The 143,915-nt window shown below is 42.7% G+C and overlaps 2 protein-coding genes across 2 annotated transcripts; one reads left to right on the top strand and one right to left on the bottom strand.

The window, feature by feature from the left end:
* Positions 1–22,534: 22,534 nt before the first annotated feature.
* ADAMTS14 (ADAM metallopeptidase with thrombospondin type 1 motif 14) lies at positions 22,535–111,736 on the top strand. Its single transcript, XM_032782722.1, has 22 exons — positions 22,535–22,616; positions 23,971–24,392; positions 44,256–44,412; positions 50,632–50,828; positions 75,765–75,848; positions 78,973–79,129; positions 84,764–84,869; positions 85,882–86,025; positions 87,415–87,547; positions 88,370–88,483; positions 92,613–92,761; positions 93,869–94,044; positions 95,632–95,765; positions 96,624–96,747; positions 98,957–99,040; positions 101,573–101,736; positions 102,678–102,843; positions 105,600–105,732; positions 106,319–106,526; positions 107,596–107,725; positions 108,619–108,729; positions 111,108–111,736. The coding sequence occupies exons 1-22, from the start codon at positions 22,535–22,537 to the stop codon at positions 111,734–111,736; spliced, it is 3,804 nt and encodes a 1,267-aa protein (XP_032638613.1).
* Positions 111,737–112,596: 860 nt separating this feature from the next.
* On the bottom strand, positions 112,597–127,622 carry LOC116826175 (steroidogenic acute regulatory protein, mitochondrial-like). The gene is made up of 7 exons (XM_032782723.1): positions 127,446–127,622; positions 126,387–126,545; positions 123,524–123,708; positions 122,421–122,514; positions 120,968–121,055; positions 113,051–113,108; positions 112,597–112,600 (listed from the first exon to the last, which is right to left on the bottom strand). Exons 1-7 carry the CDS (start codon positions 127,620–127,622, stop codon positions 112,597–112,599), a joined length of 765 nt encoding a protein of 254 aa, XP_032638614.1.
* Between the last annotated feature and the right edge of the window lie 16,293 nt (positions 127,623–143,915).

The following is a 143,915-nucleotide window of genomic DNA, read 5'->3' as shown; positions in this document are numbered from 1 at the left end:
GCTGCAACTGGTGCAAGTGTGGACACACTGCAGCGCTGGTCGCTGTCAGTGTGGACACACTGCAGCGCTGGCCGTACAGAGCTGTACGACCACAGCTGTAACTGCTAGCGCTGCAAAACTGTAAGTGTAGACAAAGCCACAAAGTCAAATGCCTAAATTCTATTAAAAATATCTTTGCAAGTTTAAATTGGGGACCACACTTCAGATGCTTCCTACAGGCTTTTATTACTATTAGCAATCATTTTTAGGCTCTGCATTGTAAAAGTGTGTGCAAATGCAGTTGTTTCCAGTCAGATGCTCGGTTTGTTTTTTACACACACCTCTCTCTGAAAACGTAGCCCACATTTCACAGGTTGGGTCTCAAAGCAGAGGTGCGAGGAATGGAGCCCTATTAACTCTGCCAGTTCTCTTTTCTCATGGGGGGGAATAGAATTCCTTAGGAGTTAGAGTTAACATGGCTTAACGTTTTTCATAAACAGAGAGGAAAATATAGCGTGAAGCCAATATTCCACTTGCATATTGTACCCAGTTTCCCATTTAGGTTCTGTTTGAGTTAAATCACTGAAGTGAGCAGGCACACAATGTATGCAGCTTTGTCTATATGAGGTATAAAATGACAGTTGACCAGGAGCTAGTCCATTGATTTAATTCACAACACCTGCTATCTTGACTTACAGTTGTAATGGGACATTAGGGGTCATTAAAGTTAATGGGAGTCATGCAGCTAAAATTCCATGCATCTCTTTGGGAGCTTATGCCCCAGGTCTTGTTACCAGAATTGTAAGTAAACCAATAGGCCTAACTGTGTGTTGCTATGGAAGTTTTGTACAGCTGTAGCTGACATATAGGGCTCAATTCCATTTGGCTTTGACTGGCCTACTACAAGAAGTTGAGTATCCTCCATTGCCACTGCCTTCTGTGGGAGTGGAAGATGCTTAGGACCTTCCAGTATCAGCTCCATAAGAGCTGCCAAAGGAGACCAGAGACTGTATACACTGCTCTTAGTTGCGATGCTTGCAGCTATCTTCCCTCAATAATTCCAAGAGGATCATATAGACAAAAAGCACCAACTCACCACACCCTTGTCTTGGATTTGGCGGCCCATCCCTAGTTAATAAAACACGTAAGTGGGACTTAAGCATGGGCTTAATTCTTTTGTTAACCAAGGGTCTCAGTGCTTTAAATTAGGGTTGTTGCAGTGGGAAGGACCAGAAGCAATGCTCCTCCCTTGAGAATATCCCTGATTTCTACCTTGGCCATATTTTAATCTTACTTCTGGCAAAAGCGAGAAAGAGGTTCATTTCGGAGATCAGGATTTACATATTCCCTATGTATCTGAATGCTAGGCTGGAGATGGGATGAAGAGGAGGCCAAAAGCTTGCACTCGAGCTAACAGAAGTCATCACAAGGGTCACAACTATTTAGCCGTACAAATGAAATAATTAAAACCGTGCCGGGAATGCATGTGGTGCTGTAAAGCTGCCACAACTCACTCTGACATAATTGTTCTTTTAAAATAATAGTAATTCCCATGTTTTTATTGCTATGAAGCACCACTGTACACGAAACCCCATTAAACTGTTGGCCCTCTGCAAAAAGAAAGCATCTGTGTTTCATTTAATAGCTAAAAAACAGTAATTAAGAAGCTTTTGTGGAGCCAGGTCTTGGAGAGCTTAAAAAAAAATCCATTTATGCACAATACCATCCCTCTGAGCATCATAAACTTTTCTTTTTCCCCCATCTTGTTCTTCCAGCCCTGTCAGACCCTCAAGTGTAATTCATTTCTGTGCCAAATTTCTGGTTTCCATTTCAGGGTACTGGAGTGAACTCCTGAGAAAGCCCTGGATCAGAGCACAGGTATGCTATACACTGCTTGAGTTTATGTATGTGAGCATGACGCGTATGTATGTATAAAATGGACGTTACGAAAGGAGGAATTTTGGACCGTGAATATTTGGTATAATTGGAAGTCCATCAGACCCACTAGCTTAGTATTACAAAAATCTACCAGAAACACTTCTAAAAGAAACCATGTGTTCTGATAAATACTGTAATGCCAGATACCCATACTTCTCAGGCAGTGAAGGGCACTTGGGCATTCAGCTTCCTGCCTCACAAGTAACTGCTATGACTGCACGCTATCTTGTGTGGTACATAGGCCCAGTTAATACACACCAACACAAAAAACTCAAAGGAAAGCTGAAGCTGGTTGGAAAAATTTGAACTCAGTGCTACAGAATTTCCACATCATGCTAGCAGAGATGGGAGGGGGCTTATCTATATCAGATCTGGGTATATAAGGTCTGGATGGGAAATCTCCTGGTTATTAGGACATCCTTGGAGAACCAAGGCATCAGTGAAGAGGCCCTGACCCTCTGTGGTTCTCCCTGACACTCCTTGTGATAGCCCTGGCCAGCCAGTCTGCACCTGGCCCAACTCTCCCACAACATGCAGGGAACAAAAAAAAAATACCATGTGATGAGGTGACTGATGATAATAAAGCTTAAATATCTATGAGCAAAGCCCTAAACTGAAATGCCTTTGTTCAAAAAGAAATACCTGCAGCAAACTAACACATTTTTCCACGAGCAGGTCACCATTTCCACAATCTGCTGGCAATAAATGGAGCTAACTGCAAAGAATCAATTGGGTGCTCTGAAGAGTGTGTCCCTCTTTAGGTGGGACAAACTGTGTGTATGTTACCTAAGGCGGCTCTGCAGCTTGAACCATCAGGATCCTTTAAGCCTATAATCAGGATGCCTATTATTTAAGCAGGTGCTTCAGTTGCTTAGCCAAGCCAGTAGAAGCCATACTAAGCTTTTCTCGACTGGTAACGTAGTCATTTTCTCATATATTGAAGCTTTCCCTGATAACGAATAGTAAAGGAAAGGATACAATAAAACAAAATCTGTATGTGTTTCGTTTACAGAAAAACTATATGTCTGGACTGGTCTCTCTTTTAATCACCTTCTGTTTTAATTTTTTCTGGCTCCTAGAAACCTCAAACGCTGGTCGGAGGCTGGGCTCTTTTCAGCCAGCAAAAAGGACTTTGCATACCCATGTTTGCCTGATGTTCTTAGGCTAGCAAGGTTGTGAGCTCTCCAGTGGGCTGACACACAGTCAAGTGCCCAGCATAGTATACCTAGCACCTGACATCTGCCACATGCTATTGCCAACCATACATTTGCTTTCATCTTTCCAGCAATGTAAAAGTGGGTAGAGCCTGATTTCACTTTGGTTTTAACCAGGCCTCCCTTGTTGTGCCTATAGTTCTCAAGGTACAAATAGCTGTGGCTGTAAGTTTGCTCTCCTGTATGAGTGCAGACATAATTTGTCATTTAGATGTTTAGCTACCTTATTACACCTGCATATCAGCTAGTAAGACAGATCAATGACAAATTATACCTGTTTCTCACATTTAATGTGCAAACATACGTTGTGGATGAGAGAATTTCCTGTCCATGAAGAATTAGCCTAGCTTTGGGGTGTTCCCTTTCTGAATTTCCCAAACCCTTTTGCAAATGAAAAAATGATTTTCACAGTTCAGGAACCAAACAGAAGACACTGAAGGACACAGTTAAATGAAATTCACTCTAAAATGGTAACTGAATTGGCAGGGATCATACTGGAATCATAACCATTATTTCTGAGACCTGCTGGGGGACAAATGAGGACCAAGAACAGTAGAAAAAGGAAATTTCTTAGGTTTAAGAGAGAGAAAAAGAGATGTGGGATTTACACACCACTACATGGTAACTTTAGCAGGAGCTTGGTAGAAAATTAATAACCCAGTCACTGTGTACTGAGAGGAAAACATGGCAATAAATAGAAAGCCACATGATTTTGTCAAAAACATACGCCAAGTTAACTTTTTTTTTAATTTTAGAGGAAAAGAGTGCATTGAATGCCATAGCTCTTGATTATGTCTACTTAGGAAGGCATTTGCTATCATTCCATGTGACATTTTCCTAGGGAAACTAGAGAAATGATGATGTAGACTTGGTAGAGTAACTATTAAATGGAAATAATTAGCTAAAATCCTAAAGTAAGTTGCATCCAAAAAATTAGGTTGTGAGATGTTAAAATCCAGTGGCGGGGTTTGCTTTTGTTTTGGTTTTTACATATAGAAAAGTAAACTGATGTTAAGCACTGCCTAGAGTCGGCACCACATTCTCTGATGTGCAGTAACTTATTTTCCTGGGGATCAGAGGGAGTGAGCTGGGAGTGTGACATACTCTACTAACCCCTGGCTGGTAGAATGGCCATTAGGCCAAGTTAGAGCAGCTCTGTGGTCCAGCAGCTGCTTTAATTTGTGCTGTAGCATGGGGCTTGGTCCCCTGCCCTCCCCAGGATCAAGGGGAGGAGTAAGATAGCTCAGATCTACCCTTGCTTCTGGTCTCTGAGCTTTTGTTCAGCACAGCTGAGGATTGCATTCCCTCGTGAAATGCCCAAACTCATCCTGGTTCCAATGTCATTCAATCCGCCTATTCATTAATGTCTTGGAAAGATGGATTGGAGAGTATGTTAATCAAATTGGTGGCTGGCATGAATCTAGGAGGGATCTCAAATTCTTTGAAAGATAGAGTAGGATTAAAAACTCAGCTGGTGTTTATAAAATGGAGAACTGGGTCAATATAAATAAGTTGAGCATCATGGAAGAGGTTTTCATGAGCAGGAGTGATAAAATGCACAGCTACAGACTAGAGAGTGCCCTAGAAAAGGAGCTGAAATCAGAATGGATAATACATTGGGCAAGAAGCAATGGGATGCTGCTGCTGCTGCAAAAAAGACACATGTTGCATTGGTGTTAGAGACTGGGCCATGGGTAGGGTTGCCAGATAGCAACTGTGAAAAAACGGAACAGAGGGTGGGGGATAATAGGCTCCTATATAAGAAAAAGTTCCCAAAAATTGGACTATCCCTTTAAAAATGGGACAGCTGGTCACCCGAGCCATGGGTGGTCTGTTCTAGTGGCTAAAGTGGGAGTTCAGCCTACTGGTTAGACCTGAGTCCAGGAATGCGCTGAGGGTCAGTGCCAGAGGGACAGAAGCCAAATACCAGAGCTGAAGACAGGGTAAGCAGATTATAGGTCAGAGGCAGAGCAGAGGATCAGTACTGGCGAGGCAGAAATCGAATGCCAGAGCCAGAGGGTCAGCCAGAGTCGTAAGCCAGAGGTGGAGCCAAGGATGAATACTGGAGAGACAGGAGCTGAAAGGGAACTGAGGCTGGAGCAGAATCTGGAAAAGAAACTGGAGCAAGAGCTGCAACAAAGCAGGAGCAGGGACTACTGCACTAAGGGCAAGTGCAGCTGCAGGCATGATTTGCATTGAGCAGCCAGAGCCAGCTGCCAGCCAGCTGCCCTCCCTGACCAATTAGGTGGTGAAGTCAATCAGGTAGTCTGCTGCAGGCCACTATGCTTGTTGGGTTGCCAGGAGACTGACTCTGCTGCAGGGCCTGATCCCTGACAATTGGTTTGAGAAGTATTGCATGTAAAACATACAAGGCAATTATTCTGCTCTACTTGGCTCTGATTAGCCCTACCCTGAAAAAAGATAGAAAAATTGGACAGAGTTCAGAGGAGAGAGAAGAGTCAGACCTATGGGGAAAAGTTAAGTGAATTGGACAAGTTGTACCTAGAGAATAGAACGTGGAGGGGAGACCTAGTAGCTATCTACACATTTTGTAAAGAGATGTTAAAAAGTGGACAGGGATTAATTACTCTCATTAGTAAACATGGACAGAACTAGAAGTAATGGGCTTGAGCTGCAGCAGGGAAAGTGTATATTACGTACTAGAAAAAACTTCATAGCTACCTGTATGAAAGCAATAACCGAGTGAACCAGGCTGCGAAAGGAAGATGACTGAAGATATTGAAGGATAGACTTGAAATATATCTCAAGGGTGATTTATGAATGATAAAGATCTAAAAGCTCTCCTAATATTCCAGGATGAGGACTGTGGTTGAGCATTCCCTTCCTCTGGCACAACGGAGCTTTCTACAGGAAGGACACAGCTCACTGGTCCCTCAGAAAGCTCTGTTTCCTGCATCAATCTGTGACAACAGAATAAACTCCCCCAGGACTAAAGACCATCACAGACTTTATCATCTTTGCCTTTAAGTGCAACGTCCACGCCTCAAACCGGGCCTTCTCTAAAATGAATGGGCCACATGTACACTTAAAAAATCCACAAAAACAAAACCCCACCAATACAAAATATTCCATAGTGCACACAATTCCCCACTAGGGAGAAGATGAAAGAAGAAAAAAAACACACATGACCAATGTTTGTCGTGTAATTTAATGCAGTTTTGGAAGGCACTTGACGAGTGGTGGAAGAGTCAGTTTTTAATAGAAATCAGTCCTGCTGATACTTAGAATGATTGATACGACTCACCAGAGGTTGCTTCCAACCCCAATGATTCTATGAAATAAGGAAATACTATACCTGGACCAAGTTTCCATAGATAAATTATTAAACATTGTAAAACCAGGACTGTACACTGGAAACACAGGTACAACCAGAGGTGCTGGAACAATTTGTATAGTTGAGGTGCTGACAGTTATTGAGCCAAACTGTAAACCGTATATATCACTGAAACATATTCAAGCTAGGGGGTGCTGCAGCACCCTCATAACCCCTAGTTCCAGCATCTATGGGTGCAACTTTTATCAACCTTGTTTTATTCTTTTCAGTCAACCAAAATAGGACTTAATTGTCAAAGCATCTTCCACAGTCCAATGCAGAACACAATATTTCATTCTTGTCAATCCACAGGCATTTGTGCAACTTCCATCCATCTATTTTTATCACCAAAGTGTGTCCTGTTTGATTTGGTGAGACTAATCGCACTGTCTGAAGCTAGACATAGTGTAGGCAGGTGCTATGCAAGCTTCTCTCAGATAAGGTCTGCCAAAGCATCTCATTCCTGACACGCTATACCCCCTGCTCTGTGCCCTCCTTGGACACTTTTCATTTCTACCCATGTACCTGAATTTTGTCCTGTAGCACTTGCTTTTGTTGATATTTATCTAATACTGTGTGTGTAGTATTTACAGAGTGTACCCATCACCATAGTATTTCAGGCACAGATTTTTAAAGGTAGTTAGTTGTTCTCAGGGTTGTAATGCCTAACTGATTGAGGAGCCTCGGCCTCATTTTCTGAAGATTTAGGCACTTAGGGAAAAAATCTGCCTAAATCTCTCTCAAAATGAGACTGAGGAGGCTCCTAAATCAGTTAGGCACTGCAACCCTGAGCAGCAATCCTTAAATACCTTTTAAAAATATGGGTCTATGTCCTAAGCAACTTTGCTGAGCAGTGTGATGACTGTGGAGAGTTGGGTTAAGGATCTGTGATCTGGCCAGACATCTCCTGGGAACTATACAGAGACAGCTTGATTTATTTTACGGGTCACTTGAGGCAAATTTTAACTCAGTTCTTCAGAAGTTAATTTCTTGGCCTTAGTGGCTTTGGTGAGACTCTTCACAACAAAAGAAGTTAGGAGGGTGGTCCAGGAGACATCCTGCTCCTAGCACACAAGAGTTGGTCTGCACTGTCACTTACCTCTTTTAGATTGTAGAATTTTTAAGTACTGAATTATCAGGTTAATCCTAGTCTGAAAACCAGGAAAATCTGTAATGTTTCCCCGCCACTTCCTATTTTCTTGGAGGTTACAGCCTTTGTAGTGATGTCATTTGTATTTTTGGTTTATGCACTTCAGTGTGGACTGAAGCTTGTAATAAAACCTCTGTGTGGCTTTCTTATTTAATCTGAGGTTGTGCAGACTGTCTGAACTCCTCTGTGGTCTCTGCTGACCTGGAGTTCAGTGTCAGCTTCAATCATTCTCTAGGTTTGATTTATAGTTATAAAGAAAGAACCTTTTTGTTGTTTAATTTACACTCTCTCACTTTCTTCCTCTCTCCTCCTCCCCCCCCCCCCCGACTTCCTTTGTTCTTCTTTCAACAGTGTGTGACCTCCTACTGGTTGGTTGCTTTTTCTAAAGTAGAGAAGAACTTTTTGTTGACATGTGACATGGTAAACATTTATCTGTGAAACTTTGCTTTCTTCTGAAACTATTAGTTATTCCTGCTTCAGATAAATGGTTCCTAGAAGGAGACCTATTTTAACTCTATCCTTCTTTACTAGCTCCCTCATTAGCCAGTTACAGAAGAGGTTGGAAAGCATCCAAGCTTGTCAGTATAAATCCTTATGACCCTGTTTCATCAGCTCTGACCTTTCAATCAAGTTTCTGAGATTAGCTGGGGTTGCATTTGTTTCCACAACATGATTTAAATCTCTGGCACATTTTACCTGTTTTTCAGCTCTACAGTTTCAATTATCAGCTTTCCTATTTATCATTGTCTCTCCCCATCCCCACCCGTGGAAGGTATGAATTATGCAGTAGTTTGAGGGCATGGGCCTACATGCAACTTTTGTCCTACTTCCTGGCCTAAAACCCCCCAGGTTTGATCACACATCACCACCAAAGAAAATATCTTTCAGGAACTCTGAGGCACAAATGTAGCTGGAGCTTTGCAAGGAAAGACTTTTGTTGATTATTCTAAAAGTAGCTAAAAATAGATAACAATGTTGGTGAAAGGCAGGTTGTTTAAGTGCTGCTTTGGCCTCTGGTTCCTTTCTGCAGGACTCAGGCGATGTCTAACAGAATGATGCTAGACCACAAAGCCCAAGCACTCAAGGATCTAAGAGCTGTATTCAACAAGTTTGTCTTAAATAAAAAAAAGACAATGAAATGAAGTTTAGGCTCAAACTTTGACTTCCTCTTTGTAGTAGATTAGCACTTTTTTGCCCAGAAATTAAAGAGTAGGGAAAATCAAATGACCAGTGGCCAAAATCATCCCCCTGTCTCTCTAGACTAAAATTTTGGGGTAGGCCACAGATAGAGATGCTGACTCTGACATAATTTCCACCAGAACCCCCAGCTGACCTTTCACGAGGCCCCAAATCTCGGGCTAGCACGAGGGCAGACCAAGGTCAGGAGGGGGCAGAGATGGGGACCCATCCATTATTTAATGCATCACCATTCTCATCTCAACAGTGCAGTAACTGAGCTAGAACGTTAATAAAGATCTAGCCAGTATTAATTCATTTGAACACATGCTCCGTGCTGTTGAGCAGCACCATGCATCAGGTGTGTTCTGGGGTCAGATGGGGAGTGAGAGCTGAGCTGTCATTGAGCCAGAGGTCTAGGGAAGAAGTGTAAAGGCACAGGGCCTCTGCTTGTCCTGGCCCTTTCTGCTCCCCCAAGATCTATGCAGCTCTTTGGAGTGCAGAGGCTGAACCCTCTGATCATTCCACAAGGGTGTCAGGATAAGCACCATTCTGGAGACAATCCAGAATGAACTCTGTGAGGGAAGCTCACTGATTTTTCCCATGTCTGCATAGGGAACTGTATGGGCCATTGTATTTATAGGGCTCCCACAAACCCAATGTACCATGCTTCCTTTGCAGAAGCATACAATTAATAACTTCTATTACCAGGGGGCATTGACATCACTGACAATTTGACAAAAGACAAAATCTATTGAGAAAGAAATTGAATTTTGAGCTTCTCATAAAATTAGTGTAAGATCTACGAAGGGCTCCTTCCACCTCAACACCACTGCACAAAGTCAGCTAAAGAAGGAGCAGGTGCTGTGATGAGCCTCCCAGACAGAAGACAGGTGTTAAAAATCATAGAAACATAGGTTGGGTGAAAGTCAGAAAGGGAAATAACAGGGGTAAATGAGTGCTAGAACAACAATCCTAAGGACCAATCTAGAGCACCTGCAGTTCAGAGTTATAAGAAAGAGAGAACTCTTCTCTAGGAAAGAGCAGCACTGATTTCTATCGACCAGCACAAGAAGGAAATTCACCTCTGTAGGGTGACATGCATTCCATTCCATGGCAAGCCATTTGCTCCCCGTGCCATATAGATGTCTGGATAGAAGGATACTGGATTGGAGAAATACCGCTCAGATGAGACACTATGGTTTTAGACTGATGCTGTTGGGAGGCCAAAACTCCAAAAGAAAGAAAAAAGAAGAAAATATCTTCAGTATATTTTCACAGCCCATTTGAGTCTTTGGTCCTGCAGGTTAGTGTGGAGATGCTGGCAGTTCGGTGTGTGGCCTCAGGTCTGAAAGAGCAAGGTTACTGCAGGTGAACCAGGTGCTGTATCAAGATAAAACAGGAAACTCAGGACTCAAGCAAGCATTTGGAGATCACCTCAGAGCAAGGAGAGGATGAAAACCTTTCAGTAATTGCATTTCAGCAGCAAAGTCTCATAATCGTGGATCCAGTTATAGAAACACATGCGGTTAATAAATGACGGACATCCTCATAACCCCATTTAGTGGAAGATTTACTGTTCTCAGGAGGGATTTTCCTGTCATTTGCACATATTTCCTCAAGATCTCCCTGTAATAACTTGATTTCACAGTTTTTGGTTTATTGTTTTTAGTCAGCACCGTAGAATCTTCTACCAAAGCAAAATGGCTTAATGTAACTATGGCTAAGAGCATCTCTATGACTTCATGGAAACCTAGAGGGCAGTCTCCCTTGCAAAAGCAAGTCATAAAATGTGTTTGTGTTTTACTAGTGTTTTTGGAAGGGAAGAGGTTAGGGCTCTGTTCTTATATGACATAACTGTAGTTTCTACATCTGGCTGGCCTTGACTGCCCAGGAGAAGTGGAGATTTTTCACTTAGGCGTTTTTGTAAAATGTATCAAAGTGACTTAGGAACCTTAGTCCCACTGAAAAGCAATAGGACATAAAAGTGGAATTTCACATCAGGGGTCACTAGTTAAGTACAGAGTGTTCATTAATAATTCACATAGTATATACTGTATTAATAATCTGTACATTTCTAACAGGGTCTTGAATAAAAGCTGCAGCAACGCAGAGGTGTTTAAGATGCTTTTGAAAAAATGTGCAAGATGTTTGAAACTCTCATTAATGTCCACAATAGTTCTGGAGCCTCAAAATAGGAACTTGGCCAGATTTTCAGAAGCACACACACATTTTTACAAGTGTCCTGATTCACATGTCTGCAAAATTGCCAGTGTTGGCATGCGGCTCCTGATTTATGCACACGGATTGATATGTGCCTCTATATGTTAGCAACACACTGGAATTTGTGAGTATGCAAGTCAGACGTGTATTTTTGAAGAAAAAAGGCCTTTAAACCTTTGCTACCATTTTTTTTTTTAACCAGGGGTCAGTATGACCCTCTTGAAATTTGCTCAGTATATCCTCACATTCCACCTCTAAAACCCATATACCACTTGAAAATGCTCATTTCTTTCATCTTAACAAGGGTTGCTCGCTCAAAATGCAGCATCTTGGAGACTTTGTTAGGAGCAACTTCTTAATATGACTCTTAAAATCCTTCATCATAGAGCTTGAATGCTGGCCATGGCATGTGTCGTGACCATGATGTTTTTGCAGGGAGCCCCGGATAAGCCTGCCCCTCATCTATTTTTCATCTCTGCCCTAAATTGTGTAATGGCAATTTGCAGGATTGTTTTTACATGGCAGTGCTGAGGCCTAAATGTCATTATATTGCATAGCGATGAGACAAGTCAGGATGACAGAGCTTCACAACATTATAGTTATTTGCCCTATGGGGCTCTAGAAAAGGTGATCAGCCTACTCTGTACGTATGCTCTTCCCCAGAAATGCATTTATTTTACTTGCTCTCTCTCCTTATTTTGGTACCACTTCCGCAGAAGTCTAGCGGTGTATCTGTCATTTACCTAAACCTTCAAACTGTTTCAGCGACTCCCACTTTTTTGCTGCAACCCTCAGATGCTTTTGCTAATAGACTCAACTCTGTATTCTGGCAGAGAGCAAGCCTTTTTAATGGGCTTGGGAGGGGTAGGTATGAAGACTACAAATGAGGGGGGGAAGAGTAGGATCTAGATTTTACAGTATTTTAAGACAACTTGACAAGAATGTAATGTGCATTATAGAGATTAAAATTGCTTCAGCCAGGATGTGGCTCTAGAATTCTCTGGGGAGCTGTTTTCCTGGCTTGCTCTGTCCCTGTAAGGACTTTTCCATGACATGTATGGGTTTCTCTGCTCATAGTTAACGTGCTTTTTGTCCTTGCAGTGTGTCGGGGCGGGGGGATTGTTCTGATGTTTTTTCTTGCATCAGGGATGCTTCCCTCTCACCACTCATGGTGCAGCAGTAAATATTTTCCATTTTAATCTAATCACAGCTCTGCACGTCTGAGGGATGAGGTCATGCTCATTCATGGAGAGACTGTCAGCAGCTTCTCTTCAGTCCCTAGAGGGAAGGCTTTCACTATCTCTGTAAAGGCAGTAGGGCCATGGACACTACATGATGCTCAGTAGTGTATACTGATGTCGAATGTCATCCTAACAACTAGTGCAACAATGCAGAGTTTAGGAACAAACTAAAATCATGTTAATCAACCAGACCAAACTTCCTCTCATATTCTGTGTGTGTGTAATGTCACATGTGGTGGCAATCCACTGAACAACTTCAGAAAGTCACGTTCAAGAGAACATAAAACAACCTGCTGGAGACATATCTTCTTTTTCCATTCCCATATTTAAAATTTTCTGCCAAAATCCCCCCTGCCCTCAGTGCAGGATGGTCAATATTAAGTCTTGGAGCAGTCGATAGGCTGAAAGTCCAATATCTTTTACCACATCAGGTCTGTAAGTGGGATCTTTATATCCTTGGAAAGAGAAAATTTGCAGCTTTCCAGTGGGAAATTAAACTCTCATTTCTAGCCCTGGTGGGTCCCAAGATATTGGATTTTAAAATCATGATATTATGGGTAGACAAGCTATTTTAGGTAATGTGTAGAGATTTCTCTTCCTATGAGGCCTGCACAGTTGGACTCATGGTAACTAAGGCACTTGGAGGCAAAAAATAACCCCAACTAATTTTTTTAGAACTCCTTCCAATATTACTAAAATAGCTCTTCCGTAACGTGGCATGTACAGAATGCATTATAGTGTGGTATAAAGGTTATACTGGCACTCGTTTTGGATTAGCTCCACTTCACCACTTAGTAATTCAGACGTTCCAAACACAGGCCAAGTAAACCCGTATAGCGCACCACACGGTCACATGCGGCATATAAAAGTCTGTGTATATCTATGCATATGATATGATTTTATAGCTATATATTTATTCACAGTTTTGACTAGAAAGGTGTTACAAAAAACAAATGTAATCCCAGGAACAAGAGCAGTGCTCAAAATGAGCGGGAACCAAGCATCTATACTTTTTTTTTGCCAACAGAAGCAGAGTGCCTCCAGGCTAAAAGAGAGTTGCATACTTTTTTACTTGAACAAATGAAAATAATGTAAATATTGAAAGGACCAAATAAACAGCTACGGGAAATGAAATGAAAATGAGGGGGGAGAGAAATTGAATCTATTCTCTAATACTTAGTTCTGCTTTTCCTTGCCCACTCAGCACTGCAGAATTACAGGAGTTCTCTACTTCTTTTTTCCCAAGCACTGAAGCTACACACTCCAGATTCCTTCTGCCACAATCCTTTTATGTTACTGTGGGTGTTTGCAGGGGCTGTAAAGGCCTTTTAGCTGGAAGAAGGACAATTCCCACCTGATGTAGGCCCTGCAGAAGCCAGTCATAAGTGGTTTCACACAGGCCCCTTGCAAATCCCAGGATTGGAGGGGTGCTATGCTGCAGAGTAGCCCATAGCCAGCCTGGAGGAGGGTGTGTGGCTGTGTGCCATAATTAGTGCAATTCCCGGTAGCTCCAAATTACACCACAAGCTGCACTGGTCCCTGGAGCAGCCCTGAATAGGGAGGAGGTCTTAAAGTCAGCTTTGTTCTCCTTCCTCAAAGGCTGTACCTCTGGTAGTGGAGGGCAGATGCAGGCGTCAGCAAGCTGGAGGAAAGACTTCAGATGCAGATTTGTTAAAACTGGGGCATATCACTGCCACAACATGTTGACTACACAAGGGGTGGCCAACCTGAGCCTGAGAAGGAGCCAGAATTTACCAATGTACATTGCCAAAAAGCCACAGTAAAACATCAGCAGCCCTTCATCAGCTTCCCCCCACTCCACTCCGAGCACCTCCCGCCCACCAGCAGTCCTGCCAATCAGCATCCCCCCCTCATTCCCCACACCTCCTGATCATCTGTTTCCTGGTGTGCAGGAGGCTCGGGGGGGAAGTGGGGAGGACTGAGGGCAGTGCAGGCTCAGGGGAGGGGGCAGGAAGGGGTGGAATGGGGGCAGGGCATGTGGCAGAGCCAGGGGTTGAGCAGTGAGCTCCCCCCAGCACAGTGGAAAGTTGGCATCTGTAGCTCCAGCCCCAGAGTTGGCGCCCATACAAGGAGCCGCATATTAACTTCTGAAGAGCTTTATGTGGCTCTGGAGCCACAGGCTGGCCACCCCGTACTGGACCATACCTCTCAGCACTTGGCATTATGAGAAGTCTTTGGGGAAGCTAGGATCTCTATAATTATAATTATTATGGCCTCTTAACTGTGTACAAGAAAGAAGCAATATAGGAGCCTGGGCCCAGGCTGGCCCTGGTACTAAATCTCCAGAAAAATATCAGTCTCTGAGAGCTATAGAGATGTCATTGACATATCTGATGCAGAAGAGGAAGAAATGTGAGTTCTGATCCAGCCCTGCTGTTAGAGGAAGTGGAAACCAAGGAAAAGCAACTTTCTGAAAGGAAACTATTATGATACTGTACTAGTTATGAAAGAAAATTGTTAAATTTTCCCATTCCACTGCTACAGATCTTTCTCCATATAACAACCAAAGGCAGATAGAGGCAATCATATACAGGTGATGTGAAATCATGTTTTCAGAGCAAATTGCAATAATGTTGCAAAAAAGTAAAGAGGCACTGAGGAAGAAATGAATGAGCAAAGGGTAGAATTACTCACCACACCACTGCTGTCTTTCCAATCCTTATAAAAGGTTAAAAGCAATTTTAAAATAAAACTATGTAGTTTGTATTTTTAACGTTGACTCATATTTCTATGTAGAAGCATATCTTATCTTCCAATGAATTCCTTGCTGAATTATTTGGTTGTATCTGTAGAATGACTGTGTGACAATCTTATCTTACTACAGAATACTCTTCATTTCAAGAATTCTATTGTTGTTTTTGGATCTCAAACTTGCTACCAATATGCACTAGACCCTTCCAATCTGATGCTGGAGGTTTTAGAATATTTCTGGCTAGTTTTTTTTCCTTCTTTTTGAGAAGGTTAGCTGGGAGAGGAGATTTAAGGCTCCATAAAATAACTGTGATATTATTTTTTATTGTAACTGAATATGCCCTTTATGGAAAAGCCGCTGCTTTCACGTAAACCTGCAGCTTGGAGGCAAGTTATATAGACCCTGGGTCTTTGTTGGAGCAGACGGGAGTGTCTGGCTCAGCAAGACAGGGTGCTGGGATCCCAAGCTGGCACCTTGGCACATTGGGTGGCAGCTCCCAAGAGGATTTCTGTGATCCAACCCGTCACAAGGTCTCAAACTGGGGGTTGGGACCCCTTGCGGGGTCACAAGGTTATTACATGGGTGGATTGTGAGCTGTCAACCTCCACCCCAAACCCCGCTTTGCCTCCAGCGTTTATAGTGGCATTAAAGCTGAAGTTGCGTATCTTAAGTCGATTTCCCCTCCTCCTCCGCAGTGTAGACCAGGCCTTATTCATCTCTTTTCCAAGATGAAAAGTCCCAGTCTTTAAGCATGGGCATACCAAGAATTTATATACTGTCTTACTGTATATACCAGTGGCTCTCAAACTTTTTTTACTGGTGACTCCTTTCACACAGCAAGCCTCTGAGTGCGACACCCCCTTATAAATTAAATACATTAAAAAGTGTTTAACACCATTATAAATTCTGGAGCAAAATGGGGATTGGGGTGGAGGTGAAAAAAGATAAGAATTTAAGAATGGCCATGCTGGGTCAGAACAATGATCCATCTATCCCAGCATCCTGACTTCCAACAGTGGCCAATGTCAGATGCTTCAGAGGGAATGAACAGAACAGGCAATTACCAAGTGATTCATTCCCTGTCGACCACTCCCGGTTTCTGCCAGTTAGAGGTTTAGGGGATCCAGAACATGGGGTTGCATCCCTGAGCAGCTTGGCTAATAGCCATTAATGGACCTATCCTCCATGAACTTCTCTAATTTGTTTTTGAACCTTTTGGCCTTCACATTTCCCTGCCAATGAGTTCCACAGGTTGACTGTGCATTGTGTGAAGTACTTGCTTTGTTTGCTTTAAACCTGCTGCTGTTAATTTCGTTGGGTGACCCTGGTTCTTGTGTTATGTGAAGGAGTAAATAATACTTCCTTATTCACTTTCTCCACACCATTTATCATTGTATAGACCTCTATCATATCAGCCCTTAGGGTATGTCTAGAGTACCCGATGGATCTGCAGGTAGTGATTGATCTACTGGGGACTGATTTATCACATCTAGTGTAGATGCAATAAATCAATCCCTGATCACTCTGCTGTCAACTCCTGTACTCCATCGTGGTGAGTACAAGTACTGTAGTGCAATCTCTTTATCATGAAAGTTACATTTACAAATGTAGAGTTATGTACAAAAAATAATGCATTAAAAAATAAAATAATGTAAAACTTTAGAGCCTGCAAGTCACTCAGTCCTACTTCTTGTTCAGTCAATTGCTCAGACAATCAGGTTTGTTTATGTTTGCAGGAGATAATGCTGCTCACTTCTTGTTTACAATGTAACCTGAAAGTGAGAACAGGTGTTCACATGGCATGGTTGTAGCTGGTGTCGCAAGATATTTACAGGCCAGATGCATTAAAGATTCATATGTCCCTTCATGCTTCAACCACCATTCCAGAAGACATGTGTCCATGCTGATGGACAGGTTCTGTTCGATAATGATCCAAAGCAGTGCAGACCAATGCATGTTCATTTTCATCAGCTGAGTCAGATGTCACCAGCAAAAGGCTGATTTTCTTTTATGGTGGTTTCGGTTCTGTAGTTTCTGCATCAGAGTGTTGCTCTTTTAAGACTTCTGAAAGCATGTTCCACACCTCCTCCCTCTCAGATTTTGGAAGGCACTTCAGATTCTTAAACCTTGAGTTGAGTGCTGTAGCTATCTTTAGAAATCTTACATTGGCATCTTCTTTGTGTTTTGTCAAATCTGCAGTGAAATTGTTCTTAAAATGAACAACATGTGCTGGGTCATAATCCAAGACTGCTATAACATGAAATATATGGCAGAATACAGGTAAAACATAGAGAAGGAGACATACAATTCTACCCCAAGAGATCAATCACAAATTTAATTACTGCATTTTTTTTTTAATGAGCATCATCAGCATGGAAGCAGGTCCTCTGGAATGGTGGCCAAGGCATGAAGGGGCATATGAATATTTAGCATATCTGGCACATAAATACCTTGCAATGCTGGCTACAGAAGAGCCATGCAAACATCTGTTCTCACTTTCAGGTGACATTGTAAATAAGAAGTGGGCAGCATTATCTTCTGTAAATGTAAACAAACTTGTTTCTCTTAGCAATTGGCTGAACAAGAAGTAGGACTAAGTGGACTTGTAGGCTTTAAAGTTTTACATGTTTTGTTTTTGAGTGCAGTTATCTAACAAAAAAAATCTACATTTGCAAGCTGCGTTTTCATGATAAAGAGATTGCACTACAGTACTTGTATGAGGTGAATTGAAAAATACTATTCCTTTTATCATTTTTATAGTGCAAAAATTTGTAATAAAATCATATAAAGTGAGCACCGTACACTTTGTATTCTGTGTTGTAATTTAAATCAATATATTTGAAAATTTAGAAAAACATCAAAATATTTAATAAATTTCAATTGGTAGTCTATTGTTGAACAGTGTGATTAAAATGGCAATTAAACATGATTAATTTTTTTGAGTTAATTGCATGAGTTAACTGTGATTAATTGACAGTCCTAGTAAATATTCATGGCAACCCTTATGAATAGGATTATATCTTTCGTATTTATTTATTTGTTATAGGACACTAACACATGGGACACCAGCTGAGGTGCACCAGCAGGACTGTAAGCCATTAGTGGGCCTATGTTCTAGATGGATCTAGACATCACCTGTTCTGTAATCATATGATGCCAGATTCCTGATGGGAATCTTTACAGTGAACATACATGATGAGTGAAACCTCTTTTTTGTATTAGAATTTGTTGAAATGCTGTTTAACTTTAAGAAGAATATTTGTTCTGGGTTAGTCAAACGAAGATTTAATGAAAGTAATGCACTTACTACTTCTCTAGGATCTCTGTTACGCTACTTCTTTCCCCTTCTTTTCCTACTTTCTCTTCTTGCCAGAAGAGTTTGTGAATAAGCCCTGAGAAAGGCTAGGTCTGATGGTCTGATAGTTTCTACTAGTTCATGGTGTTTATATTTCTAAGCTCTTTGTCCTTCTCATTCTTGTTTGGCAAGGAATTGTGGAACTTTTTTCCCCCTGTTTCTACCCATGCTAAACTGAAAAGAATAATTTATATTTTAAAGTTCTAATCTCAAATTAAAGTTTATAAAGCAAAACAACAAAGCAAAAAGCTATTTCTGTAAATCTTATTCTTAAAGAGCCACTGATGACTCTTAGACAACTTATGCACAGAGGTAGTTAGAAGCCATTCTGCTAGTGTCGTTTGTATGTCTTTGAATATGGGAACTCAAGTCCTTATGATAACTTCCATTTCTGCTGCATACCTCTCACTTGAAGACAGAATTCTCCATTCAGTGGATGTGGAAATAATCAGATGAAAGATGTCTTATGGCTTCAGGTGGGGAATATGCAGCAGAAGATGTAATTTGAAGAAACAAGATCCTACTCTTATGCAAATATCCCTAAAAAAAGAAGAGGGAATTACGAAAAATAAACACAACTGTTTCTAAACAAAATATTTTTCAAAGTTTCCCCTGAGGCACAAGCTGCTCTTTAAGGGATTCAAATAATTTGGTTTGGCTTAGCCCATTGGGCTTCTTTGATCAGGATCCACCTTTGGTATGTCACAATTTTGCCAGAATGGACTAATGTGCACAGACCAGTATCAAAATGAAATTAAAATTGTAAATGATTTTAATAGGCAGTTGTGAAGAATCACAATGATGGGGCTTCGACTTCTGTGTCATTGTTCAGAGTGTTATGCATTCTTAGTGTGCAGCATTCTCTCTCTGCATCATATATGGAAATATTATATATCAATAATATTTGCATTTCTGCATCTCTTTACATACAGACTGAATCAAAAGCACTTCACAAAGTAAAACATTAGATGCTGGCAAAGCACCAACTGAACAGGCAAACAGATCAGTCCTTACGCACTTCACCTACACACTTTTCTGTTGCAATCCAAATGGTGCCAATGCTTACAAAGCTTCTCTGATTTTTTTTTCTGTAAAAGACCCATTGAACTCAAGGGGGCTGCTCACATGCTTAAAGTTAAGCACATGCTTAGGTGCACTGCTGTATTTGGATCTTAAATTTTTCTTTGCATTTCTCTAATTTTTTTACCAATTCTGCCATTTTTCTTTGGGTTCTCATTCAATTTTCAAGCATAATGTAATGATTAGTGCAAAAGGCACCTGCACAAATAGATGGTGCTATATCTTAATGTTAAATTGTGTTGTTATGTTGTTGTATTTGATCAGGTGTGTGTGTGTGTCGGGGGAGGGTAGAGGTTAGCAGGAAGTTCCATCCTCTCTGTGTGTGCTGGAGATGGTACTTGCAGTGCTTCAATAAATCGCTTTGATTGTATAAGCGAGTGTCACACTATCACATCAGCAAAACTTCTTTTTGGCTAAAACTGTGGACTGGCAACCATAGGAAAGAAAAAATACTTTTGTCCCAGGTGGGAGGTCTGTTTTGTGTTAAAGTGAGTGGGAGTGTGATTTCCAGAGCGGGTGTCCAATTAGTGGCCATTTAATGAAATCTGGCTTCCAGAACTCAGTGCATCAAATGAGGGATTTTCCTTGCTGGCCTCAGTGCATCCCTCTACAGAGCCTCCTGGCACAGAAGAAAAAGGGAAACAGTTGCCATGCCTAGCTTCAGTATAGATGAAGACCCAAAGTCAGGGTGGAAAACCAGAAGTAGCCCATCAGATCCACTCTTTGAGTTTCCAGATGGACACCCCTTTTTCTCAGTCCCTCATAGAATTATAGAAATGAAGGGCTGAAAAGGACCTTGAGAAGTCATTGAGTCCAACCTCCTGCGCTGAGGCAGGACCAAGTAAACCTAGACCATCCCTGACAGGTGTTTGTCCGACCAGTTCTTAAAATCCTCCAATGACGGGGATTCCACAACCTCCCTTGGAAGCCTATTCCAGAGCTTAACTATCCTTATAGTTAGAAAGCTTTTCCTAATATCTAATCTCAGTCTCCCCTGCTGCAGATTAAACCCATGACTTCTTGTCCTACCTTCAGTGGACATGAAGAACAATTGATCACTGTCCTATTTGTAATAGCCCTTAACACATTTGAAGATTGTTATGAGGCATCCTCTCAGTCTTCTTTTCTCCAGACTAAACATGTGGAGTTTTTTTAACCTTTCTTCACAGGTCAGGTTTCTAAAGTTTTTATCATTGTTTCTCTCCTCTGGATTGTCTCCAATTTGTCCATATCTTTCCTAAAGTGTGGTGCCCAGAATCGGACACAGTACTCCAGCAGAGGCCTCACCAGTTCTCAATAAAGTGGGACGATAACCTCCTGTATTTTTCCTGTGACTCTGGTGTTAATACACCCTAAAAGGACATTAGCCTTTTTTTGCAACTGCATCACATTATTGACTCACCACCTAGCCAATTATCCCCCATTTTGTAGTTATGCATTTGGTTTTTCTTTCCTAAGTGTAGCACTTTGCACGTGTCTTTATTGAATTTCATTTTGTTGATTTCTGTCCCATTCTCCAATTTGTCAAGGTAATTTTAAATTCTAATCCTGTCTTCCAAAATACTTGCAGCCCTTCCCTGTTTGGTGTCATTTGCAAATTTTATAAGCATGCTCTTCACTCCCATTATCCAAGTCAGTAATGAAAATAATTAATAGTAGCAGATCCAGGACAGACTTCTGTGGAACCCACTAAAAATGCCCTCCCAATTTCACCGCGAACCATTGATAATTACACCTAAATTGAGTATTGTGTTTCTTTCAGCCAGTTGTGTAGGTTCCTTATAGCAATTTAATTTTGACCACATTTCCCTACTTTGCTTATGAGAATATTATGTGGGATTGCGTCCAAAGCTTTGCTAACATCAAGATATATCATGTCTACTGCCTTCCCCATCTACTAGTCCAGTAACCCTGTCATGGGCTGGAGGTGCTTGTAGCTGCATAATAATGGTTTGCTAGCAGGATCTGAATGTCCTTGCCTGTACATCCAGTGCTTACAGGGCCGGCTCTAGCCATATCGCTGCCCCAAGCATGATGGCACGCTGCAGGCGGCGCTCTGCAGCTTGCCAGTCCCGCGGCTCCGGTGGACCTCCCGCAGACTGTACCTGCGGATGCTGTACCGTAGCAGCAGGACCAGCAGACCCTCCGCAGGCACACCTGTGGGAGGTCCACCGGAGCCGCCTGCTGCCTTCCCGGCGACCAGCAGAGTGCCCCCCGCAGCATGCCGCCCCAAGCATGCGCTTGGCATGCTGGGGCCTGGAGCCGGCCCTGGGTGCTTATAATGGGCTCCAAGAATTACTGGGTACCATGGATTTTCCTTAGTCTGTAACAAAGCTGTAGCAGTAGCACAGCATTTTCAGGTACACTGAGACAGCCAGGGACCTGCCTCCCAGCCGCTTGTTTCTGCTGAAGATCTTCTACCTTTGGCTGCCCCAGAAACAGGGCCCCACCAACAAGACCGCTGGGTTTCGCGGCTGCAAAATGCGGTCACAATCCGTGTCGTGGAGCAGAGGGGCAGTTCTTCGCTCGCAAGAGGAGAGCAGCAGCTTGCTAACAGCCCTAATGTGGGGCTCCCCAGGACCCCCATCTGCACTCTGCAGCTAATGGCAGCTGTAGCAATACTGAAAGCGCCACGTGCAAGGGACCTCCCCGCCGCGCCTGTCTGTGCCTCCCCCAGGAGAGGCCCTCGCTGCCCCCCACCTCCCCGGGACTCTGCAGCCGGCCTGACACTCACACGCCGGCGTCACGGCGCGGACCCCCCAGCTGGCACCAGCGTTGCACCGAGCAGCGGCGGCGGCGGCGGCAGCAGCCTCGGGCTCCCTCCCAGCCAGTGTCTCCTCCCTCCTCCCTACTTTGCGTTGCCAGATGCATGGGGGCTTGTCCAACTTGTGCACAGTGCGGCGGGGACCAGCAGGACCGGCTCCTGCTCTGCGTGCGCCTCTGACAGTCTGCAGCACTCCAGCAGGAGGGCGCACTGCTGAGCTCACCAGATCCCGTTTCGCCGCCCGGCTTCCCGGAGGAGCCACAGGAAGCCGAGGGGAAGAAACTTCGCTCCATCTCCCTTTGGAGAGCTGCTCCCTTGTGCGCTTGTTTTCGGAGAGAGCCCCCAGAAAACGCTTCGCTAGCACCAAATGGATTATCTCTGTGTGATGCTGTCCTGCTTGTTTCCTCTCAACTACTGGTTTGCTACTGCCAGGGCAGCAAAACCCGAAGGTAGGAGAGTTCCCCTCGCTCATGGATTGAGTTGATTTTTCTTTTTAACCTAACGCATTGACATCATTTAAATCAGTGAGATCGGAAAGCGAAAGGTAGATTCACAGGAGCAAAGCCAACAGGGCTGCAAAGGGCGCTCACAGAAGGGAGTTGAACACAGAGGAAAACTAGTGTGATATTAAGAGTTTAATTTCCTTTACTTTTCTCTTGGGTCCTGTGTGAATCTCTCTCTCTATGTGTTCATCAGTCCATCCATCCACCATCCCTTCCTTTTAACTGTTTTTAGGTTGTCAGTTATTTAAACTGGTGGGAATTTAGCATTTTTCCATATTGTCAGTAAGCTCAGAAAAATACTTTCTTTACATAGCCCCCACCCCTTACCTAAGTCTCATTTACACTCTCAAGATGGGACGTGGGCAGGGAGTGGAAATCAAAGGCTCAAACTGAAATCAGCAGGCTTGGTATTACAAGTGCTGGGCCTTCTGTCAGATTTGCAAAGTAATTTTAGCTGGCATTTAAGTGTGCATGGGAAAAACATAATTGCCTAAAAAGTTAGAGCGCAGGATTTGCATTCAGTCATCAGTCTCATTGAAAGCACAGGCTACCTTTCCAGTGTCCCATGTTATTTTTGTCATGCTAAATTTACTTAGTGTGGGTGTGTGGTGTATCAAATCTGTGCAATAACATGCCAATTAAAAAGATACATTACTATATTTGACTTGAAAATGTTAGACTCATTGTATGCTTGTAATTTCTATTTGTCTGCCTGTCCCGCTGGTTATTTTTTGCCTTCTCTGATTTAGGCGGTAGGAGTGTTTTAGGCTGTTTTGACAGGTGTATTTTTATGTAACTGGCTGGAACTGTGCTGTGTTGATTGTGATAGGAAATTGCAATAGGGAGGTATGTATCCTACTGGGGGTCCATTGCAAACACTTCTAAATTGATGCTGATATAGCTTTATTTTAATGGGATCACTTGTTTTTGAGAAGTAATGTTAGATGGAAGCTGAACAATAAATAGTTTGCATGCTTGGTGTTAGTTGGGTATGCAAGAGGCATAAGTGTATGTCAGGATGAGTTTATTCTGCTACATTTGATATGCCTGCTGATTTAAAAATACAAAGTAGACACAGAATAAACAGGAGTTTATAGGAGGGGGAGAAAGTTTATTGGCTTAAACATGTTTATCTAATTTAACAAGAAAATCCAGTGTCGAAATGGCTATGAAATTCCTGATGCATGTGGAAATTAACATACAGTACTGTGGAGGAAATACTTTTCATAATACATTTACAAAGGATTGCTTTTTGCTTTGAATGTATTGAAGTCTTTCTGTCTGTACTTATTTCCATTAGAGCACCTCCTGTCTGGAAAGCTAAGTGAGTATGGCGTGATTGTGCCCTTCAGTACAGATTGCCAGGGACGGTTCCTCTCACACATGGTATCTGGCTCAGTGGCAGCTGGCAGTGCTGAAGCCAGCCATCCTTCCATCCCACCTTCTGCTCGGCACAGGGTGGCTCGCAGCACCCTGGATGAGCCACTGCACCAAGGCAGAGCTGGAAATCGCTTGTTATACTTCAATGTCACGGTCTTTGGGAAAGAACTACATCTCCGCCTGAAGCCCAACCGTCGACTTGTGCCACCTGGAGCCTCTGCCGAATGGCAGGAAGATTTTCAAGAACTATTTCGAGAGCCCCTCCAGCAGGAGTGTCTCTTCACCGGGGACGTCTCAGGCATGCCGGGTGCCACTGTGGCTATCAGCAACTGTGATGGACTGGTAAGCAGAAGGCAGATCACCCTTTTTCAGGACAAATGTTCCCCCTTTCTCTTCTGCCTCATTATTTAACCTTTGCTGTCTTTCTGTGATTGATTATTTAATTTTGGCTTTGTATCGAAGCAACTTGCATCAGAGCTTCCAGTACCTCTTTGCTGGCAACCCAAGGAATGAGCAGAGAGGCCTATGGCAAGTTTAACGGTATTGGTTTGTTGCTGAAATTAAACCTTCCATCTAAAAGTATAACAGGAAGATGCTGGTTGCTTATTTGCAATTCCCTTCTCCTGCCCTGGAGATCCTGTCTGCTCCCAATGTGCCCTCAGTGCTCCTCCTCCAGTGCTAAAAATACATGACCAGGTCTATAATGTGAGGTTATTTCTAGTACAGAAGGAAACGTAAAAACCAAGGAGACAGTTTTCCAGAACCTCGCTGATTCTTCTCTTCCAGCATACAGAAGTGCCAGGCTTTCCTAGAAACTTGCTCTCCACATTAGAATGTTGAGGGCAGGAACCTTCTGGCCAACTTTGCATGTCTCATTAGATTTTGAATGGTAGTGCCCTGTGTGTGGTGCTCTTGAGAGATGAACTACAGATCCAATTAACTATGTTATCTGGTAGTAGGTTGACCAGTTGCAGCGTGCAGCAGGTTGTCATTCATTGGCTCGTTGCTACAGATTAGCTTTCCCTTAGTTGGCCTACAGTACATTGTCTATTACTTCCCTCAAAAGGGTTCTGTCCTGAGGATATCTATTTCCTCTGCCTTTCATCTCCATCTCTCACTGCCTGTAGGTCCTCTTATTTTTGTTTTTCTGCATCAGTCTTCTGGGCAAGGAGTGTAGGATTGGAGTCTCTTTAGGACCAATCAGCATTGTTTAATTGGCCAAGAGGTCAATGTTGGTGCAACGTGTCTCTTCTCCTATCTTATGCCCTGAAGCATGAGGTTTGTCAGACAGCCTTTGTTATCGTTGTCTTAGTCGATGTAACTGCAGGCACCATTTTTGTTCATATAACTTGAGAATCTTACAAAGTTAATGTAATAACTGTGTTTTACATTAAGATAATGTAAGTGTAAACCCCTATAGCAGTTTACAAAATATATATGTATATCTGTGTATTTAAACAATGTATAATCATCTCACCCACCACTAGTTTGCAACCAAGTCAGGAATGGAGGAGGTTTGCTATCTTGTATCAGAGGGTTTCACAACTTGATAGTAAATTGCACATTAAATATTTTCTTTGAGTTATGTTTTTTTTCTGTTAACTGTTAATTTTATTGAATGACTTCTTTCCTTTAATAATGAGAAAGGGCAAAAAGGGCTACTTACAAAACATTCTCCGCTACCCATTATTTTCCATACCGCTATTATATTTCCTCATACTGTTCTTTTCCCAAATGAAGTACTGCTAAATGTTTTGATAATATCTTACTCTAAATCATCCATATGTCTCTAATAGTTTTAGTTGCTCTTCTCTATGGATGAGCATTAGCTTTGGCTAGGAAATCCACTCCAAATCCAGTGGATGTCCCAGGGTATTTGCCTTGTAGGATTGCTGCTCCCCAACTCTGCTGCAGTTCTGGTTGACAACATTCCTGGATGATTATAAGGAGATACCTAATGCACGTTGTTAGTAAGAGGAGACTTCTATGAGCTTGGGGGCAGGAGAGCGTGCTGTGTTGCCCCAGTCTGCTCCTTCTGTGCTTCCAGGCCCAAGCTGTGATCCCTTTTCCTTATGATGTGCAATGGAGGGGGAGCAACCTTCCCTCAAAATGGTCTCTAAAGTTGAGTAACCTTAATTGTTTTCATTTTGTTTATAGCAAACGCTGCCACCTCAACATTCACCTGCTTTTCCAGATTGCTAATAAATGCTGTATATTAAACCATGCCAGTCTTGATTCTGATCCCAGGGACAGCCTAGGAGTAATCACGTTCCACATTTGGAACAGGCCATTAATTTTACTCTAGTTTTTAAGCCATAAGAGGACTTTTCACTTTTTTCCTGTGGTGATGGTGGTGATCACCACAAATGCTTTTTGTATTGCACTAACAGTATATGTTAGGCACTTTTTAGACAGATATAAAGACAAAGTCTCTGAGCTTTTCATAAGTAAAAGTAATACAGTAATAAGGATTCAGGTCTGTAGTGAGCTCTGTGCAGGCTCATGAGACCATCCACATGGAGCCCACTGTAGGATCAAGGCCTAGGTGGAGATTTCCCAGTGGAAGGGCTGAGCTCATGCTGGAGCGTTTGTAATTTCCATTGAGCCCTAAATGGCTACCAGGTTGCCTCAATAATCTTTTGTAAGGAGCTTCATTTACAAAAATGTGGAAATGTAAATGCTTTGTATTCACTGGTTCTATTTTAGACACTATTCTGTTAACTCCTTTGAAAAGGTCTAATGGGTTATAGCGCTGTGACTTGTCCTTTCAAGAGCTGTGCTGGTTCATATCAAATTATACTTATTTGGCTTTATGATTCTATTTCCAAGGAATGTCTCTGCTATGTTTCCTGCTACTGAAGTAAGATTCAGTGATCTACAGAATTCCTGAGATCACACTAAGCACCTTTTGAAAAACAGGTATTATATTGCTGCCCTCCTTTTCTCTAGAAAACGATAGTAATTTTTTTCACTGATAACGTACATGTTTTTGTTAATAGCTCAGTTTTTCAAGACTTTAATTTCTTCAGAACTGGTAGTTGAACTACATCTAGTATTGCTAATTTATTGCTACAGTATTTAAGTTTTTGAGTTATTTCATCACTTCTTTGTACCCTGGGCATCCAACTGATATTCCCACAGGTTTCTTTTGATACACTTGGGAAATTACTTATTATTTATTACATCTTTGGATATTTGCCCTTCAAATTTTGTCTGACTCCATTTATTCCTTATTCCACATGCCAATGTTTGTTATTTTGTCATAGTATCACTTGTTATATTAAGCAACTTCCCTTCCCAGCGAATGGATTTTAATTTTTTAACCTGACACCGAGTGCAACGATCCGATAAGATCCGATGAGGATGTCAAACAGTTATGTAATGGTTACTGCTTTTAGTGGCTCAGCCACACTCACTGCCACTCCTTAATCAATTCTTGTGTTTTACTCAGGGCCAAGTCAGGAGTAACATATGCTCCAAATGAGCTGCTCCAAGAAACAGTTGTTTATGGCACCAGGTCTTGATGGAATGTTCAATCAGTTTTTTTTTTTGGGGTACCCAAAGGCACTATTTATAGTTACTCTAATGACTCTATCACACTGCTTCCTTGAGCTGCCTGATCTCACCATCACTGTTCTATCCCTTAGACTAGCTGAACTCTGCCTGGGTCACAAAATGCAAATAGAAGATTCTACGATTTTCTGCAAGATTTCCTGTGTGCATAATGATGGATTCCACTAGAAATGGTAGAATCTTTCAAAGCACTCACAGATTTTTCTTCAGAAGCGCACATTTTTAAGGTTGCCCTTTGTGCTGTTTGATATCTGTATTCTCTTATCCTGCGATTTGTATCCATCTGTAATCTGGGATGCAGATCCTCTTTTCTTTACATTTTAATGAATTTGGTTCTTAAGCGAAGGATGCCCAGCTGACAGCTCTGGAGACTGAAATCCTCTGCTCCATAAAAAAGCAGAAGCCTGGGCAGGTGGAGTTGAAACCAATATGCCTCACCTCTGACCCAGAGAGTTCACTGCAGGAGGTCAGAGGTGTTCCCTCTCTTGGCCCATTCAGTCCTTAGGCTCCCTGATCAGTCTAATGACAATAGCACCAATTGTGGAGGTAGCATGTGATGTGGATGCTCCTATACTTCAGGCTTGTCTACCCACAAAAATTGTACTGTTTGAACTATACTGGTGTAGTTAAAGTAGTACAATTCCCCCTTGTCTGGATGTAGTTATACTGATATAAAGATGCTTTATACTGGGATAGCTGTTCCTGTATAGGAAAGGTAATAAGCTAAACTAGTATAAGTTACCTTTATCATTCTGCATCTGCATCCAAACTAGGGCTTCTACTGGTATAACTATATTGGTAAAAAAACCCACACCCTAACCAAAATAGTTAAATCAGTACAAAATCTGTGTATAGGCCGAGCATAAGAAATGGACTAAAATGACCTATTCATTTCACATTGGCAGGGGTTTGTGTATTGTGCTGGATTTTGCAACAAACTCAAAATTTCAGAGCAGCATGGAAAATCATTTTTGAATGGAAGTTTTTGTATTAAATTAAATATTAAAATATATTTAAAAAAAGGTCTTTGCTGCATTAAATTCAATAACAAATTGTTTGTGGATGTTTCCCCTTGCATTACAGTTTGCTGCAGAGCGCAGTGCGCTGTAGAAGTTGGAGAGGTTTGACATAATGTTTAGGAAGCAGTGGTTGGTGTGGTGATCAAAGCTCTGGTTCACGTGGAGGAAAGGAATGGTGGCTGGGAGGGTAGAATTAAGATTTTTAAGAGGAGGACAGCTCTACTTTGTTAATGGGTAGGTATGCAGAGACTCCCCTGTTCCTGGCTCCTGAGAGTGGAGATCGATGTCTCTTTACTGTTTGACTTTCAGGAGTTTTTCTTCTGCCTCTTGTCATGGTCCACTGATAGTTATGTTCGTTCCTTCTTTTCCCCTTTACCTCTGTAACAGCTTCTTCTCTCATTCTTCACATAGTCAATGACCCAGTGAGTAAAACAATTCTCAGCCTCGTCAGAGGTCTATGAAGGCCTCTTTCCATTGGCTAATTTACCACATATCACATGCTTTTGGTAGCCCAAAGAAATACCAAACTATCTAGAAATTTTCTTGTAGTAGATGGATAAAGGATTTTGTATCTTACATGCATTCAAAAATTTTCAGTAAATAGTGTTTCTGTAGGACCTGCTGATTTGCAGAGCAAGGGCCGCCCAGGGGGCGGGCAATTTGTCTCAGGTCCCGGGGCCCGCAGGGGCCCCCACGAGAGTTTTTCAGGGCTCCTGGAGCAGCATCCTTCACTCGATCCGGGGCCCCTGGAAAATTCTCGCGGGGCCTGGGCCCCGAGAGCTTCTTCCGCTCTGGGTCTTCAGTGGCAATTCGGCAGTTGGGGGTCCTTCTGCTCCGGGACCTACTGCCGAAGTGCCCCAAAGACCCCGGCGGGGGAGTCCTTCCGCCCTGGGACCCGCCGCCGAAGTGCTGGGTCTTCGGCGGCAATTGGGCGACAGGGGCCCCATGCTTCTGACAAGCCCAGGCCCCCTGAATCCTCTGGGAGGCCCTGTGCAGAGCAGGATTCATTGGGTTTTGCTGATTTACAAAGTGAGATTAGTAGAATTGCAGTATACTCTTTTTCAGAGCTTCGGTAACCATATACTCCCAATGGCTGCAACTCACTTTTTGGTCTCCCCCGTCATCCAAGCTAAATCAAAACAAGATGTTACATCTTTTAAAAAGTAAATACGTTGCCTTTCGGTATTTTCTTTCTTTCTTTATAGCTCCAATAGAATCGGGGAAGAAAAAGGCTGCTAATTTTCCCGACATTGCATTTCTTGTTCTCTTGCTAAAACGTAAGTAGCCTTTCCCCAAGCAGCAAGTTCCTTCCCATCATTAGTCCAAGTACCTGGAATGGGAGTGGCATCTCCAAGTTGGGAGAGGAGGGGTCAGAAAGACAGGACCTAAGTGCAGACTGTGATTTCAGGGTGTCAAATGACATTTTTGTCCAAAGTAGTATCTAGTTTTGCTCTTCTGCATGCAGGGACAAATGCTCAGCTGGCGTAAATTGTCATAGCTCCATTCCCTTCACTGGAGCTATGACAATATACACTAGCTGAGGATCCGGCCCCCATAGTGGACCTCTAAGGTTGAATGGGAATAAAAGCTTGGTTGTAGTAGATAAAACTCAGAAATTCAGCAGTCATTCAGGGAACAGATATAGGCAGCATTTTCAAGGTAATATTTATAGTTACTTTTCTGACCATAACCACACTTGATTTGCAGATGTGATTAAGCGTAGAAAAGGTGGGTGTGTTGATTTACAAGGTAGGCAGTAAGATAATTGGGAAATCTAGAAGAACACGTACATAATCGCATAGCAGAGCTGTACAGACCTGCCCCTTTAATAGGGGAGAATCTGGCCAAAGGGGTGTTTCATTTCCCTTTGTTATGTACATGTCCTGTAATTGTTAACTTTACTAGCAGTTATCCACAAACTTCAAAAAGAGAATATAGCTCTTACGTTCCAGTATAGCTTGTGTGGGACACATAGGATCTCTTGGTCACTAAGGGTACATCTACACTGCTGTAAAAAACCTGTGGCCCCAAGGCTCTGAGCCCAGATCAAATGTCTCTGGATCATGGGGCTCAGTCCATAGGACTGAAAATAGCAGTGTAGATACTCGAGCTGCAGCCTGGGCATCCTCGTGGGATTTCAGAGCCGGGGCTCCAGCCTGAGCCTGCACATCTACACTGCAATTGTTAGCCCCACAGCCTGAGCCCCGCAAACCTGAGTCAGCTGACCCAGGCCAGCCATGGCCGTTCTGTGTGCCTTTTATTGCAGTGTAGATGTGCCACACAGTGTTGATAAAGTTAAGTGCTTCAAATGAAGAACATGTACAGATAAATTATGTTGTGTCAAAACTGGGAACTGGGACCATGAGTTTTTAGAAAGTGCTTAAAATTATTGTCCGAAATCCATATTTACACATGTAAATAGGTAGCCTGATTTTCAAAGGTGTTGAGCCCACAGCGTCTCCCATTTTTATGACTAGCTGTTGGGACCTGTGTTTGAAAATTTTGTCATGGGTAGCTCAGGTGCATTTATAATAGGCTGTTGAGTCCTTGTCTTTCATATTAGCTCCAGAGGTGGCCCTGAGTTCAGTAACAGTAAGGCCAGGTCTACACTACGAGATTAAATCGATTTTAGATACGCAATTTCAGCTACGAGAATAGCGTAGCTGAAATCGAATTTCTAAAATCGATTTACTCACCCGTCTTCACCGCGCGGGATCGATCCGCGCGGCTCGCTGTGTCGAATCCGGAAGTCCGGTCGTCTAGCTGGAGTTCCGGAATCGATCTAAGCACGCTCTGGGATCGAGATATCGCGTCCAGACCAGACACGATATTTCGATCCCCGAGCAATCGATTTTAACGCGCCGATCCGGCGCGTAGTCTAGACGTGGCCTAAGAGTGGAATAGCTATAATCCTTTGGCTTGCAATCACACTTTCCCCTCCAGACATAGTCCCCTTCAGGCTCCTTAGTTTTCTTGGAAGCTAAGGAATCTCATTTTTTTGGCAGTGTTTTACTATACATATACACACATGAAATTGAGCTAAGATTCCAAGTATTTTTATGGGAACAGTAATTAGAGCAATTGAATGTTGCACAGACACAGATCAGGAGCAGCCCTTGACATTTTTTTCTGCTTTTCTTTGTGTATCTTGAAGTCACTGTGTTTTGTTAATTGCAGAGGTCATTTGCTGATAGGAAGAGAACATATCCTGCTGTTATATGAGACACTGGATTCAGGTGTAAAGATGGACACCCATTTTGGGGAAAAATGCTAAAATAATATACTTGACCACTAGTTAGTTTGATCAATGCCTGTGTTTTTCATAATTTTCTTTGCTAATTATCAAGGAGGATTTTTTTAGAAGCAAAGGTTTATTCTCCTTTAAATCACTTCTCTTTCTCCTTTTTGATGCAGCACTAACAATATAATGCTGAATTTGTGACATCACAGTCAATTCCAGGGGAACAGACCTGGGGTGAAATCCAGGCCGCATTGAAGGCAAAGGGAGTTTTGCCATTTTTTGATGTTTTGATGCTTTGAACACAAGGTTGTGACTTAACAGCAGGGACCAGCAGAAGACGAATTTAGGTGGTTGTGGAAATGTATTTATTTATACATCAGTGAGTCTCATTCTCTGTTATCCTGCAACTAGTCATTTACTCCAGGGCAGAGTAAGTGTAAAATGCGACCACATCAGACTGCTAGCATTTTACAACAGAAAAGCAGGGCCCATTGTCTTTAAGAAGCAGCAACAAAGAAAGTGAAGGGATAAATAAATTTCTTTTTGAATCTTTTTTTCCCCAGAGTTGTGCACTATGTAAGTTCCTCCACAAGGGCTACTCCTGCTTTCATTGAATATAATGATTGTTTTGCCATGAATCTCAATAGGAGGAGGATTAGACCCCAAATGTAGATGTTGGTCTTTTAGGATTATGCTTGTAATTTCTGGAGCATGGGCTTAGTGTTAGGAGGGAGACAGATCACTTGTTTAAAGGTTCATAGGAAGGTATATCTAATTGCTTACTATAGGCATGATACCAGTTCCACTGAGACTGATTTTACTGGGGTCTAGCTCTATCAGTTGAATGGAGTCACTCCTCATTTGCAGTGGTGTAAGTGAGATCAAAATGAGGCCCTGTTTTGGCTGAAGAGCTAATTAGTGGAGTGATTCTCTCCCCTTGACTTTCACCTCTGCAAGACCTAGATTCAAATTCCAATTTAGGGCACAAGTAACAATGAGTTCAGAATAGTTCCTGTCCATAAACATCACAAAACCGCTTCTCATTTTGGCACACTTTTGCACTGTTGGCAATCTCTGGTAAGGAGAGGCCCATAACTAGAACAGGAAGGTTGTTGCAGGTCAGAATTGATGTGCATACACAAGGTTGCATAGAAGCCCAGAATAGAGCAGTAGGAGATGTTGAAGATCAAGACTGAGGTGTGCTGGCAAAGGTTTGCAGGAAAAACTTGAACAATTCTTGCCTGTACTGTGCCAGGCTCAACCCAGTTCTGTTCTCTCATTTTTCTTGAGCATTAAATCTTTTAAAAAAATAGCTATGTAGCTTTCATTTGATTGGTTGCAGGGTTATGCGTTTATTATATAGCCGGTTATTCTTTTTGGAAGATTGAGCAAGTCAAAGGAGGAAGCTGGAAATTTAGTCTGCATGGGAGTCACGTTTCTCAGACATAGTTGTGCACTAATTCTGTACATATGGGTCCCATTTCAATAATTCTCTTCACATTTGAAGCTAATCTTTTTGGTTCCTGATCATTCAGCTTCAATCCAAAGTGCTGTAAGAATAATTTTTACCGTCAGGATAAATGAGCGTCCCATTCTCATTGACTTTAATGGGAATGAGGCAAACATATTTGAGGGGAGAATTTAGCTCCCACTTTGAAGTCTGAAAGAAGAATATTTAGACACCTCTCACATTGCCACTCAGCATGTTCTTGAGTTTGTGACACAGGACCAACAGGGTAAATAGGGCAGATAAAGACCTCAATTCCCAGTAACTTCACCTCGCAGAACTGTGCTGGATCAAGCCCATATTCATTTGCAAGAAATGTTCTGGTCTAGAGTTATCCAAGTGGCTAAAAAGATCTCTAGTTTAGTTTCAGTATATTTGTTCCATATTTTGCTGTGTTTTATACAATTTATTCCACATGTAACAATGTATAAAATATACTGGAAGTGTGTTACACTGCTGCCCAAATTATGACATATGGGATCGGTTTAAGGTGCAGAGTACTATGCCATAACATATTTCAAAAAGGCTATTTATTTTGTAATATTTTAAATATATTGTCTCATTTGAAACATACTATCTGTGCAATAAATTTTATTATTGAACAGAATTTGGTTTTGAATGGTGCCTTTCGTGTTTAGGGAATTGTACGCTGCTTTCCAATGTGATGGGTCAGATACAGAGTTCTCTAGCTAAATGCCGCAGTTATCATGCACCTATGACAACAATTGTCAAACATCAGAACCTGGTTAATCAGAGGAAGGAATGTAGATCAGGGCAACAGGTTTATCCTTTACCCTTTTTAGGGCCAGATTCTGTTACCCCTTCTTTTATTGAATAGCACCATTGACTTCAGTTGGACTGCTCCTGGAGTAAGGAGCTACCCAACATGAGTATAGATATCAGAATCTGGCCCTTAGAAATGTGATCAGCTCCCCATGAGATAGACAGCTTCTGTGCTTATATACCAGTAATGTGGGCCACACAGTTGCCAGCTTAACACAATGCTGCCTTCTACTGCAACAGAATATAGTAGGGATGAACTCCTATTGATGGGTTTCCAAATGAAAGAGAGCTCAGTTCAATGTCTAAGCTGAAGGATGGCACCTCTGCTCAGGTATCACTTCTTCCCAATACTGTTTATCCAGATGAAATGATAATTTTATATTTTTGTGGGGGTTTGAGCTTCTTTTACTCACTGATTATAGAGGAAACATTAATGGGGGGCCATCTCAGGGCCCAACTGTCTGACTTCTGTTTGGAAGGATGGCATCTCTCCAGCTCTGTGAATTCCACTGCCCCTCAGTGTACATTGACAATCACTGAAGAACTCACACTCCTCCCATCCCACCCACTCATCCTCCAACCTCCTTCCCCAGTACTGTTTGTAAAGGTTGAGCCTAGATAGAAATAAGTTTACTATAATATTTTAAATATATTTACGAGTGTTTATGGTGGAATCCTGTCACAAAGACTGATTAGGGCAAGCCCTGCTTTGATAATTATCTTTGACTGAAAACTACAGCCAGCTCCATAAAACAGTGAGTTTCTTAAGTTAGCAACAATATTTCCATCTTGCCAAGACAGATTTAGTTCTAGTTAGTATTTTAAAAGGTACAAGTCAGGTCAATCAAGTTATAATTGGCTCTAATTAGCACCCCTGCAAGTTCTGCCATTTTTACCAGCAGCTGAGTGGCACTCAAAACAATGTAATTTTTCTCCCAACCATTGAAAATATCAAAGGGAATAAAGGAAATGGTTTGAAACTTGTTCCTAATGACCAGTTGTCTGGCTGGTGAATGTGGGTCATATTTCTCCATATTACTTATATTGAGTAGTATCTTACTCGTGAGTAATCAGGATTACTTGTGGAGTAAGGCACTATTTAGTATGAGTGTGGACGGCAGAATCTATCCTCTGAGTGATATCCAAATACAACATCAATAGAAATAGATTTTGGAAAGTAATTTTGTATTCAGAAAGCTAAATGAGCTCTACGAGTGATGCTGAGTAAAATCAAATGGCACCATCCTGGAATGGAGCCCATTTAATAAAGCCCTGTCAGAGGAACATATTCCCTGGCTCGCTCGTGCATGCACACACAAAAAGAGTGAAGCACTTTACAAGGCATAGATGTTGATAAATAGGAACTGAGTCATGAACTCCTTACTTAGGCAAAACTCTCATTGACTACAATGGGATTTGTTTTAACACACACTTAAGGATTAGGCCATTTGTGATAAAAAGGTATTCATGCATTTGTCATGGAACTACCTCATGATGCTCTAACCATAGTGATAGTGAGGAGGCTTGTGTGCAGAGTGTCCATGTGAATCTAAGGATATGAGGAGCAGAGAGAATAATGGAAGATGACTCATGCTGACAGGCACCCTCACGCTGCATTTGCAGAGGATGGGGGGCAGAATAGAGCCCATGTTTTCTGACATCCACTATGGCAGGTGTGGTACTTAAAATAGTGTGTTGCTACTGGATCTCCTGATGTCAATGGATGGAGCAGAGATGTAGGGGCAAGACCAAAAGTGGTAAACTCATTTAATCACTGATGACCCAATAACCCTCTTGTAAAGATTCAGGCTAAGTATTTTGAACCAGGGTTGTTGCATCTGAGAGCTTTTTCCTGTGTCACTTTAATTCTTACACAGCTGAAATATTTAAATAAAACAATACTGGTTTTAGAATGGGCAAACTTGTACATTCTGAGAGCCTTCCTTCTCTTTCAAGCAGGGCTTTGGAGCGGAGCTTGGAGCTGGAGTGCGGAGCAGCTCCGGAGCAGGCGGCAGCTGGCTCGGAGCTGGAGCACAGCTCCAAAGCCCTGATTTCAAGAACCCGAAAGGCTGCTGTGGTTTGTGCTTTACTTTTTTATTTATTAGAATACTTTGATTATAGATTAAGTGCACACATTAGTCATTAGTGTTTCACTTGCCTTGCAGTGGGAATTCTGGACTTTGATAAATGGATTGGAAGCTTACACTCAGCATCACTGTAGACTTTACAAATGACTCTGTGTCCCCTGCTGGTAAAAATGCTCTTTTGTAATTTCCTTAGTTAATACTCAGTCTACTGCAATTTATATCCCCGTGCCTCCCACAACAGCAGTATGCTAGCAGAACTATTTATTGTTTATTCCTCTTTTTTCCAGTGATAGAAGAACACCAGTAGTGCAAAAAGCCAATGGAATTTTTGTGCACTGAAACTGTTAGTGTTTCTACACTGATATGGGAAGCTCTGAAGTTTGTCATTTTTCAAATTTATAATTAACAAAATCATTAGTATCTTAAGATGTAATCACCTCCCCCTCTTTACCCTAATTGCTGAAACACTATCTTGTACCAGGCGTCTGGCAGTGGTCACAGGCAGCTGGCAGTGGTTGCAGACATTGGCAATGATTGCTGAAGCATTGCCTGCTTTGTCTTGTCCTGGGGCTGCCAGGATTTTGTGCCAAGCAATCTCTCTTGGCTCTGAGCTGCTGAAACTCTGGAGCTGCTCTGCAGAGAAGATTCCTGAGAGAAACATGTGATTTAGTTCACTGAAATGGTTGGTCCTGGGTCTGTCAGGAGAAGTAAAATTATATTAGGCTCCTGGTATGGTTTGGTTTGGTTTGGGATATGTCACTAGTAGATGTACAGCTATGACTTTGTTTCAAAAGAAAATTCAAAATTACCCACGTATATTCAGGCAATATGATTGCTTGAATTGCTAAACCACCATTGTTTTTTTTCTGAAGGAAAGATGTTCCTGTATGCAGCATGACTAACATTCAAGCTGCTCAGTGACTACTTGAGTATTCAGCCTCTGTTCTTGACTAAGGCTGGATGTTTCAGAACCAGGCAAACTCCCCTGGTATAATACACTACTAAAAATGTATGACACTATAGTGTATGAAGGTGAGGATTATTTATTCCTGTTGCCAGTTTATATCCTAAAACATGAGGATTTAAAGCCCTTAAAGTTTAGTTGTTCTTAGTGTAAATTCATAGTGTTTTCTCATATAGGACCAGATTTTCAAAAATGAAGCAGTCAACATTTTTGCACTTGTCTAACATATACATGGCAATCTTCTATGTGCATACTATAATCAACTATTCATAATGCATGGGCAGCTAAGCGTCACAAGCAGTTGATTTACACACATGCATCAAAGATTTGCAAACATAAATTAGGCAAGCACAGTAATTTGGATTTGTCTGACTTTGAAAATCTGGCTCACAATGTCTAATCCTCTTTTGAATTTTACTGAATTGTTTGCCTCAATATTATTCCACAACAGTTAGCTTCACAGGAATGTAAAAAAGCACAGGCGAGTAATTTTTCTCCAAAGTCATCATGGATTTTGTATCTAATTGACAAGAAAGTATGACTTTTTTTCTGGACCATACGTAATTTGCAGTGTGCACAATTCCAAAACTGCAGAAATGCACTGGGAACCAGGTACTCCCATATTCTAACCCCAGCTCTGCCACTGATTAACTGTGTGGCTTTGCTCAAGTCACTAAGGACAAGATTTTTAACGAGACTTAGGCACTTAGGGATCCCTTTATGAAAATTAGACATAGGCTCCTAAATCAGGTAGTATTGCAATACTGAGCACAGTAATGCCTAAATATCTTTAAAAATCTGTGCCTAAATGCGTGTTTCAGTGATTTCCTTAAGCACATGCTTAATGTAGAATCCCCATAGACTTCATGGAGTCTCACTGACATCAGTGGAACTACTCATGTGAGTTAAGTGAAGCATATGTGTAAGAGTTTGCAGGGTCAGGGGTCAAAACTCTGTGCTTTATTACCCCATCTTTAAAAAAGGGAAAATAATAAATACTTACATTTTATGGATATTAAATAGAATTGGTTCAAACACCAACAGAAATTTCACAGGGGTTCTTAAAGCTTAAGCAAAAAATATTTTCTTTTGTTTTTGGAAACAAAACAAAACAAAAAAAATGCAGTGGCATTTGTTTTTTTTTCAAGTCAGCAATTTTTTGAAATGATTTTTTTTCTGTTTTTAAATTGAAAATCTTCAAAATCAAAACGATCTGTTTGGAAATGATTGCATTGTGTGGCTTATCAAAACTGGCAGTGGAAAATAAATGTTAAAAAATAAACAAAACAAACTGAAAATGTCAAATGAAAGGTGAAAAATGACAAACAAAGTATGATAACCACATGAAAGAATAATTAATATTACACTTTTTGTTAAAAAAAAAAAATCTCAGGAAAACTTTGAAAAAGGAAAACCCAGACTGGCTTTGTGGAAGTTTTCAATTTTGAAAAACAGTCTATTATTATTATTAATTATTATTATTATTATTATTTTATTTTAAATTTTGTTTAAAAATGTCAACCAATTTAGTTTTGAGCATTATGAAGTTAATTAGCACTTTGTAAATATGAAAAAACACTACAGAAATTACTATTATTTATTAATCAGCACTATTAGTAAGTGGCTAAGGGAAGCAGAAAAGAATTTAGCAAAGTGATGGGTAGGACAGACAAAACACGCATTACTTTTGTCAATTTGTGGCATTTATAGGAAATGGAAACAGGAGGTTAACTTTGATTTGATACTCAACTCTGATACGCCATTCAAGCAACATACCCAACCTTTTTAAATACAGGTCCAGCGGGTAGTAAGGCCCAGATCCTCAAATTATTTAGATTCCCAACTCCCACTGATTTCAATAGGAGTGACCCTGTGAGTATGGTTACTAACAGTCTCTTATTACGAGGGATGTCCCTTATTTTTTCGTCTCTGTACAACAAGATTGGGAGTTGTTGAGTGCTTCAAAAAGAAGCAAGAAGTGCCCTGGTGAATGTAGGTGAGCACTGATTATTATTTATTAATAATATTGGGAGGAGAGGTGGGGCGAGGGTGCTAAGAAAACAGTCCCTAATTTTTGAAATGCAATGTTGGCAACTCTCCGATGCTTTGTTCCCTGCATTAGCTACTGAGCTTTTTCCATATCTTGAAGACTTGACAATGGTAGGAAAGGATCTTAATACAGTGAAAGAGACAGCCATAGCTAAAATCAGGGTATGCAATAGCACCTTGTTAAGCACATTCCAGTTATAGCACTAAAGTGATTTCAATAGGAGTTAGGCACCTAACTACCTCTGGGGATCTGTGCCTAGGTAATTAAATGTCACTCGTCTGGACTAAGTTTATGATTGTCCCAGTATGCTGATTCACAGGATTTTTCCCAGGTGATGTGTTGCATAAAAGGTATTTTATCCATGTTACATTTGTTGCCTTTAAATGTCACCAAGTGTCTTCAAGTATTTTTCACATGTGCAGAGTTTTTAAAAAGTTAACATCTGTGAGTGCATAGTAATGTTCTTAGGAATCTGAAGGAAAAGTAGAGTAAGATGGCTTTGCATTTTTTGACAGTGTAATCTTTCTGTGCCATTGTAATTGGGTTTATGAGAACCAGGGTGAAGAGCTGAGATGGTGTGCACCAGCAGGACACACAAACTGATGCCCTAGTACTACCCAGAAATGTGGAAGGGCCTGTGAAGCTGAAGGTTGCATGATATTTGCAACATATCATATGGCTCTGTAGTTATCTAATAGTTACGCAACTATCTCTTGTGTATCCCTTTTACTTATGTATATGTGTATGGTCTAAATTTTCTAGGTAGCGTACTCTTGGTAGACTTACTAGATAGATCCTAGGTGGTGATCAGTGATTTTAGGTGCTCAAGTGGACATCTTAAAGGGGTCTGGTTTTCAGAAAGTACTGAGCACACACTCTCAGAAAATCAGGCTCCTTTAAGGTGTCTCAGGTTGGCCACCCAGAAACGGAGGCACCCAGAATCACTAGTGACTTTTGAAAATTTAGGCCTAAAGCTATAAAATAATAAAATCCACCAGGAATATATCTTCCTTCAAAGAGTGGTACATTTGGGGGCCTAACTGGGTTGACTGTCCCCTTAATGAATGGCTTCAGCACTCCGTGGCCAATAGAATGGTTAGAAAGTCATGAGTTCACACTACATGATCAAAGAGGAGGAGCTGGCTTGCAAACGTGAGAAGCCCATCTTCAAACACAGCCTTCTTCAATAATAGTGTAGGGAGTACAGGAAACTATAGGGAAAGCAAAGATCTTTGTGTTAAATGTTCTATTTTTAAAGTAGTGAAGTAAGGAAAAGCCCAAGAAACGATATTTGTGTAACAGGTGGGCTTTGTCATTAAATCAATCTTATATAATGTTGAATGGTCAGTGGATGTTTCCATGAGCAGTAAACTACTGCTGTGGTCCTGTTCCACTTTGGAAAGCACAATTTTCATAGCCAGGAGGAATATTTAAAGTTTTAATAATAAGATTCAAGACTGTTAAGGCATTTTAGTTAATAGGATTGTAATATGCAAACAGATTAAGGAAGTGAGGGTGGAGAATAGTAAGAGTTGAAGGAAGGAGAAAGGAAAGGAGTTGGGAGAACAAAGAGATGTGAAAAGGAGGAGAGAAGAAGAGGAGAATAAAGACTGGCTGACAATGCTGATTCTGCCATCCCAATTCTTAAGAATGAGATGTTCAGAGGGAGGAAGAAAAGGAACGAAAAACGTTTAGACACTATGCTGATGGGAGCTAAAGAAAAGCCCAAGATAACAGATAGAAAGTTACCTCTGTCAGAACTGCACCACCCAATGATGAGCTTCTATAAGATTACATCACAGGGGGAGAAGAGAACAGAAAAGGGGAATCTGAAGAGAAGGAAGAAAAAAGGCAGGGGTAGAGGAAAGGAGGGATTGGCGTCAGAGCAGCATTGATCAAGTCTATCCTGGGCTGTGCCACCAGCTAGTAACAGAGTGCAGTTGTAATTATGTTAATCGGAGCCTTGGGAAGCAGCCAGAAACAAGACCTTCATAAGGCTATAGTAAAACGGAAAGGGCCTGAGAAATGGTATTTTAGGCCATTGTTATGATCCTCGAACAACTAAATATACCTATTTTCCTGGGGAAAAACTTGTTTCCAAAAGCATTAAGCAGCTAATAAAACTGAAGTGGGGCAGGAAATTCGGTGGAGTACAAGCAAGCCAGGTTGGCTAATGCCACAATGAATACGACCGTACACAAATATGAAGGGAATCAAATGACACAGTCAGTTGGAAGGGCCCCAGATTTGCCTTTCCTGTCCCATCTAAATATGTCTCCCAAGTCCAGTCATTTGTCTGTACTTCTTGTAAAACAGTGCTTTTCAATGCACTTAAATAGAAATTCCAGTAGCCTAGTACTGATGTGTAACCCAGTATGTACAGCTCCAGCGCTCATAGGCAATATTATAGAAACAAATCAGTATGCTCAGCCTGGTACTCATAGGCATTCGTACAATAATAAGCCAGTGTGGACAGCCCATCTTTCATGGGGCAAGCCTGCAGGAGCAAATTACCATACATGTGCATGATGGAAGCCAACAACTCTCATAACATGACAGTGTTAAAGTTTCAAACTCCTGAAGGAGCCTGTTGATTAATAACAAGGGGAAAAAAATTAAAACTGTGAAAGATATTTAGTCCTCCTGCTGAGTTTCCAAGGGCACTGTGATGTGTCTGTTGTGAAAGAACTTGCTTCTTGGTCACTGGATGAAGTAAAAATGATCTGATATAAGGACTTGGTGACTGCTAGACCGTGGTACTTGTTTTTGCTAAAACTAGACATCCCTCAGTGTGTGATTTCTGTTTGATTGCCTAAGGTCCTAGCCAGCTGGAGTTTCAGTGCATAACTGATTTGGTCAATTTCAAGGTAAATTTAATGAACGCTTAATGCTAATGAAGAACAGGTGGTAGCCAGAAAACATTTCTAATAACATTTGTTATTTCATACATCTTTTCCTTGTCTGGAAGGTATTACTAGTCATAATACTTTGTATTTATACAGTGGTTTTAATCCAATGTTCTCAAAAGGCTTCATGGCCAAGGATGATCATCCTCTTGTAGCTGTGAGTGGAATTAATATGTTTGGTAGAATGGCTGATTTCCCTCTTTGTCCTTATCATCTCCTCTTTGGGGAGGGCCCTGGAGGGTTGCTAGAGTTTGAAAGCAAGAGTGCATGACAGATGATGGATCCCACCCTTGTAACTGATCAAAAGAAAAGGGATTTTGTAACCACATAAGGAGCTTAGCTTGAAATTGCTTTTTCATTCATTCCTCTTTTACATCAAGAAGGAGAAGTTGAGGGACCTTTTATGACAGTTGGTGGTCAAGAGTCAAAGGAAATTAAACAGCTAAAAGATGCCCACTCAATCTGTCTTCTCTGATAGATTGTCAATCAGTTTTGCAAAACAGATTTGATTTGAATAGATACTTCTCTTGAATCTCCCAAAGAAAGTACTGCTACTTGGACTGATGGAAAGGTTGCAGATGAAGGCCCTTCATGGAAAGTGATGAGTTGTTCCTATACATGTTACTGTAAGGGGAATAATGGGGCATGGAAAACAAAGAGAAATTATTATTTGTATTGAAGTAGGACCTAAAGGCACCAGTTAAGGATTGGGGCTACATTATACTATGCACTCTACAGACACTTAGTAGGACAGTCCCTGCCCCAAAGAACTTGTGACTTAGGTTATGACAAGATGCAAAATGTGAATGTTACAAAGATGCTGTCCAAGGCAAGACAGCAGTAAAGTGAGTACAATAGGAAGAGGGCTGAACTAACCAGCTGTATTGTAGACATGACAGTAAAGGTACTTCTAAGGAGATATTTGAAGGAGATAAGGTGGAGGCCTTGTGGCTCTTTTCAGGGAGTTTTTCCCACTCATAAGGAGTGGCATCAGAGGAAACATGGAGGTGTTTGAGAAAGCAACATACTGGCAGATGACAAAGGCTAATATGTTGGTAAAGAACAGGTGGAAGTTGACATTATGGTAAAATGCACCAAATGGATAGGGCAAGGCTTAATTGTAAAGGGCTACAGATGGAGATAGCAAGCTTGCCCTTCATGTGGTGGAGAAGGGGGAGCCAATGGAAGATACAAGGAGGAGAAATCTGCCGTATTGGGGCTGAAATGGGAATTTCTGCAGGGTTTTGAGTGAACAACTCTAAATATTGCAAAGGTGTTTAAAATGGTTTTGAGAAATGTCTAAGGGATCTAAGGCAATATCATAAGGATTATTCAAATCTTTAGGGTTTAGTATGTTTTTGTAAATTATCATGGAACATAAGACAGTGTTCTGGAGTAGAAACAACTGAATATGTCAGTAAATTTCTTTCTTTATTGATATGCATTTTATTTTATTTTCTTTTATAGCACATACAGGTGTACTAGCCTCTTCAGAGAAAATTCACAGAAGACTGGTCACAGCTCTAAAGAGCTTATGCCATAAGAGACCAATACTGCCACACTCATGGTTGAGTAATACCTTTCTGTGCAAGTAATCTCATCAGTTAATTTCCAAATTCCATGAATATTGGCAAAAATGGCTCTGGCAATAACGTGAGGTCTAAGAAGGGTAGGCTAACAAATGTGCAAGGGTGTATCTTTGAATTTAAGGTCATAAGTAAAGTGAATTTGCTGACTTCGGATTATCCTGATTTCCATCACCAGCTGTCATTATTGGTAGTTTATTAATTAAATATAATATCCGAGTTTACTCTAGGAGTTGGCTGTTGCCCGTGAGACTTTTGCATTTTCTTCTTTTTTCTTTTTTTGTAGTGAACAGTGATGCTCTAGTGCCAAAGAGTTTAATGCAAATTGCCTTGGTCTGCACTGTTATGGAGGTGGTCTTGTGTACTCTGAGGTTCCTTTTCACTCCATGTCTGCATGTTCTCTTTAATGCACTCTTTTAGCAGTACCGTGAATGTATATATATATTCTTTCTTTCTTTCCTTTTCCCCTTTCTGTTTTGTGCATTCAAGGCTGGCCTGATTCGGACAGACAGTAGTGAGTTTTTCATTGAGCCTTTGGAGAAGGGGCAGCAGGAGAAGGAAGAGATTGGGAGGGCACACGTGATCTACCGCAGATCTGCTGTCAGACAGGAAAGAGCAGAATCACACAAGGATCTTCATAATGAAGGTAGGACTCTGTGTGTTTGTGTGTGTGTGTGTGACTTTACTACATGCTGCATGCACATGCTTCACTTGCTCTCGCTGAGCTGCGCTAGGGCACAAAATCTGATTGATAAGGGGAGCTTTCAGCAACCTTTGTGTTTCCCTGAACCAGGTGTATATTCGTCCATGGTGCTTCTTAGATTATGCTTGGCTACCCACAGCTCCCAGGGAACTTTCTGGGGGTTGACAATCACTGCTAGCCATGCTGTTTGCTCAGCCATGATACCTGTGCTGGGAAGTGGGAGGAATCCTGGTGAAAATCCTTTGGAGCTCAGTTAAACTTAATGACCTCTTTATGCCCTAAAGCACCAGAGAATTTGGCAGCCAGAGTCTCCTAAATCCAGTAAAAGTACCTTGCAATGACTCGGCTCCATAATTTTGTTCCAATGAATGGAAATGATATGTGTTTCATCTGTAGAAAAATAAAAATGCAGGTGACTGGGTGCAGAGAAAACCCCAAGTCTCCTCTCCCTGGATAAACACTGAAATGGAGAAGTCTGCTGTCACTGAATTTATTTATTCTCTTCAGTATGATAAGGCATGTTTTTGAATTCTGTGCGGGTTTCAATGCAATTAAAGATCTGGTACTTGGTCATAATGCCGTAAAGATGCCTTTATTGGAAGGCCAGTTTTAAGAAACCAGTAATGATAATAGTAATACTTTGCATTTCTATAATACCTTCCACCTGAAACTCTCAGGGTGCTTCATGAACAATAACTGATTAAGCCTCACAGTACTCCTGTAAAGTAGGTTTTCTTACAAAGACAGTTAAGTGACTTTCTCAAGGACACATGGGGTCATTGTCAGAGATGAGATTAGAAATTAGGTCTCATGATTTCCAGTCTTTGTTCTAAGCGCTACTCCCCCTGGATCCCTCTATCTCAGTGTGACAGTGGTGTCTGGGGATGGTAAAGCTTATCTGGTTCATGGGTGTAATCAGTCTCACTTTCATTCAGTTATATTTGCAAAACTGGTGAGAGATCCCTGTAACTATCTGGAGCCCAGACTAGATCGCTCTAGTCTCCAATATCTATAGATCACCATTTACCCTCAGGGAGAGTCATCGTTTGCAGGGTGTGGAGAACTAAGGGCCATGAGCATTTCCCATCCAGGCTGCTGTGGAGAAAGGGGTGAAGGGCTAGGGAATCAGGAGGGTGGAGTCAGCTTTGTTCAATCCACTTCGAGATGGCCCCATCCAACATTTCTACACCTGCTTTTCTAGGGCCTTAAGTATCATGACAATATATGTAAATGATGGTGTCTAGTTGTTAGGCCTACATCATGCCTCCTTAATTTTTTCCTACTGTTTACTGTCTTTATGATTTAATTTTTCATTGAGAAGTCTGCTCTTTTTCCTCAAAAAAATAAGAGTGAGAAAAAAAGAGAAACAAATAATCAGTGCCATCAGCCCAGCCACATCTGAGAAACCCTACACCAGGGTCGGCAACCTTTCAGAAGCAGTGTGCCGAGTCTTCATTTATTCACTCTAATTCAAGGTTTCATGTGCCAGTAATACATTTTAATGTTTTTAGAAGGTCTCTTTCTGTAAGTCTATAATATATAACTAAACTATTGTTGTATTTAAATTAAATAAGGTTTTTAAAATGTTTAAGAAGCTTCATTTAACATTAAATTAAAATGCAGAGCCCCCCAGACCACTGGAGTGGTCAGGATCCGGGCAGTCTGAGCACCACTGAAAATCAGCTCACGTGCCGCAAGTTGCCTACCCCTGCCCTACAGTAACAAGCCAGCCTGGGCAATTGTGTTGGAGGAAACAGAATTGTCCGAAAGGAACCCGTTTCAATTTTAACTCCCCCAAATGGATTGTTATCAACAACAGGGAACAAAAAAAGTCTTAAAAATGATGAAAAATTGCTTGAGTGATCACTTAAACAGAGGCAACTATCTTCTTGGCAGATTTACATTCAGCATTGATTACTGTTAGGAGGTCCAATGAGAGTTAATGCCTGAGAGTTTGAAGTGAGGCTAGAGTACTAGTTAGGTTTAGTGTTTTCTGTAGGCTTTTCCTGTAAGTAAAATAATTGGATGGTTTGGTCTGTTGTCCAGAGAATCCATAATTGCAACATTTGGAACCGAGTTCTGATTCAAATTTCATTTTTTTCTCCCTCTTCCCTCCTAGTGGCAACAAGAAAAGGTGAGACTTATCTTTAAAATAAATTGATTTTGCTGTCAGCCGCTTGTTTCCCTAGCAGTGAGGTAAAGAGACGAGGTCAAGAAGAAAGGATAAAATAGACAATCTCACATCTTGTGATCTAAAGCACCAGGGTAAAGTGCAGTTGGGATAAGGGTGAATTGAGGTTAGAATGGCTGGTTCTGTTTGTAATTTTGCAACTTTTTTGATTTGAAGACAGATGTGCAGATGCAGGTTTTTGTTTTAATTGAATATGCTTAGTGAAACTAGGTGTTGATTTTTTTTCTGGATGTAAATAACAATCCCTAAATCTTCCTTTTCCTGAACTTTTGTCCTGTGTCTTGTCTTCTGTGTGTTTGTCTTCTCTTTTTTAGATTATTGGGTCTTTTGGGCATGAGGCATGACTTATTTATAGCCCTGAGCCTGTAGACACTTAAGCATGTGCTTAACTTGACACACATGAATAGTCCTGCTGATTTTTTTACTTGTATGCATAAGGTTAAGTGCGTGCACAAGTTTTTTATAGGACCAGGACCAAAGTTTGTAAAGCACTGGCACTTCGTATATGTTTGAGTAAGAGTTAACGTTCTTTAGCATTATTTCCTCCTTGTAACATCATACTCATTTCCACAGCTAAAAGTTGTGTTGTTACAAACACAGCATGGAATGGAGGCAGGAGCAAATAAATCCCAACAAAGAAAAGAACCTATTAGCAAGCCTGTGTACTTCAGTAGTAAAGAAGGAGGTGAAGAAACACACCAAAAATGCAGCACATACCGGGAGCAGAATTATCTCTGAGGAGAATGAGATTTTCAAAGTCTCCCATGTGATGTCAGCTGCTCTTTAAGATTAAGTATATCTCATAAAAAATTTTTTAAAAGAGTCATGAGGCAATAGGGGCAAAGAGAAGGTGACAAATGACTTATTGGGATGGTTGGTTGGAGGTGGAGTCTTTCATGTTTGTTACTAGTTCTTGTTTAGAGGAGGCTGGAGGATGGGAATGCTCAGGTGATGATGATGCCATCCAGAAATCATTGTTTCCTGTGTGGATTCAACGGATGATTCCGTTACCCTGCACCTTATCTTATCATTTACACGACGGGAAAGTGGATGTAAATCACTACCCCATCAGAATGGGAATAAGTTACCCCCACTTTGCACTAGTAATAGCACAGGGTGCAGAGGAAGGGGGAATCGGCCCCTGCAAGTCACCTTGTTGGCTATGTGGTGGGTAATCGAACTTGCCAGTCAGGCACCTTTCATGAGCACTAAATTCACTTTAAAAAGAAAGGCTTTACCATAGGAAGAGTGAATATAGCACCTGAGGCAAAGCCCACTGGCTGCGTTTACTTACTTGCATTCTTGTTGGGTCTTTCCCATCTGTCTGCACATTCTATGCTATAACCAGGCACCTGGTCAATGAGGACATCATGTAAGAGTGGATCGACAACTCTGGCGCAAATGTGTGATGTGTCTGTCAAAGCTTGCTCTGTAGAAAGGAGAGAGGGTAAAAATAGAGAAGGAATTTCTTGAAACATTGTGACTGGATAAGTTATTTTAAAGGTGGTAGGATGGGGGTCTGGGGCCAAAGTCTGAGCTGTGGTGAGAGCTTAGCTTTTTTGCTACATTTAATGTTCTTGATCAATGTTAAACACAGTTTCACAGCTTGGGCCTCACAGTCTTCATCCATCTGCTTGAAAACGAACCCCACGTTGGCAAATACAGAAATTCTTGCAAGATGTGCTGTGTGGAGATCAGAACTCTTACACCAGAAGGGAGAAATGCTTTATGTGACTCGCTGTTTGAAGCAATGGAATTCTCTTAATGTCATCCAGCTTTATTTAGCTAGATGACATGCTCCCAAACAGGGCACAAGTATCAAAGAATCACGTGGCTATCAAGAGGCCTGGAGGTGGAGAGGTTGCCCAGCTGCCCCGTAAGTTATTATTGTCTTCAGAGAACCCTTAAAACTCATTTTGGGGGCACTTACTCAGATCTTTGGCTTGAGTGGTGAATTTAGTGTTGAATTTAGTGAGGAGTGGGATTGATAATGTTCCTGCTTCCCATGCTGTTAGTGTCCTTGGAAGTCATCTCTCTTTGATGTCTAGTCTTGTACTTTTCACCACCATGATAGTCACTTTTAAAATAAAACATGCTCTGGCTCCTTAACTCATCCTTTCTGGTGTTGGCAATGCCTGCTCTCAATAGCCACTAAGAGGTGCTGCTTCCAGAAATGACATCTGATGGATTTTGGCCCAGCTCCTCAAAGTATTTAGCTGCCTGTTTCCTATGCCTTTGAGGATCTGGGTCTTAACTTTCTGTTTCCTTTTGTCTCCCTTTGATCACTCTTCTAATTCCCTTTCACTTTCCTGCGTTCTTCTATATATCTTGCCTGTCTATGGTCCTTCTTATATGTATTGTACAACTCCTGGCACAATAGGGCCTAATCCTGGATACAAACACTGAACAGTAACAGTGAAGGTGAAGGTGCATTCTTATTGCTGTCATTAGAGATTTTAAGCAAGATAGTAGCCAAAAAATGTTCAGCATGTTGGACTTGCTCTTTTCCCATCAGGGACATGATAACATTTCACTGCAGAAATAGAAAGCATCTGAAATAGCCACATGGTTATTGGCAGAGGTGGGGAGATAGTAGGCACAGTGTGGGGTCTCAAGGTGTATGCAGACATGGAGAGTGACATTCCTCTTGGCACCCAGGATGAGCAGTCCTTTGGGCTTGGAGAAGTCGTGACTGCCAGAGAAAGCTGACATTAGAAATGGTTGGTTCTGGACGTTGGAGCCAAAACTGCATTCCAGTTCCCCAATGAATAAAAACTGGAGCACACATGCATCTTCTCCTTAAATGGAATAAAAAAACAGACACTGCAGCTTTGTTGCTAAACAGCCACCAGGCACTTCTTTATTCCTTAGGCTGACAAAACTGTGTCTTTCCTTCCAGAACCTTCAGGAGGAGGAGAGGGAACTGGAACAAACATAGGGCTGGAGGGTAGGGGGCTGCGAATCAATACAGGGAGCAGGCAGGTATTTTATAGGTATTGATACTTACAGATGACACATGCGTATAAGAAAACAGACAAGTTCCATATATACTTGATCATAAGCTGGTGCGTTTATAAGATGACCCCCCCAAGACGGTTAAGTAGAAATGGAAAATTTTTATAACTCATTCATAAGCTGACCCTATAATTCAGGGGTCAGCAAACTTTGGTTCCCGGGCCATCAGGATAAGCCGCTGGTGGGCCGAGATGGTTTGTTTACCTCGAGCGTAAACAAAGTGTCCCGGCACGCCAGCTGCCTACCCTGACGGGCCGGGACAGCAACTGGTGGGGAAATGTTTTGTGGGGGAGAAATTGGGAGTCAGGGGAGTAACCCCTGTGACCTCCCCCCACATGACCCCACCCCTAGCCTGGAACCCCACACTCTCCTCATCCCATCCCTTCCCACCTTATCTGGGGAGGGCCAAGGGAGGATGTCTCTGGCCTGGCTGAAGCTGCTCCGGCAGGCTGGTCAGCGCGGCTGCAGCCTGCACTGGTGGGCCAGTCCGAGTGGCGCGGCCGCAGCATGTTCCAGTGGTCTGGGTCTGGCAGTATGGCCACAGTTTGCTCCGGCGGGCTAGGCGATGCAGTCACAGCCTGCTCTGGGCAATGGGGCCGAGTGGCACGGCTGCAGCCTGCCAGCCCCGCAGCTGCAGCTGCTTCGGAGGCTGGCGGCAGAGCAGTGTGGCCAGAAGTGGAGGGACTCTGGCCTCACCTCTTCCCTTCTGGCTCTGCTGGGTGTACTGCCTCTCCTTGCTCCCTCTGTTGAGGAGAGGGGCTGTGTCCCACCGCTCCCTCTCTATACTCGTTCATAAGCTGACCCCCATCTCTGGTGCTTCCTTTTTTTACTAAAAAAATGTGGCTTATGAATGAGTATGTACGGTAACTAGTAGAGCCAGGAAACATTGCTAAAGCCCACATTGTTCTGCATGAAGCAGCCTTGAAATCTCTCACCATTTCCTCTCACCCCTTCAGTTCCAAGCTTCAGTGTGGGTGAGCTCCCAAACTCACTGGACCTGATTGAAGACCGGCTCGGTGAAGTGGACCGGAAGAGACGCCACGCCAAGAAGGATGACTACAACATTGAGATCTTGCTGGCCGTGGACGATACAGTTGTGCGGTTCCATGGGAAGGAACACGTCAAGAATTATGTCCTCACACTCATGAACATAGTGAGGTTTTCTTTTCTTTTATTGTTTATAAAGCACTGGTCCTAAAAGGGATGTGGGAGGTTGCAGAGATTGAGTGGATGCAAATAGAAATTGGTAGTGATAATTACTGTTGAAAGCATTGCTTTGTTTACATACACAGTGTGTATGATTTCATATAGTGGCAATTCTATAGCCAGTTTATTCACTAGCAGTTTGGCTGAGTTCTGAATATGAATAAGTCAAGTAATCCAGGTGTATTTCGGTGTGCCTTTGGAAGAGAGATGGATTTACCTGATTAAGGCTGTTGGTTCTCCTTTCTCGACTTTGAGGAGGAATTTTCACAGTGGGGTCAGACAGGAGACAGAAGGGGCCTGTGTACAAAAGACAGTTTTATTTTTAGTGTAATTTCCCCATCTTTCTTGGATATTTGGATCAGAGTTTAGGGTGCCCTTCTAGCTGTAGGGTGTCCTGCAGTGAAGCCCTTACGCCCTGTTTTGCCATCACAGTCTTCTGACACAAAACTTATTGTGATGTCCCAAATCTATTGTTTTGAAAAACAAGCCTTGAGAAGGGTTGTCTTTGACACTTAACAAATGTAGTTGAAATGATGAAAAGTGGATATGCGGCAAAAATGGTTTTATACTCATCTCTGTGACTGTCTCAACCACTGCAAAATGCATACTACTACGGCATGGATCAATGTTCACGTGGCACTCTCTGTCAGTACCCAGCCTGGGCCGGGGAAGCCATTGATTCAACCAGCAGACCAAACGCAGTGATGAATTCTGGTCACATGCCAGTTGTGGCATGTTGCACATACGCTAAAAAGACTGTATAGTGTCCTCCATAATGTTACTGGTCTGTATTGATTGGTGGTTGTTGTTTTCTTAATTCACTGTAACCTAGCTGTGCTATTGCACCATCAAGCTGGATGTGCATTGTCAGTGCAGAGTGTCTCAAAACAGCTTCCTAATCTGTTCCTCTTTTGTTCCTGGGAGTCCCAGGAAGGGAAAGTAGGCAGTGTTTGTTGCCATCTGGCTGGTGTTTAAGTGTCTCACTCAGTTGTTTTATTTAAGGGGTGAAGATTTTTCCTTCTCTTCCCCATATGTGAGCCTAGATCTGGAAGACAGGTTTGGAGCTGCAGTATGTGAGAGAGTGCAGACAAGGCATAGTTACGGGAGAGAGCCCTTTATTACACTGGTTCCCAACCTTTTCTCTGCCATGGCACATCTTGCTACCTTTAATTATTTTGAGGCACACCACCATATTAAAGTCTAACATCATTGTACAGATTGTGACAAATATTTTCAGTCGACTCACACATGCACATCAACAAAATGTCAAATAAAAAAATAATTGTTTTATTATATGGGTGAACAACAAATACTACAAAAGTTGTACCAATCAAGAAAGGTCAACTAGTGATATTATTTTGCATCAAGACTTACGGTATTACCTTTTTATCTTTGAGCCATTTCTTCTTTTGTATGGCTTTGGAAGTGAGCAACAGCAAAAGCCAGACTCCAGAGGTTGCAAGCGTAGCACCACCTGACACAGAATGGAACTCTGAAATGCTACCCTGAATTCGATGCACGCTGTGATTCACAGTCTGTGATTAATGACCACAAGTTATATACAAGAATTAAAAATAACAAAAAGCTTTGAACGAGATACCTGAGCTTGTCTTGATGTGCAGAGTCATTTAGCCCTGGGAGGAAATGTTATCAGTGCCACTCTGAGCTCTTGCTTCACTGACCTCAACTGCTCTCTTTGGTTGTTCTTGATGTAAGTCAGGCTTGAAAAATGTAACTTGCACAGGTTGAAAAGGGCAACAGAATGGAGATACTGTGGTCAGAGATTACGTGATATTCTCCTCCCACCTTCAACCAGAAAGAGTCCCACGGTGTATCATCAAGCTTTATTATCAAAATGTCATCCATCCTTAGTTCAGCAAGCTGACTTTGAGCCGTTATTGTAACATTCTTAGTGCTTTGCATTGCAGAGGAGCTGTAAGGATCTTGGACCAGTCAAAATCTTCTCTATTAATTGAAGGAAAATATGAACTGAATTTTAATTCCAGACTTTCCAAATGCTCAGAAACAACATTGACCAAAATATTGCCAGCAGGATCTGCTGCATTTGCCAAGGGGAACATTTCTATTGTTCCTTTTGCTACTTTTTCATGCCAGAGGGCTAACTTAGATGTAAACCCTTGCAGTTTATCCATGTTGGAGAGAAGATGCTCATTTCTACGTTGCATTTTCCTGTTCAGCTTATTAAGGTGTCAGGATATATCAGACAGGTAGGCAAGCTTTGCAGCCCATGCCACATAAGCAATCAAGTCCGTGTACATTGATTTATCTGAATTCAGGACCATTATGATCTCCTCTCTCAGCTCAGACAAGCATGAGAGAACTTTTCCATGGGAAAGCCAGTGTACTTCAGTGTAGAAAAGTAAACTCTGGTGCTCTGTTTCTGTTTCCTTACACAGCAAGGAGAAAACGCGTGATATTTAGGCCTGTGATTTTATAAAGTTCATTATTTTTACTGCTCCATCTAACACTGAAGACATTTCTTCTGGCAGTGTTTTGGTGACAAGAATTTCATGGTTCAGGAAACAATGCATCACCAGCACATCTGGGTTTTGTTCCCTGGCCTTGCTTACAAACCTCTTCACTTTGCCAGTCATGCAGGTTGCCCCATTGGTGCAAACACTGATACAATTTTTCCAGTGAAGTTCTCCTTCCTCAAGGTAGGCTGTTGTCACACTGAATATATCTTCTCCAGTCACATGACCTGGCAGTTCTTAGCAAAATTTTCTTTGATACTATCTCCGTCAACTTACCTTACATTAGCCAAGAGTTGAGCATGGCCACTGATACCTGTTGATTCGTCAAGCTGCAGTCCAAATTTTCCACTTGGTTTTAATTTTTCTTCGAGCGCCATCTTAATATCACCTGATGACATCAATGCAGTGACTTATCCTGTTATCTGAAAGGGAAACTTCTTCAATTTCCTTGACTGCATGTGCACTTAACAATATTCTCACAATTTCTTTGCATGCTGGTAAAATTAATGTCTTTCTGATTGTGTGTGGCTTTTTTGCCTTTGCTACAAGCTCAGCAGCCATATAGCTTGCTTCCAGTGCTTTGTCAGAAACAGTTGCACAGTCTATTGTCGGGCATGCTTGCTTCTCATTCTGGTCCCTCAAATGCATAAAACAAAGTGTGTCCTTCTTGGCAAGGGATGAATGTTTGCTTGTAAGGTGTTGTTTTAACTTATTTGGCCCCGTGGCATTGTTTGAGAGTTTCTCCCTGCACATGAGACAATGTGGAAGAGTGCAGGGGGTTCCTTATATTGAGGATAACTCTCGCAGAACTGTCAGTTCACCACTTTCACTTCCTTAGTTTTAGGTTCAGCTTCATCACTGCAAGTAGGTGTGAAATTGCTAAAATCTTTTTTCTTTAAATATTTGTCCATATGTGGGGTCATAAATTCAGAATTCACCACTGTAACTTTTGAGATTTGTAAGATTTGAAAAACGTACTAACCACCACTTGACTCCCGTAACATCATGTTCATATAACCATAGTGTAATGTTGCATCTACCATGATTTTGTCTCATGAATATTTATGAGCCAATCCAGAATGAGGCTAGTAGGGTTAAAATCAAAACAACCATGGCAGCTAATGTTAGATCGTGACCTGTCTTTTGTGCCAGAATTAACATTTTCAACAGTGGGAACCAACGTTAAAGCTAAATATAAGAACTCTGGACAAACGCATGCTCAGTAGAGAAAGTGACCTGCACTTGAGAATAATATTTTGGGATGACAAACAATTAATAATTAATCCTTTCTTCTCATTCTCAAAATAGTCTTCCCCAGTGTGTGTAACTTTCTCCACCATTTTAAAATGCAATGTAATTAATTATCATGCAATCCCGGGTCCGTCTCATTCTGACTTTTACCACAAGTCAAATGTAAATATAAAACTTAGGCTTGACTTGTATGTTTTTTTGTGTGCATCATCATCAAAGGCTCATTGCATTCATCAGGACACGTCATCTTTGTTTACCATTTATCCCTCTTAACCTCACTTTGGGGAGTGGATCGTGATGCATGCATAGTATTTGAAAGGGGCCTCATCCCACAGAGGAAAAGTCCAGAATGTGATCTGGCTCTGACACTAATTAAAATAAAAGGGAAGAGGTGTTTTGTTCTCAAATGTAATTTTTCAGAAAATTCTGTGGGTCACCTGTTTGGGTCTGATGGCACGCTGGTTGGGAAACACTGCTCTACTGACACTGTCCTCATTGCAGGGAAATATTAGCAAGAATGGTGTTGTCTTTCCCTGCAAGTATATAAACAATTCATGGTTTTGCAGAACTCTTGACAGGCTGGAGCTGGGGGCTTATGACCTAAACAAAAAGCTCTGTATGAAAATCCCTGTAGAGGCCTTGTGGATGATGGCCGCTGTCCAGAACACCTGTTTGACTGAGGGGCACTGAAGATGGGCGGGTGGGATGGGAGAAAGGGAGAGAACAAAAGTGTGCGGTTCATTCACATTACCTTCTTCAGCAAAAGCAGACTGAGAATGTCCTATTTGTTTTGGATGTTTCCAAGAGAGATAGAGAGAGAGAAATGTCACCTCCTTTTGCAGCTCCCTGAAAACTGTCCGCCAAATCCCAGGCAATGCTGTGAAAACTGTTCTTCCGGAGTGAAGAGAGAAGGGCCTATTGCATTTAGTTGTTTTTAATTATTGCTCCTATGTCACTTAGTTGTTTTTGAAAATTGTGCTCAGAGAGCAGCTATTCATGAGGAAAATCAAGAGCTTCTCCCTCATTTCGTAGCTCCTCTTTGGCAATCCTCAGCTCCTCTCCGTCAGTTCTGAGTAGCCTCTCCTGGTTTCCCCTGAACCCTACTCCAGAACTTCCCTCCTACTGACCTGTAAGAGTTTTCCTTTAACCATTTATTAACAAAAAAGAAAAATGTGCATATTCCAAAAGAGCTGGTTGACCTGGAAGACCAGTATTTATTTTACTACTAATCGTTCAAAGCATTTGCACTGTTGAGCATTTGGCACCTAAATAGCTGCAGATATGAGCAGTCGTCACAAATATGAGCAGTTGTCTCTCTCTCTCCCTCCTCCCTCTCCCTCTTCCTCCCTCAGTCTTCACTTCCCTTCCTCATTCCTTCCGTGGCTGAATGTCTCATGCTAGAACATAGTAGACGCAGTGTCTGTGCCCCAGATGGGGCCTGAAGAGAAATTCCTTCTAACCCTGTTGTCTTTCCTGCTTTCTCGTTCGCTACTTTGGTGTCTGGAAGCTAGAGACGTGGATTCTGTGCTCAAAGCCCTATTTCTTATAACTGGGTTCCCAAATGATGTCAGGTGGACCAGCTGAGATATACTGAATGGTATCTGTACAGTTGGAAACTGGAGAATGAAAACAGCTATTCTTCCTTTCATGCATTTTCCCTTCCTCCCTGTTTCAATTCTTTTCTGCAGGGTCATGGAAAATGTTATGCAGGCATGACCAGTTCTGAAGTGACAAATCTATGAAGACTTTTCAAAATGTAGAAACCAAAACAGCATTAACTCACATTGCAACTGCTATGGTGCCAATCAGATGAGGGGTAAATTATCAGTGTGAGATGTAAGGATTTACTTGTATGTCTCCCATTAATGTCAGTGTGAGTCAATCAGCTAGCTAAATTCCTAACACACCTGCTTGCTATTTACCTCCTGAAGTCTGAATTTTAAGGCATATCAGTATAAGGATAAAGAAATAGTAATGCTTCATGGTAATTCTTTTCTGTTAATTGCAATAACCATAGTTCTGACATGGATAGATTACTGTGAACCTACTGTACTGTGCAGTTCCTTAAGCATACCTAATTGGCATTAGCATCCTCCATTGCTATCTTGCATTATAATTTAACACTGTTGCCATCCCCAAATATACAAGTGGGCTTAAAATTACAGCGAGATTTAAATTTTAAAACAAAGTATGTGAAATTTTTTATTGTTGTGCATTCTCCTGATTTATTTATTAAGCACCAAGGGTTTGTTCAATGCTGCACAAGACACAAAGAAATATGAGGCTCCTGCCCCCAGCGCTTAGAGCAGTGGGTTTCAAACTTTTTTACTGGCAACCCCTTTCACACAGCAAGCCTCTGAGTGTGACCCCACCCTTATAAATTAAAAACACTTTTTAATATATTTACCACCATTATAAATGCTGGAGGCAAGTGGGATTTGGGGTGGAGGTTGACAGCTCATGACCCCCCATGTAATAATCTCGCAATCCCCTGCGGGATCCCGACCCCCAGTTTGAGAACCCCTGGCTTAGAGGGTAAACAGACAAAGATAAAACTCAAAAACTCACTAAGAGCCCCTCAGCATGGTGGTAACTTAGGCCCTTATCCTGCAAACTCTTATGTACTTATTTAGCTTTATGCATGTGAATAATCCCATTGAGTTCACTTTAGACTAAGTTTAGACTACTTGCATATGCAAAGAATGTGGTTAATGTTTGCAGGATCAGGGCCTTGGAGTGTTCACTATTATATCATTTTATTCTATGTTTGTTTTTATTTCAGGAAAGGTTTGGGGCTGTGTTTTACAGGTATGGTTTAGCATTATGAGCTTTATAGGGGAAATGAGTTTTTCAGAAAGAGACTCGGATAAAAAGAAGGCTAAGTATGAGGTGTACTGGACTAGAAAGGGTATTCCCGGCATGTGGGAGAGGGGAACATGGAAGAAGGTATGAAGATGAGAGTGAGAGAGAAGGAAGCTAACAAAGCGGTGAAGCAGAGTGGTGAAAATCCAGTTCTTTCATTACTTACCTGACAGAACCTGAGTTTAGGATTCCATTTCTCCCCAGCAGCAGTTGATAACAGATCTGGGAATAGCTTGAGAAGGCTGGGTGTCTGTGTTGTCTTCAGCTGTTGCAGAGGAAATCTTGAATCTTGATCACAGAATTTGATAGATTCAGCATATGTGGGAAGATCCAATTTCCAGATAATTCATGTAAGGTGTAATTGCCCAGTCAAAGATCCTGTAACTGATCAGGGACTTTACATTGCTTACTACACTTTTATGAGCGCTCTGCATTTCAACTTTAAGCTAATAATATCCAGGTTTGCCTGAAAGTCCACATGCTTCTCACTGGATTTAACGTGAGGACTCTATAATGAGATCTTATTAAGCAACCCCCAAAGAGACCAGCAGAAGATGTTTACTTGTTCTTTAACAAAAGGTCAGATGGCTTTTAACTACTGCAAACACTGGAGCTACTTTAAAGTGGTGTCTTGAGAGGTTTGCTTAGTGGAGGTGGAATCCTCAGGGCAGCTTTCATGATTTTTTAAAATAACATTTTCAGTTAAAATGATCATTTAAGTTGACTGAGTGCACTTCTCTTCCTGAGGAGACATCAATGAATGTCAGAGCCTGGATGAGACTAAAATATTTTTAATATTTCCCTGAAACCTTAAAAGCCAATTTATCGGGGGCCCTTGACTTTGTCTCTGTGTGCTCAGTCATGGTAATAATTCTTTTGTTCTGTCACAACTGTAAAACACAGTTTGACTGTGCAAATTGGTTTCATGTACCTAAATCCTGTCATTTGCATGCACAAGAATTGTAAATGCAAGTAAGTTTCTTATCTGTTCATGAACAGAGGTTGCGGTGAGGCCCCTTCGAAAATTTGCCCCGTTGAATTGTTTGTTAAATTGGTCTGAAATCAGGCGGGGAAGGGGTTACATGCTCTGACACCTGTCTCTCCCCACACTGCTGGTGTCACAGATGATGTCATTTTTTTCAGCTTGGGGGACAGCATGGGAAGCTCAGAATTGTCAGTTTTAATCAAAAGCTTTATTTTCAAACACATTTCATGGTTTATACGCAGCGGGGAGTGCTTTTCACTGTGTGAATGTTCAGGATGCTGTCGGAGTGAAAGAGGGACAGCTGTCTTTTGAAATAAAGGGCCCGTTTGTGAGTTTAATGAGTTTGAAAGAAAAGATCAATAAAAGGGGAAAACATGACCCCATTGGGTAATATGCTAAATGAATAGTTTACCAAAGCATTTCCCTTCAAGGAGGCCTTTTTCTTTCCTTTCTTGCTTCTGGCTCTGATGCATCTCTTGCACTCAGTGGGCGATACTCACAGTTTAATAGACTCACCCGCTAGTTATCCATCATTGTCTGGGACCCCTCTGAGCCTTCTTGTCAAGCCAGTCCCTCACCATGTCATGATGTCACAAAGGGCTATAGGATGTATATGAGGGGGGAAGGTGTCGTGGTGTGGAGTTTTCCACATCACCTCCTTGCTTCCCTTTTACATACTGTTGTAGTATTCCCTAAAGTACCGAATTCAGCAGAAGAAGGTTTTAAAATGTACTTGGTGAGCCAAAAGTGTGCCATGAGAATTACACAATATAGTCATAGTGAGAAGACAGGTCATAGCACTGACGAGACTGTCCTGGCACTGTGGAGGGAACACAAGAGTGTGCTGGATGGTAACATTCCTCTATAATAGTTCTCTGTTTTTCCTTTTTTTAACTGAAAACACATTAGTGGAATGTGCACTTCAGCCGCATAGTCTGTGCTTTGTGGTCTGGAGGACACAGGGGACAGGAGGATGCTTAGGGGTTCGATGGGAAGGAGTGCGCAAGAGGACGATGCCAGCGTCTATAAATCACAACCTGACCAAGACCACACAATTGAGTACTAATCCATTCGTTCAAGGTGAGGCTAAAGCGGAGAGGCTTGTCTGGTGTGCCACCAGGACTGTAACAAGGGAGGATGTAACGAGCTGGTAGCTCAACCATGGCAAGGCTGAAGTGCGGTATGACTAACTAGAAAGAGTGAGGCAGACTCAGCTGAGAGCCAAAACTCCTGGAGCTTTAAAATCTAAATATATCGTAGGTAAAGGGGTTAGACGAGCAATGAATTCAGAAGCATCATGAAATTTTTGCAAAATTTAGAATCATCACAGCTCTTGAGAGGGCGTAACCCCAAGAATCTCAAGGTATTTTATGCCAGTGGAGAAGGACGGGGCCATTTATTCAAGGTGTTTGTTAGGGATTTCTACCCACTGGTGCTTTTAAACTGAGATGCAGGAGCTAACTTGCCACAAATATTTTGAAAAATCTATTTCCAGATGTCTGCTCAACCCTTATGTAATGGAGATGTGTTCAGACATAAACCATCTTTAGTTTCTGACAAGATGCTGATTCTGAAAGTTCATAGCCTAAGAAGTACTTCTTATAACATATAAACAGAATTACATTTATTTATACCAGCAATTCTCAGGTCAGGATCAGGGCTCTTTCAGTGCTGCTTCAGCCCCGTGCAGAGTCAGAGGCCGCTCTACCACTATTTTGCCGTTTCACAGTAGTTAGCTATTCTCAGCCACTGAGGAGCAACTCCCCACCACACCCCTCCCCTTTCTGCTTCTGTCCTTTATGCAGAGTCTTTGGGCCAGGCCAGTTTGTAGGGGCTTGACACTGTATTGTTAACCGTGTTCATCTCCTTTACTGATGACACTACTGTGGCTGAACGCATCAGGGAACTGTCACACCAAATGCCATAATTCACAGATTGCTAATTTGTTGCCACTGATCTGTGACTCTGAGATAACATCCCTGACCTCTGGGTGAGCTCAGTTTCATATTGCAACCCAGTCAGGTCTCTGAGGCACCAGTGGTCTGACCAACAACAGAAATGTCCCTAAGACCTTTTCTGCCAGAGGTCACGCTTGGTTGCACTAAGAAGAAAGAGATGCTACCTTTTAAGACACTGTCAGAAGGCTAATTGAGCTGTTGTTGTGGACAACTGAGTACTGTACAAACGATGCGACTTCTGCCTAGAGGAGCTCACACTGGGGGAACTTGAGGTTTGTATCTGGATGCTGCAGTCAGGAGCATGCCGTGGGGGTTTCTGCAGGGCTTTGTGAGAGCTGTGTGGTTGTGTCCTTCTGTGGCAGTGCATCAGAAGTATGTGTGGGGAGGGTGGAATTACTAACATCTGTGGCTCTGCTTGGAAACGAAGGCAAATACTTTCTCTTTTCCAAGAACACTGTTGTATGAATGCTTGTTGAACTATAGTTTCATCTGGTGAATAAATTGTTCATTGCTGTACATAAACACTGGTTTAACCCATTCCTCATCCATTTGGAAGTATGTTGAGCTTGCAAAGGTAAACAAAAATAATTTGTCAATATTCATATATATGCAATTTGTTTTTAAATATCAGGTGGCTGATTGATCCCCTTTCCCTGCAAAAGCTGGTTCATATTGTGTACAGTAACTCTTCACTTAACATCATCCTGGTTAAAGTTGTTTTGTTGTTACGTTGCTGATCAGTTAGAGAACATTATTGTTTAAAATTGTACAATGCTCCCTTATAATGTTGTTTGGCAGCCACTTGCTTTGCCCGCTGCTTGCAGGGACAGCAGCCCGTTGCAGCTAGCTGGTGGGGGCTTGGAACCAGGGTGGATTGGCAGCCCCCATATCAATTCCCCTAAGTTCCCTGTGTGGCAGCTGCCCAGAAGGCTATCAAGGGCTGGGCAATTCAGGTGTCTCTCCCCCCCATTTACACTAATTCTTATGGGGAAATTGGATTCGCTTAATATCATTTAGCTTAAAGTAGCATTTTTCAGGAACATAACTACAACGTTAAGTGAGGAGCTACTGTACCTTTGCACGATTGGACTGTAATGATAATGGCACTTCACCAGTGCAAAATAGAAAGCCAACCAGGTTGCAGTAATATGTCTAATGGGACTACCCCTGGCAAAAGAGTACAATAGAGGAAACGTAACACCAGCAAGCAGGCTGCCCTGAGCCGTTAGCCTATCAGCCATGTTAAGTAGAATGGAACTATATTTTTAGAGGAGGATGAAGGCAGGAAATTGCTGTGATTTGTGTTGTAACAGGTCCACAGTCCCCACAAGGCTGTGCACATGCCATTTTCTATCTGGCTTGGTTTGTCAGGAAACCTTTACAAGAAATTTTGTTTTGTTTTTAATTGATAGTCTCACATTGGCAATGTGAGCAGTGTCTCTTTAGGAAAGCTGTTCCCAAATCCATTTTACTTCTGATTTGCAGTGTGCGCCTTGGTTTCTCTACTCAAAAAATATCTTTCCTTGTCTTGTGCTGGGAGAGATATGTAAAGAGCCTCTCTGTAAGATAGAGGTGCATAAACATGCCAGTACTTTATTCCTGATGGCTTTACCAGCATGAGACTCTCTTCTTCAAATAGCTATTAATTCTGGAGGTTGTAATGGTGGTAAGGTGCATTCTCCTTTCCTGTGAAGCACCCGTTAGCAGTTACTGCTTGGAGCCTCGTTGCTGAAGTGAGTGATATAATTTTAATGCAGGGCTTGTAGGTGTCAGTCTAAAAAGGGTTGGTGTCCTGATGCAGTACAAGCTTTTTGTGACAGTGATAGATATGTCCATTGCTAGTGTCTTCGTGTCCTATTGCTATAGTAAGGATGTTTCACCAAGAAGGAATCATATTAGAAGTTCCAAACACTATTTCAGCACAGGACACAGAAGCACTTACCAAAGAAACAGTGAAAGTAGCCAGCCTTCCAATCCATATCTCAAAGTACCCAGAGGTCCTGTTTCAAGGTCAGTGAAGCTGTGATAATTATCCAGCAAGGAAAATTAAGATTAAACCATGATCTTGTGGCCAACTGTGGGGGCCACTCTGGGCTGCTTTGAATTGCACCAGGCAGCCAACAGTCCAGGGCTATTGCAGCCGCTGGCCATTGCTGGAGTACAGAAGTACCGTCTCATCCTGGCCATGCTCCCTTTTGGCCAGCCTATGCTGTGAGGGTGTAACATAGTATCAGCTATGCTTTATGCCAGCAGGGGTTTTCTTCAGGTCAGGGGAATCCTCAGCTGGCAGTTTAAGCTGGCTCCTGACCAGAGCAGTTTTGAGAATCAGGACTAGTATCTTCATCTCAGCCAGTATCAACCAGACCTGAGAATCAGGCCCAATATATTTGCTATGACTCATTGAATGAGTGTGTCATGCATTCCAAAACAAACAGGCTGGAGGCTCTGAAACTGCACTACAGAAATCCAAACAGAGGGAGAGAGAGAAGGCTCTGAGAACCTTCACCAAATAAACTCCCCAGCATTGGGCTTTCCAGACCTTGGGAAGAAAAAAGCTATTTTCCCACATGATCCTCTGCTTAAGGAATTTAGGCTGCTCTCTGTGAGCCTGTTGGCTTTTCATTAGGAGGGCCCACTAGTTCCTGCCACCTTAATCTGATTAGAAGGGGAAAATCTTTCCCATCAGGTTCTCACACTGAGCCAGGTTCAATCTGTAACAGTTACCATTTGGCATTAACGAGGTGTCCTGATTATCCAGTGTCCCAAATGCTGGTTTTGAAAGTAAATGGAGCCACAAGAGGGAGGAGTTGAGAGATTGTCATGTATAGTCCATAGGCTTTATTGTTAGCTTGGCATTTGCTGAGCTTAGTACAGCACTGCTGCAGTTAAGGTTCTGTCAGCGTCTCCTTTATCATGATCTAGTGGTCAACTGAGGGACACTGCAGGCAGTTCTAAATTGCACCAGGCATACCCTTTATTATGAATTCACTCCCAGATCAAATTTACTGATAAATCGGTAGTCACTTGCTTATTTACTTTATTTAGTTGCAGATAATGGGAAAAAGTAGGGTGGTGGATTTTTGTTTGGCTTTGGGAGTTAGATGAAACACCTTATCCCCCCTGATTTGATTGCCTCTTTGTGCTGTTCTGATGGATTCCTCTTTGTGTGTGTATGTGCGTGCGTGTGTTTATTTGGGGAGTGTGGATGATTTTCTTTTTAAACAGCTGAGTTACTTAAATACTGAAAAGTTAAAAGAACCAGAGATGACCACCATTGTACATCTGTGGAAAATTTGGAAAACACAAAATTTCAAGCTACAAATGAATTTTGAAAACTGATCTGTGGTGGAAGAAAAGTTGGACTTCTGAAATTTTGTGAAAAACAAAATTTGGAGGGACTCCCCAGATGATTTGGAGAGAAAACATTGTTAATTTTTTTCTACCTGTTTGACACTGCACTAGGGACTCCGTGGGAGCAAGTAGTAAATGGACAAGGAACAACTACTGACACTTAGAGATCCCGTATGTTTTGTAGCTCATGGAGAAATCAGGATAGACAGGAGGTCAGATTAGATGATCTAATGGTCTGTTCTGGCCTTAAACTCTATCAGACTGTGAAATAGTGATGAATATTGACTATGACCTCTGATAATATAAATTCAGTCCTGGAAATTCCTCTTGCAACAGGATTTGTAAGACTGTTATAGGTCATGCTCATCTTCCATGGGTCTGTACAGGAGTCAGTCATATTTTCAAAAGAGCTCAGCACCTTACGAATCCCATTGTTCTCAATGCTCCCATAATGTCCCTGAAAAATTGTGCAGTGCTGAATGTGAGGGGGAAAGTCCTCTCTGAGCCCCAAAGATGATTGACCAATTTACACGCAGAAGCTTGAGATTTGATCACCCTCAGGATCTTTGCCAGTACTGTATAGCTACAAATTTAAATGTTCCGTGCATGCACGTATTACACAATTAGAGCCAGATTTACAACAGAGCACCCAGCAGCTCCGTGACTCACTTGTCTTACAGCATGATCCTCCAAGAATAATAGTGTGGAATATCTGGTAGTACATATCCCTCTTTCTCATCTTCCTTCCATTTCCTTCTTCTCCCACAATTGTCTTCCTCTTACCAGCCTCTTTTTAAAGCATTTTCTCCAACAAAGAACTTAGTATAAAGTTAATTATATAACTGAGATAAATTAGCTACGTATACATCCCTATATATGTCCAGAATGTTGTCATCAAGAGATAAGTATTTGATTATCTGTATCGTTTTAAAGCTCCTACTTTGTAAAGTTGGTTGCCTGTGGGAAAAATAATATTAGAATACCTGTTATTAAAACATTAGCATTTTCGGTGACTATACAGTTTGTGTGAGAGAGGCACTGTATGGTGTGGGATTCCTGGGGGTGGGAATTAAGACTATATCTAACACTATTTGAGGGACAGAGGAGAGGAAGTGTTTTGTACCCAGCTTTGCTTTTCAATCTGTTGTCATTCCTTTGAGCTCATGAAGAGGGAATTAACCAATTAAGACTGGGACTCTGAGATTCTAAAGCCGAGACATGGGAAACGTGATTTTAGGATTAAAGAATAATGCAAAGGAGTTGTTTCCTTCTTTTACCCCAGCATCACCATCCCATTCACCGTCTGCTGCTGCTACCAGGGTTCATATCATAGCAGTGGGATTTGGCCATCCCTCTAAATCCCTCTGAATTTCTGAAAGGTAGTGGGATGAGAATGGCCCATGCTGGGAGGTGAAAGGATGGAAGGTTGTCAGCTTTTTCCCCCTTCATACCCTTCCCCCAGTGGGGCAGGAACTTCATTCTGTTCATTATATGAGGATTTTTTGTTATATGTGTGCGTGCATCTTTAATCCCTTTAAGGAGATTTCATGGTGAACATTGTCACATAAAGGGTGTCATTTTGCTTTCTCCTCTGGAGTTCCCACCAGCATTTGTCCACTCACGCTTATATTTTTAATGATCAGGCTGGGCCCCACTCTGACAAAAGAAGAAAGGGGATTGCACTCAATACAGAAAATTGTTGGCTGTGGCTCCATAAATGGATATTAGTGTATACGGGCTGGAGCACGATTGCTTAATAAACTGCTCTTGAAGAAGCTTGAACAGCAAGGAATAGGAGTTGGGGAGAGGATTCGGGGTTTGCATTCAGGTTCTGATTTGGAGGGAAGGTTCAGGTACAACAAGAACCCACAGAGAAATCAAACAGATAAAACTATATTCTAAAAATACAACCTAAGTCAAAGCAACCAGCCATGTTCAGGCAGAGGAGCCTAAGTGTGCTATGTGGCACAAGACTGTAATGGCTAGGAGCAAATATTGGCAGCCAGGGAGCTACAGTAACTGCAGCCAAAGGGAATAGGAAAAATAAAGAGTAAGGAGTGTGAATTTATAACAGAGAAAACAAAAGGACATGGTAAAAAGCTTGATTCTGTTACTGTTTTGAACAAGCGTAGAGTAGGAGCCCTGTGGGACTCCCAACGGCAATCCCTGGTCTGTTATCAGATTTCAGACTCCTGCTCCCTTTTGATTGTTGCCAAGTGTTATAAGGAACACAGCCAGAATCCTTCAGTGGAATTGGAATTTCCACTCTCCTAATCTGGGAGACGGTCCCATCTCGCCCAACTTTCAGGCCACACTGGTTCCCTGTAAGTGCCCTTCAATTAGATTTTGGGGAGTCATCACTCAGTTAGGTTCTGATTTTGGAAGTTAAACACCCTTTTCATTTGCGTTCATTCCAGCATTTGATTTGACAGGTGATTAGAGGATTTACCCAGAGAGGAATCAGTGATACTATATTTCTCAACACAGCACGGGAATGAATTGAAGATGAGGTGCAAAGTGATCCACTCAGGAGGCTGGATTTAGTTTTTATTCTAGGTTCTGAAACTTGCCTGCAAAGCTAATCCTGGGCATTCTTTCTCTCCCTGCAGAACCAATTCTGGATGCTTTGTGCTCACAGAACTAATTCTGGGCATGTTATCCACTTGCAGAACTGAGACAGTAGGCAGAGTAGAACCAGTGTCGTTAGATACAAAGATGGTGTAGCTACAACAGGAATTTTGCCTTCACCAAGTTGCTGGAAGAAGGATTTTCATTTTCTACTTCTGTGTACTGGGGTGGGCAGGTAGACAAAGATTTCTTTCTCTGGAACCAGAAGGCAGCCTAGGAATTTTCCTATTGGTGTTTTCTCACCAATGCTCTGCATCTACCTATTAAGAAAACCTGGGTGATAAGATATTTCCAATGAATTTGCTTGACAGTACAAAGTTACTAAGTATTTTCCTATTGTTTTGGGTTGCTAAGGAAACCTCCTGACTCAGAGTTCTGCTAGAGGAGTGACTTACATCCTACCATTCTGTCAAGCATTTAATTGTTTGTAAGTTCTCAGCAAAACAGAACTTTAGTGAAGCCTTATTTAGCGGTTTTAGAAAACGCAAACTACTTTTAGGTGGAGATTATGTTCAAGAGAAAAGATTTTTCTCTGGAAGAATCTTGGTGGAGAAACAACTTCCTGTGGATTGTAGGTTTCTAACTCTGGAAAGGGGATTCCCACATTGGGGAAATTCTTTAGAACAGACTTGTACTTTCATGTATTACAATTTTCCTTGACAGTCTTATCCAAGATATTGGTGTTTTAATGAGGAACATTACCCTCCTCAGGCCATTTTAATATTTTGCCTCAATCAGTCACAATGATAGATTTCTGAGATCACAGTTATTTCCATGGTTGTGATATCAAAAGTCAAGTATTAGTGTGAATACTTTGAAGGGCCAACTAGCTGAATGTGGTGCTATATTGGGAGGGAGAAAGCTCTTATTCAAACACACATCTTCAGCCATGACAGGGTCAATACAGAATGTCAAAGCATTATGCTTTAGGCATAACTGGTTTACAAATTTGCTTCAGCATGAAAAGTCTCTTTTTAAAGCTGACATTGGGGCAAGAAGGGACAACTTGGTACAGTAACTAAGCACAGTGTCTGGGAGCCATCACTACAATAGCCTTATTATTAGGAAGACTTGTTGCAAACAGCAGGGACAGTGTTAATCATAGTAGTACAACCATGTGAAGGGCTCTTAAGGTATGAGCTACTGTTTTTATTTAAGTTCATATACAGAGAAACTTGTCCTAAGTGGCAACCAAAAGGGACCAGCAAAAATCATTTAGCCAGTTCTGTGCCATGTGGGGAATTCATTTACATTAGGGGTATTCCATGGTGGGCAAATCCAGCAGGGTGGAAGCCACTCGCAGCGTAAAGGGGTCATAACATAACTTTCAACAGGCTTCTTTTTTATGTTGTAAAACGGTTAACAGAGGGGGTTGCCTCTTCGGATATGAGGCTCTTCACACATTTGTTGTTGTTTTGTTGAGGAGCCGTATTGTGTAGTGGGTAGAGATTGGTGCTAAAGCTAGGAAGTCCTGACTTGCAGTGCAGTTGTGGACAAATCACTTAATTGTTCTGTGCCTCGGTTTTCCCATCTGTAAAATCTGGATAATTACACTTACCTAACTTACAGAAATGTTTGGAAAGCAACTTAGTTTGTGTGGCACTCAAGAATGTAAGGTGCTCTCTCGTATTAGCTCTGAATATACTTAGTATAGTAAGTGGTGCTTTTGCCCCCGCCCTTAAAGCTCCAGAAAGGATTTTTCACAAGTCCATGTTGGCATGGAAATTGGGGCAGAAGTTAATTTGAGATGAGCTTGTCAAGCTGAATCCGAGATCTGGGATTTAGAAATGTCAGTGATTTTGCTCATTTGGAAAATTCCATTTTTTTTGTCAAGTCATTGCTCAAAGACAGTGAAGTCTAGAAACTGCAAATTTGTTCTGTTGTCATGCAGACCTCTGTTGCCTCTTGCCATGATTACATATTAGTGATATGCGCTGTTTTTGGGCAAGTACTCACTGTGAATTAGGAGCATCAGAATGACCCATGGTACGTGGCAGAATTGTAAGATTCACCTCTAGAACTAGCCAGACTCAGAAAGGACCTGATGGAACTGGCAAGTTTATCGAGTGACTGACAGGAGAAGTGGTACCCAGTATTTTAATGTTCACTTTCTTGTTTTACTGTACCAGTATCATCCACCATGTCAGCACAGTCCTAGGAGCTTTGATGTTACCTACTGCTATACAGCCAGCCAGGGTCATACAGATTGATTTTTCATGCTATTGGGCACCTAAATCATAGGTAGACTCTAGGAATTAGCAATAATGTTGGTGATAAATTTGTTGATTAAATAGACATGTTGGTTTTGGAGGGTATTCCTCATCAGAGATTATGAGGGCTGAGTATATAAACTATCTGATAAGTCTGATAATAAGAGTTTCACGCCAGCTGTTTTCATGTAGTCTGGTCCCTTTAAAGGATCCATTTGCTGAGCAGGTATTTGCACAGAGGGATTTTCTTTTAAGACATTGACCAGCTAATGGTATCAGCAGAGGGCATGAAGAGTCATGCTATTCACTTAACGCTCCTCACATGGCAATGAAAATATTCTCTGGGGCTTGCTCCTAGAAACAAGTGCACAGAAGGTTTCCATCTGCAGTAGCCGCTCTGCTTTTCTACTCAGTGCAGGCTTGAGTGTGTTCCAGGATATTCCAGTATCTGTGTAACTGTATCTTTCCCATTGATTAGAAAGGAAAGCGTATAACAGCAAAATAAGAGTGGCCAAGGATTCCCTCCCCACCCCCTTCCCCTTCTGTCCCATTCAGCTTCAATCTAACTTGAAATCATAAGTGTATATGGCAAAGGATTAATCATCTTTGAGTTGTGGAGACAATGGAAGGGATTTATTTCATGTGGTGGAGAGAAACAAACTGCTACCAATTGGCAGATTTAACCTAAAGTTTTTCATGATGTTGAGTTACAGCTTCGCCCTTCTCCCTTCTCTTCTCCACCTCCCCTCCCAAATTCTTGCTGCCCATCCTCTCTCCTTGCCCTCATTCTTACCTCCTCTCCACTCCAGCCAAGTCTAACCCAGTTGAGGGGGTGGCGTAAGCTGCCAAAATGCTTCTTAAGGCACTTCAGGTCAGAGCTGTCAGGTTCAGAAAGGAGCTGGCATTTGGTGTGCTTTTGAAGCTCTGCCAGTTTTTCTCTAAACTCAACAGGCACTTTAGCCCGAGGGCAGGAGGAGCTGGCCCCGTGCTGGCGTTTCTCCTAGAAACTCTTCCTGATTGGGGTCGGGCTCATCACACTAGAAAGCAACGCACCCCTGTGCTTCTTGCCAGTGCAGAAACTCTTGATTTTGTTCAATCAATTATATAAAAAATATGCTATGCAGTTTACCCCTTGGACAATGCTAATTCACATGTAGGTTTTTTAAAATTAACCTGTGAAAGTCATATTAGTTTCTATCCGATATGGATTCTTTAGTTTCCTACTAAAGTGTTGTAGAAATGACCCTGATCTCTATCTAGTGGTAGGGAATTAGATTTCTGCTTCAGCACCTATGTACATAAAACGTAGGAGCTACTAGCAACAGTCATCTGGGGGAGACATTAGACTGAAGTTCATTCTGCACATAACTGTCCAGGTGGGAGTTAAAGATCCCAAGACATTGCTTTAAAAAAAGAGTAGGGATGAAATTCCCTGTCTCAGTAAAATAGTTTCCAGATTTTACATAATCTATTTTTGAGCCCGTAATGTCTACAAACATTCCCATAAACATTGTGCTACTCTGGATCAAGTTTGAATTCATTGCTTTGTGAAACACATTTGGTATCTATCTGAACTTAGTATGAAATGTGTCATACTAACTCCAGTTCTTTTCTACTTCCCTGTGCTGCTGGAGGGTCCCATTGGAAAATGAAAGGGTCTGAGGGGGAAGGGCAGGCTCAGACTCAGTCTGCCCTGGCAGTTAGATATGCGGGTTGGGGGCGACACTAGGACCCTGCGGCAGCAGTTGCTGCAGGGATTGGAAGCATGGAGCTGCTCTACTCCAGGCCGGGAAGGGACGGGGGAGCAAGTTCGGGGCTGGGGGACACTCAAGGGAGCACAGGGGGGCGGCACGTGGGGCGAGGGGGAGATCACCTGGGTTATAAATATCTCTGTGCCAGCCAGTGGCTTTTTTTTTTCCCCTTTTTCTCCACCACTTTCTGCTCCCCTTGGCTTTGTATGCCTGAGGCAAGCGAGGCACTTTTATCCTTGCTATTTTGTTGGGCTTGTTTGCTTGCTTACTAAACTTGCTGAATAAGGGCCCACTTGTGCAAACTTTGCTTGCTTGTGTGTAGTCAGTCTCACGGGAAACACTGAGACAAATCGTATGAGTAAGGGCTGCAGGCCCAGGCCCTAAATGTCTAAGGCGATTTGCAGCTTGTTCCATGTGAGGAGACTGTATAAATGCACAGACAGTCCCATTGACTTTAATTGTGTCTGCCTGTGCACAACAAGTTGCAGGATCGGGGTTTAAATTACTCCTTTGCAAACATCAGTAATTCTTAGTACCTGTATTCATCCCTATAGAGATTTAGCAAAGTTGTACTGTATTCAGAATTGACTTATACTCCAGCTTTTAATTACTGATGTCATTTCAAATACAAAATAAGTACACCTCTACCCCGTTATAATGACACCTCATATAACACGAATTCGGATATAACGCGGTAAAGCAGCGCTCGGGGGGGCGGGGGGGCTGTGTGCTCTGGCGGATCAAATCAAGTTCGATATAGTGCGGTTTCACTTACAACATGGTAAGATTTTTTGGCTCCCGAGGACAGTGTTATATCGAGGTAGAGGTGTATATACATTCTAGGTTCCATACATTAAAAAGTGTTAATGTAGTCTGGAAAATTGCAATTCTGGCTTCATACAATGTCTGTATGAATTTTTAAAGAATCCACAACTTTAGCCATCAAAACAGAAAAGTTCCATAAATTTGGATGACATATTTAAAATATTCTTATAGTCTGGAAATTTATGGAAGAGTAAAGGAAAAATATTTCTCTTTTGGATGAAATAAGGAAACTATTTAAGTTAACTTACCATTTTTACTGACATACTGTACATTTTTTTACTGACTGTAACTGACAGATTTAAATATATTTCCTGATAGTTGGCAATCCAGTTCACCTTTTGCTTAAATCTGTGACGACTCCAGCTTTTGTATTTCCAGTGGTTTAGTTGGGAGACTGAGGAACTAGCGAAAAACAACTCTGATAGCTTTGGAACCCTTCCTACCCCTACTCCAGCTGTGTGCCCCGTAGCAGTGCTAACCTGATCAGCATTTGAAAAAGTCAAGTCTGATGTTATAAAAATCAAAATATTTTAGAGACCAGTTTTTCTGCCAGATTCACATCTGTTTTGTGGGTGGTTGAGGGCCACAGATGTCTCTCTTGCTTTTGTATATATTTTGTCACTGGAGCTGCATGCACAGACTAGATTTCTTGGCATCTGTGCAAGTGTTTTGCTTAGTGGCTGACTTCATTAACAAAACCATTTGAAAGAACATTTTCAGTATTTCAGACTTTATTCTTTCCACTTTTCAGACAACCCTCTTTGTGTTTCCACCAGGATAGTTGGTTTGAATGTACTACATTTCCCAAAAGCCACTAGTGTGTTAAGGAAATTGTACTGGGATGGAAGTTATCACTGCTGGCAGATGTAGTTCATTAGTCTAAAATTTTATTTTGGGCATCTGTTTACCGTAGGCAGGGCCGGATCCAGGCACCAGGTCAGCAAGCAGGTGCTTGGGGCAGCCAAGGGGAAGGGGTGGCAGGTCGGGCTCTTCGGTGGCAATTTGTTGGCGGGTTCCTTGGTCCCTCTCGGAGAGAAGGCCCTGCCGCTGAATTGCCGCCGAAGAAGAAAGCGGTGCGGTGGAGCAGCCGACGATCGTGACTTTTTTTTTCCGCCGCTTGGGGTGGCAAAAACCCTGGAGCTGGCCCTGACCGTAGGGCTCTCCAATAGCTTCCAAGAGAAAGGACAGAGTAGGCTATTGAAGAGAATAGCAGTAGCAGGGTTTATAAAAAAAATCTTCAGATCCAGCCCTGTGAGGTCTGCAAGATTCAAACTTCATGATAATTTTTATTGGGCCAGATAATAAATTGACACATTCTCTCATGCAGAGATTATTTCATGAGATAAATAGACAGAGTACCTGCACTGACCTAGTTCCTATGCCCCTAAAGCTGTCCCATATCCTCTCGCTCAGTAAAATACTGCAAGAAAACCCTTTCTTGAATTATGGAGGGCAAGGACCAGTGGGAATAGTAGAAAGAATTCAGACCCTGGATTTTTCCCTCTTAAAGGTGACCTGCAAAGAATAAACCTTGGCTTTGTCCCTTTTCTCCATGATGTGTAATGAAGGTTTGAGGGCCAAGCTCTTTAAAAGTGACTAGTGATTTTTTGGTGCCCAACCTGAGACAATTTACAGGGGCCTGATTATCAGAGACGGAGGAGGCACTGCTCAGCACTTTCTGAATAGTGGGGTCTTTTAATGTGTCGCCAGTTGGCACCCAAAAACTGAGAGATCCCAAATCACTCGAGACTCTTGAAAATGTTGGCTGATTTTTTAAGTTATTATTTCCTGCTTGTATTTACCTTAGAAATTCAAAGAATGTCAAGTCTTTCCCTCTCTGTTGTTGTTGGAGGCATCTGATATGTTTTAAGACTTTTATTAAACTTTAACTGTAAGGTGCTGGGTGTTATATCTTAAGTAACAGATATTTTCTTTTGGCCATTTATAGTACATGATGTGTGAAATAGGTGTTAACAGAAAAAAACAACAACCTCTAAACAAATAGTTGTAAACAGTCTGAATAAAAATAACTTCCCCTCACTCAATCAGTTTTCACCTGCTTGTTACTAGTTCTCAGGCTGTCCAGAGGGTCTTCCAGGAAAAGCAGGATAGACAAGACCTGAATTTCTGCTTTTAAACATATGTGGAAGAAAAGTTTTTTTTGAAGCTGATGAGAAAGACCCTTGCAAGCCTCCTTTATATATCCTTGAAAGGGGGAAGAAAACGGCACAAACCCATTTTTTTTCATTTGCAGGTTACCTTTAACTACAAATGTTAACACATCTTTGTTCTTCCTGATGCTTCGTAAAGAGGTCCTGTCCTTTAAAAATATATTTGTCTTTTCATTTGGATTCCTGCTTGGCATGCATAGGTCAGATTTATAGCTGATGTGGGCTTTCAGATGACTAATTCACTCAGCTTGATAAGGTCTTGTATCTCTCTCTGAAATGCCATTTTTCTCCTTAAAATGTGAGGATATTAGGACATGAAACAGTTCCTTCCACTGGATGAGTTCAGACTCTCCACTGGTAATAACCACTCATTGCAGGATGATCTGAGGTTGATGCAAGTGCCATGGGAAATCTAGCAGTTCTGGACTCAGTTGACGATAACAGGGATATCACCAGACAGCAAAGTGCCCAATCATTTGGAAATTTTGCTTTTTAAAAATGGACCATTTATTAAAAAAAGAAAGACACTAACTCCGCACTGGGCCATGCATGACTTTGTATATCAGAATCAGAGTGAGGAAAGGGGTAGGAGTGGGTTTAAGCAAGGCTTTGGGACAGTGTTTAAGTGTCACTATGGAGACTGTTCAAACAGAGATGTGTGTCTGTGTTTAAATATTTATTTGGTGTTACATCTTTTGAAGAGAGTCTGTCTCTTGCCCTGTATGGAGACAAACAGCCCACTATGTTCCAGACATGAAAGGCGATTTCATGTGGGTTATGTGATAGGCACCCCGGAAAGGAAGGATATTCTACCCTTGTCATCCTGCCGTCAGTTTTGCTTTACAGTGTTTTTTTTCAAATGAAGCAAGGGAAGATTATTTTAACCATTTCCTGCTCCCGTGAGGCATGTGAGTTAGGACGTCATAAGATGAATGCAGAGCAAACATGAGAAAGGAAGGGAAGGGCAAAGAGCTGGGAGGAGAGAGAAGGTGAAGTGGTCTGGAGAGATCTCACAGAACGAATCGGAACAGATTGAATTCAGTCTGTTTTGTTCAAGGACAGGGTGAGGAAGGGGCTTGTGTACTGAAGGGGGCGGTGAGAGAGAGAAGGGGCATTGAATCACATCTGGCAAGTTTCCTTTGTCTCTGTATTATCTTCTGGTGTCTCTGGCACATTTCTGTCAGCTACCCCTCAAAAAGAACCTCTGATAGGATCTCTTGGCAGTGGCAGAAAGACAATTGTGCCAGCTGGAAGAGAGACTCTGAAAGCTATTTATCGGAGGCTTTTCCTGATTTTTTTTTTTTGCTAAGGAGGATGGGTGTGAAGTGCTTTTGGAGGGCTGGGGGTTGGGCAGTGATGTATCAAAGCAATAATGTACATTCTAAAGCATTGAATGGATGTCCACCTAGTTGAATTGCTAGATTTGCAAAACTTTCCACACCCTGCATAGCCATTGATGGTCCTGGTGTGGACAAGGACCTGCATCCAGCATACTTTTGTCTCCTTCGATTGAGAGTGATGTGGGGTGTCTCCTTTCTGAGACTACACCCCCAGTAGTGGGCTAGTGTCACTAGCTACTTATCAAGTACAATGCGTTTTTCTTCAAGGAGTTAGCAACAATGCCCTTTTGGAGAGGAGACCACCACAGTGCAGGATGATTGCGTTGTGTTCCCCAAGAGAGTTTTAAAATGGATGTAATGAGAGCCATGGATAGAAATACCTGCTTCATAAGAACTGTTACACTGCATCCTCAGAACTGGAATACTACATAAGTCCTTCCCTCAGACCAGAACTACTACATCAAATAGCAATCCCTCTACATGTAGGCGCAGGAGGAGCTCGGAACAAAGACCTAGTTAATACACTAGTGGTTGTGTGAGGAGAAAGTGGGATACAGCTGACAATGCTGCTTTCAGTGTTTGGAAATTAAAGAACATGCTACTCCGCCACACAAGGGTGGAGTAAATCCTGGAGGTATCACTCAGCAGGGAATCTCTTGACTGTGACCAGAGACTCCCATGCGATAAAAGAGGTTAACAAGCTGAAATAGGGCTTGAACTTTTAGAGAGATACTGCTTATACCAGCTCTACCTGGAAAGGGATCAGCAGTTACTGTAAGTGTTATTTTCAAGTTTTGAAGAAGCAATTACAAGAGAGACAAAAATATTATACTGCTTTTTGAAGATGTTATCCGACGGTGTCTCCTCTTAGTGTTCCACTGCACCTTTTTAGATCAATAGTCACATGAAGAAAGCTAGCAGATATTCTGTACTGTCGTAGGATCTGGAGAGGGTTGCCTATTGTTATAGGCATGAGGACATTTCAAAAGCCAGTGTTTTTTTAAATAGTAGGGTTATTTTTAACTTTTTATTTTCTATTTTCTTTTTTTTTCTTAGGTGGATGAAATTTACCACGACGAGTCCTTGGGGGTTCACATTAACATTGTCCTGGTCAGAATGATCATGGTGGGCTACAGACAGGTAAATACAGGGCTGGAGTGAGAAGATGCTATCTAGGGGAAAGGGATGGTCACAATATACAGCATGCTCAGGCTTGGGCTGAGGGATGCAATGAGCTTCCAGACTGGGTTATGTCTATAAGAATGACACCTTCAGCTAACTTCCCCGTCTGTCTGCACCCCCTGCTTTCAGATTGGTGTGTATGTCTGGGGAGATGACTCAGGATTCAGTCTAGTTATATATTAGTGTTTGCATTAGAGATCCTCTTCCACACAGCCAGTCTTTTCCTTGAGCTAATCCTCTGTGCAGCTGTATGTAGTATCAAAATCTGTTCCGTAGAAATGATTGGGATCTCACAGGGTCAGCAATCAGCATTGTAGCTTCAGCACAGGACCTGCTAGGATGGAAAAACAAAGGAGCAAATGCTTTACTTTAAACGCAGATACAATTATTGTTGTTAAAAATAACGTGTGCAGCGTGGTAAATTTGCACAGGGCTTTACAAACAGTAAGGCAAGTTCCCTGCTCTGAAGAGCTATTTTTGATCTTTTGCTAAAGTGTGAAAGGCAAATAGATTTCTGTTTAAATATGAAATATTAGTTCCATTCCCTCTGTAAGCAGCTGTCACATGCTGTGGCTTTGCCAGACTGAAACAAAACTACCTTGAATCTCTCTCAGTTTCACGTGAGACTTGTTGAAATTCCTAGACTCCAAAGATTTTCCTTCTATAGAAGGCAGACATGAGGACATCTCTGCCTTACAGTACCCCTGTGTTTTTGATTGAGAAATCTTACCCTTCCCCCGCTGCTGCTGCTGCTGCTGACTCCAGCTCTGAGCTGGCTTGGGGAGGGGTAAGGCAGGAGGGTTAATCTCTCAGTAATTAACATCTTATTTGGTTAACTGAGGTTAATTTTTGGTTGCAGGGATTTTCTGTCACATCATAGTGCAGAGAAGCAGCTTTCTGGACTGGTTCTGTGGTGTGTGGGTTTTATTTTGCTATAGCTGCACTCATTTTGAGCTCTTCACCAAGACAAAGAGCAGTGTGGAGGGGGCGTGTAGTAGAGTCAAGGCATAATACTCCCCTGTCGCCCTTCAAAAGGGAATGAAGTGCACAGCAACAGTCTGGTGTAGTGTCTACTAGCACTAATAATTAGCACTTACATAAGCCCCGAATCAGGAAAATGTTGCTATTCAGAACAGGACTTACGCACATGCTCAAGTCCCACTGAATTCCAGTGACGCATATGCTTAAGTGCTCTGGTGAATATGCATACACAATTAAATGCTTTCCCAAATTGGGGCCTTCATGATTCACCTCTTCAAAGCAGAGGACAAGTGTTAACTAATCCTCACAACAGTCCATCAGGTAACCATTTTAATTCCTATTTTACAAATGGAGAAACCAGAACACAGAAAGGTTAGGTGAACTGCCCTAGGACACATGGTAAATCAGTGTCAGGGCCAGGATTGGAGTCAGGCTTAATTTGCTGCCCAGTCCACTGCACAACATTGCCTCTCAGTGAGTCTCATATGTTCAAATCCTGATTTTGTCTCTATTTTGCTGTGTGATTTTAGATCACTCTGTGCCTATTCCCCTATCTGTAAATAGAATATTTAAATCACAGGGCTGGTCAGTTGATGTGGAACACTCAGATCCTCTCATTAAATGTGCTATAACGTACAGCATAAGCCCAAAGTGTTGTGATGAAGCTAACAAAATGGCATACAAAGCTTTCTCTGAGGAGTCAAAGGATATGTCTGCCCTACCAGCATAGCTGTGCTTCCATAGCCCATAATGTAGATGCAGCCTACATTGGTGGAAGGGTTTTTCTGTCTGGTTACTGCTGAACTGAAGCAAACAGCCATTTTATGAGCTGCTGCAGATACAGAACACCAGCATTTCCTGGAAAATATCTGATTACAAGAGAAGTATTCCTGGTGAGCAGAAACTGCGTGCATCCTGAAGGCGGTGATCATGGTTTCCCAGGTACATGAGGAAAAGCTTTGAGGCAGCCCACATTGTGGCAAGCATCCCCAGGCAGGTGACAACAGAACATCATTTCCATCTGAGGAAGGAGATAGGGTTTCTGGCCTCTCAGCTAAGGTGTTAATGCTGGCATTTAATTGATGATGATATACTGAAGATGCAAAGGAGGCAAAAGCAGAAAGTCTAAACATTGAGATGTGAACTAAAAGCCACAGGTTGCACTCCTGACAGGGCCAACTCAGACCTTCATCCTTCTACAGTACATTGAGTTCCAGGCAGTTTACCGTGTATGGGTTGTCTGAATAATCAAGATCCTCTCTGTTGTGCTTGAAGATCTTACCTAGGTTTTCATAAGATTAGGCACTTTGGAATCTTTGTCCAGCATTACCCCTCCCTACACTACTATTCCATTTACTGTGTGCCAGACATCCTTCATTCCTCGGGGTGCTGCATGTTTATAATTTCTGGAGGGGGAGGGGCCAAGGAAGGATTTTTTTTGCCCCAAATATGTTCTGCTTGGTTTTTTTTTTGTCTCCTTCCTCTGAAGCATCAGAGATGGTTGTGGCTGGAGATGGGACACTGGGTAAAGTGAGCCAGAACTCTAAGTGGCACAAAGTATTTTCTCTTTCTGCTTGGTTGGCTGGTTCTTGCTCACATGCTCAGGGTCTAACTGATCGCCATACATGGAGTCGGGAAGGAGTGTTCCCCCAGATCATATTGGCAGTGACCTGGGATTTTTTCCCCTTCTTCTGCAGCGTGGGATGCAGATCACTTGCCAGGATCAACCGGGTATATCTCAATCAGTTCCCTGCCATCGAAGGGGCTTTGGGCGTGCACCTGGCCCCTCCTGTTCTTGCCCTGTGATACACAAGAGCTTAGTCTCCTGAGGGTTGTGATACATTTGTCTGATTTTGGCTGTTGGGTTTGCTGCGTGGGGCTGGGTGGTGTTAGGTGGCCTCTGACATACAGGTGGTCAGACTAGATGATCCAGTGGTCCTTGCTGGCTTTAAGCTGTGATTCTATGAAATTTAATATACTATGTTTTCATTATTAATGTCATGGAAACTCTATCTGGGGATCTTCCGTACCCTCTACCTCAAAACTTGGGACAGGTTCATTGTCACCCGGTAATGCCCCCTCCTTTCTTTTCACCCCCTAGTCAGTCAGCCTGATAGAGCGGGGGAACCCATCTCGGAGCTTGGAGCAGGTCTGCCGCTGGGCCCATTCTCAGCAGCGCTCAGACCCAGAACATGCTGAATACCATGACCATGCCGTATTCCTCACCAGGCAAGATTTTGGTCCAGCAGGTATGCAAGGTACTGTATTCATCTTGATCATGTATGTGCAGTTTGCTGGGCTTGGGGGAAACCCAGCAATTGGAAGGGATTTCCTGCTGACAATGTCTGTGTGCCTACTGGCTGAGGTCCACAAAGGTTTTGGAAAAAGTTATAAAGATGAGAACTTAATAAAAGGAATGGAGGAAAGACAAAATTGAATCCCATGGGTGTCGTCTTATTTTGACCTTTCCTTATGGTTCCTTACATTCTGTTAGGTCTTTTTACTGTCATTGTACATTGAGTAGATGTTTTCAGAGAACTATCCACAATGACTCCAAAATAAATTAGCTGTTGCTGCTCAAGAAAGATAGACCTCATCATTTTGTATGTGTAGTTGGGATTATGTTTTTGAATGTTCATTACTTTACATGTATCAACATTGATTTTTATCTTCCATTTTCTTGACCAGTCACCCAGTTTTGTGAGTTCCCTTTGTAACTTTTTGCAGTGTGCTTTGACTTAACTATCTTGAGTAATTTTGTATCAACTGCAAACTTTGCCATGCCACTTTTTACTCTTTTTTCCAGATAATTTATGAATATATTGAACAGCACTGGTCCAGTACTGATCCTTGAGGGACCCCGCTATTTATCTTTGTCCATTCTGAAAACTGATCATTTATTCCTACCCTTTATTTCCTGTCTTTTAACCAATTACTGATCTATGAGTTGAAATCCTCCATTATTACTGAGTTTTCTGTTTTTATAGCCTCTCTTAATCTCCTTGAGCATTTCACAGTCACCATCACCATCCTGGGCAGGAGGTTGGTACAGTAACTCCTCACTTAAAGTCGTCCCGGTTAACGTTGTTTTGTTGTTACGTTGCTGATCAATTAGGGAACGTGCTCGTTTAAAGTTTTGTAATGCTCCCTTCTAACGTTGTTTGGCAGCTGCCTGCTTTGTCCACTGCTTGCAGGAAGAGCAGCCCATTGCAGCTAGCCGGTGGGGGCTTGGAACCAGGGTGGACCAGCAGCCCACCTATCAGCTCCCCCTATCAGCTCCCCACTCCCCTAAATTCCCTGTGCTGCAGCCGCCCAGCAGGCTATCAATTGCCAGCAGTTCAGCTGTCCCTCCTCCCACTACCATGTGCATTGGCCTAGAGCAGCGAACCGCGACCACTGGGAGCCACAATCGGCCGAACCTGCGGACGCGGCAGGTAAACAAACCAGCCCGGCCTACCAGGGGCTTTCCCTGCACAGGCGATGGAACAAGTTTGGGAACCACTGCATTATAGCATCTTGTTTTCCTATGCCCATACTTTTCCAAAACATTAATCGATTGGTTTGAAATTTTCCGTGTCTGGTCTTTGCCTGACCATAGGAATTATAATACTGGGTTAGACTAATGGTTCATCTAAGCTGGTAGCTTCCTCTGACAGTGACTAGTACCAGATGTGCCACAGAAAGGAGTAAACCCTCAATAATGGGCAATAATTTGATAACAGGCAGTTGGAGGAAGTTTCTTGCTAAATCCAGTTAGTGGTTAGCACGTGTCTGGAAACAGGAACATTTAAGTTACTGAATATTTTATAATGCTAGCTGATATAACTTAGGGCATTTTTATTATCCATATAAATATCTCATCATATTTTGCATCTGACTGTGCTTTTCGTCTCAATAAAATCTTTTGCCAATGAGACTCACAGGTTAAGTATTTTTTGAGTAATTTTTTTATCATTTTCAAATGGATTGTCCTTTTAATTCATTGGGTACCCTCCTTCATTGGCGGTCTTCTGTTTTGAGAGACTAAATGAACCTTCCTTTCAGGAAATGGACCTTCCATTCAGTATTGAACTCTAAACAAAATCTATTCAGTCTCTCCTCATAAAGAAACACTTTCCACGGGTCTAATCATTTTTATTGTCCCTCTTGGGACCATTTCTATATATTTATTTAAAAGGTTTGGCCAGAACTGAACACAGTATTTAAGGTGTGGCCCATACAATGGGATTCTTGTACTTTCAGCATCATTCTCTGTCTTTTTCTTGATTCAGCCTGCCACATCTTGCTTGCCATTTTGACCACCACCTCACCTAGAGCAGATGATTTCGTTAAGCTCTCAAAAATTGTGCATCGGTCTTTTTCTGAAGATAATATTTTTTTGTCTGAAAGTTTGAGTAAAAGTTTGAGTTTGAATAAAGTCCCTTTAGCCATTTGAGTTTGGAGAGGGTGAACACACATTTCCCATGTTAAAAAATTCTCACCATACTTGTTCCAACAGAAGGCCAACTTGACTTGCGTTAGTTTGAAAAAAAAAAAAGAAAAATGGTATTTTAAGAAACTTATGATCCTTTAAAAATTCCAGAGTAAGCAGGCTCTATAGCAAATATACATTCTGTTTCTAAGGACAATTGGCTGAATGTCAGAAAAAATATTCAAACAAATTATTCACTTAAAATTGCTGGGTTTTTTAGCAAACAATTTAATTGATGAGTAGTGTTTCAGCGTTATTGAGCTGGTTGAATATCATTAAAAATTATTAGTTGAAAATTGACAAAACTGACAAATAACATATTCACCAAATAGTACTCAATCCAGTCTCTCAATAAACATACATAACATGGCACATACTCTGTGTGCACATGCATCTCAGAAGAGGCGCACTATTAAGCTAGAGTCAGAGGTAGCTACCAGAATTGGCCATAGGGTTTCTTATGCAATTGCACCCTGAGGGTGCCTAAATAAGAGTGACTGAAAGTCAGGAGTAATCATTTGATAGACTGGTGCCTATTTGTATCATTACTGAGTTCTTCTTAAGGAATGATTGGGAATCAACTGTTTGGGAGGCTGCTGCATGCTCGCCAGCTATATGTCCCCCTTGTTGTCCTCCTGAAGTGTATTTGATTTCTCTTTAATGGCCTGGGGATTGTATTGCAGTAATTCTAGTGTGCCCAGAAGTATGGCCATAACTGGCTGTATCTGACCCAGCACAGCCCAATAACACAACATGGTCTCTTGTAGTTCCTCTATCCTCTCCTCTTCCCTAGTCTCTTCTGGGCTCCATGTGGCTCAGTCTTTGAGCTGCCATCTTCAGACTATTTAAGGGAGGCTTCTTTTTCCCCTGTCCCAAATCCCTGTTTAACAACGGCGGCTGCTAGGTTACCAACCATGGAGCACCTAGAGGCGTATTACACCCTTGGCCCTCGCCCCAAATATGTAGCTTCTATGACTCTCTCAAACCGCATTTCCAGAAGATCCCTGGAAGGGCCCTGCTTATCTACCTCCTTGAGATCCCTATTTACAAAAATGACTCTCATGGCTGCAACCCCAATCCATTGTCTCTGTAGGAGCTGAGAAGTCACATCTTGTCCAGTTCTGTGTTGGCCCAGTTGACTACCTTATGTGTAGTGGGCCATTACTATGGGAACACTGGAACATAGCTGCTGGTCTTGGAAACTCCTTGAAGGATGAGGTAAACAGGCAGACAGAGAGCACAAGCGTAAAGAATTACACAATGATTTAATTGAACTCCATTTTTCTTAACAACTGCCTTTATCTCAGGCATTCAGTCTTATCAGGGTGGCCATGGAGTCAGCTACTGATGTCTTCAGGACCTTCATTTGGGAGGAGTCTTCAGGAAACTCTTCACTTTTGCTTTATTTTATCATCCTTGGCCACCTGTACAGAGTGCTGATTCGCTCATTCTTTCAGTTTATGAATTAGATTCAGTTCCACTCACATCCTTCCCCCTCCACCTCGTTCCGGAGTAATTAATATTAGTTGTTCCCCCACCACTGGGTTTCTGGGGAACAAATGGCCTAGAAGATACATAGTTCAGAGAAGTCACTGCAGTCACAAGCTTCCCGGAAAAGCGACAGCATAGTGTCAGTGTTCAAAATAAGGAAACCAGTCAGGGGAGGGAGTCAGGCTGAAACAGTCGTTAGAGCACAGCACCTATAGGAGGTCTGCTGCCTGTAGGAGGAGATGGGGTTAAACTGAACAGTGGTGCCATTCTACATATGCAGTCTGGTTAGTCAGGATGCATTACCATTATGGAATGGAAAATATTAGGAATGTTTGGGTATGTATGTGTAATATTAGCCTGTTCTTGGCACTGGCAGCCAAGATGACCTCACCGGAAACCATGTCCATGTCCCAGTGGGTACTGACCAGTTGAGGTATTTGGTAAACTCCTTGGCTTAAGTTTCTTTCTTGGTAGTGTTTGTTTTCCCCTCTTGTCACCTGCCTGACATGTTGTCCTCTTAGTTTTGCCTGCTGCGACAGTGCTCCAGATACTATCACTCACTGCTGAATAATGAGTGCAAATTAAATCGACTTGTGAGAGGTACAGGAGAGAACTTCCCACTCATCCTTGATCTGTTCTCTCCATTTGTTCATTGCCCCAAAATGCCAGGGAGCATTCCAGGGTCAGAGGAATTTTTTTTTTTATTTAGTGCTGTTGAAAGTTGCCCCAGAGACTATCCCTTGTATATCCATTGTGCTGACAGCTTCAGTGTACAGGCTGCTCCACACACCCCCTTTCCTTGACCTCGAAAAGCTGTGAAGGTAGATTGGCTTCCAGGCTGATTAAGTTTTTGTCTGATGAGATTGTCAATTGGTGTCCACCTCTCTACTATAAACTGGGCTGAGACTGCCAGTCTATTTCACGTAGGCCAGTGGTTCTCAACCAGACCTACACGTACCCCTGGGGGTATGCAGAGGTCTTCCGGGGGTACATCAACTCATCTAGATATTTGCCTAATTTTACAATAGGCTACATAAAATGTGCTAGTGAAGTCAGTACAAACTAAATGACTTGTTTATACTGTTCTATATTCTATACACCAAAATGTAAGTACAATATTTATATTCCAATTGATTTATTTTATAATTATATGGTAAAAATGAGAAAGTATGCCATTTTTCAGTAATAGTGTGCTGTGACACATCTGTATTTTTATGTCTGATTTTGTAAGCAAGTAGTTTTTAAGTGAGGTGAAACTTGGGGATATGCAAGACAAATCAGACTCCTGAAAGGTTGAGAGCCACTGACATAGATTATCAAGCAGCCATCAGATGATTACAGTTTTCAGGACCTGTGGATTGGATTAGAGTCGAAACAGCAATCTAAGGGTGGAAGACTCTGTAACCCATGAGCAGTCCCTGTTGCCACCTAGTGCAACAAGCTTCTGAGGAAAATTACAAGGAAACTACTATGAGATTAATCTGAGAAGGAGCTGGCAAGTCAGACATGCAGTCAAAGATGTGAATAGGTGCAGAAAGGGGCGAGGAGGCTGTCAAATATGTTTTCAATCCATCTGTACAGGTGGCCGTTGGATTATAGCAGTTGCTGGTGCATTTGTTTAAGATACGGACAATGTTCGCTGTTCCTTTAGTGTGAGAATGAGTCAGGAATGAATGCAACACAGTTATTGCAGGTGGCAAGGCAAGGTTCAAGCAGTGTGTAATTCTAATACCCTCCAAGCCCATTTCCCTCCATGAGCTATGAGCTGGTGGAACATATGATAGGCTTCATTTATATTCACAGGCAGCTGTGGAGTCCATGTCCCTCAGAAGGGAGCTGGACATAAAATACATTTGGAATGGCTCTAGCTTGTGGTTTTTTCCTTCTCATTAACCCCCCCCCCCTTGCTTTGTCTTCTGTCTCGCTCCAGGTTATGCTCCTGTCACTGGTATGTGCCACCCTTTACGCAGTTGCACTCTCAACCATGAGGATGGATTCTCCTCAGCATTCGTGGTTGCCCACGAGACCGGCCATGTGTAAGTCATTGGAGGAGACAGCTGGACATTTTATCTTTTTTTTTTTTCATCATTGTGCAGTGGCTCAGCAGGGTGTTTAGTCCCCCAGGCTCAGCATTGCCACATGCAGTGTACTTGCTGATGTATGCAAAGTTGTGATGTGATGAAATAATGGCCCTCCAAGTTACTAACACGGCTGCTAAAACGGGTAAATACAGGAGTGAATAAATCTATTTGTAGTATAGTAAGTGCAGTGAGCAACTCAAAGGCAATCTCTGCCTTAGAGTTTACAGTCTACATATCTGCACATCTTAGGATCTGTCACCTTGGTACCGGAATGAGTCTGGAAATTGAATGGGTGTATGTACAATCTACATTAATGCAGAGTTAGGTTGCTAGGTGGTATGTCATCTTGCAGAATGCTGACTTGAGCAACACTCAAACTTCTGAAAACCAGGAAATGCAGAGTCAGGGTTGCCTATGCAACCTTAGCTCTGCCATCTTTCAGCAATGTGCCAATGTGCCCCGTTAACACACAAATCTTTATTTGCCAACCCCAGAAATGACAACCTCTTCACCTCCTTTTATACATCCATTCAGTGTCTCTCATGGGATTCCATCTAGCATCATTAGAGGATAAAATTAAAAAAAAAAATCTGTGCCATTTAGAAGCCTCTTCTATAAGTTCCTGTCTTGGACAAAGACTTTTCTTATGCCCCTGAGTTGAGCCTAAGTCATATCCTAGAAGCTGAATCGTAGTTCGAATAGCCATAGCTGGTAAGTTCAGTTCCTTGCATTTTATTCCTGCTCTGTCTCTGTACAGACCTGCACTCTTACTGGTGCTGGAATTGCATGGAATGCTGGAAAAGTGGCAACTATTGGTCCAGCCAGTGGAGGAGGCACAGTGAATATGCCTCCTTCCTCATCCAGTTAAATAGAGGCTTTTACAGGAAATGTCCTTATTCAGAATGCTACTAATAACTGTCTATCTGGCATGTCTCTTTGGAACAGAACTCACAGGCTTTTTTAACAGGTTAGGTATGGAACATGATGGCCAGGGGAACCGGTGTGCAGATGAGACCAGCATGGGGAGCATTATGGCACCACTGGTACAAGCTGCATTCCACCGTTATCATTGGTCCCGATGCAGCAAGCAGGAGTTGAACCGATACATACAGTAGGTCATTTTCAACAACTATGATTTAGACTAGCTAGTCTATGTTTTTATGGTACAAATGAATGATTGCATGTATTTGTGTGAACTAGCATATGCATAGAAGAATGAGAGTGGAAGCATCTTATTGCAAAGATACATTTGAATAAGGAAAGCAAAACCAAAAAGAATCTTGTGTAGCAGACACAATATAAACTTTCTCTTAGGGCCTTAACTCTGGTCTCTGAACCCTGACCTTGAAAGATAGTGCTTGCTTTAGCTTCCCTGTTAATTCTCCCCTTCTTTTAGTGCACTGACAAGCCTCTGTTAATTTTGTGCTATGGACTGATGATCATTGCTGAATAGGCTCAGATCATACCATACTCAATACATGAAAAAACATATTGAATGGAGAGCCCCTGGGCCTCTCCAAAGATCATGTTCATATCTTGGTTGAAAAATGTTTATGTGAAAGTGACTTTTGCTGAAATGGCACTTATGATCACCTGGGATAGGTCTAGCCATTCAGAAACACATTAGAAAAATATGTGACCTTCTCCACGTGACCTGCCTTAACAAATCAGGTTCTTACTCAATGGACTGTGCAAATAGTAGCCTGAAAAAAGATGCGGATATCACTGAAGTTGACACACACACACACTCTTCAAGTGAATCATTGCTATTTTGAGGAAACATCAAAGCTGAAATTAAGTAATTTTGTAGTTTGAGTTGATCAGTTCACATGTTTCTACCTGCAATGCCCCTGCCTATCCTTTAGACTCGCCAATGTTCTGCATTTTGCAGAAAGTGTAACACCCCAGTAAGTTGTGCATTTGTTTGAAGTAAAATTGAAAAAGAATTACTGGAGGGACAGATTTATAACCAGCTGAATCTAGCCAGGATTTGGTTGCATTTCAACCTGTTTATTTTGGGCAGGAGAAGTAGCAATAAATCCTGGACTGGAATCTTCTGACCACCTTGAATGTGTTGTGACAACAGCATCTATTGTTAACACAGAGTTTTTCCTTGACAGTGACAATTAGGCACCTGGTAGTGAACTTGCTGGTTCTTCACTCCAAGGGAGGAGTTGTCAGTGAGTGATGATGGACACCACCAGAGCCGTTGTAGTGGAGACAAATTTTTTCTAGAGGGGTGCTGCTCCCAGCCTGTGAAGTGGCTTTGGTAGAGGCCATGCATCATCCTCTCTTAGCTGATGGAAAAATGCACATGGTGGTGGTGGCTATTGTAAGGGATGTGGGGGATGGTCAAGACAGCAAAGATGTCTTAATGCGGGGTCGTGGGGTGTCAGGGAAATAGGTAAAACCACAAAACAATAAAGAAGAAAGGTGTGGAGAAAGAGAGTAAATTTTGCAACATTCAACCCAATTTTGTCTTTGCCTGATGTCACTGCAGTTCCTATGACTGCCTGCTAGACGATCCCTTTGAGCATGAATGGCCCAAGTTACCAGAGCTCCCGGGAATCAATTACTCTATGGATGAACAGTGCCGCTTTGACTTTGGTGTGGGTTACAAAACATGCACAGCTGTGAGTATTGCGCCTATTAATAGAGTCGGGATTTTTTCTCTTGCTGTAGAATGAAAGGAAGTCCCCCTCAGTAATAGAGTGTGCTAAGGAAGCAGCAGGGGGGTTGCATAGTGGTTCTGTGGGCCAAGTTTGAAGTAGTCCTGGGTTTGGTAGCATCTTGCAAAGTCTCTGGTCATTGTCCGGCGTGGTTTATTAGGCTTTTTAGCCACCAAGAGGATTCTGGCTCCAGTCTTTTCCTTTCCCGCCCGTTCACCAGATTGGATCAGAAGTGATAGCACCCTGGAGGATGCTTCTGTTTGCCCTGATGGAAGAGCTGCAACAAATTTCTGGACTGGGGGTTTTGAAAAATGACTTCAAAACGAAGGAACTAGGATTGTCCACATTCAGACTGTAGGAGAGGGAAGAGGTCCAAGTGGGTTGAAAACAGTTGTTTGAAACAAGAGACAGTCTCAGTTCCACTTCAAAACTAATTTCATGAAGTTGCTTCTGCCTCTCTGGGGTCTAGGTCTCTGCAATGGGAAAGGTTCAGAGCAGGGGGAAGAGATAGCTCAGTGGTTTGAACATTGGCTTGCTAAACCCAGGGTTCTGAGTTCAGTCCTTGAGAAGGCCATTTAAGGATCTGCAGCAAAAAACTGCCTGGGGATTGGTCCTGCTTTGAGGACTAGATGACTGCCTGAGGTCCCTTCCAACCATGATATTCTATGATTCTTGACTCTACCTGCTCTCTCTCTTACATGCTCATAATTTCAGGGTTGGGAGTGGATGAGGCTGTTATTTTATCTACTCATTAAAATAACAGAAAGGCTCTTGTTTGCTTCACAGTTCAGAACCTTTGACCCTTGCAAGCAGCTGTGGTGCAGCCATCCAGATAACCCTTACTTCTGCAAAACAAAGAAAGGGCCCCCCTTGGATGGGACCGAATGTTCATCAGGCAAGGTACGTGTGGTAGTGGGCAGGATACAGACTGGATTCATAATTACTGGGAAATAGACATGACCCTCATCATAATGGTACATAGATGCAGAGGCATGTAAATCCACTGATACATGCACAGATATTTACTTACAAGTGCACACACTGACTCACAGAGATCCAAGCATGTGCACACACTGAACGTACACTGTATTTTGTAAGAAAATTGTTTGTAAGTCATATTTAAATTACAGGCCTGGGGGGAAGAAGAACTATAGTTTTAAGCATCTTGAAAAGCATATCTCTTCTTTACATCTGCTTGTACCATATGTTTTATTCAGAAAGATTGAAAGGGCCCATTCCTTTAGAGGTAACAGTGAGCCTTTGAAAGAAGCATCCATGCTAAGGATAACTTTATAATAACTCATTCTTAATCACTTCCACTTGTGTGTCTTTCAACATTTTCCTCACTTAAAGAAGTACAGTTATTGTTGTTTTTTCCCTAATTGTCCAATGTATCTATGTTCAGACAAAGGCTTTTCTTCCTTACAGACCATCTGCTCCTGCTACTCGGTTCTAAAGTGAAGCCGTACTGCTTGCTCACTTTGTGATGTTACAGTTAATGCCATGGTAACAGGCTTTGATGTCATAAATTCATGATTATGACTTCATTACAGGATCTGTCTAGTTCAGGGTTTCCTATAATGTTCGTTACCACAGTATGCAAGTGCCAATGAGTCAGAAAAGCAACTGGAACGTGGGACTTGATTCTTATTCAGACATAAGGTCCCAGAGACAATGACAGCAGAAAACTTTGCATTTTGAAGAGGCTGCCCCCCAAAATACTTATTTGAAAGGGAGGGTGGGAAATCTGGATATAAAATGTTTAGACGTTGTAGGATGAAGCTTCATATTCCACATCATACCACCATTTGAGAAGGAAATCTTTTCACAGTGGATGGATGTGTTTAAAATAATGAAGAATTTCTAATAACTTTAAAATAAGTCACAATGATCTCACACAAGATATTGCCTTATTGAACGGCTTCTCCTTAAATGAGATCTTTCTAGAACTTCTAAAATCAGGTTGTTAATGTGTCTGTGCACGTTACATATAATGGTTGTGAAAGGTGCCGAGGGGCTGAAACATCTGGAGACTGAAATCCATGGTTTACCCACACAACGGGGATAGCATGGGTAGCAGTGGCATCATCCTGCCAGTGTTTCTCAACCCTGACCACGAGCTGTTGCTTCTAGAGGTGAAAGACAGTTTAGTCTCCAGACCTGTTCATTTCTCTTCCTCTGTCCTGTGGCTGCCAAAAAGCATCTAGTTGAGGGGTAGGCAACCTATGGCACGCGTGCCAAAGATGGCACGCGAGCTGATTTTCAGTGGCACTCACACTGCCCGGGTCCTGGCCATCGGTCGAGGGGGCTCTGCATTTTAATTTAGTTTTAAATAAAGCTTCTTAAACATTTTAAAAACCTTATTTAGTTTACATACAACAATAGTTTAGTTATATATTATAGACAGAGAACTTCTGAAAACATTAAAATGTATTACTGACATGTGAAACCTTGAATTAGAGTGAATAAATGAAGACTCGGCACAGCACTTCTGAAAGGTTGCCGACCCCTGGTCTAGTTAATGCCAGTTGTGATGGTGGTTTGGGGCTATGAATCGTTGTCCACTGGGATCTGGACTGAGAGCACCAACCCATTTCAAAAAAGACCTTTGCAGAGACAGCTCCATGTCCCTGCCTGGGCTGGATTTGAATTGGCTGACTAGATGTGAAAGCCTGTGCACTGTATGAAATTATTTGTTTTTATTACAGTAGCACCTACTGATCAGGGTTCCATTGTGTCCAGGCGCAGTACATATTCAGACTAAGAGACAGTCCTTGCCCGAGGAACTTAACAATCTAAATAGAGAGGAAAGACAAAGGATTGCAGAGGAAACTGAGATGAAGTGACTCACCTAAGGTCATACACCTGTTTAGTGGCGGAGCTAGGAATATAGCCAATCCTGCTAAAATGCTTATTTGTTTTATTAGCATATTTGATTGTCTCCTAACATTTCTTTTCCTAGTGGTTGGGACCTTTTCAATTTGGCAAATATTTCTGGACATGATTTGTCAAGAAGCAAGCCAACTTTTTTATAAGTTACCAAATGCCTTCAAGATAAGGCAAGTCATAGAATCAGAGAAGATTGGGGTTGGAAGAGACCTCAGGAGGTCATCTAGTACAGTCCCCTGCTCAAAACAGGGCCAGTCCCCAACTAAATCATCCCAGCCAGTCTTTTTCTATTCAAAATAACATTTTCTCCTTAAAGGATCAGATCCTGAAATTCACTCAGTTTTTACAGTAGCAAAATTCCCACTGATTTCAACAAGAGTTTTGCCTGCAGAAGGGCCAAGGAAGCACTTCGGCTGAATATTCTTATTTGATATCCTATAGAACTCAAAAGTAAAAATCCAGAAAATGTAGAAAACTGCTGAATATTGAATGCAAACACAGTTATCCTGCCTCATATGCAGACTACAGCGCTAATGACAGGGGTTATTGACATCAGTGTAGTGCATGCTGGAGTTTCTGGACAGATAGGAAGTTAACAGTTGAGGGAAAGCCTAGCCACGAACCCAAAAAACAGTTTACATAAAAAAGCATCTTAAAGGGCATCTCTTCCCTATGAATCATCTAATGATGTGTGTTTGTGCATTCAACAGCTTCTAGCAAGGTTTGTGCATTCACAGGTGGTAAACTTGAACTTGTCCTCCTGTACTTTCTGCCTCTATCTGTACAGCAGTGGGGCAAACACAGGATATTGTCATGAATAAACAGTGAAGATTGTGTTTTTCAGTTTCTCAGATACAAAGAGATGATTTAAAAAAAACCAAAACACCGAAACAAACCAGATGCAAGACCCTCAGCTGGTGTAAATCATTATAGTGACTTCAACTGAATTATGCTGTTTTACTCCAGCTGAAGACCTGGCCCTATATATTTACAACTAGAGGATATTCTTCATCAGTTTGTAACAGTTGAAAGGAAAGTCAAATTTTGAGCCTCAACTGCTTGACAATGTTCCTCTGAAGCATTATAGACTACTAGTCCTGGCCCAGAATAATTCTATGCTCTTGTGGCAAAGCCACTGGATTTGGATTGCTCCACTGTCTGTTTAAATGCAAAGCTGAGGGACACGTGCCATTCACGCTGCAGGATCTGTGGGATACAGCCTGCAGTCAGCAATAATTAGATGCAGTGTATCAAGCTCAAAGCCAAAGTCAACAAAACTATGGCTCAGGTCCTGGGGTGCTGTGCTGCTACTTCACTGTTGTAATCTGGGCATGTAGCTAGCACAACCAGCCCCAGGGTGCTGGCATAATGGGTGTGGCTGGGAGAAAGGAGGCATGGCTAGGACATCTCTATATTCCTCCAGTACCCCTGGTGCTGTATGTGCCCCTTAGAACTATTGGCAACCGTAACTTAGATCAGCCTTTGCACCCCTTTCTGAACTGAGCTATGTGCTCTTTGGCTGTAGCTGAGGTTCTGGACCCAGGCAATTTTCATGGAGACAAATCTCTGTTTTATGGGAGATTTTGTTATAACATTTGTTACTGAATTTTGTGTTTGTGAAAGTGAGAAGTTTGTTGCACAAGTGAGAACCAAGCATAATAGAGGCAAATGCCACAGTCCTGATCTGTGATGTCCTTTGCTATATTGGTCCTCGGGCACAGAGAGCTGTACCTGTGCAGTGAACCCTGCCAATCTACTCCTAGCTGTCTTCTGAGCAGAAGTTTTACCTAATGTGGTGTGAACAAATGGGAACTAGGATGAAACCACCAAACCCAGCCCACTTTCACTGGTGACCTATGTCAGGTTTTGAATTTGGCTCTCTGGAGGTGATAGGCTAGTTCATTAGTCCACTCCTCCACCCAGGCCCCCAAGACCTTTCTTTATTACTTTAACGTTTCATGACTTCACAGTTACCACTGTCTGTCATGTCCATCTGACCAATAGGAGTGGGAGACCCAGATTCCAAACCATGTTGTTAAGCTGGGTGCCCCTATGATTATAGAATCTCTCTCCTCACTAAGACTGGACAGTTATGAAGAGGCAGGTGTTCCGGTAACCCCTGTTTCTTCTCCTGTTCCAGTGGTGTTTCAAGGGTCACTGCATCTGGAAGACTTCAGAGCAGCCTTACAGCCAGGATGGCAGCTGGAGTTCCTGGTCCAAATTTGGCTCCTGCTCCAGGACATGTGGGGGTGGGGTGCGCTCCCGCAGCAGGAACTGCAACAACCCACCGTAAGTTTGGCCTTCTGCTCATTCTCTCAGTCCTTGCTGTATTGAAAGTGACAGAGAACAAGGGCCTCCTCCTCCTTCCTCCAGTAGGTCAGTCACAAGGAAGGTGAGAGTGTTGTTCTGGACAGCTGAGTGTAAGCTGGAGAGAGAAGGGGCCATGCCTTGGCACCACAGCACTGAGTGTCAGAGCATTAAAGGAACTCTCCTTCCCAGAGCCTAGCAAACTTTAGGGATATGCTTGTCCATCCTTTCTTTGCTTTTGTTGCTATAAATCATGGGCATCTCTTATGGTCAGATATGTAAGATGGGATTGTCAAAGGAGCCTGAGGGAATTAGGCTCTTAACTCCCATAGGATTTGTTTATCCTACTCCCTTAGTCTCCTTTGAAAATCCCAGCTGTAATCCCTAAATTTAAATGCTGAGCTACAATTCGTTTAACTCCTTCTCTTCACATGCACCTAATAGGATTGAAGCTTGACGTAATCAAACTGAGCTGGTCACCTTCCTTTAACCCAGAGGAGCACTAACAACAAAGAAGCACTGTCAAGGCAGATGGGCTTCAAATGGATCAAACTCAGCTTCTTGGCTCAGTGACCTGGTGATAGCAGCTAGCAGTTATGGCAATACATGTGCACTTTGTACCACTTCATTGCTCTTATATGCTGGCAGGGGACAAGAATCCTAACATGTGAGCCAAGTGTGCTTTCATGGACTGTCAAACTAGCACAAAGTTTGTAGTGATAGGTATGGATTATGGGCTCACCAGCTTTCACTGTTACTTTGGTGCTTTAAATGACTAACTTAATATAAATAAATCTTTCTGTGCAAACATGTGTTTGTCCTTTAACATGATGGTAGTCTGGACTGGATTGTGGGGAAAGTCAGTCGAGTGAAGAGGAAAAAGTATTTCACGGAGACCTGTGGACAGTGTTTCTAGAGTTAAAGTTTTCATGGGACCTCATGCCATTGTACTAGAACATCCAGGCTTCAGAGAGGCAGTCATGAAAGCCTCCCTCACACACAGTCCCAAGTAGGACTGTGCTGCGTCAGGTCTGAGTACCCCTTTCTGAAATAGTTTCAAAATTCTTTATCCCCCTATTTATTTTCTAGTCCAGCCTATGGTGGGCGCCATTGCCCAGGTGCCATTTATGAGTACCAGGTCTGCAATACTGAAGAGTGTCGTGGACCCTACGAAGATTTCCGTGCCCAGCAGTGTTCTAAGCGTAACTCTTATTATACCCACCAGAACTCCAAACACACCTGGCTTCCTTATGAGCACCATGATGGTGAGTGGAGACAGCTCATTCGGCCAGGCAGTGCTCGTGTAGTCATCGACCGGACTTCTGTTTGCTTTGTGGGCTGCGTGCATTCCCTGGGGACCAGTCAGAAGAATTTGGATAGGCTACAGTATGGCAATGAGGATAGCTCTTTCTTTGGACAGTTTTGGGATTGTTCCTGAGTTACTTATGACCTGTATACATATTTTTTCCTTGCTATTGGAATGACACTGCTGCCACTGTTGGCCTACTGTAGTGGCCCCTACAGGTGTATGTGATTATGCCTTTTACATTGCAAGGACACTATCAAGGACCCTTGCACTCAGCTGTCATTTAAAGAGAAAAAACTGAATTGGGTTTTATGTGACATCTTTCACGCTTGTATGATCTCAGTGCTCTTTAAAGAGAAGAGTTCATATTCCATCACCAGCCCTTCAGGTTCCCAAAAATCACTTTCCCTTACCTACAGAAGCCTATGCTGAGGGTTTCCATTGCGAGCACTAAGAACATCACAAGCACCTGAAATAGAGCAAGAAAATGCTCTTTGTATTATATATGATATTGTCAATAATTGCAGGGGAAATAAAACCTCTGCACCTAGATCCAGGCAAGCAAGGGGAGCAAAACTGATTTTCATGTGCTACTGGTATTCGTTAATGCAGCCCATAAGTTGCGCCTCTGACCTGCATCAGGGCTGGGGATAGTGAAGACAAGCCAACAGAATCAGAGAACCATAAGCAGTTCTCTGATATCTCCCCCACTGTCTTTCACCAATAGGAATTTTTGATGCAGGAGAGAATATGCTGTTTGTTTTAAACATAAATGTATCTATCTGCACTTTTTTTAGGTTGGATTTTTGTCACTGTTTTACAGTCTTTTCATAATGCCGTGTTGCTTTACACAGCTGGATGATATGTTGTATTTGTAGCTGTTGTGGGACAAATTCTGTCCTCAGATATGCACAACTCTCATTGAATTAAAGGAATCAAGTGATTCTGCAGTGTACCTCTACCTCGCTATAACACTCTCCTTGGGAGCCAAAAAGTCTTACTGCGTTATAGGTGAAACCATGTTATATTGAACTTGCTTTGATCCACTGGGGTGCACAGCCCCGCCTCCCCAGAGCACTGCTTTACCGAGTTATATCCAAATTTGTGTTATAGTGGGTGATGTTATATCAAGGTAGCGGTGTACCAGCTGACTCAATGTGTTTGCAGTTGCGAGGATGTCAAAGGGACTTGCACGTGCATATCTGCAGGCAGAATTTGGTGTTTCACTACATAAACAATCATTTCAGATTTCAACAAAGAATGAAAACAGCTTGCCCAATCATGTACTTTTTAGATCATTTAATTTACTCTGCCAGAGTCAAATCTTAATATGTTGTGGTTAACATCCACCTCCTTAAGTTTGTTGTACGAGAATATAGAGTACCGAATGGCAAATGTAGGAGGGACTTAGAGACAAGAAGGGAATGATACTTGAGAATATTCTAATTCAAGATAGCAAGTTCTTCTTATTAAGATAGTTTGTATTTTGTATTGACTCCATTGTGTTTCCATGAACATGGGTTTTTCAATGTTTATTTTGCTGCAGATGCTCAGAAGTGTGAGCTGATTTGTCAGTCAGAGGAAACAGGAGATGTGGTGTTCATGAACCAGGTGGTTCATGATGGTACCAGATGCAGCTACAGAGACCAATACAGTGCCTGTGTTCGGGGGGAGTGTGTGGTACGTATGTAACTAATCATTGGGTCTGGCAGTTTTTGCCTATTCAAATGAGAGGAAGAGAGAACAAGCATGAACATTTCTGGAGTCAGTGGAATCTTAAACGTTTTACATTTTTAATAGACTTTTCCATAGGAATCTAAAATTCCTTTCTAAGCTGGGGCACTGTGTGAAGAGTAAATAAAGGTTTAGGTACACTGTTATTTACCCAGGCTTCCCTGGCACTCACAATGGTAGAGAAGCTGTGTATGTGTAGGAGGCAATTCATATGCATTCAACTAGTAATATGGGGGAAGCTCATTAAATATTTTCCTCCAAGTTCTGTTTTATTATGTCACACTGTTTTTATAAACAGAGAATCAAGGGTGCCAGTAGAGGAGTGGCTGATTATACTGGTGGATGGGCTAAGACTTCCATCCAAAGCTGGCATCCAAGTCTGCACAGTTCACCCCTATAGACTCTTTCTGAGGGACTTAAGGGGACTTGGAGCTACCAGGTGGTGGTCAAGTGTAGCAGAGAATTGAAGCAGGACAACCCTGAAGGCTTACATTAGCCTAAAAGCTCCCTAGCCCCATAAAAGAAGTAGGGCACATGATATCAGATCTATCTCCCCATTTGTCATGGGGAGTGACTGCTAGTGAGAATGATTCACCAGCTGGCAGAGTTTTTTGTGAGGGTTTGCACTGGAAAGTCACTACCATCTTCCCCTGCCATACACATCTGCACAGCTGTCATACTGCTGTAAGACTGGAGTGGGGCGAAAGCCCAGGACAAGCTACAAGGTATGATGCCTGCCTTGAATTTTGAGGCTCTACATATGTGACCTTTTTAAAATCTCTTTCTCTCCCTCTTTGGTGACAGCATGTTGGATGTGACAAGGAAATTGGCTCTTTGAAGCAGGATGACAAGTGTGGTGTTTGCGGGGGTGACAATTCCCACTGCCGGACGGTGAAAGGGACTTTCATCAAATCCCCAAAGCAGCCAGGTGAGAGTCTGGCCCGGGAGTCGGGGAAGAGTATTCATAGTTTGGAAGTGATTGCTTTAACGTACCTTTGCACGTAGCAAATATATCCATCTGTGGGCTAAAACCTACTCTTAGTTCTGCCTGTGTAAACCTATTCTAGAGTATCTCTGTTGAAGTCCATTGGAAGCACTACAGATTTTTACACGGGTGTTGCTGAAATGAGAATTTGGCCCTACAGATATATGTACAACTACATCTCGTAGTTTATCATCAGCAGTAGTAGTATTTATTTGTATTACCATAAGGCCTAGGGGCCCTAGTCGTGGACGAGGACCCCATCGTGAGAAGCACAGTACAAACACAGAAGAGGAAGGTTGGAGCGATATTGCTGCTGAAATGAAGGCCATGTCTTTCTAGCCAGAAGTGTATCCACAGGCTCAGAATGCTGGCTTATGTTGCCTCTGGCTAACTGGACATCACTTAACAGGCTATTACATACAGGTTTTGCATTTTGAAATGAAAACAAAATACTGAGAAAGAAGACTAGACCTTTGTCTTACTCTGCAGACCTTTGGCAAACAAAATGAAAGCCCAGAAATTTGATGTCCAAGTGCTGGTTGTGTGTTCAGATATGAGGGTCATCAGGCAGCGTATCTTGACTGACTTCATTGGTGCTCTGCTGGTTGATATTACCTAAGGATGTGCCCTCTATAACTGCCAAAGTGATAGCTCCCAGCTGTGCTTGGTCCTCTGTTGATTGAGCAAGGACCCAATCATTTAGTCAGTTAATTACAACAGCTTATTTATGGTGTCTGTTTCTTTCTGCCTGTCTGTTAGCTGGCTATTTATATGATTCAAGCTATTGCATCACCAGGCGAGACCGATGCAATGCACTATAGGAGAAGACTACCCAGAAGTTACAGTTCTTACAGCACACAGTGGATTACCTGCTAAACTGCACAAACTGGTACAACTATATCACACCACTGCTCTTCCCTTTGTGCCAGAGGCCTGATCCAAAGACCATTGATGTCAGTGGAAGAAGTCCCTTTTCACTTCAGTAGGGCTTGGATCAGGCCCTGTTTGCTTATTGAGTTCAAGGTTGTGGTCCTTATCTACAAAGCCCTTGATGTACTGGGGCCAGGCTATCACAGCAACTGCTTCCCTGTCTGCACCCACGTATGGCAGCTTCATTTAGCTGACAGAGTCCAGGGGGTACCTTGTGAAGGTTATGGAGCTTGCTTGTGTTGTAGATCAATCAGCCTGAGCTCCCAACCTTGTCAACTTCAGTGCATTTTGCAAGACATACATCCCATGTAGGTGTTTTGCTAACAGATGGGTGGGATCACACTGATGCCACTTGGAGTCTGACCCCTCAAGACTACGAAGGAAGTCAGAAATGAGAGAGCTTTGCTGAGGGCAGCCCTTTGCATGCGAGTAGTCAAGATACTACAGTATATTTAGCAATCCATGTGAAAATAATGTCTGTCTCTTTACCTAATCTCTCACAGGGCTTAGGAGTAGGACAAAGTAGTGGAAAGGCAAGAGCCTTTCTAGAGAAACGTGGTGTTGCAAGAAGGGAGAGATGTGACAGGAGCAAGGAAAAGTGCAGGGGGTAACCCCGGAATGCTGGGAAGCTGACCAGGAGATGAGAAGGATCATGCAATACTTTTGCAGGGGAACGATTATCAGAAAGAGAAAGATAGGAAGCTGGAAGGCTCTCACTGAAGTAAGATTTAGAGAGAAGAAGGGGAGTCAGGAGGCTCTTAGGCAAATCTTGGGGAGGTTTCAGGAGGAAAAAACAGGGAGTTATGAGAGAGCTGCAGAATGAGAGGGCAAACAACTCATGTTCATATACATTCCAGAGAAGAATCCACATTTTTGGATGATTATCTGAATTGAATCACTGGATCTTTTGCATTTGACCCATAGTTAATAAAAACACAGATTTCCTGTTAGCTCAGTAAACTGCCTTCTGGTGCTTCTCTGTATTTAGTATCTGCATAATTGGATTGGGGCTGATCTTGCAAACACAGAGTTATATAAAACCAGTCTTTTACCATCAGCAAAAACACAAGGTAAAAGCACCAACCAAAATGCTCTTCTCCGTTTCCTTTCTCTCACTGAAGAATCCTGTGATTTCAAAACCTAGTGGGAGTGTTCCACAGAATTTAAAATTGCCTGCTTTGCTATCAGTTTTGAGAATGCTTTACTTTTGTTTAATTTTCAGTGGGTGTTTTGAAAATGTTTGAGATTCCGGCTGGGGCCAGATACATTCAGATAGAAGAGATGGAGCCGGCCTCCCATAGCATTGGTGAGTACTGAACAACCAGAGAGCACAGACAGACTCAGAGATGGGTATTAGCCAGTTTGGCCTAGTGTTGATTAATCAAAGAAGCTTTCAGGCTTGGGTTATCTAAAATAGATGTGGTAGTCACACTTTCAAAATGTGTATGGAAGTGCAAAGGGGCAGTTGCATGCACAAAATATTCAGGTGCGTGGATAAAATGGGAAACTGAGTGCAAAAGGCTGATTTATCACCCAGATCCCAGTGAAATGAGTAGCTCTTAGCCCACTTCCTTGCACAAAAGTCAGAGAAGACTAACATTTGTTCTTACACAGAACTACTAGACAATTTAGCCAGTTCTGTGTGAATATCAGTTGCTGCTTAGGAAGAGCCTTGGAATGGAATAGCAGAGGGTGATGAAGAATTGAACTGTTTTGGCAGAACTGGGTATGTGTGCTCAGGAGTGGAATAGCAAGGTGTGTTCCATGTCAGAATTGAGGTATGTTGGCAAAGCTGGGAGTAGGAGGCCAAAGAATTTGTACAACATTTGCCTTTGTTCGTGGCTGGCGCTAGCCAATGATTCCATTCCTTCACTTCCATGAGCACTAACAGTCAGCTGAAAAAAAAGAAAATGTAGAGTCCTGGGGCCAAATCCTTGGGACAGGGGAAGGATGTTAAGGGGCAACCTTAAAATCCATCCTACCCCACCCAGTCCTGTGGCTGCTGGGTTCCAAGTATGTCATGAGTTGCATCTAAGAACATCTTCATGGCATGGCTGTTCTAAGCTGCACTGGTTGGTAATGGCTCCCAAGGGACCTTACAGCAACTGGGGATTGGCTAGATAGAGCAGCTCCTCAGCCACGCTTGTCTATACCAGGAGCATAGGGGATAGTGTAGGAGCTGCTGTGCTGGCTCTAGGCCACTTGAGGATTTCTCCACACTGGGGGAAGCCCATGTATCTGGTTAAGCCAGATTTACAGTCCCTTTGTGCTGCTAGAACAGGGCCAGGGAGGCACAGCAAGGCAACATCCTGGCCTTTAAAGTCTTCTATAGAGTGATCCTTCTGTTTCTCTTACTCCGCACTGTTTAAAAGCACATTGGAGTGAGTGGGTATTTGTGTGTGCGCATATGATTGAGAGAGAAAGTTACTTGAAAATGATGAAGAAGTTAAGCTGGAGTAGCTGTTTCCCAGCCTCTTGCATCTCAATTTCCAGCTCTCCTTTTCTGCTGTCTCCAAAATCCTTCTTAGTGAACCTTCCAGTGAAGCTGGCCAGTCAAGCTCTGCCTGTGTGATCCTGTAGTGAGAACTCACACAATGCTCCTCTGTGTGAGGTATATTCTCAGAGGGCTGGGTCTTGAAGCCAAATCTCTTTCAGACATAGGAAGGGTGTGTGTGTGTGTATGTTTTCTTTCTGCTCAGAAGACCATTAATTCAAAGGATGAGCTGGAATGTCAGGGGGATTGGTCTGTCTTGATCAGCCCTACACGCACATGCCTGTTCACTCAGTGAAATGTATTCAGGCTCTTCCATGAGCAGCTGCTCACAACCTTGTTCTCTGCACTGCGGACACAAGCCCCACAACGATGTATTTTCTTTAGAAGGGCAGAAAAGGGACACTTTCATCTGCCTGCATGTTCCCTCGAATTCTGGGCCTGAGGGCTCTGCCAGTGCCTCTCAGTTCCAACCGGCAATACTGCTATTCCAGTCCTGGGTCTTACACAGCTCTGCCAGTACATCTCACTCTTGACCTACAGCACCTCTGCTATCTCTTTTTTGGGCCTCCCTGTACATAGATTCCTAGGGGTGTTATTTTAAATGGTCGGTTTGTGATGTGGGCAAACCCATTTTACTTGCCATTTAAGCTACTATTTGAGCCCAGATGTTTTTCTGTAAAGATCTAGTGCATTAACCCATGGCACAGTCCAGGCCTGCAGTCTCATCCGTGAATAACATTACTTTTACCTTTCTGGCAGAAGATTAGATCACAATCGAAAGACTAATAAGACTTGCTTTGCTTACAGTGAATAGTATACAATTGTTAATAGACCTCTACCCCGATATAATGTGACCCCATATAACACAAATTTGGATATAAAGTGAAAAAGCAGTACTCTATGGGGGCGGGGCTGCACACTCTGGCGGATCAAAGCAAGTTCGATATAACACAGTTTCACCTATAACACGGTGAGATTTTTTGGCTCCCGAGGACAGCGTTATATCGGGTAGAGGTGTATATAGGGTCAGAGTTGCAGGTGCTATTTTGGCACCTAAACAAGAGCCAAATTTTTAATTGCTCAGTACCTAGCTGCTCCCACTGTGATACTTAATGGTCGGATTTTCAAAAGACCAACCAGCTGAGCCCAGATTCTGAGATCTTTTTTATGAATATCTGGTCTGTAATAAGGAATATTTTCACCATGAAGGTCTATTCATACAATTCCCATCCTTAGGGATTTCTTCTGGTCAGTTAAATTCCCGTGCATTACGCTCACAATTCATTTTTCTGTCCCTAAAGGTCTTTAGCAGGGGAAAATTACTTTGTGAACTTCTTTTCCCAGCTGTTAAGAATGAAGCTACTGGAAACTTGATCCTTAATGCCAAAGACAAGGAAGCCAAAAGCAAAACCTTCATTGAGATGGGCTTGGAGTGGGAATACACAATCGAGAATGGCAAGGAGAGCTTGAAAACCAGCGGCCCCCTGCATGAAGCAATCAGTGTGCTGGTGAGTTACACTGTCTTGTCCTCAGGAGATGTGATGGGCACAATCATTCACTGAAGCAGAGCACACAGTGAAATCACTGTTGCAAATGCTAGAAAAGCCTGATATACAATGTAGAATGGAATGGCAGAATTTCATAGTGGAAGGACATATGGCGTAAATCCCACAAAACTCTTAAAAGTTATTTTAAAAAATGAAATTAACTAGCCATAATCTACTAGCGATTAAAATACTTCAGGACATGCAGAAATACACTACGAATGCACTTCTCAGAACCCTGAATGTTTTTGACCTTGCATCTGACAAAGTATCAAGGCATATGACCATAGCCTACCATACACACCCTGTTCTCGCTTATCTCAGCGTTAACGGGTGCTAGATTCCCCATGCCTCAGTGGAAGAAAAGCTCATCCTCCCTGCCCTGCAATGTCTTGGAATATGTGTTCACTTATTGGTATAGAGTGTTACAAACAACACTTCTATGCTTCCTTGTATTTCTAAAGTTATAGTACAGTTTTCTGTTTATGCAGATAAGGTAGAAAGTTCTGTGTATGAAGTCTAGAGTTTGAACATATATTTTGATATGTCATGGGCATTTTCTGCACATGTACAGTAGTCCAATACAGAGTATGTTCTGTGAGTATTTTAGAATCCTTCCAGTCATTTTAGATTAATTGAAATATTTTGAATGGATCAAGAGTTCTTCATGTTAACTAAAAGTTTTCTCTTTTCTATCTGTGGTATTTGTTTAATTTCTTTTCTGTTTATTTCTTCTTCTTTCTTTTCTTCTACTTTTCATGTTATGTGTCTATATGCTACATTGTCATTGTTTGCGTCCTCTTTAATTCCTCTCCTCCTTCCCCTCTCACCCTTTCCCACAATTTCATTCTCTTTCTTTCTTCCTTGCTCCCTCTACACTGCTTTTGTTCTTTATCTGATCCCAGGTTATCCCACAGGAAGAGGAGTCCAAGAGCAACCTGATGTATAAGTACATTATCCATGAAGACCTGCTGCCGGTGATTGGAAACAATAATGTCCTTCTTGAAGAGACGGATTCCTATGAGTGGGCCCTCAAGAGTTGGTCTCAGTGCTCAAAGGCTTGCGGAGGAGGTCTGTTTCTCTTTTATATGTCTGTTAAGCTGTAGTACATGGTCACATGTATGGCATGCTCAGATTTCTTGGACCTGTACGGCAGTATGAGTCAAAGTAGACCTCTGAGTTTTAGATATCCCTATACCTTAATTACCTAATTCTCTATTCTTTAGCAATTCCAAGCCTTAAATTCCAGGATGCTTGGGGAGCCAATCTAACTTCCTTTGGCAGTACTCTGATATACTGCTTTCTTTGGGAGTCTGGTTTGACGTATCATCTGATTCTCTCATTTGCTTAAGATTTCTGTGGCTTCTTAAAACCTGGGATTTCTGAGATGGTAATTTGAGTGTCACAGGGAGATTGGCCCCTTTAGGAGGTTTTGGAGTGGTCCAATGCACTTGTGATATGTCAGCTGCTTCCCAGCTGGATTTTAAGAGATGGGACCTGGGCCATATAAGTGGAAGAGCCTAACAACAGACCAGGTCAGTCTGGGGATTGGAAGGTGAGAGCTGTCAGAGATCAGCAATCTGGAGGATTGTCTCCAGGGAAAGCTGAAAAGAAGGAGGGCTAGTTTGCTGACTTTTCCGCCTCCCAGCACTGGCTCTCTGGCTAAGGAAAGGGCTGAGGGCCAGGAAGCTAATGGAGGGGCTAGCCTGCTGACCTTCCTGGGCCAGAGAGTTTCCATCTCTGTCAGAAAAGGCTGGAAAGGGGTGAAGGCTGAGAGCAGCAGAGAGAGATACCTGCTGGCTCTCTGATCTGGAGAGCTGAGCTGGAGAGCCAGAAGAGGACTAAAGACTGGGGGAGGCATGGTGAGAGACACTGGAGCCATACTAGAAAGGTGAGCATGGTGAGAGATGTTGGAGCTGTACCAGAGAACCTGAGTATGGTGAGAGATGATGGGGCCATACTTAGTGTATTCATAGACTATTGGGACTTGGAGACTAACTGTACTATTTGGACTGTGCTGGGGAATTCTGGATTATGGTTGTGGGACTGTTGTTATGGTTTATGTGCACAGAGCTTTATTGGGTAATAAACTAACCCTGCAAAGGCTAGGTATCCTTGGAAAGTCTTTGTGGACTATTTCTGAGATGATCCACTGAAGGAGAAACAGGCATGTGCATGGGATGTGCTGCGGCATGAAGCTGGAGGGCATCCTAAGGGGCTGCCCCATGACAGTTATAAAGACCCTTGCAATTATTGCAGAGCATTCTCTGATGCAGCTCTACTCCAAACGCACAATGTCATATTTTTCAACATTCTTTTTTAATGATACCTGCAGAAGTTTGAGTGGATATCTTTTGTGCACACAGCATAGGTAATTGTGCACACAGGTGCCATTTTTTATGTGTGAATGTTGGTTTTGCACAATTAGAAGGTGCACAAGCAATTTTTGTAATCTCAGTTAAGGAGGATTCCTGAAAATGTAACCAGGGCGTCTTTAAGTCAGGTTTCTGCAGCTTTGCTTAAAAGCACAGACCCGGGCGCTATACAAATGAGAATCATCTCACTGTTATTCTTGCAGATTTGGGGAAGGGCCTAATCATAGGAACTTATAGAAATAGAAAGACCTGTAAGACCCAGTAGCACTTCCACCTGTTATTGCTGGTTTGTTCCTGCTGGTGCCTGAGTCGTTCCCTACACTGAGGAACAGGAAGTGTGTGTGTCTGTGTGCAGGTTCTGGGGTGCTTGTTATGCAAATGAATGGATAAGACGCCACACTTACACAAGTTACAAATCCTTATAGCTCCCATTTCAAGGTGGGTGAATCATCATAATTATGGCGCAAATAAATGTAAACTCTATCCAGAGCACTGAAATAAATCAGTTTTGAAAAGTCAGAGCAGATCTGATGGCTCCATCTTGTTCTCATTTCCTTGTAACTGTGATTTTTTTTAAATAAATATTGGCATATGGGAAGGTTTTCAGGGACTGGCAGAGATGGAACTGAAGTCCTTGTTTTAGCTACAAGCTGCTGCAATATGACCTTCTCTTATACGTGCTCCACCAATGAACACAATCCTGACATGGAGGGATCACCCTCTAGGAAAGTGAATGGAAGCTCATGCTTCAGGCTAGCTTAGCCCAGATCTGGTCTTTTTCCAAGCAAATGTGACCAGTGTGCCAAACTCTAACAACATTTTGGGGCTCTCTTGTGATGTGGATTCTTTTCTTTTCCATCAGGGGAAGTAAGCTCCAAGTAAGGTCCATCAAATTCTTTTCAATAGTCACAAAATGCACCAGAGCTCAGGGGCTCGTCTGCTAAGTCCTCTTTGTCATCCCTGAGGGACCTTATGGCAGTGGGCTAAATTAGAGCTACTCCCTTGCACACTCACCCTGTGTCTGAGCAAAATTTGGATGCAGTCAGAATGCAATCTGGAATCTGGTCCTAGTTTTGCAGAGATGAAATGGCATTTCCCATTGACTACATAGCAGCCAGCAACCATATGGGTCAGGCAGGGAGCTGGGAATGACTGGGGAATGACTTGAGTAGCAATATCTCACCACCACCTCCTTGTTGACTGCAGATATATTTGGTGCCTTTGTGTGTTTGTGTGTGTACAGCCTACAGTAAGTATTATCTGGCTGCATTATGGCCCCTTATATGACATGCTGAACTCCATAGTTGGAGTGCAAAGTCATAGCAGAAAAGCACGAGGAGCTAGTTAGGGGGATCCAACTAACGGTCATCAAGGTAGAGTTCCAAACTAAGTTGTTTCTATACTAGTGATTCCTTTACTCCCTCTGTATTTTTCTTTCTGTGGTTCCTTCAGGCATCCAGTACACCAAGTATGGCTGTCGGAGGAAAAGCGATAACCGGATGGCGCATCGGAACTTCTGTGATAATGGCAAGAAGCCCAAGCCAATCCGGAGGCGATGTAACCCACAGGAGTGCTCCCAGCCAGCGTGAGTTCTCCCCCCTACGATCATGACACTCTGCTGTGCCTGCAGGAAGGGGCTCAGGGTTAAGGCTGGAGGCTCTGGTCATTTTCATTATTTGAAAATTGTAGTTTTCTTTTAACCCCCCTGAAAAGTATAAAATCTTGGTGACCTAGTACTATCCAAATAAGGCAGGGACATGTGCGAAGGAACTGACAATGACTTAAATCATGGAAGGCATAACCATTCCTAATGGGTTATGCAGGCTGTCGTAGAGGGACCAAGACAAACTTGCCATTGTTTGGCCTACTCGAGTCCAACACATTAGATCAGCACAAAACCCAACTGTAAGGCTCAGAGAGACAGGTTCTCAGCTTCTGTAAATCAAGTAGCTCCACTGAGTTCAGTGGAGTTATCCTGGTTGACACCTGCTGAGGATTTGCTCCTTAATCTGACATCTATGCTACAGCTAGGAATATGAGCTTCCAGATCTCTTACAAAGACTTTCAATCTGTGATCTCAAAGCTCCAGAAAGATAAGCCAATCAGAATCTGAAAAAGTCCAAATATTCTCCCCCTCAACCTGTTGACAGTGCTGTATTTTAATGATTCAGCTGGATGGCCGATGAATGGGGAGCCTGCAGCAAGTCCTGTGGCAAGCTAGGAGTTCAGATAAGGGTGGTGCAGTGTGTCCAGCACCTCCTGAATGGCACGAACCGGACGGTACACACCAAATACTGCACAGGAGATCGACCGGACACACGCAGGCCCTGCAGCCGCTTGCCCTGTCCAACCCAATGGAGGACAGGGGCCTGGTCCCAGGTGCGTGAGCCCAGGTTCTGCAATGCATACGATGTTGGGACATAGTAAAGCTCTTATTCCGCAGATCTGTAGATCTGTAATTAGTTGCTACCTGATTCAAAAACTGGAGAAAGCATGATCATCATACGTCTTGGGAGCCAGCTGGCATGCAAAAGAACCTGCTTCACTACTATGGAAAACCCACCAATCTTGGGTGATTGGTGGCCAGCGGCCATGCTGAGTAGCTGGGGGTTAGCTCTGAAACCTCCCTTATTCTGGTGGGAGCTGAGAGCATTTTCACAGTCAGGAGGATATTTTTATACAGCACACACAGTGTAACATTATCCAGAGATATATTTCATTCTAAGTGCCTGATTCAAAGCCCAGTGAAGTCAATAGGAAGATTTCCGTTGAATTCCTTGGGCTTTGGATCAGGCCCTAGAGAACAAGGCCTGTGGGAGGACCACATTTGTTATGGGTTAATGTAAATCACCTAGATAGCAAATGAATTCTATAGTGAACTAGATAATGACATAGACGGCTGCTGACATAATTGTTTGGGTTTGTAGAAAGACAAGAGAAAAGTAGCTTTCTGTGTAGTCCTTTTAGAGGCAGACAGGGATGTGTATATGTGGGCATGGTAATGCCTCTGTCCAGCCCAGAAGAAAGCTAAGTCATTAGTGACAGAGTAGGGATGGAGGATTTGGGGGGCGCTTATAATGGGTGACCAGTGATATTAAACTTAGGGGGAAATGCTTGGTATGTAATTCACTTCAGTGCATTTGAGAAGCCAAACCTTTCATCTCCAGAAGTACCTTTATGATATGGAGATGAAAGTCATTCTCAGTTGGAAGGTTAAGCAGTATCCAATCAAGGGAACAAATTTCACCAGAGCTGGGGCGATCTCTATCCATTGGTCTGAATACTAATTTGTGTGTGTTTATATACATAGTCTTGCACATGTGCACACACACACAGAGTTCTTTTTGAAGCCCCTTGTACCATGAGGTGCATTTCGATGTCTCTATCCCTGCTTTTCCCCCCGACACTGATAGGTGTATTTTTTCCCCTCCTTGATGATTTGTCACAGTGCTCAGTCAGCTGTGGAGAAGGCATCCAGCAGCGCCAGGTAGTGTGCAAGGCCAGTGACAATAGCATTGGGCAATGTGAAGATGAGAAACCAGAGACTATCCAAGTCTGCAAAATGGCAGTGTGCCCAGGTGAGAGGAGCTGAAATGTCACTGGAGCAGACTCTCCTAGAGTCAGTCATGGAATCAAACTGAGAAACAGTCAGTGGTGTGGTACAAGTTGAACTTCTTTGCATGGAGATCTATTCTACTGATGTGTAAGGCTATGGAAGGTGATGTAGATTACATGCCAAGGAGCAGAAGAAGGTGTTATAAGATAGAAGTTAAGGATTCAGGTTGTTCCTGAAAATCCACTTCCATAGATACAGGTATTCACATATTCCCATTCGCTTCAATTTAAAACAGCCGTCTTGGTAGAGTACCTGTGCTGTGCTGCTAACTGTACTAGTCAGTAAGCCCTGATGTTCCATCAGCTTCAGGGGAATGCTAATGACACAATGGCAACACAGCTGAAGTGACCTTGAGGACCTGCAGGGAAAAACGTTAACAGATAAGACTGACATTACCGAAATGTACAGCACTCCTGGCCTTTCCAGTTTTTGTCCTTTCTTTAGGACCAGAGATTGTGTAAAATTTTCTGATGGTGTTATGATGTGTGAATAATTGATGATTAAGGTGAGACCATCAAATTTATTTTAATCTTTGGCCAAGATTTTTAACAGTGGTTTTGGATGCCTCGGTTTTGGGTGCCCAATCTAAGATTCCTTACAGGGGCCTAATTTGCAGAAAGCTGAGCACCTGCTCTCAAAAAATCAGGTCCCTTTTTAAGGTGGCTTAGGTTGCACACCCAAAAATTGAGGCACCCCAAAACCCTTGTTACTTTAAAAAATCTTGATGTGTGTCTCTAGAAGACAAGGGCTAGTGCAAGGAACCCTCCCCACCATACCTACTCTCAGATTCTTTTGGAAATGCCTCTGTGGGGCTAATCTTTATGCCTAAACTTTCTGGCCTTGATCTATCTACAGGAAAGCTACCAAGTATTGCAGCAAACGCAGACACCAGTGATCATGTGACTCCAAAAGTACAGTGGGTACCCCAGGATGGGCCCAAAAATCCTGTTAACAAGATATCTTCAAGTAAGTTTTCCCTCTTCCTAAGTTTGTCTCTTGGAGCAGAAGTCTCTTTACCTGCATTACTCAGGAAGGGATTCTGCTGTTAAATGTTTACAAGCTGCCTTCTTCCTCTTCTGTGACTGAAGTGGAAATAACTTAATGGCGGACACCATTTTTTGAAGGTTAGTGGAGGGAGACCTTTCTCAAAGGGAGATCAAAAGGTTAAAGCCCCATAACGGACACCAGAGGAGAATACAAGCTTAGCTTGGTTGCAGTCTAAAGTTATGAAATGCTACCATGCTAAGATGGGTGTGCTGGGAAGTGCCCCACTACCTTCCTATTTCATGCGTAGTGAGATTGAAGTTAGACCACTAACACTGTTCTTTGTCTTTCCCTAAAGTCAGCATTCAGCACTCACCTGAGCTGCCTGTTCAGAAACCAGACCTTTGCAGCACTCTGTTCAAGTGTTGTAGGTTCTCTTCTCCATTTCTTCCCCTGCCATCCTCCCTGCTCCCTTCTGTGGGTTTTGCAGTTGGAGAATGACCCAAACTCTTATCTGAGTCTTTCCCTTGACAATTAAACAAGTCACTGAGGTTTCACTTTTGTATCTAACCCTGAAATTAGAGTGCCATCTAGTGGCCCTTGATATACAGTTGCAAGGATTTTCGTAGTGTCAGAGGGGTAGCCATGTTAGTCTGTATCCACAAAAACAATGAGGAGTCTGGTGGTACCTTAAAGACTAACAGATTTATTTGGGCATAAGGTTTGGTGGGTAAAGAACCCGCTTCTTCAGATGCATGGAGTGAAAATTACAGATACAGGCATAAATATATATTGGCACATGAAGAGAAGGGAGTTATGTTACAAGTGAAGAACCAATGTTGAAGGCCAATTTATGGCCTTCAACATTGGTTCTCCACTTGTAAGGTAATTCCTTACATACACACATGCACAAACCCCAGTATTTTTTGGCAAGTGAATTCCCTTGTAAATATTATCATTATTTTTAATGTCATCATTTTTGTAGTGGTACAAAGAGCAGTGACACGTTGGGTCAGATGGCCTTTTCCTAATCTTAGAGTTCTTGGGTTGTGTTAGGAAACTGGATAGCTACATGGACAGGGAATTTGCAACTTTTAAGTTATTTCAAATCTGCAATAAGGAGATAGTGACAGGAAGCTGTTATCATTTGATGGCCTCTCTGGATTAAGCTGATAGACCCATTCTATTAGTGGGCAAATGTCAACATCATAACATGATTCTAACAAATGACTTTCTTGTCATTTTTATTTGCTCCTGCCAAAAGTATGCTAGATTCTTGTCTAGATGTGAAGAAGACAAAGTCCCTGCCCCAGGCCTCAGTTCAGCAAGGCATTTTAACACATGCATACAGAGTAATTCCATTCAAGTCAATGGGATGTACGATAAAAATTATGCATTTTCTTAGGTACCTTGCTGTATCTAGGCTCCAAAGAAGTAGGCATGAGAAGGATTAAGAGTCTGATCCAAAGCCCTTGGAATGCCTTCCATTGATTTCACTGGGCTTTGCATCAGGCCCTAAATGAGCCTGAAGTCTTTAATTAGCGTCTCATCCTTAAAGATGATTCTTCCTCAGCAGCATTGAGGCCTATTGGCATGGAGGAACTTCCATGGCTGTTGATTTTACTTCTTGTGTCCTGTGGGTGGGTGGATGTCTTCAGCAGCAATGTGACTCCAGCACCTACCACTCAACGCTAACATCATCTAGTAAAATCAAAACAACGGAGTTATTTGGTTATGTTGATTTGTAGTGACAATTGTAGCAATGTTTATAAGGCTGCATCTGGAGTCTGTAAACTCCCTCTAAAATGTTGGCCTTATTTGAACTGGTCTCCTAAAGGTGAAAGGTCCTACATCCTATTGCTAATCCCCTCAGCCAAACATTTCACCATTTTGGTTCATTTAAGAAAACATCTGTGCATCTTTGCACATCTTGATTTTGTTAGGAAGTGCGAGTACCAAAATACTGCAGAGAAGCAAACTGTAGCTTTGGTATGAATAGTTTATCTAATAATAATAATAATAATTAATAATTAATATTTTGGTACTTCTGTTCCACCTTTCCTTTGAGGAGCTGAGTGCTTCCAACATGCCTGAAACCAGAAAGTCAAGATGTACAGATTCAGAGAGGGTCACAGGAGAATTCACAGTTTTCAATGCTTAAATCAAGCCTTCAATTTGAGATTTGACCAATGCTAAACATAATGTAACACCAAGTGTAATATGACATTTTACTCTGACAACAGCTTTATGGGATAATTTTAAACCCATGTATGCAGTGATTTTGGATCGTATTTTGTGCACATTATTATTGTAAGTCCTGGTTATACTCACTAGCTTCTTTATAAATGTCTTTGTCACAGAAGAGCCTTGCCTTGGAGACAAGTCCGTATTCTGCCAGATGGAAGTTCTGGCTCGCTACTGCTCCATCCCTGGCTACCACAAACTCTGTTGTGAGTCCTGTGGCAAAAAGGTCTCCACCACCAGCGTGCTGCCCAGTGTAAACCAAGGTGCTTCAGAGACTGGAACTCACGAGGGTGCTTTCTTTCCCAGCCCAGTCACACCCCTGCCTTTTCATCCCTCTGCCCGGCACCGCCCACATAGGATACAAAGCACAGCTGCCAAAGAGACAGACGCATCCCAAGCTGCTCATGCCCAGCTGCTCAGCACGGAAGGTTCAGCTGCCCATGGAACCTCTTGGGCTAATGCTGTGACCCAATCTCAGGGCACTCCAGTCGATGATACTTCAAAAGTTGGCACCTCAAGACCGCTACCTCCTAGCCGGCATGCTGCAGCAGGGCAGAGTTCTGGGGAACTCTGGGGCAGCACTGCCTTTCAATGGTTTTCTCATGCCTTGAACAAACCTGCTGGTGTAAACAGCGAAAGCGATTCCTCTGTCCCCTCCCAGGGTGTAGCACGACGGAGAAGGCATAGTACGGGATCCGAGCAGCTGGGGAACAGTCTCAGGACCTCCTCCCCTGTTGTGACATGAAACATTTTCTCAGTGTCTCTAATGTCGACGGTTTACATGGGCAGAGCAGCCAAGTTTCCGAGCCACTTTCGGAAACAGATGAGAGACAGATTTAAAAACCAAACAGAAGGCTACCAAAAAAATGGCTTCATTTTTATGACTTTTCAGCAGTGGCACTTTTTAATTCTTTATCGGAATAAGGAAAAAAGATCAAATCAAAGGAAGAAACAAAAGGAAGAAGCAGCACTGGCCACTGGATTGCAAATGAGCCCCAAACAGTGGCTGAATGCGCACAGCTTCTGTAGACCATGCCTGGTTACCTCAGAGAGTGGCTTGAATCAATTGGGCATTTCCTTCCAAGGTGCTACAAAGAGATTTTTCACGCAATAAAACAGAACTCAACCAAAAGGACTGTTGACCCTCAGCTCAGTCCTCACTCACCTGCTGCTGTTATCCATGTGGCAAGGATCACAGTGGATTCTGAAATCCTGTTGGAAATGGTGCTGCAAATAGATTTTCTATTCTTAACTTCAGTGAAGAGCAGAGCAAGGGGGCAGGGGAACAGCAGGCCAGATGGACTTGTACTCTTTACGTGTAGATGGGGAGACCCAGTTTCAAAATCAGGGTCAGGAGAGTAGCTGTCAGCATCCTGACCCAACTGGGAGAGGGATGGTACATGGCAGGGGTGTTTGGCTTCTTTGGGGCAGGGGTGGGGGGAGGGTGGTCATTGGACTGCCCTGTGCTTACAACCTGTCTCCAGCTGTGTAGGGTGTCCTTTCAAGGCTGGCAGTGGGTGTTTGTGTCTAGAGGCTCTACCTAGTGAGGCAATGGCAAGGTCAGTCACCAGAGAAAGAGGCAGAAGTAGGGGAAGAAGTGTGGCATTACCTGCAGAGAGAACGAGGGAATTCAGTACATAAATATGTTGCAAATTCCTGTGTTTGTGAAAGAAGTATGTTGCCCTGAAGGTCCTGAGGAGAGCATCCCCTGCGTAGAACAGTTTGGTTAGCGATGTGTGGATCTGACAATGCACGTCTCTTCATTTGAAATTTTGGCTGGAGGTATGTGTGCTTGTCCTCTAAAACTGTTCTGTAAGGTCTGTTTTGATTCCTGCTGAGACTCCGTGAGTGGCGAGGGTCCCAGAGCCCGGGTTCCAGCCCAAGTATAAACATCTACACTGCAGTTAAATAGCCCTGTGACCTGAGCCCTGTGAGCCCCAGTCAGCTGAAATGGGCCAGCCACTGGTGTTTAATTGCAGTGTGGACATACCCATCTAGTCTGACTCTGTTCCTGCTCCCACTGAAGTCAATGGCAAAACTCCCACAAGCAGGATTAAACCCAGTCAAGCAAGGTGCTGAACATCTCCTGAGAGTGCTGACTTCAGTGGGAGTTGAGGGCTCTCAGAAGATTGCAGCTGGCATTTGGTGCTTTGCAGGAGCCAGGCCTAATCTGGACAAGATGGACACAAATAAGACAAGACAACGGTTTGAGCAAAGGCAGGTGAGGGATCATTGCAAATGAGAATAAGGTAGGCAAATTTGCTGGAATAGTCGGTGGGTTTGAAGGCCCGGCCTGGCTTGGCAGCAAGAAGTTGAGACATGAGTCCGGCTGCAAATCCGTTCTCACATTTTTCTGACATTTGTGCTTACTGTGGGCTTGCTTTTGCTCCCACTGAAATCAGTGGCAAAATTCCCTGCTGTCTTCAGTGGGAGCAGGATTGCACCCCTGTAGTTGTCACTGGTGCAGGAAAGAATGTGGGTCAGCTGATTTGCACCATGCTCTTAGTCTCTAGACTGCAAGCCTGATGGAGTTAAGGAGTGTTCAGAGCTCAGTAAGAGTCAGATCCACCTCATGCCTCATGTGAAGGGCTGAGTCCAGACCTCGTCTTAACTTGTCGGCTGAGGAAGTCCACCCCTTTGTAGGTGGTGCCCAGCATCCTGAAGGGGTGGGTCCTAGATAATCTTCCTCTTGTGTCAGAAACCAGGACGCTCACTTGCCTCAAACGGATGCTGTAAAGAGAAAGATCTTGTTGCCCCTTCTTGACCTGAGCAGCTAGTCAAATTTCAGGGCCTTGGGATGTTCCAGTTGGAAGTAACAATTGATGGTGTCTGGTATTTTCTTTGCTGCAATCTTGTTTATTTACAAGGAATGTGCAAAGCCCTGTTTCTCTGATTGCAGGAGGAATCGAGAGCAAAAGGAGCAAGCCTCTTTAGCCAACAGGCCCAAAAGCATTTTCCCACTAGCTTTGTCCGGGGTCACACTGTACTCACAGGCTATTGCTTGGCTTTCTTGCTTTTTGCGTGCCTCTCTGTTCTTGTCTGTCTTCAGTTTCTGTGTGTTCTCCCCTTCTTCCCCAACTCACCCCTTCACCTACATGATCCAAAACTCCTGGGGGGGGCTCTGTTAGGCCTTGTTTTATTTGTGGTTCCTTAAATGTCTCACAGCTATTTTAAGTGGAAGTCGCATTCATATGTCAGTTTCAGTGAGGTTTTAACTCAACCCATAACAAGGTGTAATCCAGTCCATATGCTTATATTGTTGGTTAATGCTTTTAAAGCTTTAATTTTAAATGATGTGTTTCCAAGAAGAAGGGCTCTATAGTATGAATGAAGTGTATATACACCAAAGTGACAAAAGGGGTAGAAATGCTCAAAAAAACCCAATAATTTGTTAAACTAATGAAATCCTTTGGGACCTTTTGGCAGGAATGGAAAGTAGTGAAAAATGGTTTGTTCTTTCTTTACTACCTCTTACATTTTCTGTTTTTTACCTTCTCCATTGGAAGGCTTGCTGTGACATTTTAGCCAAGGGCAAAAAATGCTGAGTATCTGTGTTTGTAGTAGCGACAAAGAGTTCTGTGGCACCTTATAGACTAACAAATGCATTGGAACATGAGCTTTTGTGGGTGAATTCCCACTTTGTCAGATGCATGGGTTGGTAGTGACTCTGCACCCGCACATGTGGCTGACACGATGGGTAGAGAACCGTCTCTCGGAATCTGAGACGGGGAGGGATAGCTGGGGTGACCACATGTTTTGAGCCTGAGGGAGGTCACTGGCAGGCACGGAACTCAGAGTCCCAGCTGTATGCTTCTGAAGGCTACATTAAGTATTTAAAGGCCAGTGTAATGCTGGAGACTTAGCCCAAGAAAAGGAAGCCATGGACAGAGTGCCTAGTTGGTACTCTGTGCATGCTGTATCAATGATACCTGCCTGGTCTGTTGCAGCTGGTTCTGTTGTAGGGAATTTGAAGCTGTTGGAGATCAGATCAACCAGTCCCTGAATGCAAACTACTTGTGACCCATTGCACCTCAGAGACACTTTCCCAGCCTTGAGATTTACTGATATATAAAACGGGTTTAGTGAAAGCGGAAACCTGATTGGCTTACAAAGGTTCATTTACTCCAGGTAGCTAGTGCAATTTCATGTCAGACCATTGCAGACCCCTTACCAAAATGTAACAAGCAAGCATTCTTAAAACTAACAACCCATGTAAGGAAAGAGAGTAACAGGATGTCTGTGATAGAGGCATGCAGGTTTCTGGAACCATCATGGACCCTTTCATAGGTTTGCTGCAGACCGTGGGCCCAGTTCTGGCAAGAGCTTCACCAATGTAAATCTGGAGTAACCTCATTGATTTTAATAGAGCTACTCCAGATTTACATGGGTGTAACAAATCAGAGTCTGGCCCTTAGACGACTTCTTACTGCAAACTGCACACAACTTTAGCGGCTTGTCCCTCTGATTGAAATATCATTATGAACTTCTTAAGGGAGTGCTTGAGTGTCAGTGTTTATTTATTATGCCAAAGATAATGCTTTATTTTGTGTGATGTTTACACTTTAAAGAGCATTCTTTTCTAAGACTCTCACCTGAAGCTAACAGCTCCCACCAAGGTACATTATTTTGATGGCAACCCACTGGGAGGAACGTGTTAGGAAATACCGCATCATCCTCCACAATTCCTGTCTGTAGCCAGTGGTCATCCCTGATCAGTATTGTAAGCAGATTTGAGTGCCAGAATACCAGCAGCTCCACTTCAGCCCCAGCCTCTGGAGAGTTTGGGGTGGGGTAGGAACCGTTTGCCATCTCACCAACAACTACTCCCAGTTCACCAGCATGGCTAAGGTCTGAAAACCTATCACATGTGGAGTCAAACTGAGCCCTGATTTCAGGGCTTGGGTTTGACACATTATATAAACATAGCACATAATTAATATAAATTATGCACTAAAACATAGTACGTAATTGTGATGACTCGCTGCATCAGCTCCAAAGTCGTAATGTGAACTAGTGACTTGTAGGCCACATCTGCTACGACATTTACTTTGAATCCACAGGGAAAAGCTGAGAAGAGGGAACTGTTCCCTGGTGGATATGGTAACATGCATCTCTCCTACTAGTTCTGTGGCAACTCAATACCGTGTTGGGATTAAGATGAACATAGGCAGTTTTTCAGCTTTTTCCCAGTGAAGCAAAATTTTTCCCGTAAGCAGGTTCAACACATTTGCTCTTTGCCCCCCACAAAACCTGTTTACATCAAGCATTAAAAAACGGTTGCTAACAATCGTTGTTTGGGATGTCTCCAGAAAGCAGCGCATGTGCAGGTCCTTGCACTTCACACACAACAACTGTCCTAGGTGTTGTACGACTTTTCTGTTGCAGCATCTGGGGGCAAGTCTTTGTCTCAGGACTGGCTGAATAAGTAGTTTGTACCTACTGTGAGCAGGAAGCTACAGGCTTAGCAGCTACACCAGTACACCCATTTCTGCTGCCTATGTCCCACAGTGCAGTGTGTCAGGTTTGGAAATTACTCCAAAGCCCTCACTCCCTGCAACATGATAGAGCACCATAGGATGGTGCTTCAAGGAACCTGGAACCCACTGGTAGAACAGTGGTTGTAAGATTGTGTGTGGATGTAGCGAGAGAGTTCTGCAAAAGTGTTAATGTTGCGAGGACAAGCAACACAACAAACCAGCTGATGCAACTGATGTCCCTAAAATGGTTTTCTTGCTTAGTATAGACTGATCTGTAGCGAGTTGGGCATTTGTTTGATGTTGGTAAGGTCCTAATATATACCTGCTTTGCAACCCAGAGAAAACACTAGTCACCACCAGAGCTGGGTGCAACAGTGAGACTCAAATGTATATGAAGGAGGTGCAGTTTAAGGTCTTGCACAGGGCTGTACCAATGTTACACCAGCTAATGACACTATGTGTATGAGGCAAGTCACATCACCAGTTTCTCCATCCCGCAGTAGTGAACTTTGTCTCCTCCCACATCTGCCATTCCCACCCACAAGAAGATTGTATGTTGCAGCCAATACCTAACAGGATGAGTGGAGCTGGGACTTGGGGTGGTTTCCTATCTCCTCCTTGGCCGATGAACATGTCAAATCATTCCTGTGATGTAAACTTGTCCAGTGTTATGATGTATAAAGTTTTGTACATATAAGATTCAGAGCTTTTTAATATTTATTAATTTTGTTGTTGGTTGTTTTTTTTTGAAACTCAATGTAAAAAATCCATTCAATGCCCTCACCTTTTTCTGTTGGTTTATTTTTGAGGGCAATGGGGGAAATATACCATGTGAATAATGCAACCTGTGTGTGGTTATTGAGAAGTGGGTTGAGCAGTAGCAGGGGTCCTGGGCAGTAGTCCCAGATAGTATCTCTCTGCACGTTATGCAAGATGGGAGGAATGGGCAGGAAGTAGATTTCATTCTGGTTTCAGGAAGAATGATATGGGGAGGAAGATTATAAAAGTGATGGGAAAAGTCCCACCATTAGATGAAGTAAAATGCCTAGTGCAGAGGCCCATTGCACTAGTTTGTAGAGCACTTTGAGGTCCTTGCATGGGCCTCATCTCCACTGCCTTGCACCTGTTTAAAGTGAGTATGCAGTACTACTGAGTCTAGTGGAGTGTAACATCCAAAAAATGAGCTTTGTCCATATTTCTATCATTAGGGGACTGTGTTCAATAACTCTTTCCCCACCGCCAGTCCACATCTCTGGCTGGGGTTTAAATCAGAGGCAGTATCAGTTAATTCACGCTTTAAGAAGAACAGTATTTCATTTCTTTATTTAACTTCAATAAATCCTATACAGACACACACCTGGCTGGGTCCCATGAAATCTTAGAGACATTTTGGCAGTGTTTCTATTCAGTAAATGAGAATGGCCCAAGAAACACACGAACACATGCACTTATAAATTAGCAAGCACACTGAAACGGCTGCAATAACTACATTTCATAAAAACCAGATGAGCCTGCTTGGTTCATGCAGTCTGACCCACTATTGCAGTGTTTGGTTTTAATTATGTTTCATAGTTTCTGTGCAGTGAGACATGCGGCCATCTGTTCGGTGAGCAAAATGGGGATGGATTCATTCAAACAAACATCCCATTTTTAAGAAGGCCATGCTCGTTAAAGGGCCAGAGAAATTGCTCCCAGTGGTTTTAAGCTACAAATTTGGAGTAGTAAGTGTGGTTTATCCTAGTTATAAATGTGTAGCAATGCAACCACCAGGAAATCCCATCTTATGGACAGATCATGACCTCGACTCACAGAATGTTACTGGAATCCCTGGATGGAATCCAAGCATATTCCTAACTCACTGCAATTCCGTCCCTGTTCTCTGTATAGTTTAATTGTCAGGGTTCTGCCTTGATGGACAAAAAGTGTGTTACCTCATTCAACTTGGCTTAGCATGATTGGAGAGCCCCATCAAGACCTAGGCTCAAACATTCAAAGCCATGTTACCTGGCCCTGTTTTAACCTAGGTTACATCCTTGGCTACCGCACAACCTGCTAACATGGCTTCAAATGCGTTATCTTAATAAGACTGGAAAGCTCCATCAAGACACCAGCTAACATGTTTGAAAAACACACTCTTTCTGCCAGTCAAGACAGGGCCTAGGGCTCTGGGGACTGAAGCTTCCCTCTTTATATCCCGTACCATCAAATTAGAGAAAAATAAAAATCAGTTTAGACTTTCTAAAGAAAAGGTGACTGACCACTTCAAGCCAAAGAACACAACCCAAGTTTTCAATATCAGATGAAACTGACAACAGACTAAAGCAGAGAAAGAAACTCTGCTTCATAAACGTGAAACAGAAGTCAATATGAAAAAGTATGAAATACCTTGTAGGTCCTCTGGTAGGAGGTGCCATACCACTAGAGGGAGCCAGACACCATATTACTGTTCTAGTACAGGAAGTGGTGAGCTCACAATTAGGGGTAATCCTTAGGCTCTCTAGGCAAGTGCCTTGTCATTTGCGCTAATATAGTGCTAACGAGCAGAGATTATTTCAATGACATCCACCCACTTCCAAACACAGCACAGCAGCCCACTAACTGAGCTCCTGTTGGTGTTACAAGCTACCCGGAACACAACTTGTATGTTGCTGGGGTCATTACCCAGTTCAGCTCTGAGCAGAAAAGTGGTGGAGAAAGACATAAGTAGAGAGAAGCCCAAACCATCCCTATAGCCCTAGCCCTACAATGGGTGCAGCCCATGTACTGCAGCTGAACACCCTCCAAGCTTTGGGGTGTTTCATGCTAGGATCAGAATTTTGCTTTTCAGTTGCTCTCCAGTTGTAATGCCGCCTTGGCTGTAGCAGCATTTAACTAAACATGAAAGGCACAGGCCTAGAGCTTGTTTCCTGCATCTTCCTCCTCCTCCCTTTATGGCAGCCTTGTGCTGTGAGAGTCTATCATAGACTTTAAGGTCAGAAAGGACCAATATGATCATCTAGTCTGACCTCCTGCACAAAGCAGGCCACGGAATCCTACCCATCCCCTTCTATAACAAACCCCTAACCTATGTCAGAGTTACTGAAGTCCTCAAATTGTGGTTTGAAGACCTCAAAGTGCAGAGAATCCTCCAGCAAGTGACCCATGCCCCATGCTGCAGAGGAAGGCGAAAAACCTCCAGGGCCTCTGTCAATCTGCCCTGAAGGAAAATTCCTTCCCGACCCCAAATATGGTGATCAGTTAAACCCTGAACGGGTGGGCAAGACTCACCAGCCAGCACCCAGGAAAGAATTCTCTGTAGTAACTCCAATCCCACCCCATCTAACATCCCATCACAGACCACTGAGCATACGCACCTGCTGATAATCAAAGATCAGTTGCCAAATTAATTGCCAAAATTAGGCTATCCCATCATACCATCCCCTCCATAAACTTATCAAGCTTAGTCTTAAAGCCAGATATGTCTTTTGCACCCACTACTCCCCTTGGAAGGCTGTTCCAGAAATTCACTCCCCTAATGGTTAGAAACCTTCGTCTAATTTCAAGTCTCATCTATTTGGGTAACCATTAAGGAAGATTACTACAAAATATGTTATCGGTGGTACCTCATACCATTTAAGCGAAGTAATATATATATAAATAATGGAGAGGATGGAGAGAAATAAGGACCTTTCTGCATATATGCCGTGAATGCCCTAAGATAATAGAATTTCTGGAGAAAAAACAAATAGAATTTTCAAGGTAACTAAAGCGAGGCCACCCACAAAACCCATAGTGAGTCTATCAGGTAACATTTTAAAAGAGGTTACTAACTTGGAGTAGAGCTCCTTGATAACACAATTACTGCTAGCATCCAGCCTTGTAGTAGCTCATTTTTGGAAAAAGATAAATATCCCATCATTAGTGGCAAAGAGAAATAAATTACGGGAAATCCTTTCCATTAAAAAAACGATGCACAGCCTTATGTCAGGCTCAAGTAGATTTTATATTATGTATGACCATTTCTGGAATTTGAACAAAATAAATACATAAATAAGAAGAAGTTACTAAACACAGATGGGACTTTTAAAGGTAGCAAATACAGGTTATGAATAGGAGTTGTTAATACTTGTATGGAAAGTTTATTTATGTTAATAATGACAAACAAAAACTTTTTTTAAATAGATGAGAAAATTCATATGATTTGCCTGTTTTGGGAATATCAACAAAGCAAAATCTTCTGTCTCAGGTTAAAAATCATCTTGTAGTTGTTACTGGCAAATCTGGGTATGGACTGCAGATATATAAATTGTGTGTAATCTACATACAAATCCATCAGACTGTAAGCTTTGGGGGAACAGTGTCTTTCATTGTTTTTTGAAGCACCAAGAACTCTGTCAACACATTACATAATAATAAGTGATAAGCATATTCAAACATTAATTATAAATGGCAATTGATTGCAATGTGGAGAAGGCAGCAGTGTGTATCTTAGTGGTCAATGCTGTCTCAGGGGTGTGCTTTGGTGGAAAGGTGCTGACGTAGGTATCTGATAAAGTCCACTTGAGACTGAGGTAGAAGACGGTTGATAATGGACTTGGGGATCCATCCCTTAAAAAAACAAAACATATTTAAATAAGCAGGGCTGAAGATGTCAGTGCAACGAATTTTCCAGTCTCAGCTCAGTTTTGGAGAGAGGGCTCCATCCATGTAGGTGCAAATTCAGGAGTCTGGCAGCTTGGAGTCCATCCTGGGGAATGTACCCCCAGTGTGGGGGTGGGGAGCATGTGGATCGGAGGGAGGGGGGCACTTTGCAGGTGCAGAACCGACTGTGTCAGCTTTGTGCCCCCACTGCAGTAGCCCTGGGGTTGAGGTTCATAGAAGTTTGGACTAGAGGAGACAAGGACAGAGACCTAAGGTTATCCTGTGACCGGGCAATTAAAGCTAGTCTGAATAATGGCGATGCAAGATGCCTCCTCTTGGTCCCTGCCTCAGTGTCAGCACAGGGGTGAATCATGCCCACATGGCACATCCCTTACTACTGAGGGCATTCTGTGCCAAAAAAATAAAAATTCTGTGCACAGATTCCCCCCGGACGCAGACTCAGCAGTGAGGTTGCACCTGACCTTGACACAGTGCAAGGACCAGGCCTGCCCCAGAAACACTCCAGGGCCCTGCCCCGCTGTACCAGGTGTACCAGGTGTGTGCTGGCAGGCAGGCTTGGCAAGGCAGGATCCAAGTGTGGAGGGGCTTAGTGTGGGGGGATCCAGGTGTGGATTGAGAGGGTTCTGTGTGGGGCAATCTGGATGCAGTTGGCTCAGTGGGGAATCCAGATGTGGCAGGGATCTGGATGCACAGGGGTTGTTGGGGGGGTTCTGGGCGCAATGATAATGGGACTCTGCAGGGGGGTCCAGGTGAAGGTGGTTGGGGCTCAGCACGGGGGTCTGGGTGTGATGGTGCAGGGTAGGAGCCACCAGCTGGTCCTGCCCCCTACCCCACAGTGATTTATCTCTTTGCCAGTTGCCCTGGGCACCTGAAGCATACTGCTGGGAAAGGTTGCATGACTGCTCTTGTGGCTTTCCTTTGCTTCCCCGCAGAAAAATGACTTTCTGACAGGGAAGCAAAGAAATCTGCAGGGAACATAAATTCGGCACATGCGCAGTAGCGCAGAATTCCCCCAGGAGTACTGTGTCAGCTTGCACTGTGCATTCCTTCTCTGAAACAAAGGAAAAGAGAATGCACCCATCCCAGGGGCTCCTGAGAGTATAAACAGCCTGGCTAGCTACCAGCATTAATGTGATGACGCACCATGCTAAGGAACGTGAAGTTAGTGTCTGGCTATTATTTTACAGCGATCCATTCCCCAGCTCCCAGAAAGGATCATTGCCTTAGAGTCCTCCTCATACCGCAAGTCTGCCTCCCACAGGTACCAGGAGCAAAGTGGTCATATATACTAGCAAGGCAGCATGAACTTACCTTGAGGTCCATGCACAGGAGCCAGGTGAAGCGAGTCTGACATTGGTCACCCTCCAGCGGTTGCAGAACAATGCAGCTCAACCCAGACTCGGCCCTGGCGGTTGCGGGAGAAAAAGGAATTTAGCTTCTTTCCAATGAGAGACCGACTGAACCGTCTGATTTGGACACTAAAGTAGTCCCAGCCACCTCAGGTTTGGATTAGCACATCTGCTCACACTGAAACGTGCTTACAAGCTCTCCATGACAACCCTTCTTATTGGACTGAGCCACTTGTGCATGAATTAAATACAAATAGATTAAAAGTACATTTATTGAGGTCTAATAATAATGCCACAGATGGGTAGTTCTTCCTGGGGGAAGAAGTTTGTCTAACCATTGAAGTATACAGGTATCAGCTGTCATCTTAATAGGCATCACCTCACTAGTAACATTCCATTTTAGATTCCTTGCCCAGTCCTTCCATGATATCTTTGCAGGCAGACCCCTGCAGCTAATGTGTCTCTGCTTGGCCACGTGGGCATTCCTGTGCAGATGTTATTGTAGGGTCAGGCCTGTACTTTGCAAGTGAATTTAGTGCTCATAAACGTAATGGAGTATTCCAGCGATGCAGGCTAGAAACCAGGCATAGCACTCTATACAGCCCGTCTAATGCACCTCAGGCCTAATCTGCATCAGACTCTACCATTCCAGTCCTGCCCCCTCTATCAAGACATCACATTCCTGAGCTGCACCTTATTCTGTTTCAGATCTTCTCCTGATTAGAGACTGATATTAGTGTCCATCTGTGCACTTGATGGGCCCAAAAGAGGGCTGGGATCTTCACTTGTAATGGTGCCTTGTTAAAAATAAAATGTAAACACTCAATTATTTAACGTCTTACCTGTCTTGCAGTTGCTAGGTGCTAACTGTTCAGAAGAGTGGTTTCTGTGTGGCCCTAGATGTGTGTTGTGCTGAACATATTTATATTCCACCGAAATTGTGCATTCGTGCTCTCTCACACACACACACAACAGCATCTATACGGAAGATGTACCTCTTGAGTGCACAACACACATGCTAAAATAATGCATGCACAGATTCTTGTTAACATTCAGAGCCTTCACCTGACTTGCCCCTTTTGCATGGGCATGAACTCGGAGTGGGTTGCAGTGCCAACCAGATACACAGTTGTCTCCTTCTTCCAGCAGTGCCGTATGCTGACAAAGTCCCTTTGACCAATGAGGTTCCCAGGATGCTGAGCAGTGATCTCATGAGTCAACAGGGTGTCCTTCCCAATTCTTTGGAGGATCTTTAGCAAGAACACAAACCAAAGAACTGAATAGAAACTACTGGATTGGAAACTGCAATAACCAAACAGTCTGGAAAACATGGTCCCCTTCCAAACAAGCATAAGGGGCGACAACAGCCCTTGAACCAGCTGACCATTTTGTTCCCTTAAAGGCACTAATGGTTTTGCAAAACAAATGCTTGTTCTCCTTGTTGCTAGCACCTTTCCATAGCTGTGGAAACCCACCTTTAAATGTATTCTTGGTAGATCTTTGAGTAGTAGAGGTGGAATGTTCTAACCATCCCCCCATCTTTTTCCAAAGCTGCTATGATCAAGGCATATATACAGTAGCAAAGGCTGGATTTCATGTCCCATTTAGAACTTGTTCCTTCCTTGCCTATATAGGCTTAATGATTGGGAAAGTATCAACCTGTCCTAAGAGTTGGCAGGGATGGGATTAACACTATCTTCCGCAGCAGAGGAAAGATCACAGCTGCAAGGGCTAAGTACAGGGACTGGCAGGGTGGGAGAGCTTGACTGGCTGCGGATAATTAAGTAATCCTCCCAGTACAATATAAGGGGGATGTGCTCCTATGAACTTGGGTTAACCAATATTAGGAGGGATAGGCTGTGAGGGCTGAAAGAAGTGGTTAGTCTTATTGATGGAAGAAGAAATGTCATTAGCTAGCAACAGTTTATGGGTTAGGTACTTCACTTCCTTTAAAAGGGCGGGGAGTGTTTCTAATACTAGTGTGGAAGCTAAGCTGAAAGAGAAAGAACGTACTGATTAGGAAATACTGTGTGACTCCACTAGCCTGTGTAGAAGCTAGCCAGGGATGTGCCTTGAGCTATAACGCAGTAGAGGTAACATTGATCTCTGACTAGCAAGTTACTAAATTTAGGAGAGCAGGAATTAGAGGCCAAATCAAAATAAAGCAGAGAAACTTAATTTTAAGCTGCAATGCACTCAAAATTCACTCCAGTGCTGTGTTTCTCCCTGCAGTACAGCAGCATTACTAGCAGTCTTGGGTCCTGAGAAGAACAGAACATTTCTGGGAAAACATCCCAGGGTAGGAATAGTCAGATCTACAGCCTGTTAGCCAATGGGAAAATGCTGCTTCTGCTCTTACTAGTTATTTCTTTACTTCTGATTAGGTACTTGACCTCCTATTAAGGCCCATCTCAGAACCCAACCCTCTACTGTTTTTGGGGTGGGGAAAGGAGGTGTGTTTCTCTATTTTATTGCTGAAGACCCCTTCAAAGATCTTTGTATAATCAGTTTAATTATCCAGGTAGCTGTCAGCATTCCAATAGGTTTCTGCTATACATCTCTGACTTGTGAACTTTGGTTTACATGGACTTCATTAAATGACTTGGCACATACATTCATTCCACTCAGTTAATTAGTATTCTCTATGCATTAGTTCATGGGCCCTTAACTTGATGGTCTTATAAAGAATCTCTGCACACTGATATCTGCAGGGGGGGCATAAAGGCAGCAGCTTGTTTCTGTATAAAACACTAAACTATTCCAGTTTACTGTTTGCTGTGACCCAATGCAAATATCTAACAGCTGCTCACACATTGAAGGGATGACCCTCTCATTGAGATTCCATCTTTGGGCTCATGGGCCAGTCACTAATATATTGGACAATGATCAATACAAGTTTCCTGTAATCAGGGTGCCCAAGGGAATTGTTTTACTTCCTCTTTCTTGATGAATATGGTATCCAAAACAAAAAGCCCCCCCACCCCCCAGCGCTCACACTCTCAAGTAAATCTTAACATATATATTCGTGTAGCACAACTCCCTGCCCCACTTTAAGACCTGCTCTTTTACTGCATTTAGTTTCATGTCTGTGTTCTCAGCAAGGTGCAATAGTTGTATGTAATAGGCTCCACCTCTTCTAAATAGCCAGAGTCCTTCTGTGCAGTTTTGTCTGTGGGTTTATATCCTGCCCTGTCAGGGAATGGCATTGACATTCAACACATTTCTCTCTTCTAAGATCCTATATAGGTTCCTGTGATCCAAGGTCTAGTGGTAGGTGGAGAATCTTACCATGAGTACATTCTTTTGGAGCTCCACTATCAGTAATGGCTGTCTGTGAGTTATTAAGTAAGGTTTGAAGTGTTGGTTTTGACCTACAAAGCCCTAAATGGTTTATGTCCCACCTACCATAGAGACCACCTCTTTCCCTGTGACATACCATCACAGCTGAGATCAGCAGAGGAGCTGGACTTGAAGTCCTGCTGGCATATACAATACACAGAGGGGCTGCTGGCAGGGTGTTCTTAACAATGGCTCCATGGCATCAGAATTCACCCTTCCCCTTGGCCTGAAATACCCCAGCCTGCTGACCTTCAGGCCATGCTACAAACTTCAGCTCTGTATCCAGGCATTGGAAATGGAGGGGAGTGGGAAGCTGTCATAAATGGGGAATTACTTAGGGAAAAGGGGATTTGAGCTCCTGAGTTGCCTGGCTTGCTGCTGGAGGGTTATACTGAAGGACACAGCTGCGCTTTACCTATATTTGGGTATTTAATTTGGCTGTGTTTTCAATTCTGTCAAAGGTCCTGAGAGCATTTATATAAATGTAAAATAACTGCAGGAGGCTTTGGGAGAGATTTGTGAGCAGGCAAGTCAGTAGCAAACGAGAAACTAAAGGCTGTAGACTATCCAGACCCATCTCTCCATTTACCTTGACTCGACTAAGGGTAGGATTCCACTCAGGCATTTGCTCCAGCTTCTCAAACAGTTCATAGTATAGCTGGTCCACTGGAACGTCCAGCACTGTCTCCATTCGGAAGACTTTGCCAAGCCTGGGAAGAACTGTACTCAGCACCAACTCTCCTTTTCCCTGGGATAAAAGAACACCTGGCAGGGTAATCCTGACCACAGTGATGTAGGTGTGCTGGCATCAGGCCCCAGGCCCCCTCTCAGATCATGCACCGCAGGGCACTGAATCGCTCACTGGGGCCTTTCTAATAAATGATAAATGATTTTGGTCCTTTTTCATCACCATTTGTTTTATAGATGAAAGTCATTATATTTAAATCATGTCACTGCTATTTATTTATAAAATATTCACCACCAGAGGTTCATCCTGTGCTTGCTGTTTCCTTTCTAGCTAAAGGAAACTATCCTAGTAAAGATCTTACTATATAAACACATAAATAACAAAAACCAGAACACAGCCATGAACTGGTGTCTGTTAATTTTGTAGCATAAACATTCTGAACTTTCTCTGGGACTATGATTGACTGAGTTTTCCCCTCAAAGCCTTTTCATCTTGTCTATTTGTTTAATGTATTTGTGTGCGTGCTTAGCCAATTGTCTGTTAGAAGTTTCACCTGTTTCCTTTTACATTGACCATAATGTAGAATGGTTTCCTGTAAGCACTCCTGTTATCTACCTGCTTTTCTGTATCTTCACACATACCTTGTGCCCTGGCAGTCACACCCACTCTCCCCCACACACAGCCCCCTAGCCTTTCAAACTAATTCACCCATAGTCCTTTCCATGCACAGACAGCTGGAAATGTGATAAACACGTTGCTGTTGTTCTTTTGACACTGGCCTTTTAGTCTTGAAAGGAGCTCTTTGAGGGAGGGCATTGCTAGAGATAGTTACTAACAATAATAAGAGGGAGTGATTGAGATTGATTCCATCTAGCCCTTTTCCATTCCCCAAGATTTTCTCAGCATGAAAGCTTTTTTGGACTACTGGAGTAACAAAAGCAACAAGTGCAAGGACTGTACCTGGTAGGTTTCTGTCTGCCAGCCATCTTGCTGCTGCAGTATCCCTAAAGCCTCACATAGGGTGGCTTCTCCTTGATTCACATAGGAAAGCTCCGTGTTTGAAAACCAGCTGGAGTTAACTTCAGAGCCATGTTTTTCACCCGCCACTACAGGAGCAAGTGCAAAGTGCTTGTTCATGAATGTTCCAAAGCCTCCCTACTTTGCCCATATACTCTGGCCTTTGAGAAGGCTACGTGATAGATCTGCTGTTTTATGAGTTGTGTGTGGAATTACAGTGTGCACTGATGGGCCTCTCAGCTCAGGCCAAGGCCTGGAAGAAGATAGATCTGAATCTTCTCTGACTTTGGAGAAGTCCAGACCTGAACATCTTTGCTTCAGGAGGCCATCTCCAATATAACGTACAGAGCAACAGCCCATTGCCAGCTAGTCACTTAGGGTACGTCTACACTACGGGATTATTCCGATTTTACATAAACCGATTTTGTAAAATAGATTGTATAAAGTTGAGTGCACGCGGCCACATTAAGCACATTAATTCGGTGGTGTACGTCCATGTACCGAGGCTAGCGTCAATTTCCAGAGCGTTGCACTGTGGGTAGCTATCCCGTAGCAATCCCATAGTTCCCACAGTCTCCCCCGCCCATTGGAATTCTGGGTTGAGATCCCAGTGCATGATGTTGCAAAAACAGTGTCACGGGTGATTCTGGGTAAATGTCGTCACTCATTCCTTCCTCCGTGCAAGCAACTCAAGACCGCAATCGTGGACGTTGTAAACACCTCGCGCATTCTCGTGCAGTCTATGCTGAAACAGGACCTGCAAAGCCAGGCGAGGAGGAGGCGGCTACGGCAGAGCGGCGACAAGAGTGATGAGGACATGGACACAGAATTCTCTCAAACCGCGGGCCCCTGCGCTTTGGAGATCCTGCTGGTAATGGGGCAGGTTCTAGCCATTGAACGCCGATTTTGGGCCCGGAAACAAGCACAGACTGGTGGGACCGCATAGTTTTGCAGGTTGGGACGATTCCCAGTGGCTGCCGAAACTTTCGCATGCGTAAGGGCACTTTCATGGAACTTTGTGACTTGCTTTCCCCTGCCCTGAAACGCCAGAATACCAAGATGAGAGCAGCCCTCACAGTTGAGAAGCGAGTGGCAATAGCCCTCTGGAAGCTTGCAATGCCAGACAGCTACCGGTCAGTCGGGAATCAATTTGGAGTGGGAAAATCTACTGTGGGGGCTGCTGTGATGCAAGTAGCCAAAGCAATCATTAAGCTGCTGCTACGAAAGGTTGTGACTCTGGGAAATGTGCAGGTCATAGTGGATGGCTTTGCTGCAATGGGATTCCCTAACTGTGGGGGGGCGATAGATGGAACCCATATCCCTATCTTGGCACCGGAGCACCAGGGCACCAGTACATAAACCAAGGGGTACTTTTCAATGGTGCTGCAAGCACTGGTGGATCACAAGGGACGTTTCACCAACATCCACGTGGGATGGCCAGGAAGGGTTCATGACGCTCGCGTCTTCAGGAACACTACTCTGTTTAAACGGCTGCAGCAAGGGAATTACTTCCCAGACCAGAAAATAACAGTTGGGGATGTTGAAATGCCTGTAGTTATCCTGGGTGACCCAGCCTACCCCTTGATGCCATGGCTCATGAAGCCATACACAGGCAGCCTGGACAGTAGTCAGGAGCTGTTCAACTACAGGCTGAGCAAGTGCAGAATGGTGGTAGAATGTGCATTTGGCCGTTTAAAGGCGCGCTGGCGCACATTACTGACTCGCTCAGACCTCAGCCAAACCAATGTCCCTTTGTTATTGCTGCTTGCTGTGTGCTCCACAATCTCTGTGAGAGTAAGGGGGAGACCTTTATGGCGGGGTGGGAGGCTGAGGCAAATCACCTGGCCGCTGATTACGCGCAGCCAGACACCAGGGCGATTAGAAGAGCACACCAGGAAGCGGTGCGCATCAGAGAAGCTTTGAAAACCAGTTTCATCACGGGCCAGGGTACGGTGTGACTGTTGTGTTTGTTTCCCCTTGATGAACGCCCCCCCCCTTGATTGACTCATTCCCTGTAAGCACCCACCCTCCCCCTTCGATTACAGCTTGCTTAAGGAAATAAAGTCACTATCATTTAAAAATCATGTATTCTTTATTAAAAGTCATTATAAAAAGGGAGAGAACTGACAAGGTATCCCGGTGTGGTTTGGGAGGAGGATAGGAGGGAAGGAAAAGGCCACTAAAAAATTTTCAAAGTAATGACAGCCTTTTGGTTGGGCTGTCCACGGGGGTGGAGTGGGCGGTGCACACGAAGCCTTCCCCCACGCGTTCTTACACGTCTGGGTGAGGAAGATATGGAACATGGTGAGTGGTGAGGGTGGTTACACAGGGGCTGCAGCGGCACTCTGTGACCCTGCTGCTGTTCCTGAAGCTCCACCAGACGTCGGAGGATGTCAGTTTGATCACGCAGCAGCCCCAGCGTTGCATCCCGCCACCGCTGATCTTCCTGCCTACACCTCTGATCTTCTGCTGCGCCACCTCTCATCTCTCGAGCGTCCCTCCTCTCCTCACGTTGGTCCCTCCTGTCCTCACGTTCACTGGCATCTTTCCTGTAATTTGATACCACGTCCTTCCACTCATTCAGATGAGCTCTTTCATTGCGGGTCACTTCCATGATTTCCGAGAACATTTCGTCTCGCGTCTTTTTTTTCCTCCGCCTTTATCTGAGATAGCCTTCGGATGGAGTAGGGAGGCTTGAAAAATTTGCAGCTGCATGAGGAGGGAAAAAAGGGAGAGAAGTATTTAAAAAGATACATTTTACAGAACAATGGTTATACTCTTTCACAGTGAACAACACTATTCACCTTACATAGCACATGTGATTTCACTACAAGGTCGCATTTTGCATCTTAATATTGAGTGCCTGCGGCTCTGGTGTTAGAGATCACAGACGCAGGTCCGGCAGCAGCAGAATTCAGCTTGCATGCGCCATGGTAAGCCATTGTCTTTCGGCTTCTGCAGCCTTCATATACACAGTGCCCTCCTTTCCCAAATACCAGCAAAGCCCGTTCAGTGCTGCTTCTTTCCTGTTAACATGCAGCAGCAGAAACCACCCCCCATCCAATTCTCTGGGATGATGATCGCTTTACCCCTCCCCCCACCGCGTGGCTGGTATCATGGAAGATCACTGCTAATCACCCCCTTTCCCCCTCAATGGCTGGTAGCAGGGGAAGATCCTGCTAGCCAAACGCGAAAAAGCTCAGCAGCGCCCTCCCCCCCCCCCCTGCTTGGCTACCTGCAAGGAAGGATTTCTTTTAAGCAACAGGCAAACAGCCCAGTAGGAATGGCCATCTCTGTCCCCTTAATTAAATTCCTGAATTTCAACCAGGTTACCATGAACGATATCACTCTCCTGAGGATAACACAGCGAGATAAAGAACGGATGTTGCTTGAATGCCAGCAATCACCGGGACCATACGCAGCTAGGCTTTGTCATGCAATGATACCAGATTACTTGCTACATGCATGGCGTGGTCAAGTGTCCTACCATGGTGGACGAATAAGGCTGCCCTGCCCAGAAACCTTCTGCAAAGGCTTTTGGAGTACCTCCAGGAGAGCTTCATGGAGATGTCCCTGGAGGATTTCCGCTCCATCCCCAGACATGTTAACAACTTTTCCAATAACTGTACTGGCCACGAATGCATCCCAAGTCCTCAGGGCAAATCAATCATTAAAAAACGCTTGCTTTTAAACCATGTTTTATATTTACAAAGGTACACTCACCAGAGGTCGCTTCCATGGCTTCATTGTCTGGGCTACTGGCTTGGGAGGGCTGGGAGGGTAATTCCGTCTGGGTGAGAAAAAGCCTGGCTGTTGGGAGAATGGAGTGCTGTGTGCTCTCTGCAAGCTCGTCCTCCTCCTCTTCCTCCTCTCATCTTCCCCGTCCGCAGAATCCTCAGCCATGGCTGAGATTACCACCCCACCTCGGAATCCACGGACAGGGGTGGGGTAGTGGTGGCGACCCCCCTAGAATTGCATGCAGCTCAGCGTAGAAGCGGCATGTTTTCGGCCCTGCCCGGACCTTCCGTTTGCTTCTTTGGTTTTCTGGTAGGCTTGTCTGAGCTCCTTAACCGCTACTCCTCTCGTCGGGGAGGAGTACAGAAACCAGTTTAAAGAGCCCTTTATATCGATATAAAGGGCCTCGTTGTGTGGACGGGTGCAGCGTTAAATCGGTTTAACTCTGCTAAAATCGGTATAAATGCGTAGTGTAGACCAGGCCTTTAGTCAGTTTTCCCATCATTGATATCAGAAGGCTATGAGTCCTAGTCATGACATCGCAACTGCGGAATAAAATGTCTTTAAAGTAGAAAACCATTTAAACAGGTGACTTTTTAAGCAATAGCATTAATATCCAAATAAACTATCCCCAATAGGTTGATTGGCCCAGTCACTTCAAGTAGCATCATTCCACCAATTATAATAAAATTTTCCTGAAATCAAACCACGTATATAAAACAAAATGAAAGGGCTCTTCTACAACAGCCTCACTTGGACAATGGCTCTCAAAAGCTCAGCGTTGACATATCGGCATCGGCATCTACATCACAGGTTTTACCATTATAAGAAACTGTTTTTAAGTGCCAGGTATAAAAACATTTTCAGTGACCATAGTTGTATTGGTCAGTAAAGATGGGGTTGATAAAATCAAAACCATTCACAGGAGACAGGTACTAGCTATGTGCTGACTTGCTGAAAAGTATTTTCAAAAAATTGCACTTAAAACTAGTTCCCAACAGTAATGTGATAGAAACTGAATGCAGATGGGGACTATTTAGTAGCATTATATATACCACATTGCCTCTCCAACCAATGGTTGAAAAGAACAGGACAGGTAGCTCCCATCTGCAAATCTTTAGGTAATTATTAGATCGGCCTAAAAACACTGTCTAGATATAACAAAACACTGTTAACTGGACTCAACCTTTTCTACAAGTCTTTGGATTACATTTTGTGATGAGTTCATTTTGTCTCTCTTACAAGTCTCAGGATGATTATACCATTGAGTATTACAAAACTCTGGCCTCTAGCCAATATTGAGATGGTTATGAATTATTCAAGGTATTGAGATCTCTTGTGTGATAAGAATAACATTAATTCTGTGCTCCCTGCAGTATAGCTCTACCTCTGGTTAATCAGCCACAGTCAGAACAGTCTTTCAGTACACATCCATCCATCCATGGGTTTGCAGGTAGCACACAGAGGCTGTGCCAGCTGCAGTAGGAACCACCTATGGGAGATTCCTTAGGACATGCAACATCCAAGCATCTGTGATAAACAGAACTCTTACCAAGGTCCTTCCGCATTATCCTTCGAATATAATCAGGAACTGTAGAATGCAGGCAATGAGATCCTTTTGACATGAGTCCTCTTGTGTCATGCCCAGTAGCTGAGAGAGCCGTTGTCTTGAAACCTACAGGGGGACAAACATAGACAGCTACTAAAATGTGTCACATTCAGTACAGAGGCACGTTGGCCTGGAGATTGAGGCAAAGGTCTGAGAGCAAAGAGAACACTAATTAGAGTTACTCATTCACTGGATGACTGTGGATGGCTTTTGGGCAAGACATGTCACTGCCTTATACTTTAGTTTATTTTAGCTGGAAAATAAAATTAAAGAATCCTCGTGCCTTATGGCAGGTGTTTTTTCCAGCCATACTAGAGGAGCAATCAACTGTTTGAAGAGGGAAGAATCTGGTGAACTGCCAGAAAATTGTTTCAATTTTTTTTACCTGGCAGAAAAGTGATGAGTTTCAAAATTTTTCATGCAAATAGGGATAAAGTTTACAGAAAAATTTTCATGAGACATGTTCTGATTGTTCAATCTGATCTAGCAGGACTCCTCTCAGTAAGGTGTGTGTTGGCCTCATGAACTGTCAAGGCCAAGTTTGTGATGATGGCCCAAAACAAGGACCATGAACCAAATATTCATATAGGAAACTTCATATGCTGTGGGATTGCTTCCGTCAGGGTAAATGGTCTTTTTATAACCTCAGTACTCATTATACTTTAGTTTAACTTAAACAGTTTTCAACAATAAAGGTAAGGGGACATCAAATTTGTGTGGAATGTAGGTAATTTGGGGACTAAAATTAGTATCATCCCTCAAAATGAGGGACACTTAAGTGGTAGGGTGAAAATTTCTAATGACATTACGCTGTTGGTAGCTTGCAGAAAAGAACCAGATGTACAGAGTCCTGGAATTTAAGGCCATTATGATAATATAATCTGGTCTCCTGTGTAACACAGGCCTTAGAAACTCATCCAGTAATTCCTGCATCAAGTCCATAAATTCCATTTGACCTTGGGCGTTCCAGTGGAGGAATGAGGGGAGTTTGCCTTTTTCAGTTTTCTCTAACATTTTCTTGTCCAAATCATAAATTAATGAAAGCTACAGTATAAAATGTTTAGCACAGTACACTTTCATCCCAGGATGTTACATCATATTTCACTGAGCTGCGGCATATCATTGTAGCTCTGTCTCACTGCAGTTCTGCACCTCTGCTATAAATCAGTAATATCTGCTTCAAAACATACCCTCTCCCTGCATCCTACTGTAATACACTGCACTTGACAGCTGCAGAGAGGATCCCTGTATCATAGACCAGGGTCTCTCTGCAGAACAGTGCAGCAAGAAACACCATGCTGGGGGAAATCTGATTCATGAGCATCACAAAGAATTGTTCCCTGGCATCAAAAATTTGGTTTGGAAGGATTTGATTTTTGATAATAAATTTTGGTGGATGCCAATGTTGATTTCCAAATACTTCTAAGTTGATTTTTTTGCACTAGCAGGAACTACCGTCCCTCTCCAAGATACTAGTAATTGTTGTTTATTCTGAATGTAATAGATTCAGGAACCAAGTCATAATTTTTGACCATGAGAATATGTAATGATTTGTTGTTGGGTCTGATAGCGAAGAAGATACTTGTTGTCTACAATGCAACATATCCATGGGTCAGATCCTCAGCTCCATGTGTCTTCAACTTTCCCTCCCTATATATATATTGATTATTAATGATCCCATTTTTATGTCATTATTTTTGTATAAAAGGAAAGAACAATTAGCAGCATTTACAGATTAAAACCTGACCCTTCCTAAACATTATATAGCAAAATAGGAATATGTGCACTAGATACGTCAGCCTGTTTATAAATGTGTCTCTCTGAGTGTATGTCTATATAAATACATACATATATATTTTATCTATAGAGTGGTGACTGATGCTATTTTCTGTGTGACTGAGAGAGCCCACTGTACAGGAAATAGAGATTTATTGTGGTTGTCCTGTAGAATCACACCAGTTATTCAGAGGATAACACTTTTCCATGGTTGACACTACATGGAGGAATATATTTACAGTATATTGTATGCTCTGCTTTATAGACCAAGGAGAGTTCTGCTTACCAGTCATTTTTCGGAGGTGCTCCTGTGAGATCCCACAGCACAGTTTGAAAGTTGCTGACAACATAGTGTGGAGGTGTGTGCTGCCTCTTGTATTCAGTGCAAAAGCTGACTGTGGCACTAAATCATGTCTTTATAGTGATTTTGAAGGACAACACCTGATGATACGAACCATGCTTCTAGAAAGCAGCTGGGAATGAGGAGCATCCAAGGACAAGGCAACCAGAGGGATGGGCTGGAGAGAGGCACCCACAGTAATGAAAAATCAGCGTTTTTGTATGTTTCTTTTAGACCTTTTACTGTCGGCACTTTCCATTGCTTTTGGACAGTCAGACTCATTACCGTATTCCAAGCATATCAGTCGGTTACTAATCCTTTTCTGGAACCTCCTGGCACTTTTTACTCTCTTCAAACAAATTGCAACATACTGTGATGAGCAAGGGCCATTCTGAGGTTAGATATCCCAGATTAAAATCTATTTTAATCACCCACATGGACCATTTCAGCTACTTGTGAACACCTGCTTGATTTTCACTGTGTTAAGACAGCTGCCCCTCTACTCACATCATCCTGAAGGTCCCTTGGGCTAACATCATGCAGGAAATATGAGCTATGTTAAATTGTAGGTACCCACTGAAGATTATGATGAAGGTTTCTGTGCACAAACTATAACAGACACACTTGTATGTTTTTGGCTCTAAACAGGATGTGAATGTAATTTCAGGCCTGTAATCTTCTGTAGTGTAAGCTTCTTGCTGCTCTGGTTAAAATGGGAAATGTGCACCCCTTGAACCTTTCCAACCATGGCAGAATAACATCGGATATAATTGGCTTGTTAGGAAGTGGATATGAATACTTTCACTAAAAATACTGATCTGACTTGCCAAATGTTGGTCATTTTACAGTTCTCTGTTACCATTTGATTCCTGTTTGGTGCCCTTTGTGAAATGAGATAGTGAACTCTATTCAGTGCCCCGAAACAGCTACTCGTCTGTAAAAAAAGACTATTACAGGTGACACCTAGTTGTCACACTGGTTAGCAGACTCAGACAGGTCAAGAATGACCTATGACCTGGGGAGAGCTCAGAGGTAGGAAGCTTGCACTTTGCACTTGCTTCCCATTATGGACCTCAGTGTTCAGGACTGGCACCTTTTGCCAGTACTAATAAATTCACTCTTGAAAGAGTAACACTGATAAAGAGAGATCAAGCTCTCTAAGATCTAAAATCTGCCAGTGTGTTCAGCTGGGCTAGATGGCTTCTTATTAACTCATTTAATTCCTTGCTACCTCTCCTGAGAACGTGGTGATTCACTGACTGCCTCTCTGTCTGCTTTTTTGCCATAGTGAACCCACCCAGGTTCCTGGCACGTTGCAGGGGCACAATCTAGTCTCACCCATGTTTCAAGGTTTCTTTTCACTGTAGCCGAGACAAGAAGAGCACTGAACATCCTGTGACCTCTCCGGTGCTGCAAGAACTCATACCACTTCCCACCGTACTGGGTCAGTGCTTTTAAATGCGGCGCTTGTAATGAAGAAGAGAAGATGCTGCTTCCTCTACACTGCTTCATTATTGTGTGAAGAAGTAGTGGAAGCCTTCTTTGCCAAAGTTCTTTAGTCACATCTCTAATATGAGTATTGCAATGGGCGACTTGTGTGGTGTTCATAGGTGTGTATATATATGAGTTAGAAGCCTTTCCTCCCATTGCCTACTGTCCATCACCTGGGAAACCTGGACTTCCCTGGCATACATTTTAACAGCCACTGGAGGTCTCTGAACTACAATATATGAAGTGACTCTTGGAGAGATGTTTGGAAAAATTGCTTCCAGATGTCAGTCTCATTTACAAAAAACAATGCAAGGTTTGAAACAATCTTCCGGTAAGGTGCTATTCTGTGACAGGCTTCATCTTTTAATATGACCTCACAAAATCCCAGTTAGATAGATGATTGCTGGCACATAGTACCAGGCTAGGGATGGAATCCTGCACACTTAAAATCGCTCCTAATTTTCAGTGCTAAATCTTTCTTTATGAAATAACCTTGTACTGAAATGAATGGGACCATCAGTTCTAATTGTGCAGATCAATTTAGTGCAAATCATTTCTCAGCCTGGGGAGGAACATTTTCTCATGAACTATCCAAGGTCTCCTGAGGAAAGACAGTTGCCAGATGCTGGGTGCAAAAGTGTGTGAATAGCATATCAAGATTTAAAACTAGAATCACTGCTGCTAATTCTTGACACCAAGTCAGTAATTAAAGTTGCCCATTAAAAATGTCATTCATTTAATGGAAAGGTAGATGTGGATTCCTTTGGTTTCTCCATTTCTTCTTGGCACCTCCCTCCTTCATTTAATTAATATTGCAGGGTTCTAATTAATGACTCGTTTACATGTTAGTATCCGTCTATCCATTTGCAGTATACCATACAATGTAACTAACTTTTACTGGTGATGGGAGCATGCATAGCTCAGTGGTTTCAGATCTGACCCTCTAGAGTTTTCTTTGGAACTTTCCATGACATTGGTAGTCTTGCTGGTGAATCCAGTTTTCCATAACCTCCCCACAAGGAAAGGTTAATGCACTTATAAAAGTGGAACACAGACACTTTATTAGAGTGCAGCCTAACATGGGTTAAATTTTTGCTACTGCTCTTAGAGTGGTTAGTGGAAGTGCCAAACTCTGTGTATGCCTCCTGCTCTAATACCAAAGGATATGATCAGTTGGTATTGGGTGCACTAAGTTATTTTATGTATTTCCTCTTGTACATTTTATTTTGCATGGCCAGGCCATTGGCCCCTCTAGTTGAAAAAGCAGCCTGGAAGAGGTGATCCATTTATTGAATTCAAATGTAACATAAAAAAACCAGTTGAACAATTGAGGGTCGAGAGCAGTACTTTCATCAATTTCTTTTATTGTGAAAAGAACAGAAGTTATACCCATGACTAGGAATTGGGTTTATAACATATTATCACTTGATGTGTTACTTAAAGGGTCAGCTCAAGTGGCACATGTTGACAATTTTAGGAAAAGGCCACCTGGCCCAATCTATCACCACCCTTTACGATTTGGTTCCAAGTATGACTCTGGGGCTCTCTCAGTCAACTGCCAGAGGGCCCACCATACTGTGACTCAGATCAGGTCTGATGCACTCATTACCCCCAACACTTTATCATCATAGTATGTATCTAAAAATTGTCATGTAAAGTATCATATGTAAACTGGTGACATGCCAGCCCCCAAAATCATTGCATAATGTATGTACGGGTTGTGTAAAAGAGTTATACTTGTGTGCTGGAAATATGTTCTTAAAATGTGTTTGGGAGTCAGTGCATAAACCCAATCCATCCTAGAAAAAGGAATGTGGATTTACTGGAAGAAGACAATGAAAGTACATTTATATCTATGGTGAACAAAACTATCCAGCTAATGAGCAGTGGCTAAGTTCTGATCTATATTGGTATAGCTGTGAATCCCAGGGGTATAAAAAATCCATGCCCCATGAGAACCACTGCTATACTGACCAGGCATAGAAAGCTCTAGGTTCACAGAAGAATTCTTCCATCAACTTAGCTAATGCCTCTCGAGGAGGTGGATTATCTAGGCAGCTGGGTGACCCTATCCCACTGGTGTAGGTACATTGTAGCATTTTAACTGTAGACATACCCCCACACTGCAAGGAAAGACTCTGCACTCCAGGAATCCTTTCTGGCTCTTGAGGCAGAAACAATCGCCTCTGGGTAATGTAAGTGGAGCAAAAAGTCATTTTTGTTATCCATTACCTAGGCCTGATCTACACTAGGGGGAGGGATTGATCTAAGTTACGCAACTTCAGCCATGTGAATAATGTCACTGAAGTCGACGTACTTAGATCTACCTACCGCGGTGTCTTCACTACGGTGAGTTGACTGCTGCCACTCCCCCGTAGATTCTGCCTGTGCCTCTCGCCGAGCTGGAGTATAGGAGTCGACAGGAGAGCGCTTGGAGATCTATTTATTGAATCTAGACTAGACGCAATAAATTGGTCCCTGCTGGATCGATTGCTGCCCGCCAATCCAGTCGGTAGTGAAGACATACCCTTAGAGTACAAAGAGAGCAGCTCCCTTTGATTCTGTGAACATTGGGTCCCCAATCTGGAGGGCTGGAGATGCTGATAGCTTGATGTAAGAAAACTGCTTAGGCAAACATTGTAACTTGCTAAGATTAAGTTTTAGTCACTAGAAAGTGTATTTTGTTTTGTTTGTATTAAGACCCCCTCTCTCTTACCCTTGCTGAGTGTCACTTAAATCTCTGTTCTTTTTTTAATAAACTTATTCTTGTTCTATTACAAATCCATCTCAGCGCTGTGTATTAAAGCAAAGTCTGAGTCTTAAGCTAACCTAATAGGCTGGTGTGGGCTCTGTCTCTTTGGAGGCAGCAATCGTAATAATTTCTGTGAGTATCCAGTCAGAGAGGGAGTCATCCCTGAGGAACAAGGGGACTGAGATTCATTGTTTGTTCCTTGCAAGGCAAGATTCAGATTGGCAGAGTCTTGAAGAGTTTGCTGGCCAGGCAGACAGGCTGGTATGTCAGGGAGCTGACACACAGTTGAGCAGCTGCAAAGCTCTTGCTCTTGTTAAGGCAGAGGTGTGACACAGTGTATCACAGTTCTGGGTGCCCTGAGCAGGATGTCAAACCAAGGAACAGTTAGAGTTGAAAAACCTCTGGAATGGATCTTGAAACTTTAAGATTTCATTGACTTGTGAAAAGGAGATTAAAACTGCCATCAGTAGCACAAGTTAATGAATTGCACTCCAAAACTTTCCAGAAACTTCCAAAGAAGCTAGAAATATGGCTTCAGACAAAATATGAAGAGTTAGTCTCTCCACCTGGGAGCTGAGGAGATAATCTTTCTTAAAGGCCAGAAATTTTACTACTCTTTTATGGGGGAAAAATACAACGATTTCTTTAAGTAGAATCCTTGAACCAGACCTAGATTAAGACCTTCTGGTCCCACACTGAAATGTCTGGTCCCTTGCTGCCTCCTAATTACTACGTTAGGCTACTTTAGATATAATCATCTTCCCTATATCTCCCCAATCCCAGCCAAGCTGGACTCGGTGATCAATGGTCACTTACACCAAAAATCACAAAATATTCAGGTTTCTTCCAGTCCCAAGAGCCCAGTCATTTACCCCAGATCAATTTATATCTTAGATCTCACACCAAAGACAATGCTGTAGCCAATCCTATAATAAACTAACAAAAGATTTATCAGCTATAAAAAAGAAGTGAGTTACGTACAGGTTAAAGCCAGCAACATAAAACCACAAATGAGGTACAGTCTTTGATTCCAAAAGGTGACAAGAGATGTAGTATTCTGTCCAGTGAATGTCTGTTTTTAGGGCTAATCCAGGTTGCCCCTGGGGTTCTCTGCTTTTGTTCCTTAGCTCCAGCCCTTGTGAGCGTCCATACAGCCAAGAGATAACCATTTCCTCTTTTGAGCATCTTTAAAAAGTTCAAACCGATGGGACAAGCGCTCCTGAACATAACTTTCTCATGGATGGATGGGGCAATCAACAAAGATTTTGTCCTCCATGGCCCATTTAATCTTGATATTCCTTCTTGACAGGCAGGGGAAACCACTCTTCTTGCTTAGGTTCACACATTCAGAGCAGGCATTTTCACAATTATACAGCAAAACTTACATATTACCTTATAGCGTGGGATACTAATATTACAATTAAGGCATATGTTTGCAGCAACTTACAAGCATTTTATGGAATCTAAACACTAAACACATTCTTGTAAGTCTAAGACCTATCTTGAACAATACTAATATTTAGGTGAGCTGGTCTGGTTTCCAGCTATGAATTTGTCAGTGTTCAGCTGACACCTACAGCCTTGGCAAGAGCTGGCACCTGGTTTACCAGTGTTATACACATCTCTGTGACCAGAGGTGGTCATCTTGAAACTGTTACATGAGTGTGTGGCTAGTCAAAGCCTTAACTTTCCTATGGTGGTGGCTGTCTTAGGACAAGGGCAAGACAAATTAGCAGGGAAAGTGAAGATGCTGCTGGGGCCAGTGGGACTTTGCAGGATCTGAAGGCTCTTTACTCTGACTGCCCTGGCTCTAAAAGCATCAGTAACAAAAGGGCTAGAGGGGTTCTGCTCTTTTTTGAAGTTTTGGCTGTGCACCGTGGTGCATAGCTGGGTCTGAACATCACCATTAAGGTCCAATCAGCCACTTAGAGCACTGTTGGTGACAATCAGTGCCTCCTGCCATACTCCAATAGGCAGTGGCCGTTCTTAAGACTTGCCAATTGATGCTGAGAAGTAAATAGCTTGACTTTGGGTGTTGCAGCTGTCAAGATGTGCCATAAAGTAAGTATTTTAAAGAGAATGCAAAATACATGTTTAAACAGCAATTTAGCTGCAATCTTAATAATGCCTTGCCAAGGATTGCTTCATAACAGGGAATACAGCAGATACTGAGGAACTGTATCAATTTCCTTAGGGCAAAACTGACACATTTTTCTGAGTAACCCCAGTTAAATTCTTCCAATTTATAAGCCCCAGCGTATACAATTATTGTATTTTTTTTAATCCAAGACTGTGCTGCTATGTATGTAATTTCTTATTTGACCTCAGGTAATACAGCCCCTCAGCTGGGCCGCAAAGGCCTCTGTAAATCCTAGGAGAGCACATGGGAAGCTAAAGGAGCCCAGGAAGGAGGTGAAACTCTGGGAATGCTCTCAAGTAGTATCTCGACATCTGGCAACCAGACCATTCTGTTCATTGGTTTGGACTAGTAGTGAAGGAGTGTGACCACTTAATCTGGTCTGGTTTGATGGAGGTTTCAATTCTGAAATTGTCTTTCCCAGGCACCTTGCAGAATAACGTGGTTTCAGACATGAATTAAGATCACTCAGGCCTCATGCTACGGCTGCAAACCCATTTGTGGGATAAGTTACAGGCAGGGTTAACCGCAGGACTGTGTCATTAGCAGCTTAACCTTCAGTTCCTCCGAAGGAGGTAAGCACAATGGTACATGCCAGCAGAACTGTTAGCAAGCTCTGAGGTGTTTTAATTCAAACAAGGAGGACAGGAAAGCAGCACTGGAATAGGAGAATCAAGCCAGCAGGAATTAAAGTTGATGATGATGAGAGAGTGTAGGGCCCCACAAGGAAAAAGTAAAGATGGAGAGGCAAGTAAATGAGTCTCAAAGACGGACAGAATTTATTGATGGATAACTTGAATTTGAAAGCAGTTTGAAGCCCAGATTAGTCTAGAAATATAACAAGTGAAGCATGTTCCTTCCTTCCACAGTCAGCGGGTAATTCTGCCAGTTAGACAAGAGAGCAGGTTACATTGTAATTAATCTCTATGACCTTGGGCCTGCTCAGTGCAAATTACCTAGTAATCTGCAGAAGTTTGAGCTGCTCAGAAAATGAAGGTAAACTCTGATTTTTAACAACATTTTGAGTGGTATCCAAAGCCTTCACAAAATAGAAGGGTTTGGTTAACTGGGATCTTTAGGCCTATGATTGTCACAGGGCTGAAGGTCATCTCTAAGTTCTGTAGATGCAGAGCAGAAGACACCACAGGAGTTTTGTGAAAATTTAGCTTCAGCTCTCTGGAACTTCTTGAGGCTGAAGCTGTAAAGCAAGCTCCTGTCCAGCTCCTAGCAGTGTTAAATAGAGCTGGCCTCAATGACACCATTCCCTCTGGCTTCTGCTGGGAACATGTTGCAAAGTGGTTGATTTCTGCCTATGTACCTGGTCTGTTCACATGCAAGGAAAAATTAACAAAGTCAAATAGAATTTAAAAAAAAATAGATTAAATTTATTAAACTAAACCAAATGACACATAATTAGTATCTCCCTCACAAAAAGCAACAAAACACCACCAAGCAAAAATATGAGAATCAATATGAAAGAAATGCTATCAGGCAACAAAATCCTCAGCTTTTGCAGCATTCTCATACTCCACAAGCCCCCACCCCCTAGGATTTTTTGATATAAAAACTGTAAGTGGGAAGCAAAACTGGGACATAAAAAGTCTTATCATAAAGTGATCCAGGAGCATTGCTAGCTGATGTTAATTTCCCTTCCTTCTGCAATTGCTGCAGTAATATTCAATTGGTAGCACAAAAGTGATAACTGATTAAATAATGTTGGTCACTTAAAAGAAAAATCATTGAAAACTTAAAAAATGTTTACTCTAAAAAGCAAATTACAATGTATATTAATTACCACAAATATAACCAAAATATAAACAGAAAAGGGAAGTTTCTCCATCACTTTGCTACTTGAATATTGCCTCATTATCTTTAGGATTGAGTAATGTCTCATTGTCACCTTCTGCTTCATTTAAAAGAGTGGTACCACTTTTAAGAAGCTAAGATATGCAAAAGGCTTTTCCATTACTATGTAAACCTAGGATCAGCAACCTTTCAGAAGTGGTGTGCCGAGTCTTCATTTATTCATTCTAATTTAAGGTTTCACGTGCCAGTAATACATTTTAACGTTTTTAGGTCTTCTTCTCTAAGTCTATAATATATAACTAAACTATTGTATGTAAATTAAATAAGGTTTTTAAAATGTTTAAAAAGCTTCATTTAAAATTAAATTAAAATGCAGAGGCCCCCGGACTGGTAGCCAGAACCCAGGCAGTGTGAGTGCCACTGAAAATCAGCTCATGTGCTGCCTTTGGCACGCGTGCCATAGGTTGCTTACCCCTGACCTATAAGGAGGAGCACCATAGGTAACTATCCACTAGGACATGAATCTCAATATATATATATATATATATATATAAAAACACATCCTTTCCCTAACTCCTGCTATCTTCTGACAAGACTGGGAGGAGAGTGGGATACTGGGAAAGACACCCCCACACTGCTCTGTTCAATTATTGCTGAATAATAAAAAGAGAGAGAGAGAACTATATGAAATGTCTTTGTTGTATTAACCTTGACCAAACTCGCCATTTCATAGATTCATAGATTTCAAAGCCAGACGGGACCATTAT

Source organism: Chelonoidis abingdonii, chromosome 15 (assembly GCF_003597395.2).
Source record: "Chelonoidis abingdonii isolate Lonesome George chromosome 15, CheloAbing_2.0, whole genome shotgun sequence".
In the NCBI taxonomy this organism is placed as follows: domain Eukaryota; kingdom Metazoa; phylum Chordata; order Testudines; family Testudinidae; genus Chelonoidis; species Chelonoidis abingdonii.
The sequence above is the reverse complement of the archived record's forward strand: the minus strand, read 5'-3'. Positions and strand labels throughout refer to the sequence as shown.

Excerpts from the sequence above, each read along its gene's own strand:
- ADAMTS14 (XM_032782722.1), top strand. The coding sequence starts at position 22,535 with ATGGATTATCTCTGTGTGATGCTGTCCTGCTTGTTTCCTCTCAACTAC. Across the intron at positions 94,045-95,631 it reads TCCTTATGAGCACCATGATG|ATGCTCAGAAGTGTGAGCTG; the intron begins GTGAGTGGAGAC and ends ATTTTGCTGCAG. Across the intron at positions 99,041-101,572 it reads GCCGGCCTCCCATAGCATTG|CTGTTAAGAATGAAGCTACT; the intron begins GTGAGTACTGAA and ends TTCTTTTCCCAG.
- LOC116826175 (XM_032782723.1), bottom strand. The coding sequence starts at position 127,622 with ATGAACAAGCACTTTGCACTTGCTCCTGTAGTGGCGGGTGAAAAACAT. Across the intron at positions 121,056-122,420 it reads TCCTGTGCATGGACCTCAAG|GGATGGATCCCCAAGTCCAT; the intron begins GTAAGTTCATGC and ends TGTTTTTTTAAG. Across the intron at positions 113,109-120,967 it reads ACGTCAGCACCTTTCCACCA|CCTCAACTCCCACTGAAGTC; the intron begins AAGCACACCCCT and ends TCTTCTGAGAGC.